Source organism: Rosa chinensis, chromosome 2 (genome assembly GCF_002994745.2).
Source record: "Rosa chinensis cultivar Old Blush chromosome 2, RchiOBHm-V2, whole genome shotgun sequence".
Classification (NCBI taxonomy): domain Eukaryota; kingdom Viridiplantae; phylum Streptophyta; class Magnoliopsida; order Rosales; family Rosaceae; genus Rosa; species Rosa chinensis.
This window is the reverse complement of record NC_037089.1, coordinates 68,828,463-68,966,230: the sequence shown is the minus strand read 5'-3', so window position 1 is coordinate 68,966,230 and position 137,768 is coordinate 68,828,463. Positions and strand designations below refer to the sequence as shown.

General features: G+C 38.8%; 6 protein-coding genes, 2 long non-coding RNA genes and 3 pseudogenes across 14 annotated transcripts; 5 read left to right on the top strand and 6 right to left on the bottom strand.

Moving 5' to 3' along the window:
- Positions 1 to 17,039: 17,039 nt before the first annotated feature.
- Positions 17,040 to 19,911, bottom strand: LOC121051909. The gene is made up of 3 exons (XR_005807422.1): positions 19,572 to 19,911; positions 18,795 to 18,865; positions 17,040 to 17,320 (listed from the first exon to the last, which is right to left on the bottom strand). It is a non-coding gene; the product is annotated as an uncharacterized LOC121051909 (long non-coding RNA).
- A 5,981-nt stretch (positions 19,912 to 25,892) lies between these two features.
- Positions 25,893 to 28,349, top strand: LOC112184851 (annotated as a pseudogene).
- Positions 28,350 to 30,829: 2,480 nt separating this feature from the next.
- LOC112186098 (transcriptional regulator Myc-A) lies at positions 30,830 to 32,382 on the bottom strand. Its single transcript, XM_024324459.2, has 2 exons — positions 32,251 to 32,382; positions 30,830 to 31,550 (listed from the first exon to the last, which is right to left on the bottom strand). Exons 1-2 carry the CDS (start codon positions 32,339 to 32,341, stop codon positions 31,054 to 31,056), a joined length of 588 nt encoding a protein of 195 aa, XP_024180227.1. The 5' UTR covers positions 32,342 to 32,382; the 3' UTR covers positions 30,830 to 31,053.
- An 18,901-nt stretch (positions 32,383 to 51,283) lies between these two features.
- On the bottom strand, positions 51,284 to 54,839 carry LOC112186101. Of its 7 annotated transcripts, XR_005807115.1 has the most exons (7): positions 54,414 to 54,839; positions 54,039 to 54,151; positions 53,519 to 53,623; positions 52,771 to 53,186; positions 51,981 to 52,070; positions 51,863 to 51,895; positions 51,284 to 51,652 (listed from the first exon to the last, which is right to left on the bottom strand). It is a non-coding gene; the product is annotated as an uncharacterized LOC112186101 (long non-coding RNA). The 7 variants fall into 7 exon arrangements; XR_005807114.1 differs by having other exon boundaries at positions 52,771 to 52,847; positions 53,081 to 54,151; XR_005807112.1 differs by having other exon boundaries at positions 53,519 to 54,151.
- Positions 54,840 to 67,749: 12,910 nt separating this feature from the next.
- Positions 67,750 to 68,523, bottom strand: LOC112184850 (uncharacterized protein At4g02000-like). The gene has a single exon (XM_024323079.1). It carries the CDS (start codon positions 68,521 to 68,523, stop codon positions 67,750 to 67,752), a length of 774 nt encoding a protein of 257 aa, XP_024178847.1.
- Positions 68,524 to 69,398: 875 nt separating this feature from the next.
- LOC112184849 (phosphatidylglycerophosphate phosphatase 1, chloroplastic/mitochondrial) lies at positions 69,399 to 71,738 on the top strand. Its single transcript, XM_024323078.2, has 4 exons — positions 69,399 to 69,489; positions 70,359 to 70,432; positions 70,525 to 70,632; positions 71,500 to 71,738. Exons 1-4 carry the CDS (start codon positions 69,399 to 69,401, stop codon positions 71,614 to 71,616), a joined length of 390 nt encoding a protein of 129 aa, XP_024178846.2. The 3' UTR covers positions 71,617 to 71,738.
- Positions 71,739 to 72,838: 1,100 nt separating this feature from the next.
- Positions 72,839 to 74,054, top strand: LOC112186097 (annotated as a pseudogene).
- Positions 74,055 to 75,960: 1,906 nt separating this feature from the next.
- On the bottom strand, positions 75,961 to 77,693 carry LOC112186099 (AT-rich interactive domain-containing protein 4B). Its single transcript, XM_024324460.2, has 2 exons — positions 77,537 to 77,693; positions 75,961 to 76,609 (listed from the first exon to the last, which is right to left on the bottom strand). The coding sequence occupies exons 1-2, from the start codon at positions 77,619 to 77,621 to the stop codon at positions 76,113 to 76,115; spliced, it is 582 nt and encodes a 193-aa protein (XP_024180228.1). The 5' UTR covers positions 77,622 to 77,693; the 3' UTR covers positions 75,961 to 76,112.
- Positions 77,694 to 102,469: 24,776 nt separating this feature from the next.
- Positions 102,470 to 109,961, top strand: LOC112184848 (annotated as a pseudogene).
- Positions 109,962 to 118,908: 8,947 nt separating this feature from the next.
- On the bottom strand, positions 118,909 to 120,466 carry LOC112186100 (transcriptional regulator Myc-A). Its single transcript, XM_024324461.2, has 2 exons — positions 120,310 to 120,466; positions 118,909 to 119,608 (listed from the first exon to the last, which is right to left on the bottom strand). The coding sequence occupies exons 1-2, from the start codon at positions 120,398 to 120,400 to the stop codon at positions 119,133 to 119,135; spliced, it is 567 nt and encodes a 188-aa protein (XP_024180229.1). The 5' UTR covers positions 120,401 to 120,466; the 3' UTR covers positions 118,909 to 119,132.
- A 15,636-nt stretch (positions 120,467 to 136,102) lies between these two features.
- Positions 136,103 to 137,289, top strand: LOC112188231 (protein BPS1, chloroplastic). The gene has a single exon (XM_024327314.2). The coding sequence runs from the start codon at positions 136,118 to 136,120 to the stop codon at positions 137,174 to 137,176; it is 1,059 nt and encodes a 352-aa protein (XP_024183082.1). The 5' UTR covers positions 136,103 to 136,117; the 3' UTR covers positions 137,177 to 137,289.
- Positions 137,290 to 137,768: the final 479 nt, after the last annotated feature.

The window sequence follows — 137,768 nt, the reverse complement described above, 5'->3', positions numbered from 1 at the left end:
TTTGTGGTGTCTATTCAACAGGTGTTATTGGGGAAATTTTTAGTAGTGCAAATAGCCATTTCAGTAAATCCCTAGCCTTGATATATCAAACTGGATACTTAGAACCTCTGTAAGAAACCCTCTTATCGAGCAAAGTCTACTCAAATCAGATGAACAGCTTGTTTCAGCATATATTTCATGCCCTTCATAAGGAACTTCAGCAACAATCCACTCAAGAATTAGCATCCAAACTACGTACTCAGGTGGGTGAGATGTACCTTAAATCATAAACAAACAATCCCTTCAGGACTGAGACCCACTTGAAAAGCTGCACAAGAATTCGCACTAGCAGCCACAGAACAATGGATAATGCTAACAATGAGTCGATGACAGCACCCTCATCTCCAAAATATTCAAATGACCATCCTCAGAACCACTGAATTGAGTTTAATTAGGAGGAAGCGTTGAAGCAAATAATACAAACACGACAAAGCTTCATGAATATTAATAGGAAAATCAGGTCTTTGTTGTTCACTTCAATTGCAGGCCACAAATAGAGTAAACAAGCACTCCATAATTTTTCCAGAATAAAAAATTGTATCCAATGAATCACCATATAAGCCAAAATCACAATAATCATATAGTTCTTTCGTAGACTTCATAGATGTACATATTGAAGAAGACATAAGATCGAAATATGGACCGTAGATGAGAATAGAAACATCTTACAGAAGAACAACTTTGAAAACTGATCAAGGCGCCAGGGCTCCTCCAGAAAAACTAAACTCCCATGGAAGAATAGGAGAAATAGAATAATTTGAGTGGATTTTACTTCAAATGTCCAATACAGAATCAGTTAACATCTAAAATAAATCAGTATTATTCATGAACCATAAATAATCAATATCACCAAAGTGCTGTGAATGAGAGATTACCAATGTTTTAAAACCCTGAAGGCGTAGCCGAGGCGTTTTCGGGAGAGCCTTGCAGCCTTGAGGCATAAGGCGCATAAGGCGTAAGCCTTGCGACATAAATTTTTGTCGTCACATTAAGAGCAACCACTAGTAGTAGTACTAGAACTCACTGTTGCTGCACTAAACAATTAAACATAACATCCTATCAATTACATATAAAATAACAATCTGGGCAGGGAATTTGAACAATACCAACCAACATATACAAAGCAATGATACAAAGCAACATATTCAGTCAAGATTTGTACCTTCAAATCTTGTCTGCAAGTCGAACTCCAAATCTGCAAGCACCTCTTCAAGCCTGCCAATCGAACTCCAAGTCTCGAAATCCAAGTCGAACTCCAAATCCAGTTCAGCCAATCATATATTATAATGACAATCATATCAATTAGCACAAGAGACAATAATATAGTAACTCGGCCTCAATATAGTAAACCCAGTTCAGCCATCTCAATATCTTCCAGCTGCTACTTCAAAAGAGGACCGAGAACAGAGCACGCAAAAAGGCTGCTGGAGAACTGCATTAATTATTCTCCAAGCCTCCAACCTATGGCCGTAAACCTTAACTTCAATTATATTACGACGTATACATGTCCAAATTCTCACAACTTTATATATAGTCATCACCTACAAAATGGAACCCAAACCCGATAGCAGAGCGAGCTAATAGCCCCCTTCAATGAGGGCCTGGGGAAGTCTCTTAAATTTTCAGATTGACGGATTCAATATATATGTTTCATAATCACTATCATATAACCAAACCACTCCATTGTAGGAACCCACAATTCGGAAATATGAGTAGTTTTCTGGTAATCAACGATACCAAGATTGCAGTTTTGATTTGCATATCTACAAAATTAACAATAACCCACAAACAAGATATCTAAAAGATCAAAATCTGCAAAATTGACAGTAACCCACAAACTATTGCAACCAAAAGTAAGACATTTACTTAGACCCAGATACATATATGATTTTCTAGATAGGAACAACTCAAACCCAGATAAATATAGACGGGAAATAGGGAGTCATACCTTCAAATGGCCTGTTGCGAATCCAAGTATCCAACTCCAAAACGTTCAAATAGCCTGCTGCGAATCGACCTCCAATTGACTCTGGGTTAGGGATCGAATTGCAAGCTTTTGGAACAGAGAGGGCTGAAATCGGCTCTCCAACACTCAATTACTCTGGGGTCGCGACCTAGAAACGCTTTAAACCCAATCTGTTTCAAAACGACGTCATTTACCATTTTTTTCTGCGCGTACGCCTTCAGCGCCTTGGAGGACGCCTTTCACGCCTTGGAGGACGCCTCACCAGCGTCGTCGCCTAACCACTAAAACACACTCAATTTCAGGCCAGAATTTCGCCCTTTGAGCCTCAGGCACACCCCAAGGCGCGCTTTTTAATTCATTGGAGATTACTAACCGACTATATTACTTATTTATAAATAGAATCCTTATACAAGTGATGATTAGCCAACATACATATATTAATACTGATTTTACTTCATAGATAAAAACGCTGCATAAGTTTGTCTTCCAAATGATGATTAGCCGACATACATATATTAATACTGATTTTAGAGAAAAACTCGGTGCATATATTGTGCTAGAAGTTATGATTCAACAAATCAAGGTTATCAAGCAGCTTGACATTTTTTGGTAGCCAACCAAGAGCGATACTCAGCAGCACACTCCAACAGACTCTTTGGCTTTGGTAATAAGTCCTTCTTTGGGCACTCTGCAGACCAGTGGAATACGCCCTCACAAATACCACAAACCTTGATAATAGCACGTCCTTCCCACCTCCTATTAGCTAGGGTTGCCACCCCACCAATTACATTGTGTACCGACTATATCAGAGTGGCCACCCTTCACATTACAGTGCGCACAAACTAACTCATAGCCTTTGCCAAGAGTTACTTCCATTGGGTTTGGGATACGAACCAAGTACGGGCATTCATCTGTCCAGTGTTCCTTGTCCTTCAAACAAACAGCACACATCTCAAATTCTTCTTCTGCTTCTTCTTCTTCTTCTTCTCCTCCTTCTGCATCTTCATCTTCATCTTCTTCCTCTTCCTCCTCTACTTCAAGTTGAGGTAGAGAGTCTTCAGCAACCTTGTGCTTTCCTGTTTGGCAGTTTACCAAAAGAAAAAAGCATAAGAAACCAACAAATTGTGTGGCAGCAAACTTAAATTCCAAATATAATAGGTCTGCCGGTAAGTAATAACATACTAGCAGTGAAAAGGTCCTTTTACTTTTTCTTGTATCATTCAAGTACCGCAAACAGAAAAGTAGTTCAAGTTACAGTATACCAACTTTCTACAAACTATACAATTCATAGCTTGGTACCAAACAGAACAAAACACAAAAAGGGATCTTCAGCAGAAATTGAGTTTCAACTTTTAAAGACGGTACATGTATACCAAAAAATAAGAAAGATGGCCAAGACTTGTAGTTGATTACAAAACTTTAACCTTGATATTTCTGAGAAAATATTTTCAAATCAAACAAGGTAACCAACACAAACAAATTTTTGTTACATAAACATGTGCAATAGATCTATCACGTCATCAACAAATTAATAGTTAGATGTGGTCGGCTATGCATAATCATAAACGAACCAATGGAATATGAATTTATTGGCCGAAAAGTGAATTGATTGATGGAATAAGTGTTGGTACGCTAATTCCTCCCAGACACTATCTATGAATTATATATTAGGCCTCTGAAACATACAAACCATACAAACTCTATGCAATCCGCTCAAATAATGAAGGCGCATCTCAAGGTACAGCTAATTAAGCTTGTCCTGCTACACAAGATGTAGAGTTATCCTTGTGCTAATTACACAACAAATAAATAAGGCCCTTTTGCCTACTCAGATAATGCAAAACGAAACCAGCAAACCAAGAGAATGACTAACACCAGCAAACATTTGTCGTTTCGAATCAAACATAAATTAAGATGCGAAATTCTACATAACGAAAACAATTAGGTGAAAATTTGATTTCTCACGAAACATAAAACAGAAAATCAAAAGCATACCATCAGTCTGGATCTTGTCGTCCTCCTCCGGCGGGACCTGGTTCAGGTTCGGATCCTTGGAGAATCCTGATTCGAAAATTCTTTGTGATGATGACGTTATGCTGTAACAAACCATATCTTTCTATTTGTTATTATGGGAAGAGGAAAATTCTTTTGTTTTTCCTCTTTTGTGTATTTATTGGTAATTTGACATCATTTGACAAAGTTAACTATCACTTAAAAAAAAAGGGAGAGGGGGGTCCAAATGCCAAATTTAGAGGTATGAATAGAAGCTTCCTTTTCTTTTCGTGCCAATATACGTGGCTTAATGGTTGTAATTTTTTTCTTTTCTCTTTTTATTTTTTTTTATATTTCATTAGATTCAATAGCCATTAGCTAAAGTCTACCATATATGTACTTGAAAAGGAAACGGATAGAAATCCCAAACTCTATCAACTAAATGCAAACTCATTATAGGTATGTTTTGAGCTCCTATAGCAGCGAACTTATAGCACGGAAAACAAACTCTGTGTCTAGGGTAAAATCATCAGCTACCCTCTCATTAGTCAATTATGCAATTGTGGTACCAATAGAATACCACGTCCTAGCAAACAAATAGGAGTTATTCCTTATCCATAAGCCATTTGGATAGATGATACGCCCAAAATAGACGCTCAATTTAACCCTGCAATGATGTAGTCGTTAGCAATATAGAGTATGCAGGGATCGTTCAAGCCGGGGATTGAGGGTAACTATATTAATCACACAAAAGAAAACAAAACAAAACAAAACTAACACTAAAAGAAACATCACACAACAAAAAGAAAAGAGAGAAAGATGGAGGGACAAAGACGAGGATTGTAGAGGCGTTGCAATCCCAGAAACACACTAAACTGGGGGTTTTGGGTTTTTCACGAAAATAAACAGAAAACAAATTAAAGAAAAACGATTTTGAATTTAGGGTTTTGAAAGATAATGATGAAGATGTTAGGAACTCGGAAATCCACCACCAAAATATGCTTGAGACAAATTTATCATCCTAGTTTCAATTACTAAGTCGTGAAAAAGGTTTCAATCAAGAACAAACCATGAACGCATGCATAAGTTCTTATTACTTCCCTAGATTACTTAAGCAAGATGAACGCACCATTACTAAGCCTTTAGAATAAACAATCAAGGTATAGAACTCTATCCTATCAACAATTTATTCTAAGCATTAATCACATGTGGAAGTTTGATTGAACAAGTATGCAAAACTAGTGTGGAACGCCTACCTAGCATGCAATCCTTTTTATTTGGTTTCACCTATTGTCCTATAGGTTTTACTACCATTGAAACAAGCATTATTAACCGTTTAGGAGATTAAAATACCTATTTCTAGCCCCACTCACATGATCATAATATTTTATGTGCGCATTCATAAAACATAAACATGCAAGAGTTATCTGTAAACCAAAACCAAATAAACAATTTCACCACAAAGCAATCACGAAACTAGGAATCAAAATACTGTCAAAAACATATCTTAGGGGCTTCAAACCTCGCCCCTAACAAAAGTAGATTAGCCACACATTGTTTCAAAATTCACAACTAGAAACATATAAATATGAATTACAAGAAAATAAAAACCGTAAAGGGCAGAAGATGAGAGCCACGAATTCACTTTTAGGCAGCCTTGAACGCAAGAACTCCCCTAAAGATGGTACACGGCAAGGCTTGATGAAGATGGATGATGGTGTGCACGGTTTTCCTTCTTGAAGACTTGGGAATTTTTTAGACTTTGTGTGCTAGGGTTTGGGAGCAGAAGATGGCGCTGTAGGATGGTTATTTTCAACGTTTTGCAGAAGCCCTATGTGTATGTGGAGCACCCTCAAGTTTCCTTTTCCAATTCTGCTTTGAAAACCTCCCCTAGTTGCTTGAGGATTACTCTGATTGGTGCACAATTAAATGATTTCCAAGCCATAATAATCTTCTAAAAATCTTGACGAATCCTTATAGGACTCTCCTTCATATTTGCAGCAGCAATAACCTTCCAAAAATGCACCCAAAATTCGTCCACCAAAGATTTCTGCCAAACAGTCCTGTTTCGACTAGGATTCGATTTCTGACTCTGAAGCTTCCTTCTTGGACAAGGAACGACTTCGACTTGACAGTTTTCTGGATGGTTCTTGACTTCCACGTGTTCTATGACATCATATCTTCTATAATGATCAATAATCTTCTGAAAAAACTCCAAGAAAATCGCCGGAAAAGATCTCCCAAAAAGCTTCGTGAAAAGCTGACAGTTTCTGTTTTATCGGGAAGCATAATTCGACTTTGATTTCCTACTGCCTCGTTGACACTTATGACCAATTCTTTGGCTGTGGTTGAAGTATAAAATCATTTATTTAAGGATCGCTGGTCCTTTCTTCAAATTTGCAGATGGAATGATGCAAGAATTGCTCATCAATACCGTTCCCAGAAAGCTGATTCTGAAACTACAGTTTTCTGCTTTGCAGCAACTGTTTTGCACAATGAATTCTGTGGACTTCCCTTGTAATATCTGGCCAAAAGGTTGATCAAAATTGGTCCTCTGCATCAGTACTTCATTATCCATGGCTCCATTTCTCCCTTTAAGCTTCTATTTCTCTTGAATCACTTCACGAACTACCTAAGAAGAAAACAAAGTTAAAACTGACTTTTTAAAGGAAATAACTAAGAAAAGTGTAAAGTATTGCACATTATATTTAACGCATTTATGCTCCTATCAATAGATAGGCACTTGAAGACTATATAACGACTTAAAAGTCCAAGAAGGTCCCAATTCTTAGGCCGGTCCAACCTCATCACTAAGTGATAAACAAGGGTGGCAAGACACCCTCCCTATTGACTCACAACATAGAGCCGATTAGCCTCAATTTGAGCTTACACCCAAGCCTAAACCCCAGAAAAAGGGACGGAAGCCCTAGCCGTATGCTACCAGGCTGCCTTTACTGTCATAAGTCCCTTCGGTGACCGGCCTTTCAACTACAGCATCAGACGCCAATCAAGTACCATCAAGCCCAATCGAATCCGGTAGAAACCCGACGCTCCTCGACCTCGATGACTCCTTGATCACCCCTTGCTTGTAAGAACCGCTTATCAGAGCGCATCGCAACCAAGTTCATCGATGTCTATGTCACATACACAATTAGATATCAAAAATGATCTTTTGCCACAACTACAAGCATGCGCGTCAGCTACACAATTAGATATCAAAAATGATCTTCTGCCACAACCAGTCAACTCTGAAATTGGTAGTCCATGTTATCCATGCCCCCCACCCCGATAAAGAGCCCCGTTGGTGCTAGCTCAGATGGCCACTGAAAGGAGATTTCCGCCGCCCGTGCTCTGCTTAAACCCTATGGCTGCTATTTTCTCTTCAAAAAGAAAAGAAACACCTTATTACTCTAATTGTAATTAAAATAGTTTACAAAAACAAAATTGTAATTTAAAAAAAAAATGGTATCATATTAATCACACATTTTGTTACTTAGAATGAAAGAATTCATGAATAGTGACGAACTCAATTGAAAAAGGTTGGATATAAATTCTTCATTTTGATGGAATCTACTATTCCTATGCACATTTGTTTAAATAAACATAGGATACCCCATTTCTAATGAAACCCTAGGAGAGCTTTTTTCTCTCAACCTTAGTTGTAGCCTCCAAGACTGCTCCCTAGCCTTTTCGCTTCTTCTCTTCAATCCAATGGCTTCACCTGAAGCTATGACCTCGAGTTTTGCTGCATCCCTTGCTTTAGCAGAGGGTGATGGTGCTCTTGATCTTAGCATGATTGGGGGTGGCCTTGTTCGTCGTTCTTCCCATGCTTTTCTCCTCGCGAAACTTCTAACACATCGACTTGTTGACCCATCTACTTTCAACTTTCACAGTTGGGTGGTTGACAATTCTAGTTTCAAAAGAATGTGAGTGTGGCTCCTTTGCGTCCCACTTACTCTACTGCTGATGATGTTCAGGAGGACAGCCCTATAGATAAGAGCAAAGGGGCCGGGAAGCTCTAAGCTTTCTGTTTCTCGGTACCTAGCATTTGGATTCTAGTCTTTTGCTATTTAAGTTTAGCTTCTCAGGGCCGGTCCTGACATTTTGGAGGCCTGAGGGAAACATTCAGACGAATTTTTTTCCTATAATAAATTGAAACTTAAATATACTAATAGCAATGACAAAAAAGGAACCAAAAAAAACATCTATATTGTATTCTTAAATTAGAAAGGACATTAGTAAAAAACCAGAAATGAAAAAAAAAGTGTTTAATACCAAAAGAAACCGGAAAAAAAAAGTGAGAGAATATAAAATGAAACTATTTTTAGCAATGAGAAAAAGAAAAGAAAAAAAAAGGTACTTAATACAAAAGAAACCAAAAAAAAAAAAAGGAGAACAGTTTTGTTTCGAACTTAGGTGGCATAAAAGGCCACAATGCACACTTACTGTTGCTCTAGAGCAGCAACCACTTATTATGATGGCAAAGAATATATATCAAGTCGATCGTACTGAACTACAATATATATAAAAAAATAAGGGGAAATGATCATTTACCCATTTTTGGGGTTAATTAACCCCACTTACACAACAATTTTTATTTTTAAACCCCACTTACCCAAAACTCTAAGAGTTGGACCTGTTTTCTTCATATTTTTGGACTGTTTTGCCCTGATCAATCTCTCTCCTCTCAGTCTCTCTCTCTCTCCTCCCCCCTAACCGATTTCTCTCTCTCTCTCTCTCTCTCTCTCTCTCTCTCTAGACGATGTCAGATCTCTCTCTCCCTCCCTCCATTCCTTCAGCAGGTCACCCACTACGCCGGCTCTCGTCATTGCCTCGCCGAAACTCATCGTCGTGCTCTCCGCGGCCAGGCTCAACGCCAAGATGATGGTCCTCGTCACTGAGAAGCTAGGTGAAGCCGGGTTGGACCTTCTGAAGGAATTGACGACCGCCAGTAGAATCGATCGGGTACGTCTTCGATTTGCTTCTGTCTCTCTCGCAGGCGTCTGATCATCACGGAAATCGCAACTTAATTGTATCTCCGGTCCCGGGCTGCAACCGGAGTCATTGCAATAGGAGTCAAATCAGTGTGAAGGCAAAAGGTCAACCGGAATTGTTGCAAAATGACTGAAATTGTGGGCAAAATCGTCAACCGGAGTCGAGATTATTGGGGGGGCAATAATCTTCCTATTGGGGGGGGGGGGGCAATAATGTGTCTTAATTGTTATAAAGTCTCTATAATTGTGTTCAGTGATATTTTCCTTTGTGTTTAAAGACAGCTTCTAATGTGCTTTGGTATTTCTGATATATTATCAGGGGGCAATAATCTATTTATTACGGGGCAATAATATATTTGTTTTGCAGGAATATGGGTGATCCTTTTGTTGTTAGGTGCATTTATTCTTGTTAAGAGGCCACCCGAGAGGCCTAGGGTGAAGCGGTTCAAGTGAAGTGGAGAGTGTGAAAAAAAAGCCAATTCGTTGTGGACTTAAATTCACAAAGTATTGAACTTGAATACCTGTACTTTTGTAAACTAATTTAAAACCAAACTGAGTTACTTCTGACCATCTATAAAAAAAATTATTGGGGGGCAATAAACTTTTTATGACCCCCAATAAACCTAATTATTTTGGTTAATGAATCTAGCAGCATTTTGTTGAAATGACCTGTAATAAATGAACCACAGTTAAGACATTATTGCGGGGCAATAATCTGTCTATTGCCTCCCAATAGACCACCCAAAAAATCACCAGTTTCTATCATTGACAGATTATTGTACTTTAATAAACTCAAAACAACATAAAACTTATCAAAACTCTAATTTCAGAGATTAATTAACCACAGTTAAGAAATTATTGGGGGGCAATAATCTGTCTGTTGCTCCCTAATAATTTCTTAACTGTGGTTAATTAATCGCTGAAATTAGAGTTTTGATAAAATTGCCCCCCAATAGACCACAGTTTTGACTTCGTCCGAGACCTGCAAGCGAAACCCAGACTCGATTCCGGCGTGGAGCTTCGGAGCTTCCCGGACATCTGACAAACAAAACCAGCGAAGCCCAGACCCGATTCATGCCTGGAGAGCTTCCCGGACATCTGACGAACGAAACCAGCGAAGGCCAGAGTTGTTGGGATCGTGGAGTTGGATGGCGTCATCCTCTGGTGGTCTGACTGTGGGACAGAACGGCGACGGTGGAGTGGTGGGCGTGGTGGCTTAGAGAGAGAGAGAGAGAGAGAGAGAGAGAGATCGATGAGGGGGAGGAGAGAGATATGAGTGTAATTTGTTAATTAAAATGAGGGAAATACTGTCAAACACTGTTAGATTGGGTAAATGGGGTTAAAAAACTCTTGGTGGAGTATGTGGGCAATTTTTGGGCTAAAATTGGGTAAGTCACGACCCCAAAAAATAAAAACAGTCGGAGGCCCTCCGGAGAAGGGTGGCCTGAGGCGGTGGGCTCTGTAGCTTCTCTATTTGTACACCAATTGAGGTCTCTAAGCGATTAAAGTTGCTCTAGCAAGGATTTAGGTAGTGTTGGATTTGTGTTCATATGGCTAGGTCTAAAAATTGTGCTCATTTTGTTTACAATGAGAGTTATCTGTCATTTGCTTGGTAGCTTAGCCCATCTAGGTTTTATTTGGTGTAAGACAGCATATGATGTATATGCCTTCTAGCTATGGATAAGTAATGAAATTATCTATTACTCAAAAATAAATAAATAAATAAACTTGGAATAACCCAATATTGCGTGCTAAGTAAAAATGGGAAAAGCTCCCCATGAAAAAGGAAAATCCATAGATTTGGTTATGACTGCAAACTATAACCATGTTCAATTGATATAACAATGGTCAAATCGAGTCGCTATTCTTGTGGAATCCATATATGTACAATGGACTACAAAATATTGCCACTAAATTCTTCGGTTCGACGCAAACATTTATTGAGGTATGGAGTTGGCATGGTTATGACTACGGTGGTGACTGGTGAGGACTACATTGTAGTGATCGACTATAGTGGTTGAGAATCTAGCTAGTACTACTTAGGAATCGATGATCTACGTACGTACACTTTTAGAACAAATTCTTGGAGAAGGCTTGATTCGAACTATCCATTTGATAATTCTATCCAGGCAAGAAGACAAGCTAGGGCCTGCAATATCTGTAAGAGGAGAGTTATATATTATTGGCTGGATATACATACTTCCAGTAGTTGTAGGGTAATTGGTTCTCTGCTTGATATAACCAGTGAGACATACACAGAAGTTGCCAGGACCTAATTATTGGCATGATGACACTTCTCTAGTGAAATTGAGGGCTTCAAAGAGAAACTTGTGCGTGCTTATTTACAACTTGCGAGCGGGTTGATCGGCATGAGATATGGATGATGAAGGAATATGGGGTATTGGACCAAATCACAAAATTCTATCGAATATATCTGAGAATTTCGCTTCAATATATGCAAAGGAGATACTTATGTTAGCTCCTTACCATGCAAAGGTAAATCTGCTACTAACAACTAGCTAGTGAGGGTTTCTGCGTTGATGCTCAGGTCTATGTAGAGAATCTTGTTTCGCACAGCATGTACCCTACACGTATCAAGTATGAACAAGGAGAGCAAGAAAAGAAAACTTTATTTGGTGTTCTTTTTAGGGGTTTTGTCCCTTTACACTAATTCTAGAGATTTTTTTTCCCCTGATAACACTCCACTTACCCATAATAACTCTTATAAGTTGTTGGGCAAATGATAACGGAGGTCATTTTAAAGTGCCTTATTATAATTCAGAACACACAAATGTCCCTGTGATAATTAAGGTCACTTCTTTACAACCTACCACTAGAGTTAAATTTAATTACAAAAACTGCCACCGACAGCTCTCTCTCCCCCCTCCGGTTATCCAAGCCCATTTGAACCCTTATCTGAACCAAAATAAATATATATATATATATATATGTTTTAGGGAATCAGGAATTGAGAGAAATTTGCTGTGTATTCTCATTGATAATAGGGGCCTCTTTATATAGAAGATTACAATGCATAGAATCTCAATCATACAAGGAAAGTAATCGTACATTGAATAGGAATCTAGATCTTTCTAATTTAACCCTATTACCACTAGGTCAAGTAACCTAGAGTTTGGGCCAAACACAAATTAGGGTTTACTTGAACATTCCCCCTTGTGTTGCCCAAACGCGGTGCTTCTCTCATTGCCTCGTTAAAAACCTTGCTGAGTAACAAAAACCCAGTGGGACAAAAATAACCTCGATCGAAAGGGAAAAAGAGCACAACACACCCTCCAAGTTTCGAGGTGAACATGCAGACATCTCCCCCTGATATCTGCGCCTCCCCCTGATGACTACGATCATGGGAGTTTAGATAATTTCCGCAAGCCAATTTTTGCCACATGTTTCTCGAACGTGGATTTAGGTAATGACTTAGTAAACAAGTTTGACACATTGTCCTCAGATAGAACCTAGTTCACTTTGATCTTAAGAAGCTTCTGTTGTTGCTGATTATAGAAGAATTTGGGCGATATATGCTTGGTGTTGTTGCCTTTGATGTACCCTTGCTTCATTTGTTCAATGCAAGCAGCATTATCCTTATAAATGCTCGTCGGCTCATCTGTGGTAAACTTCAGACCACAATTGCTTCGAACATGCATAACTATGGATAGAAGCCATATATATTCACGAACTGCTTCGTGAAGAGCAATAATTTCTCCATGATTCGAAGAGGTAGCGACTAAGGTCTGCTTTGTAGACCTCCAAGATATCGCGGTCCTTCCCATAGTGAAAACATAGCCAGTTTGGGAGCGACCTTTGTGTGGGTCAGAGAGGTACCCAGCATCAACAAAACCTTCCAAAACACTTATATCGTTTTGGGATGGGGAGAGGGAACGCAGTCCACCATGTGTGGCGTCCTTGGCACTTGATGGGTCTGAATCCATCGTCTCTATGTAGGGATAGAACAAGCCCATATCAATCATACCACTTAGGTATCGAAAGATATCTTTAACACCAGTCCAATGGCGTCGTGTTGGCGCAGAGCTATACCTAGCTAGCAAGTTCACAGCAAATGAGATATCCGGTCTTGTGCATTGTGCTAAGTACAATAATGTGCCTATTGCACTTAGGTAGGGCACTTTTTCATCGTCATCTTTTGGACGAAATGGATCCTTCTTTGGATTAAGACTACGGACGATCATTGGGGTGCTTGAAGGCTTAATCTTGTTAGTGTTGAAGCGCCTAAGCATCTTTTGGGTATAAGCTGATTGATGAATCAGGATACCATCTCTAAGGTGCTCAAGTTCTAAAACGAGGCAAAACGGTGTTTTCCCAAGATTTTCATCTCAAACTCAGATTTCAAGTGTTCAGCGGTTTCCCTTAACTCTTTAAGGGTGCCAATTATATTCATGTCATTGACATAAACTGCTACTATTGCAAATCCGGAACTTGTCCTTTTTATGAACACACATGGGCATAGTTCATTGTTGACATATCCCTTTCCAATCATGTAGTCACTTAGACGGTTATACCACATCCGTTCGGATTGTTTTAATCCATATAGTGAGCATTTCAATCTAATTGCAAACGCGCTCCATGGTTTAGAGCCACTTGACTTGGGTAACTGAATTCCATCTGGAATCTTCATGTATATCTCTGTATCTAGATCCCCATATAGATACGCAGTAACCACATCCATAAGCTGCATGTTCAGTTTTTCAGAAACTACCAAACTGACAAGGTAGCGGAATGTTATAACGTCCATTACTAGAGATTAGGTCTCCTCGTAGTCGATTCCAGGGCGTTGTGAGAAGCCTTGCACCATAAGGTGAGCTTTGTACCTTACAATCTCGTTTCTCTCATTACGCTTTCTAATGAATACCCATTTGTGACCAACTAGTTTGGTGTTGGGTGGTATTAATGGTACAACTTTGCCAAATACCTTTCTTTTCGCTAGAGAATCAAGTTCTTCCTGGATCGCATCTTTCCATTTTGGCCAATCAGCTCTACGTTGGCATTCATCAACGAAGCATGATTCGATGTCATTGGTCTTAACAATCTCACGTGCCACTGAATACGCGAATACATCATCAATGATGATGGAGCTTCTTTCCCACGTCCCATGTACACTAGTGTAATTTACAGAGATCTCTACATTCTCAGGGATAGGTTTTGACATTGAGGCTTCCCCTAATGATGTCTCTTGAACATAACCATAATCCGAAACATTCTCATGGGAAGGATTTTGAGTATCGATGATCAAAGGATTTGTTTGTGCCTCATTCGCTCTCTTTCTACGGCGAGTATCCTTCGAACCAATCGGTCTACCGTGCTTCCTTGCGGGACCTGCGGCCATAGACACCACATCATTGCCATGCTGGGCAATGGCGCCATCTCCTGGTGTCACAGGAGTGGCGTGATGTCCAGTATTTGGGACATCAATCCTTGCAGGCACGTTTGCAGTAGGTATGTGTGATCTAGTCACTTTGGAAACATCAGAAAACGCATCAGGCAGAGTGTCTGCTACATTCTGGAGCTCGATTATTTTTCGCACTTCAAGTTCGGACTATACGGTACGGGGATCGAGATGAGACATAGTGGGGACAGACCACGAAAATTCCTATCGTTCTTGTTGAACATATGTGTTCTTATCTCCTCCTAACGATGGGACAACTGTCTCATCAAAGTGACAATCCGCAAATCTAGCGGTAAAGAGATCGTTTGTCAAGAGTTCAAGATAGCGGACGATGGTTGGAGATTCATATCCAACATAAATGCCCATTTGTCATTGTGGACCCATCTTAGTACGCTGTGGCGGCATAATAGGCACATAAATGGCACACCCAAAAATGCGTAAGTGCGAGATATTAGGCTCGTACCCAGTCATTAGTTGTAATGCAGAGTATGATTGGGTTGCAGTGGGTCATAGACGAATGAGCGTCGCTGCATGCAACATTGCATATCCCCAAGCAGAAACAGGGAGATTGGTGCGCATAACCAATGTCCGGGCTATCATCTGTAGTCGTTTGATAGTGGCTTCTACGAGACCATTTTGGGTATGAACATAGGGAACTGGATGCTCTACATCAATCCCCCAGTGACATGCAATAGTCATCGAACGTTTTCGATGTAAACTCCCCAACATTATCTAGTCGAATTGACGTAATAGGATGGTCAGGGTAGTGAGCCCGTAGACGGATAATCTGGGTGAGGAGTTTAGCATAAGTAGCATTTCGAGTGGACAACAGCGCGACATGTGACCAGCGTGTCGACGCATCAACCAATACCATAAAGTATTTAAAATGTCCGCATGATGGTTGAATTGGTCCACAGATATCCTCTTGGATTCTCTGTAAGAACAGAATGAGTATTTTAGGATCCTTTGAGTAGGACGGTCTCGGTCCTAATTTCCCTAAGGAACAGGCTTTGTAAAATGAGCGAGGGGCCTTAGAAGCAACCAATGAGGATTGTAGCGCTATTAGAAGCAAAATGTGTGACTACATCTCCCATTATAGCGTTAGAGCCATGGAAATTGGTGTGTGTGGCGTCATGGCCACAAGGAGGAGCAACCATGGCGTCGTGCTCATGGTTGGAGCCATTGATGGCGTCATCACGTGGGACTTGGGCGGCCCTATGGCGTCTTAAGAATGCTGCAGCGCCAGATGCTGCAATTGTTGCGGTCTTGGTCAGTCCAGGAATCAAATTTCGATTCTTGCTTCTTCTCACTCTAAAGAATGAATATCCGTGTGAAGTCTTTAGTATACGGAGCATCATATCACGACCAGGATGTCCTAGTTGGTCATGCCAAAGCCAATATGTGTCTGAATCCAAGAGATCTTCTCTTATTACATTATTGGATTCAATAGGTCGAATTGTAGTGACATAAAGTCCACTAGATTGACAAATAAGCTGCTCTAAGATGCGCTTTCGTCCTCAATCATTAGAGGTAATGCAAAGGAACTCTTGTCTGTTCTCAGTATGCGTTTCCGCATGGAATCCGATGGCTCTAATATCTTTAAAACTCAATAAGGTTCGATTTGCCTTAGGAGTGTAGAGAGCTTCAGTGACTTTAATCAAGGTGCCATTTGGCAATAGAAATTAGGCATTCCATGTCATTGAACTAAGCCTGATGGCCCAGCCATCGTAGTCACAGAGGAATATGTAGGCAACATCTCTAAGAATAATTGCCTATGTCGTAGAATGGTGTGCGTAGTCGCACTATCCGCAAGACATTGAAGTTCATCCATTCCTAAAAGTAAAAGCTCATAATTAAAAAGGAGTCATAAAGAAAAGAACTCAACTTTTATTAATAAGCCAAACAGAATTACATCATCATTTCTTTGACCAAGGAAAATCTAATCCAGTAAACTAGCTGATGCAAAACAATGGTAGTCGTCTAACTCCTTTAAGTAATTCCAATGAGAATGTGACCAGGTGAGTAGAGAGATGTTGGTAGAGCAAAGCTCGCTTAAGTACCACTTATCTCAAAACCTTCCTAGACATCACACTTACATTGAGTACGCCTACTTTGAAGAAAGACTAATATCATTGGCATCTACTACAAAATAATATGGCAATTGCCTACATCTCTTGGAAAAAAAAAAAAAAAACTTAATCAAAATCGCCAGTTTATGGGTCTTGATCCTTGTAGTCTTCCACCTTTAGATTGAGATCGCCATCTTGATCTTCTTGTTCCATGTAATTTGCCTCCCTTGCTTCACGATACATCTTGTATGCGTTTGCAACGTTCTGGGATGCTATTGGTGCATGATTTGGACGACTATTACTCTTGGTGGCGTCACCACCATAGCCGGAGGCTCCGCCTCTCTCTCTTTTCACACGTTGACCTCCACTGTTCCGTGCACGCCTCTCTTGGCGATTTCCTTCCTCTTTAGGGCGAGAATATGGACCAGAACGTCCAGAATTGTCCCTACTCTTAGGGTTTCTCTCCTTGCGTCCTCCCTTGGCAGCGCGACTATAGTTAGACTCCAGAATAGGCTTAGTTCCCACCGGTCTAGCATCATAGTTCTTCACAAGGATATTGTCACGCCCCGAATTTTGAATAAACAATTCAAATCCGAAACATGAATAATAACTATTACAAATAAAAGTCCTAAATTTTTTTCTCAAAACAACCACACTTCACACCTCTCAAAAATACAATAAACCAATTTCTCAAGTTAATTATTACAGCTCACTCTCACCAAATCAAATTGTAAGGCTCAAATGAGCTTAACTCACCTCACTATTACAATCACTGTAAAACTATAACAATTACTCTAACCCGCACGATCACCGCCCTGATTCTCCTAACCTGCAGGATTACCCGCTACACAATTTGAATAGTGTACCGGGATTGCAACAACACCAAACCCGGTAAGCTTTTGACAGCTCGTGAGTAAATAAGAAGGGAATGTTGATTTTATAACATATTTATTTTAACTCAAGTAAAAATCAACAATCAAACATTTGTGATGAAACATCAAACAAAACACGGGAAATCCACAACGAATACTTTTCCACACTCTTCTAACCACAATATCACCACTTTGGTCCATCCCAACTATTTGGACCCAACACCAATAACACGTTAGATTTCTAACAACATCGTTATCTGTCACCTCGGTTAAGGCTTAAATAAACGATATACATCTCGGTTATTATTTAACCGGCATTCTTCGGATTCCCTGTCCTCAGAGCACTACATCTCGGTTATTATTTAACCGGCGTTCTTCGGACTCCCTGTCCTCAGAGCACTACAATTCTACCCTCAAATCAACTCAGAAGGTCAACATGATTATCACACACATTTATCGGTTAACATCAACATAAATAATCATGGCAATTTCCAATACAATATCATATCTCAACCAAATTATCGTAATTCCACACACACCTCAATGTCACACCATTCCATAGGGGTCGGCAATGGGCAGGGCAGGGCCGGCCCTGCCCAAAATTAATGGGCTCGGGCCGGGCCGGGCCGGGCCAAAACATATTTTTTTTATTTTTCGGGCCGGGCAGGGCCGGGCTTCTCTTAAAAATCAAGGCCCAGGGCCGCCCATGGGCCCAGGGCCTTACGGGCTTTTTAGGGCAGGGCCGGGCCGGGCTTTTTTGGATGGGCAGGGCCGAGCCCATTATATTTATATGTCATATTATTTTGTTAAAAAAATACAAAGACCTATGAAAAAATGATGATATGTTAATTATTGAACAAAATAAAATACAAAATAAAAAAAATATATGGCCTAATGCAATAATTAGTTCAATATAACTACATAAAAATATATTAATACAAAAATTGAATGGGCTTTCGGGCGGGCTTATAAGGCCGGGCCGGGCGGGCTTTAATGGGCATGTAACGGGCCGGGCCGCGGGCCGGGCCTGGGCTTTGAACCCTCCGCCCTAGCCCTGCCTCGTGCCCAATGGGCAGGGCCGAGATGGGCTTTTCTGCGGGCCGGGCCGGGCTTTTGCCCACTGGGCCGGGCGGGCGCCCATGGGCTTTTAGGCCCGCGGGCCAAATGATGACCCCTACCATTCCATATATATATCCACGTAAATATATATATACGTAATCATCCGCTCAGGGATAATCACTAATACCAACTATAAATCACACAAGAAAATCAGGAAATTCATTTTGTATAATTAAAACATTTTACTTACCTATGGACCGTAGTTGATCAAGTCCATATAATTAAAAACAAATATTTATTCCATAAATATTTTTCACACAATTACGACAAAATAAAGGAATTTAAAACTGCTCGGTTCGTAATATGAACCACGTGAGGTTTACTCACCTCTAATCCCGCTGCGTCTTCAATTTCACAAAACACACCAAAACCGCTCACCAAGAAAGACCGTCAATCACCTAAATCCAATATGATCATAACTTAGCCAACAACTCATAAACAAGATTAAACGATGATCTGACGGTCGGATCAAAAATAATGGTGATCCAACGGTCGGATCGAAATTATATGATGATCCAACGGTCGGATCCTCACGGATGGCCCTTAGGATCATCCTCCAAAATTATCACGAAGATCCAACGGTCGGATCTTCCTGAATCGTCCTTATAAACATCTCCACAAAATTTCATGAAAATCCGACGGTCGGATTCTCCCGAATCGCCTTCCAAAACACTAATTCACAATTATACGAAGATCCAACGGTCGGATCTTCGCTCGTGACCTCACAAAGTCACCGAGACAGTCATACGATCAACATATCAAAACTACAAGTCCATCGGACGGTCCGATCTTCAAAAAAACATTAATTGGATTATCGAAATCGATCGAAACCGTAAAAATTCATAACTAAATCATACGATATCCAAAAAATGCGTATAATATATCGAAATGATCGTATCGACATGTAGAACACAAAAATGGACAGAAACTGTCCTTGGGGTGGCCGGAGGTCGCCGGAAACCACCATCACAGTGGCAGCACCGCCGCCCATCCAAAGTCAAAATTAGACAAAACTCCCAACACGAAAGTTCTTCATCTTAACTCGAATTGAAGCTTTCATAACTACACCAAAGTCAGATTATGAGCCAAAAATTAAAATTTTACCTCGAAAGGTTTGAAACCGAAGAACCCTAAAATCCCAATCTTCAAAACTCGAGCTCCACAGGTGAAATCGTTGCAAGCCGCTTGGAGGTAAGCATCTACGGCCTCTGGTCTTCAAAAGCCCCCATGAATCACCTGCTATGGTGGCCGGAAACATGATCTCAAATCTGGGTATTTTTTTGCATCGCCGCCACCAACTTTCCGGCCTTGTAGCGTCGTCTACGGTGCTTCCCACAACTAATCACCAGCACAGACGTGTAGAGGGGACTGAGGAGAGCAGGATTCCCTTTGGAATCGAAGCAAAAGGTGGCCGGAGGAGGAAGAACGAAGGTGACGAAGTTGCTACAGTATTTTCGGGATTTTTTTGCTATTTATAGAAATTTACCCAAATTTCAATTGATCATAACTTTCTCATACGAACTCTGATTTTTGTGTTCCACATATGCACGCGATCGTATCGACGAGCACTACAACTTTCATGAAGGAAGTTTTCCTAAATTCCGTAAGTATAAAAAGTCAACTTCCTCGAGCCCCTAAATAATATACGTTTTCGAAATAAAATCGTTCGAACTGATTTCACAACTCCTCAAAGCTTCGTACTTTCTTCCATGACCGCGAAATCAATACTAAAATTTCCTCGGAAAATAATTTGAATTTACGGGGTATTACAGATATTGTCGTGCTTCTCAGCTACGTTCATGGCGCCAATGAGCTCATGAAACCTTGTGATACGTTCTGCATTTACATCAATCTGATAATTCTTTGAAATCATCAGGGCAAAGACGGGGAAGGTAAAGAGAGTCTTCTCGATCAACATCGTATCGGTTATGGTTTGTCCATAGAACTCCATCAAGGACTTGATACGAAGGGCTTCCGAGTTGTAATCAAGTACGGACTTGAAATCACAGAAGTGGAGGCTATGCCATCTCACTTCTAAATCAGGAAGCAGGGAGTCACGAACGTTGACAAATCGCTGCTCAAGTTCCACCCATAGTTTTCTGGGGTCTTCCTCATTGAGGTATTCACTTTGGAGCACATCATTCATGTGCCTTGTCATGAGAATTATGGCCTTAGCTTTATTTTTTTCGAAAGCACGAGCTTGCTCTATAGAGAGTACATTCTGACTAGGCTCTTGGATGGTTTCCAGAAGTCCATCAGCCTTAAGATGTTGGCGCACATCTCAGACCCACCTATGGTATCCAGCGCCGGTTGTCTCTAGGGTTAGTTTCAGAGCTGTTCACTCAAAAATTGTCTCGGCCGCTTGTCCCCTGGCCGAGGGCTTCTTTGGCTTACACGTGTCCTTCTGGAGTGGTGACGTGTGAGTGGGCGTGCCAACTCGCGGCTGGTGGGCCAAGCGAGGTTTTGTTATAGATTATAGATCTTGCGCTGATCTGACTTCTGATCAATTGATTGTGGGTCGAGGAAGGATTGATCTACACCGCGGGGTTCTCTCTGCCTTGAATGCAAGGACTTTAGCACAGATGGGCCTTATCTGGCAGCAGTGTTGTGTAACTCGATGATTGAGGTGAAAGTGAAGTGATGATGATTCTTTTTGTGATTTTGTATTTTGTATAAAGTAAATAACGTAAAGTAAACAACATAAAATAAAAGTGCAAGTAAAGACAAAGTAAAGTGCAGGAATGCAAAGGTGCAACAAATAAAGTGCAGGAAGATAAATTGCTTGAATATAAAGAGCGACAAAGTAAAGTACAGGAAAGATAAATACCAGTAAAGAAAGCGATAAGATAAACATGTAAAGATTGATAAGTGTTGCTGAAATATTGAAATGTATTGAGATAAAATTTGTGTAATCGCGTAGAGCATTTGGTCGAGGACCTCTAACAATGAATCCTATGGTCCTTTTTATAGTGAAGCTAAATTACTGAATGAAGGAAAAGAAACAATTTCAGCCTTTACAGTTCAGACCGCATTGATTACAAATAGAACAGCATTCATGTTTGTGATATCGTTATCAATGATTAATTCTATCATGAACAATCAATCATGTCTTGTAACTGATGATTGACAATAACACCTTCTGATACTCATTCAAGTTAATTGCCCCAAACTTCGGTAACATTTCTCCTGACAATCAACCTCTTTGACGAATTAGCCGCGGTCATTCATTATGACTTGTGGGTCTGCTGTCATTCATTAAACTTTGTGATTTACTTGATTTCTTCCAATTTAATAATGGCTTTTTGCACACGTTATTTTTAGTCATCAATTTGACAATAAACATTTAATATGCCGCGAATATTCCTTACGCTTTATGGATCGGGCCCACCTATCTGCCACATGAGCCTTGCCAAATATTGGTTCAAACAAGAGCATAAAAGGCTACCACGAAAACAATAAGAATTTCTTAGCGTAGTCGCTTCCAAGAAATTAAGGATTTCTGAGCGTAGTCGCTTTTTGATTCCAAGACGAGTTTTGGATTAGATCGAAACAATGATGTATGTGGTCGATCGTTTTTCTTCTCAACAAACTCTAAGTTTGGAGGACTCTACAAGCTCCAAGCTTGGAGTGAGCACGAACCCCCACAGTTCGGCTACTGGTCTCCCCTATGAAGAAGAAAGGGGGGTAGAAGAAGGGATGTTGGACCCCGAGAAAAAAGAAGAGAAAAGTAATAAAAACTTCAAAAATGGGAACTTTTAGAAAAGTTTGCTTTGAAAAATTGCCGGAAATCTTGACCGGAAAAATTGGCCAGAAAAAATCGTAAGAAAAGTGGCCAGAAAAGTCGCAAGAAAAGTGGCCGGAAGTTTCCTGAAAAGTGGCCCAAAAAGGTTGACCGGTCGTTGATCGGAGGGTTGACAGAGTTGCTGACATGGCAATCTGACTGGACGCTGACTGTGTGCTGACTGGATACTAACGTGGCAGGCTGAGGCCAGTGGGCTGCTTCTCTGGGCCGGGCCTTCTCCTTCTGGTACTGGGCCGATCTGCTTCCTTCTGGGCTTAGGGCTGCATCTGACTCTGGGCTGGGCTTCACAGGGCTTAAGGTAGTGGCTGGAGATGCAGACAGCGGTTCAAAGGTGCAGCGGATTCAGGCGGGCAGTTCGGGCTTTTCTAGGCCGGTTCCGGTGATGATTTTTTTGGTTCCCAGAAACTGGGGACGAGATGTAGCTTGTGACAAAAGGTGGCAGTGAAGAGTGGATGGGAAGATGGCGAATCAAGCAAAAGATCTTCGAATTCTTCTTGGAGGCCAGTTTGGTCACTTCCGGTGGCCGGTTCAGGTTGATTCTGGCCAGTTATGGGGGCAGCGCCACCGGTTTTGGGCTTCTGGAGGTGAGAGCTTCAAGGTGGGCGGCGGAGGTTTCTGGGATTTGAAGGCTACGAATTTAGGGTTTCAGGGTTAGAACTTCGTGCTAATAATGTGTTTTAGGGAATCAAGAATTGAGAGAAATTTGATGTGTATTCTCATTGATAATATGGGCCTCTTTATATAGAGGATTACGATGCAAAGAATCTCAATTATACAAGGAAAGTAATCGTACATTGAATAGGAATCTAGATCCTTCTAATTTAACTCAATTACCACTAGGTCAAGTAAACTAGAGTTTGGGCCAAACACAAATTAGGGTTTACTTGAACAATATATATATATATATATATATATATATATATATCTCCAATGGTGTCCAGTATGTCTCCCACCTCTGCATTATCACCGATGGGGCCACGACGAGTCCAGGATCAACTTGCCATAGAGGAATATTGTCTCTCTCTTCAGCAAGATCATCCCTCCGCTCACCAAATACTCGCCGGAGACCATTTTGCTGATTGTGTCAAATCTGGTACTTTGCTGAGGTCATAAACCGGTTGACCGTCCATCAGTTCGATTCGCAACCATGTTCGAAGCACATGTAAGGCTCTTTCTGATTTTTGCTCTCTCAATTCTGATGGTTTCGCAATGAATTTGATTATCTGTGGTGCTTTGATTGTTGAAATTTGATCAAAGCCCCTTAGGCACTGTCCTTGCTTGATTGTTATTGTTTATATGATATCTCTCACAAATCTCACTCTTTCGCTTTACGAAGATCAAGTCGGCCCGTCGATTGGTAAATTTGAATCTAGTATAGCTTAAGCAATTTTGATTTTCGATTCTTACTAAAAGAAATCAAAGTTGATTCTCTCCTTATCAAGCTTTGAATTTGATCGTTTTGGAGTTGAATATCTGTTTTGTTTTCAATCCGAGATTGAATTCTATGAACTTCATTGAATATGCTTGGAAGTTGAAGTTGATTGGTTTGTTGCCTTTTTCTATGAATCAGAGTTTGAAGCTTGAATTCAAAAATGTGAAAATATGTATGTGGTTCTTTCAAACCCAGTGAACGATTGGTTTGTTGCATTTTTCTATCTATAAGAATATTGTTCCAAAAGCTTAGAGACTCGGGATTATGAATATTGTTCTTCCTTTCATACAAATGACAACTTTTCTATAATTGCAGTGTTACATAGAGTTGTTATATTGACGAGAGGCTTATGGCAAGTTGTCATTGTTATTACGAAGATCTTAAAGGCAAATTGTTAAAACCAAATCCCCAAATCCTATGTGTCATTATAAGCATAGTGCTTAATCAAATTCTTGAGGGATTATATATTGCCAAAGGCAAGTCCATGAATAAATAAAAGAGCTTAAAGCTCGCTCATGGAATCAAAAAGTCTAGAGTTCATATATACTCATTCGACTTATTGCCTCAATGAGTACTATGACAAGACTAAGAAATCGAATTTGAATCATGCGCACAATGTTGCAACATATTCTAACTTTCACCAAGTTATAAAGTTATCTAGACCTCATATTGAGCCTATATGAAATTATCAATTATACAAATTGATATTTATGGCTAAGTATGCCACACCTAAATTTCAATGCTCGGAATATTGTATAAAGGTAAATGTGTCAATTTTTGTTCCTTTATATTGTTATTCTTTGCTAATATCTTAATCTAAAATTTGAGCATATGAAATTAGTTCTACTCTTATTATGTGAGGTAAGATTTATTATCATAGTTTTATTGGTATTATGCAAACCTTCGTAGGAATTGAAATTCATGATGAATCCCTTTTATGCAAAGCACACATGGTCTCACCTATGTGATCGACACACCATATCCAATATGCATGGTGCATGTATTTTGTTACATACATGGTGAAGCTTGCAACCATCAAAGGGAGCATTCAAAATTATGCTACTTAGGATATATGCGCGTTGTACTGTTTTTCTCCTTCGATCAAGGTTATTTTTGTCCAACTGAATTTTTGTTACCTAGCAAGGTTTTTGACGAGGCAACATTAAGTGCTTCCAACACCATTAGTAGACATCCAAGGAGAAGTGTTGTAAATATTATAAATATATGGATATCCACGTAAATTCTCATCTTTTATGTCTTTATTAGGATGTAAACCCAACTCTTATATAAAAGGGTCCATGAGAAAGTATGTATTATTCATTTACCTCCTCCTATATTATGTTTCTCTATTCTATCTCTCACTTATTCTCTAGTTTATAACACAATTAAGATTTTTATTTTTGTTTATTTATTTATTTTTAAGACCATTTTTCCCTCACCCCTTTGTCAAATAGAGAGAGAAACTATAAGAGACTTTGCGGAACTCCAGTCACCGGTTGACGGAATCCGGTCATTGATCACGGGAATCCGGTGACCGGTCGCTGGATTTCTCTAAAAATTTTGCCGGAGGTTTCCAAAGAGGTCGTCGGAGATCTCATAGGTCACCGGAGACTTTTATTGTGCTCGAATAAAATCAAATAAACTTTATTGCCAAAGGCAAAAAAAGAATAGATTTACCCTAAAGGTTCCCACGGCCGCCCAACCCCTAAAAACCCTAGCTCCTAATTCCAACCTCTGTGTCGGCATCTCTACAACCAAATCAACCGGATTTCGGCCGGCCTCACTGCCTAACATGTCTAATATTGACTCTGTCACCAGAAGCTTCGCCACTTCGCTTGCCATTGCGAGCAATGATGTGGTTGACATCTCTGCCACGTCGGATGGAGGTGCGCAGCGAACATCTTAGTCCTATCTCCTTGCATGGCCGCTCACCCCGAAACTGACAATAGCCATGGACCTAAGACGCAATTTCAGGCGTGTTTAGGTACTGAACCGAGGTTTTACCGTCCAGCAAAGGACTCCAAATCGGTTCTTGTTCTCTTTTGACCTCCGCAGTGATTGCCGGAAGGTGATGATGGGAGGGCCTTGGAGTTTTAATCGGGATCTGTTCGTGATGTAGCCATATGATGGTATTTCTCTGCTGCAATCGATACAAATGCAAGACCTATTTTTCTAGGTTCAAATAACTAATATGCCACCGGCATATGAACAACGGAAAACTATTGCCAATGTAGCCTCTGTTGCTAGGAAGTACCTGGACATCGATGGAAAGTTGTTTGATGCTATGAGGGAGATTAGGGTTCGTGTCTCCCATTCAATCTTGAAGCCTTTATTTCCGACAAAAACCCTAAAGTTTGCTAGAGGGGTTGAGCAAGAGGTACACTTTCTGTTAGAAAATCTAGCAGGCAAGTGTGATATCTATGCTCGTGTTTTCCATGAGAATGGCCCATGCAATCCGGATATTGTACCACCTAGTGTCAAGAGTGTCAAGACTGTTGAACAACCTGTGGCCCGAAAGCTCGAACTCAATAATCAGTTTCTAGGATTCCATGGTCCTCAGTTCCAGGAATGGACTTTCAGGTTTCAGGGCATCACTACTCCCATTCTGCCACCAGTGAGGCGTTCCCTATTTGGTGGTGCTGAGTCTAGTAGGCCTAGGCGACCGGTGATCATCAGGAATGTTGAATCAAAGGCAGCCAGTGATGAGGATTCCCGTGCTATTGTGCCGGTTGAGACTGTGGGCCAGGCTAAACGAGGTAGACCTTTTCCATCCCCAAAAAAATTGCAATTTTTGATATCTGACTTATTTGAAGGTAAAACTAGTCCGGTTGCTTTTGCAAAGAAAGTGAAGATGCCTAAATTTTCTTCTAAATTCAGTGCTAAGTCTATGGGCCTTATGGAAAACCCTGGAGGTATGTTGGTGCCGGCTAAGGTCTTGATGCCAAAGCCAGTACTTGAGCTACAGGGGACAAAGAAGAAGAAATGAAGGCCTTTGGAATCTAAAAATAAAAATCCAAAGACAAAGAAGGTCTTTGCTGAGGAGGTCTTGACAATGTTGTACTTGGGTAAACCCCCCCAAGCCCTAGTTTGAAGGGCAATGAAAAAATCTATATGGTTGTGGTAGGAGCCTATTTACTATGTCTCTATTTTTTTCATAGTTTATAGGCTCACTTTTAAATAAGTCAGTGGTTAGTTCGAATATAGATGGTATGTCTCTATGTATCAAAGTAGTTCTCTTACTACAAATTCTTGATCTGTCTAGTTGAAGGCAGCAGAAGGATATGTAATGGTCATCTTAGCATGCGTTAATGAAATCCACATTTCCCTCAAAAAAAAAAAAACTTTATTGCCTCCCAATAAAAGTTTAGTTTATTAAGGGGGCAATAAAAGTTACTAAGGGATAATGAGACTAATTTCTCTAAAATTAGATAAATAAAAATTTGATTGAGGTCGAAGATCAGGAGATTACATTAATTCAAATTGTTTTATTGGAGTGAGAAGAAATACAAACTAAGAATCTCTTTTCGATATGGAGCGATGATGGGAAATTGGTATATGAGGACACCATTGAATCTACTGAGGAATTTGACTCTCAACATTGTGTAGGAGCAGGGGGGGCAAGCGAGTGTTTATAAAGCTGAGATGCAAACAGGCCAGATTGTTGCAGTGAAGAAAATTCACACGGTACAAGATGGTAGTGGGGTAGCAAATCTCAAGGCGTTCGAGAGTGAGATCCATGCACTCTCTGAAATCCGTCATCGAAACAATGTGAAACTCTATAGTTTTTGCACACATCCGCGCCACTCATTCTTGGTGTACCAGTTTCTGGAAGGGGGAAGCTTAGAAAAGCTACTACACAATGTCAATGAAATATTTATGTTTGAATGGATTGCAAGGGTAAACGTTGTCAAGAGTGTGGCAGCTTTATCCTATATGCACCATGATTGCTTGCATCCAATTGTTCATCGAGACATATCAAGCAAGGACATCTTGCTGGATTTAGAATACAACGCTTACATATCTGATTTTGGTACAGCTAGAATTTTGAAGCCCAACTCTTCCAATTGGACTTCATTTGCAGGCACGTTTGGATACACTGCTCCAGGTAACTATCCATAATTCCATATATAGTTTCCTTAATTTTCTCATTGCATATTACTGGCAGGTGGCAAAACATATGGAACTACCTTCCTAGAAAAAGTGACATGTTAAATTGTTAGAACGTCAATCTATCTATACCATCAATTAAGTGTTCTTGCTTTGTATGTGATTAAGATTCACTGTCTAGCAAAGTAAACGTTGAACCATTTTGACCTTGCAGAGTTTGCATACACAATGGAAATGAATGAGAAATGTGATGTCTATAGTTTTGGAGTGTTAACTCTAGAAGTGATCATGGGAAAGCATCCGGGGGACCTCATGATCTCAGTTCTCTCATCCTGATTATCGACATCAAGTACTGTGCTTGATACACCGCTGAGGGACATTTTGGAATTTGGATAAACGCCTTTCAGCTCCTAGAGGTCAAATTGCAGAGAAACTGGGGTTTATTGTGAAGCTTGCATTTTTATGCTTGCAAACCAATCCGGAATCTCGGCCAACCATGAAGCAGGTTTCCCAGGAGCTATCAAATCAAAGGCCATATTAATTTACTACCTCTCGGCTTTGACAGGATTACCTTGTCACAGCTGCTTGACAATGCTTGTATTCCTGGACATCAATCTGCAACCGTCTTTCCCTCTGAAATTGTGTGAGAATCGTTCCTTATTTCATCATATTAGAGTAATTAGACTGTTTGTGTTTGGTATTGACCAAAGTTGTCCTAGCTTATGTACTAAGGAAAATCTATGTGGATGAAGTTGGTTCAGGTCTGTTTCTTGCTCTTTAGGGTATAAAAATTTTCAATTTCGCTCCTAAAATTTCAGAAATTCAAAATACCATTCCGAAATTGGAACTTTTAAATTTTCAACAATCATTGGAAAGTTTATGAAATTTTTCCAGTTTTATTCAAAACAAGGATAGATTCGGATTTCCAGTAATTTAACCATATAATATCAAAAAATGCAAAAAAGAAAAAAGAAAAAAAGACACTAACCATTAGTGTTCCAGTAACTGCTTCCTTTAGCATCATGATTTGTGAATGGAGAGGGAAACCAGCTGTGTTCGGATTCAAGAAAAGAGACTGCAGCATCCACACTTATGTAATGACTCCTCAACAATATATTGCATTGGTACCAACAGTGGCTCCGCCACATTGGGGCACACTGGGTTCCGTGACCCAGTAATCTTTTCGGTATATAATTAATTAAGTTAGCAAGATTTGCAGGTAACTAGCACGGTTCAGCAGTTTAGCTTCTTTTTGCTATATTGCAGGTCTAAGGTTCGATTTGTCTCCCTGCAATACTTTTTGTTTAATTTTTTTCCAAGGTTTAATTCTAGCTTGCAGCCTATTAATATTATTATTTTTTCATATGGCTTGCTATTATAAATTTGACATAATTTTATCTAAAATAATCTTATTTATAATATTTCTATCAATCGAAAATTTTAAGTTTTGATATTAATTTGAGTTCAAAATTTTTTCTTTTTAATTTCGAAAGATCCTCACCTAGGATGGAGTTCTAGCTCTGTCACTCGTTGCTATTTTTTAGTGACGGAGCAAAATGTATCAACTCTCAACTCAGTCCCAAATTTCTTGTTATTTTCTAAGATTTTTTATGTTTTGAATTTTGATATTATTATTTTATTTTTGTGCCCCAGTAACACTAAGTTTCTGACTCCGCCATTGGGTACCAATGGCCGCGAGATACCGTCATGAGCAATCAACACACACATGCAGTCTCAAACATCATCAAGTCACTGAAACTCAAGGAAGATCTGAAGCAATACTTTGCAAGAGTGACCTTAGGTATTCTTGCTTGACCATCTAATCGACCGAGAAAGCTTAGATATATATAGGAGAGATAAATTTAAAAGAAGGATGAACTTGTTTGTCTAACTGTTCAGCTTAAAGTATCTTCCGGATACAATATTCTCAATATCAGGCCTCCATTTCTGTTCAGATTGGATCATAATGCTAGGAAGGGATGGAACGTAAGAATAGCAAACACTGAGGTTGTTATTTGTTGCAAACAGATCTGTAATACAGATTACACATGAAATTTAATGAAAACTGTAGCCTGTAGGATTCTCACAGTAGTTGATAGGTGAAGCACAGTAGTAGTCTCAACATAATCACCCTTGTTTACATGATCCAAATAGCCATTTGAGTAAATCCCTAGCCTTCATATATCAAACTGGGTACTTAGAACCACTGTAAGAAACCGTCTTATCAAGCAAAGTCTACTCAAATCAGATAAACAGCTTGTAATTCAGTGTATATTACTTGAGCAATAACCCGCTCAAGAATTAGCATCCAAACTACGTACTCAAGTCAGGTGGGTGAGATATACCTTAAATCATAAACAAACAATCCCTTCAGGACTGAAACCCACGTGAAGAGCTACCCAAGAATTCACAGCAGCAGCCACTAAACAAAGGATAATGCTTACAATGAGTCGATGACAGCACCCTCATCTCCAAAAAATTTAAATGACCATCCACAGAACCATTGAATTGAGTTTAGGAGGAAGCGTTGAAGCAAATAATACAGACACGACAAAGCTTCATGAATATTAATAGGAAAATCAGGTCTTTGTTGTTCACTTCAATTGCAGGCCACAAATAGAGAAAACAAGCACTCCATAATTTTTCTCGAATGAAAAATTGTATCCAACAAATCACCATAAGCCAAAATCAGAATAATCATATAGTTCTTTGGTAAACTTTATAGATATAAATATTGAAGAAGACACAAGGTTGAAATCAAATATTGAAGAAGACATAAGGTTGAAATCTGGACTGTAGATGAGAACAGAAACATCTAACAGAAGAACGACTCTGAGAACTGATCAAGGCGCAAGGGCTGCTCTAGAAAAACAGAACTCCCATGGAAGAATAGGAGAAATAGAATAATTTGAGGGAATTTTATTGGGAAATCACCATCTCCAAATATCCAATACAGAATCAGTTATCCTCTCAAATAAATCAGTATCATTCATGAACCATAAATAATCAGTATCAGCAAAGTGTAGCGAATGAGAGATTACTAACTATATTATTTATAAATAGATTCCTTATACAAGTGATGATTAGCCAACATACATATATTAATACTGATTTTACTTCATAGATAAAAACGCTGCATAAGTTTGTGTTCCAAATAATGATTAGCCGACATACATATATTAATACTGATTTTAGAGAGAAAAAATCAGTGCATATGTTTGTGCTAGAAGTTATGATTCATCAAATCAAGCAGGTTGACATTTTTTGGTAGCCAACCAAGACCGATATTCAGCAGCACACTCCAACAGACTCTTTTGCTTTTGTAGTAAGTGCTTATTTGGGCACTCTGCAGACCAGTGGCGTACGCCCGCACAAATACCGCAGACCTTGACAATAGCACGTCCTTTCCACCTCCTATCAGGGTGGCCACCCCACACATTACATTGTGTACCGACTATATCAGAGTGGCCACCCGACACATTACAGTCCACACAAACCATATAATAACCTTTGCCAAGAGTTACTTCCATTGGGTTTGGGATACAAACCAAGTACGGGCATTCATCCGTCCAGTGTTCCTTGTCCTTCAAACAAACATCACACAACTCAAATTCTTCTCCTTCTTCTTCTTCTTCTGCTTCTTCTTCTTCTTCTTCTGCTTCTTCTTCTCCTTCTTCATCTTCTTCCTCTTCTTCCTCTACTTCAAGTTGAGACAGAGAGTCTTCAGCAGCCTTGTGTTTTCCTGTTTGTCAGTTTACCAACAGGAAAAGACATAAGAAACAATTACTGTGGCAACGAATTTAAATTCCCTATATAATAGTTCAGCCAATAATAACATATTAGCAACGAAAGGCCCTTTTTCTCATATCATTAATATACTGCAAACAGAGAAGTATTTCAAGTTATGGTATACCATCTTTCTACAAACTATACAATTCAACCATAGTCCATAGCTTATACTACAAAAGCAAAAATTGAGTTTATTTCTGAGAAATTGAGTTTGGCAGAAATTGAGTTTCAACTTTCATTGAGTTAAAAATAAGATAGATTGCCAAGACTTTTAGTTGATTACAAAAGTGAAACTCGTTTATTTCTGAGAAAATATTTTCAAATCAAACAAAATAACAAACACAAACAAATTTCTATTACATAAACAGATGCAATGTAATGGAAGGCGCATCTCAAGGTTCAGCCAATTAAGCATGTCTTGCTACACAAGATACAGAGTTAACCTTGAGCTAATTACATGACAAATTTCCAGCACAACGAAAAGGCACTAGGTTTTTCTACACCAGCATACTAAGCCCAACATGTTTCCTTTCGAATCAAACAAAATTAAGATACGAATTCTACCAAAAGTTACAGAGAACTTCATAACGAAAACAATTAGGTGAAAATTTTGATTTCTCTCACAAAACAAGAAACAAAAAACAAAAGCATACCATGAGCCTGGATCTTGTCGTCCTCCTCCGGCGGGACCTGGTTCAGGTACGGGTTCGGATCCTTGGAGAATTCTGATTCGACAAGAGACATGGCGTCGTCTGGGTCTGGATGACAGAGTAAAACTGCAATTCAGAGATTGTGCGTCAATTAGGGTCTCGGCTATTTTATAAGGCTGTCAATGTACGTGGCATAACCCCATTGGTTGTAATTTTATAATTGTCTCTTTCCTTGGCAAAATATCTCCCAACTTCCGTTTGCTAAATTGTAATTAAAACGAAACACTTCTTATATTATTTCAGAACGTGCTCTAGATGCTTCTTGTAACCAGGAGTTTAGGCTTAATGTTTTCCCTTGTATTCGGCAGTTTCATTAATCGAGACTATAGGGTAGCTGCACCAAGCCCTCATTTCAAAAAAAAAAAAAATTGTAATTAAAATGAAACACTTTTGTTTTGTTTTTTTTTGTTTTTCAAAAGAATATACCATTAGATTCGGTGGCCATTAATAAGGGCTAAAGTCTACGGTGTATTTGAATAGGAAATGGACAAGAATTCTGAACTCTATTAAATAAATGCAAATTTATTAGATATTTGTTTTGAACTAGATATAGTAACGAACTTAGAGCATTTTTAGCAAACTCTCCATTTTGGCTCCTTAGCTATTTTAGAGAGTATGTTTAGCTTTTTATCTATTTTATTAGCTTTTTACCTATTATAACTTTTAACTATCTCGCTCCTAAATATAGAGAGCGAAGTGAGGCTCTCTATAATTCAAAACATTCATTTTAAGTTATTTTATGTAATTTATAAATACATTTAAACTATTTAATCTTTATTTAAAAAATAATATAAATTCAAAACTAACTAAAATAGAGAGCATTGATGCAGACATAATTCTAAAGTAGCTAGCTAAAATGACTTTTTAGCTATTTTAGCTAAAATTTGACTCAAAAATGGCTAGCATTGCTAAAGATGCTCTTATAGTACAAAAAACAAACTCCGTGTCTATGGCAAAATCATCAGCTATCATTCCATCAGTCAATCACGCAATTGTGATATCAACAAAATGTCACTTCTTTGAAAACAAATAAGAGTTACTCCTTATCCATAAACCGCTTGGGTTGCACCTGCCTTTCAAGATAGTTATCAACTTCAATAGTAGCCTTGATCTTGATAGATAAACATTTGAAAACCATATACCAACCTAAAAGCCCACGAAGGCCCACCATCACTACTAATAAATGAAGGTGGGAAGGCTCCCTGCATACTGGCCCACAACTTAGAGCCCATCAGCCCAAGCCAAACCAGAGCAAAAGGAGCAAAAGCCCTAGCCTTATGTTACCAGGCTGCCTCTACCGCCGTCAGTCCCTCTGGCTGTTGGTCTTTCAATATGATATCACTAATTTTGCCTTATGTTTTCTATGTGTGTGAAAAGTTGCTGCAGTTTATATATAAAGAGAAAAGAAATTGCATGCTTTTATCATAGCTCAGGACACTTTGAATAGTCAAATATTAAGTTGGAAAAGAGAAATATTTGTGAGTTAATTCACTGATGTATTATTCACAATTGTGTTAGGGGTACATATACAACCCTAAACTAAAATATTACACAATATAGGCAACTTATTCCTATAAGGTAACTATTAAATTCATATATTATCCTAATAATTCTAATAATGATTCATAAGACAACACTCTCCCTTTGAGGCATAAACATCTTGAAGGCCCAACTTGCCTAGTGAGTCATAGAACATCTTGCTAGATATTTCTTTGGTAAGTATATTTGCTAATTGTTCTTCAATTAGAACAAAAAAGAAGGTGACTAACTTTGCATCCAACTTTTCCTTAAAGAAGTGTCGATCAACTTTCACATGCTTAATTTATTTGATCATGTTGCCCAGGATTCTGAGATATTTGAATTGTAGCTTGATTGTCACAAAATAGTTGCATAGCAGACTTGAGTTTAAAGCCCAAATCTCTTAGCAAATCACGTAGCCACAAGAACTCACACACTCTAAGTGCCATACCTCTGTATTTAATTAGTTTCAGCACTTGATCTTTCAACAACCTTCTGCTTCTTACTTCTCCAAGTGACAATGTTACCTCCCACAAAGGTGAAGTAATCAGATGAGACTTTCTGTCAGTGATACAACTATACCAATATGTGTCTATGTAACCACTAACATCAAGGTGTTGATGTTCAGAGAACATTAACCCTTTTCCAAATGCTGAATTCACATACCTCAAAATTCTTACTACAGCATACATGTGCCTTTCACTTTATGCATAAATTGACTCAGAACACTAACAACATAAGCAACATTAGGTCTAATGTGTGATAAGTAAATTAGATGTCTCACTAACCCTTGGTACCGAGGTTTATCAGTAGGAACCTGATCAGGATATTTTGCTAGTTTGTGATTTTGCCCAATCGGAGTATTAATTGGACAACAATCCAACATGCTTGTTTCTGCTAAGAGATCAAGTACATACTTTCTTTGACATAGGAAGATGTCATCCATCAACCTGGCTATATCAATCTCCAAAAAATATTTCAAGTCGCTCAGACTCTTCATCTCAAATTTTGTAAAGGACTTCTTCATCTTAAAAGTATTGAGTCCATAAGAGGACTTCTTCAATATACACACAACATTACAAGGCGTGTCAGGTACATAACCAGGAGGCAAGTTCATGTACTCTTCTTCAGTAAGCTCTCCATAGGAGAAGACAATCTTGACATCAAATTGATGGTGAGGCCAATTCAGATTCTCTACAAGTGACAATAATACTCGGACAATGTTCACCTTGGCTACTGGAGCAAAATTCTCATCATAATCTATCCCATATTGATAGGCTATTTCTATACACCTAAATAGATGCACAAAAATGTCTATAATTTAACCCTACAAGAATGTCGAAAATAGTATAGGTAAGTAGGGATCGTTCCCGCAAGAGATTGTGGTCTAATCACTAATCTAAAGACTCAAAACAAAATAAACATAAACTGTCCAGTTATAAAGATCTGACTGGCAGACGACTCTAAACTATTCTAAATGTCACGAAAATTTACAGACAGACTCTAGACATGACAAACTAACTACTGACAAAGTTTGATAATTTTTGAAGATGTTTTGGTTGACGAACTAATTAAATAAAAACGAAACACTAAATGACTCCGAAAATAAAAAGACTTGATTCAAGGTTTTGAAAATCAAAGATAAAATAAGTTAGAGGAATTGCATCCACCACCAATCAATCAAGTAAACTAATCATGTTCAACCTAATTTCATTTATCTATGGATGAAGATGCTCAAGTTAACCCAACGCCTGAATTAACCTATTGTTCTTCCTTACTTGTATGCTAGGTGAGAGACGCTCTACACCTAACCTATTTTCTAAAATGCAACCTAGGTTGACGCAACTCTAGATTTAACACATAGAAATCATTAAGATTAAGAAAAACGAGACATCACAAGACATCATGAGTACGACGCGTCTCAATTAATCTAGGAACCTAATCACTCGCCTTATAGACGATTTACTACTCTAGAACTCTCAACGGAACCCTCGAAACAAGGCACAGGCAATGATTATTCTTAGCAATAGAATCCTAAACATGCAATCTAAGTTGCGCACCAAAGAAAACATGCAAAGGAATCATCAATGTGAAGATAGAAATTAGGTTCTCATCCAATAGATAAACAAAACTAATTGAAAGTCATAATAAGTTTACAATCATGATTTGGGGCTTCAACAACCCCTAACAAAAGAGTTAGTTTCTCATAGAAAGAAAAACAAAAACAAGCTAAAGAGAAAAATAAGAAGTTGCAGCAGAGAGGGGAGAGGACGGAGAGCCGGGAAGAGAAGCCAAGAGCTGCTGCAGATTTATCTCCTTTTATATACTTAGAGGTTGCCTTCATCTTTCTATTGTGTAGGAAATCCAAAACCTAAAAGAATTAGGGCTCACGTGCTTAGGTGGAGTTTTCCTATTGGCTCTTGAACTTGATGACTTATTCCAACCATTCACATCGCCCATTAAGTCAGAATATGATGCAAAAACTCGTCCTCGGGCTTTTCGATGTGATTTGGGCTTCGAAACATAAATTCCCGTCCAACCTCAGATTCACGTGCAGCCTGACCTTCTTGTACTAAATCGGCCATAACTTCTTCTAGAAAAATGATATTGATGAGCCGTAAAAAGAACTGGAAACTAGACATCTGAATCTTTCCATCAATATAAAGATCATCCTCTGGATCATTGTGAGCTGGTCTCAGTGATCTGTCGAAGTTGACTGATCTGCACAGGCAGATTTGCCAATTTTTCCTTTCAATCCCTCTTTTACTTCTTTTCTCATTCTTTGCTCAAAATACCTATAAAACAAGTAAACAACGTAAATAACGAGAAAATACAGTAACTAACAAAGAAAGTATAGAGGTTAACGTTATTAATATCGCATAATTATGCTCCTATCAAATACCCCCACACTTAAGCTTTGCTAGTCCCTAGCAAACGACTAGACACTAGAACAAAAGACACAGACCTAACGTCTTCCAAACATCTTAGAGAACTTTTAAGCCCACAACTATGGTCAACAAGATTCAAGCAGTCATGAAATCAAACTCATAATCAGACTTAAGAGCTAATTTACTTTGATAACCATCATGCTCAAAATATAATGCAGAGATAGTCCAAACCGATGCAACAAAAGAAAACTCAACATCTTCATGTTTCAAACAAGCTTCAACTTAATTGCTCACAAAGATGCTCTCAATTTCTTTTCTCTCATGATTTTCTGACTTGATGCCTAAGCATAAATATTCACTCAAGTTATATGTGAGAGGAATGATGTAATAAGGCAAACAAATAGCTCACATATGATAACAAGAAAGAAAAGCTTTTTCTGATATTTTTTTCATTATGATCCCATGATTGGAATGCCAAAACTCGGATCAAGGCCAGTGACACCATATGCTCACCCCTCTGCACAAGTCTCCACAAATCGAATGCACAACTTTAAAGATCAGAAGGTCATTATTCAAGGTTGTAATGGGGCCAAGGGTTGAGGTTTAATGAAAGAAAGGATAGGAAATAACAAAGATTCTAAAAATCTAGTGGAGCGAGTAATGAAGTAAGAGATGAAAAGTCTTTAAAGTTCTCAAGGTATAACGTCTACAACATTCGTGAAGTAGGACAAAGGCCAAATTCATCATGTTGGGCCTTCACTTCTAATCAATCTCCTTTTTCACACAGAGAATCAGATCCAAACTTTGTATTATTTTTTCCTTCAATGCCGAATAATTCTTTTTTTTTTTTTTTTTTTTTCACCGCAATAAATATTTTTTCTTTGGATCATGAATCTGATTCCCCCACACTTGTTTTGTACAACAATCACCTTGAACGGAAATATCTCATGAATATAGCTCCACTAAATCTTAAGAATAAGGGTAAAGGAAAAACTACACTAGGCTCAAGGTTTAAGGATTATGTGGGTGATGAAAGAAAAGGCTAAATGTAGGCTCAAAGGGGTTAACTAGGGGGTTGCACATCTTGTGTGCATAAAGGGACACCGGTTAGTTTGGCTTTGGTGGTAATCCTAGTGTCTTCATCCCTTTCCATCCATCATGCAATTCAACCATACGCTTCAAGAGGCTTTGGGGCAAGTTCTAGCATTTGTCCTTATATAAATATGCATGTCGAATCCGAGTCTCAACCAAGGTGAATAAAAGATGAGATCAAGCAAAATCCTCGTCAAGAAAATAAGATGATCTATACTAAGCACTCAGAAAAGAAATAGCACATATAAAGGCTCAATAACTCACAAGGGACTAAATCAAGTTTAACTTGTTCTAGCATGCTTCCATCAAATTTTCAGTCATCACATAAGTCCTAACCATCTATTGCACCATAAATCAAGCATAATAATCATAAAAGTCTATTAGCAATTACTTAAGATTATGAATCCAAAATCATGCTTGCAATCATCTTGTAACCATATAATTCAAATCGATAGTTCATGCTCATCATAATGTTGGAAGACTCCTAAAGACTCAACAAAAACAAAAACAAAACCTAAAAATATTTTTTCTTGGTTGATTTTTCAGTTTTTTTTTTTTGTTTTTTTTTTCTGACGACCGGTCGGCGGATTTCGCCGACTGGTCGGTGAGCTTCTGACCCTGAAATAGACAAACAACGACCGGTCGGCAGACTTCGCCGACTGGTCGGTGGATTTCGAAAAAAAACATGAAATTAAAGCCAAAACTCCTAAAACAAAAACTCTAAGCAAAACAACAAAGTGTTTAACCTTCCCCCCACACTTGATCTAAACATTGCCCTCAATGTTTGACTATGAAGTACAACAATGAACAAACCAAGCATAAAGAAAAAGATTAAACACAACAAAAAGACACAATAGAGCAAATATAATCAAAGAACATAAATAAAAGGGAAGAGATAGAGAGATCAAATCTGTTTGGCGAACAATCCGTGCTACTTCCAACTCCTCCATCATTGGGTTGCCTCCAAGTAGCGCTTGGTTTAATGTCCTCAGCCTGACACACCTACTCTCCATCAAGAGTAATCAGGAGGTTTTGGTCTTGGATCCCTCAAATGCTTAACCCTTTTAAGTGAAGTTTCATGATCTCTTGATAACAACTTGGGTAGCTTGGGAGTAATGGAAACATGGGATTGGATGATCCTCTTTTTCTTTCTCTTCTTCCATTGTCTCCATCTCCTATGAGATCCACCAAGCATGGATAGAATGATCTCCTTATCAGATGTCAAATTCTCGCAAATGACCATCTCCACATGATCAACAAAATCAATGATTTCTTGGATGGAAGAAACACTTGTAGAGCTCGAATATGGCAAGGGAAAATCAGGTGGTGCACAGTGTTCGAGAGATAGAGGCCCGATGATATGTGATTGGATGGTTTCCTCTTCTAAGAAATCACCCATATCATCACTGAAACACTCTTGATCTTCATGAGGTATGGTGATTGCTTCCGGCACATTGAACTCATTTTCATAAAGCTCCTCCTTACTTTCTTCATTATAAAACCCCTCATCATCAAAGGGATCTTCCTCCTCCAACGCTTCAAGTTCGGTCAAGTGGTGGACGGTGTAGTCGTCATCCTCATCTAAGAATGAGTCACATAATGTATCATGAGATTGAAGAAACACAGTGGCTGGTGTAGGGGGCTCCCATAGAGTTGTCATAGGTGTAAGAGAGTTCTCTTGAGGTAATGCGCTCTCCCAAATCTCATTAACTGCCGGCCAATCATCCTCCTCAATTGTGGAAAGCTCTTGAATTGGTTCTGGCTCTCTTGACTCTTGATTCAAGCAATCCAAAATTATCTCCACATATTGCCCAATCTTCTCAACAGATTCTTCAATATTTTGTGTATAAGATTTCATGCTCTGTATGCAAGAAGAAGCAGTATTAGTCATAGAAGCAACCAAATCTTCAAGAGAGTTACCTTCAGGTGTTGGTGACTGATGATCATGGTATGAAGACGAAGAAGCATCAAACGCATTGAAGGATTCTTGTTGGGAGTTTAGATAGCCATTCCATTCAACGTAGGGATGATTATCCCATGCCGGATTGTATGCAGGCACATATTGATCATTCCAATGCCCTTGGTTTGCTTGATATCCTCCAAACATGTTGTTTTGATCGAAGTAAGCTTGATATTGCATGTTTGGACATGTCTCCGTTGAATGACCAACCAAGGAGCATATGGAACACATCTCGTATGAAGGATGCCACATTGCAAAACAAAAATAAAAAGAAAAGAAAGTTAGAATAGATACAGATCAAGAACAAAAATAAACCAAAAAAAATAGACTAGCAATTAGAAACAACAATCCCCGGCGACCGGCGCCAAAAATTGATAGGCTATTTCTATACACCTAAATAGATGCACAAAAATGTCTATAATTTAACCCTACAAGAATGTCGAAAATAGTATAGGTAAGTAGGGATCGTTCCCGCAAGAGATTGTGGTCTAATCACTAATCTAAAGACTCAAAACAAAATAAACATAAACTGTCCAGTTATAAAGATCTGACTGGCAGACGACTCTAAACTATTCTAAATGTCACGAAAATTTACAGACAGACTCTAGACATGACAAACTAACTACTGACAAAGTTTGATAATTTTTGAAGATGTTTTGGTTGACGAACTAATTAAATAAAAACGAAACACTAAATGACTCCGAAAATAAAAAGACTTGATTCAAGGTTTTGAAAATCAAAGATAAAATAAGTTAGAGGAATTGCATCCACCACCAATCAATCAAGTAAACTAATCATGTTCAACCTAATTTCATTTATCTATGGATGAAGATGCTCAAGTTAACCCAACGCCTGAATTAACCTATTGTTCTTCCTTACTTGTATGCTAGGTGAGAGACGCTCTACACCTAACCTATTTTCTAAAATGCAACCTAGGTTGACGCAACTCTAGATTTAACACATAGAAATCATTAAGATTAAGAAAAACAAGACATCACAAGACATCATGAGTACGACGCGTCTCAATTAATCTAGGAACCTAATCACTCGCCTTATAGACGATTTACTACTCTAGAACTCTCAACGGAACCCTCGAAACAAGGCACAGGCAATGATTATTCTTAGCAATAGAATCCTAAACATGCAATCTAAGTTGCGCACCAAAGAAAACATGCAAAGGAATCATCAATGTGAAGATAGAAATTAGGTTCTCATCCAATAGATAAACAAAACTAATTGAAAGTCATAATAAGTTTACAATCATGATTTGGGGCTTCAACAACCCCTAACAAAAGAGTTAGTTTCTCATAGAAAGAAAAACAAAAACAAGCTAAAGAGAAAAATAAGAAGTTGCAGCAGAGAGGGGAGAGGACGGAGAGCCGGGAAGAGAAGCCAAGAGCTGCTGCAGATTTATCTCCTTTTATATACTTAGAGGTTGCCTTCATCTTTCTATTGTGTAGGAAATCCAAAACCTAAAAGAATTAGGGCTCACGTGCTTAGGTGGAGTTTTCCTATTGGCTCTTGAACTTGATGACTTATTCCAACCATTCACATCGCCCATTAAGTCAGAATATGATGCAAAAACTCGTCCTCGGGCTTTTCGATGTGATTTGGGCTTCGAAACATAAATTCCCGTCCAACCTCAGATTCACGTGCAGCCTGACCTTCTTGTACTAAATCGGCCATAACTTCTTCTAGAAAAATGATATTGATGAGCCGTAAAAAGAACTGGAAACTAGACATCTGAAGCTTTCCATCAATATAAAGATCATCCTCTGGATCATTGTGAGCTGGTCTCAGTGATCTGTCGAAGTTGACTGATCTGCACAGGCAGATTTGCCAATTTTTCCTTTCAATCCCTCTTTTACTTCTTTTCTCATTCTTTGCTCAAAATACCTATAAAACAAGTAAACAACGTAAATAACGAGAAAATACAGTAACTAACAAAGAAAGTATAGAGGTTAACGTTATTAATATCGCATAATTATGCTCCTATCACATATGCCTGAGTGAACCCTTTAACCACCAGCATTGCCTTATACCTGCTTTTAGTGCCATATGCATTATGTTTCATAGTGTAAATCCATCTACATATACCGGGCTTCTTCCCATGTGGGAATGGGACCAGTTTTCAGGTGTGATTCTTCTGTAATGCCTCAATTTCCTCCTCAATTGCCTTGGCCCACTTCAGGTCTTCCACAACTTCTCGCACTTTGTTAGGCACATATATAGAGGATATTTAATTCACAAATGAGGTATAAGGTCTGGACAACCTATGATGTGACACAAAGTTAGCAATTAGATACTTGGGTTTAGCAGTTTCGGAAGGCTCATATCTTTTAACTGGTTTACCACGGGTAGTTTACTGAGTATCACCTATGTAGAAGAGACTGACTTTATAGGATCACTAGGAGTAACAACTGGATATATTTGAGTTGAAGCTTCTTGACCAAAGAGTTGAGCAATAGGGGGTGAAGTTTGAGACAAGGGAACAACCTAAGTAGAATCTTCTTCACTGGTTGAAATTATCCTTCGACTAGTAAAGTACGGAATTTTTGAACAAGTCCTGATTTAGGGTTTAGGGTACGGAATTCTTCAGCTCCAGAATTTGATTGGTTGAGATTATCCTTCGACTAGTAAAGTACGGAATTCTTCGATGTTAGCTAAATAACCACCCTCAAGTATAAGGGGTACAAGTAATAGTATAGGGATTTAAGAAATGTTATCAAACCCACGAGGATTGGATTCTTTTAACTAGCTAGGGTGTTAACCTAAGGAGAGCTAGAATATGCAAATGTACAATCATAAACCTAAATTCAAAAGGAAATCTAGGCTCATGGTAAGTATGTGCATTGTGATGATAGTGAAATTAGTTGTTGGATAGAGTAGTGAACCAAATTAAATTAAATGCTCAAATGTAAACTAAACTACACTAAACTAACCTAGTAATATAATGGATGAAGTTAGGGGTTTGATTGTCTACCATTAACCTCCCTTGCAAGTATTGAAATTCAAATACAAGTGATGATATTCTAATTTTCCAATTACCCTCTTTGCATCTGGATAAGACTACAAAGGCTTAAACTTCTTTAATGTTATCAATTTCAACCGGATAAGTCTAGAATTAACTACCTAAGAACAAATCCTATTACCGGTTAAGTCTCAATTCATTGGTTCTAGATGCATAAAGCTTTGAGTTTAGATAATCATGTAAGCAAACCAATTCTAGATCTAGGTGATTTTAACTCACAACCTTCACATGCGCATAGAGGATGCTATCATGCTATCAATGCTCAAGGTTAACTACTCCCTAAACATTTTTTCATGAGATGACAAACACAACACATTCAAAGTAGTTAAGTTTGAATAAATGCATTCACTTCTTGAATTAGCATATGAAGATGAAAATAACAAATAACTTCAAATGTAAATTAAAATATCAATTCATACAAGTTTGGTTAGGGCTTTCAACTCTAGCCCCAACAAAGTAACTACTCACTCATAGTCATACAAATTGGCATCAAATCTATAAAGTAAATCAAGGTAAATTAAAGAGTTAAGGGAAGAAAGAACTAGTTGAAGCTTGACAAATCAATGGGTAGCTTCTCCTTCATTTTTCTCCTTCAATGCTCCTTGAATCATCCTTGATGGTGGAATGGATGGATAATGAACTTCTTGATGGTGATGATGAATGGAATGGTGATGAAGATATGATGCTCCTTTGGCTAACTTTGAGTGGTGGAAGATGATAGTTGTGGTGGTGATGATGGAGGAGATGGAGTAGATTGGATATTGTGTGTTTGGATTTTGAAAGGTGGATATGGAGGTTTTGTGAAGGAGATGAAGAGAGAAAGCAGATGTAATGGGGTGGAATTGGTTGATGGTTTATATAGAGAAGAAAAAGAGGGAAGTAATGATGAATAAAAACAAAGCATGAAGGTGAAGTATGAGAGTAATGATGATCTATTATAGAGATTGGAGTAGAAAAATATATCTAAGGAAAAAGAGAAAAGCATCTAGCTTTCTTTATGTGAGTAGGAAACATGAACATGATGAATGTTGAGCTGGTTTTCGGTCACTTTTTGCCCCTTAATTCCTTCAATTAATTCTCCATTAAGACTTCAGAATGGGCCTCTGACTTCTTCATATAAAATGTTCCTCCATGAGTGTAGATCATCCTGGTAAAATTTCAGAGTTAAATTCACTGTGTTTCAGCCTTAAATGCTTCTGAAATATGTACAGGTCAGGTTTTCCAGTTTTCATCTTTCAGAAAATTAGAGTGACTGTTTGAAGACCTTCCACTCAAAACTAGCTCTGGCACTCTTCATAACAAATGATCCTTGGGATTTCTAGGATGAAACTGGAAAGTTTCAAATTATTCGGAGTTCGTTTGGTCAGGCGGCTACCCCTCCTTTCTTGTCTAGCTCACTTTTTCTTAGCCGGAGAAGGAAAATGTCTAGCTCACTTTCTCTTCTCCATTATTTCCTAACATGATAAGGAAAATAAATAAATAAATAAATATAACTAAACACAAAGGTTAAGCAAAAGTACAAGATTAGGGAAATAATGAAATTGGATTAGTCAATATTAAATTTGGACTTTAAAACAAGTAATTTCCATGTTTTTAGGGCACAAATATGTATATGAATTATGATCCAACATTTGACGGGTCCTAATCCTCCAAATTTCGACTAGTCTAGTACCTCTTTGCTTGCTGACTTTTCTCAGTTTAACTAGTCAAATTTCCTTTAGTTCCAATATTTTTATCTTTGTTTTCATTTTCTTTTTCTTCCTCCAACGCTTGTAGAGCCCTCTCCTTGACCGTGAATATGGCTCATCTTGTTGCATCCCAGTACTTTTCTCTGTGTCTCAAGTCTTTTTCAATCCTCTACCATCAAACATCTCTTCGAAAAACTCATTATCTCCCTGAAGAGAAGTGTTGGTGATGGAGAAATAGCATATGTCTTTATAGAATGACACATCTATGGTGATGTAGAATTTCCTTGTAGGAGGATGATAACACTTGTAGCCCTTTTTATAAGAGTCATAACCTTCAAAGATACACTTGAGAGCCTGGGTATCCAACTTTGACCTCTGATTTTTTGGTATGTGAACAAAAGTAACATAGCCAAAGACACGAGCAAGAAGATTATGGAAGGAAGGACAGGAGAAATGGGTTGACAAGACTTAAAAGGAAATACGCCCCTGAAGGACACTAGAAGGAAGATTGTTGATAAGATGGGATGCTATTCGGACTGCCTCACCTACAAATACTTGGGCATATAAGCACCAAATAACAATGCTCAAGCTATGTCTAAGAGATGACGATTTTTACGGTCAGATACACCATTTTGCTTTGCTATTTAGGGACAAATGGCTTGATGAGTTATGCCTTGTTCTTGAAAAAGCTTTTGAAAATCATGATTGACAAACTCCACCCACATTATCAGAACGAAAAAACTTTGGTGTTTGAATCATTTTCTGAAAATCTTAAGGGTTAAATACTGTTTAGTCCCTGTACTTTGCATCTCTTATCATTTCAGTCCCTGACATTTTAATTTAATCTAAAAACTCTATGACCTCACAATTTTTCTCCAATAGGTCCATTCCGCGTCAAATTAGGAGTTGGCATTGGGTGAAATGTCCAATATACCCCTCTGTTATTTCTTTTTCCTTTTTTATTTCTTTTTTTCCTTTTTTTTCTTTTTCCTTTTTAATTTCTTTTTTCCCTTTTTTTTTTCTTTTTCCTTTTTAATTTCTTTTTTTTCTTTTTTCTTTTTCCTTTTTAATTTCTTTTTTTCTTTTTCTTCTTTTTTCTTGTTCCTTTTAATTTCTTTTTTCTTTTTCTTTTTTTCTTTTCGTTCTGCCTACTTTCTCTTTCCTCAACCCACCAATCCCATTCCGATCAAACTCCACAACCCATCTGTTTCTCTCCCCAAATTGAAACCAAACCCAGCAAAGACCTAGCTTGGCGGTGTATAGATGGACATCGAGCAAAACCAAGAGGCTAGGAGCTGATCGATCACTTCTTCACCTTCTCTAAAGCCATCTCCCTTCGTTGTCTCTTAGCGGATCCGCCCTCGTCTCCATCGTCGCCGACGCCATCTCTCAAACATAAGCAAATCCCAATCAGCTCTGAAATTCACCGCTCAACCACTCCCCTCTTGTTTTCACAACCTACTTCTCTCTCTCCCACTCAAATCCCACTTTCTCTCTCCACATCAGGCCTCAATTTGGAAACTTTTCACTAAAAACTACCATTTTTTCATACTATGAAGTTTTTGGGTCTTGCTCAAAATGGTGATTTGGATTTTGGGTCTGGTTGAAATAGTGGTTTTTGATGGCCAAGTTGACCAAAACCAGAAGTGAAGAAGAAGAATAGTGATGGAAAAGAAAAATGGCCGCCGGCGTGGAGAACAATAATTGGGGTTTTGGATCGATCTGGATTGGTTCGCCGACGTGGCGCTACTGATGCAGCAGGATATGATGGTCATTAAAAAGGAAAAAGAAAAAAGGAAAAAAGAAATTAAAAAGGAAAAAAGAAAAATAAAAAAAGAAAAAAGAAATTAAAAAGGAAAAAAGAAAAATAAAAAAAATAAAAAAGAAATTAAAAAGGAAAAAGAAAAAAAGAAATTAAAAAGGAAAAAGAAAAAAAAAGAAATAACATAGGGGTATATTGGACATTTCACCCAAGGCCAACTCCTAATTTGACGCGCAAGAGACCTATTAGAGGGAAATTGTGAGATCAGGGAGTTTTTAGATTAAATTAGAATGTCAAGGACTGAAACGATGAGAGAGGCAAAGTATAGGAACTAAACAATATTTAACCCAAATCTTAAAATGCAGAAAATATAACATCCTTAGATTTAAGCAATGTAACCTAAAATAATCTAGTACAATCATCAATAAAGAGAACAAAATATCACATTCCATACACAATAGGTTCTCTGGAAGGTCCCCACATATCAAAGTGAATAACTTCAAAAGGAATGGAACTTTTATTAGAAGGACTCAATGTATAACTGACTCTATGACTTTTCGCCAAAACATATATTTCACAATGTAAAGAAGACTCATCAATGCCAACAAAAAAAGAGGGCATAGTTTTGCACATCACACTGAAAGAAGGATACCCTCAGTGTCTATGCCATAACCAAACTTCATTCAGCTCTCTAGAATTCAAAGTTAAAGCGCTTGGGACATTCTTCCTTGGCCTCTCTCCTACATATACTTGATCCAGATGAAACAATCTCCCCCTCAGATATCTTCTGCCAAATACCTCCCTAATCAGAAGATCATGAAAAAGTACATACATGGGAAAGAATGTCACATAGCACAGGGATTGAGCATTTAGTTGAGGAACATAAATTAGGTGATGAGAAAGGTCTGGCACATATGAGACATCATGCAATACTAAGACAGGTGTGACTCTTATAGACGCAATACCTAGAATAGGAAAACGATTCACCATTAGCATTGGTAACATGCGACACATCAAGGGTGGGTAAGTTTATAAAGTATTTCCTATCATAGATCATATGATCTGAAGCACCTAAATCAATAATCCATGTATCTGAAACTACAAAGTTAGAAATTTTTAAAGCCATACCAATCTTACCGGTACTTCTACCAACCACTAAGACCGAAGGATTGTGATCTTTATCTGTGGTATGATCTTACCCTGCAACACCAAAGTGCTCTAAGTTCTAAACAAGATTGACAACTGCCTTCCCTCTCCTTTAAGGCCTAGTTGGCTTGGGTCTACTGAAATATCCAACAGGCCAGATACCTAACCAGCTTATATTAGTTCTCCTTAGTGTGTCCAACTAGATTCCAGTGCTGCATATAGACCCACCAGAATTGGCTCCTGATGAAGTACCCTTAGTCATGGACAAAGTCCAGATGATGGTGTAGAATAGCTAGAAGGTAGACCTTGAGCCTGTGGGGAGGGTGGGTTGGATTAAATGGTCAAGCTATAGATCTCTGAATGGACTGCCTTTGGGCTCTATCTTGCTGAGATTCATCCTTACTGATATAGGTAAAAGCCTCAATAAGAGAAGGAGCTCTTGCCTACTAAGCAGTTCTCCCTTGGCACTGTCATGCCTAGCATCCAATCCATTCAGAAACTAGTGCACTCGCTAAACTCCTTTCCTTCTAGTACTAAGCAATAGCCTCATCATTCTTCAATTTGTTTGGTCGTCGCTAACCAATCTTGGCCTAAACATTCTTTAGCTGGGTGTATAACACCGAAACTACTTGCCCATCCTACTTCATCCTTGTTACCTTGCACAACAGCTCATTAATTTGAGAGAAGTCAGATTCACTCAGGTAAAGATCATTGAGCGTCTTCCAAACTTCTATTGTAGTAACACACCCAATGATCAATTGGATCACCTCATTAGTCATGACCTTCTACAAAATTGATAGTACAAGTCCATCAACATCTTCCCACTTCATATAGTTTTCACTTTTCTCATTTGCTCATGCCTTGATAATACTATTAACATGGCCCATCTTTATGGAATATCTTGTGGATTCCATAAAGATGGGCTGAGATCATCTTCTTCCATGTACAATAGTTCCCAAGTCCATTCAATTTTGCTCATTCGAATGAACCTAAGGAAGAATCAGGGGTTGGACAAAGACTTCTACTTTATGAATACCTGAATTACTGGTATTCCCCCTTCTCCACCTTTTAGAAGGAACTTCATTATCTCCAACCATTGTGAAAGAAGAATAGCGTGCAGCGGAAGTAACACATAATACTAGGGTTTTTAAAAAATTAGGGTTTCAAAAAATTTGAAAACAAAACCTGTGAGAGTCTTCTGAAAGAATAGAGAATGATCCAAATCACTGAAAAGTGATAGGAACAGAAATCAATCATCTAAATAAGGGGAAAGAACAATGAAAAAATAAAGAGACAAAGAAGAACAATGTGCAGCGAAAGTAACATAGAAGACTAGGCTTTCAAAAAATTTGGGTTTCGAAAAATTTGGGAACAAAACTTGTAAGAGTTTTCTGAAAGAATAGAGAATGATCCAAATCACTGAAAAGTTATAGGAACATAAATCAATCCTCTAAATAAGAGGAAAGAACAATGAAAAAATAAAGAGACAAAGTCCTCGCAGATCTTTGCTCTGATACCAAGTCAAATATTGAGTTGAAGAAGAGAAATATTTGTGAGAGAATTTTCTAATGTATTATTCACAATTGTGTTAGGGGTATATATACAACCCTAAAATAAAGTACTACACAATATAGGAAACCTATAATGCAACTATTAAATACAGATATTCTTCTAATAGTTCTAATAATGACTCAAAAGTCAACATGAATCACCACCATCAACAATTGAAAAGGCTAAAAACTCTATAGATCTACAAGTTTCAGTGAGCTCAAAAGTTTTGCTGATTGTCTTGCAACAAACACTTTCTTGCTTGCAATAATAATGAACCTTAACGCACTTGGTGAATCAGTAAACTCAGGCCACTTCGACTTAGGAATAGGTTTTGCTCCTAGATGTGTGGAAGCCACATGGTCCTTGAATAAAACGCGGTGCACATAATAACGACCGCAAACTTGTGTCAATGGATGACCAAAATCCTCTATGGTTCCTGATTGCCTGCAAAAAAAAAATAATAATATAAGATATTGTTTGTTCTAACTGAAAATTTTATTAACATATATAGAAAGAAGAAAAGTATACCGAAGCCATTGGCGTAGATCATTTTTCTTAATATTCGGAATGTAAAATAGAAAAAATGATCTATTCTCCAACTCCTGAAAGCGATCATAGAATTGTAGATAAAGTTCAACAACAGTTTTGTTTGACTCTATCTCAATTCCCGTTGAGCATAACTGTATCACTGTTAACATGGAAACAGAAAATTAATAATACTTCATGGCTATATAAACAAAAATACAAGACCTTGAGGAGGATACATTACCTCGTAATATTCCGCCAGTATCGGGATTGTACAATGCTGCGTTAAGTAGTCCGAATGTGACTGTTTCAAATAGTTCCTCTACGTGAGGGCTACGTCCCTTCAATACTTCATTGCATACACGGAGAGCAATGTTACTCCCAGATCCTAGTGCAGCAAAAGTATCAAAAACTTTCTTTGAATCCTTTACACGCTTTTTAAATTTTTCATCATACAAGTCTATAAGATGATATACGGTTGGTTTCTGCATTGAATATTTAAATTTGAATTAGTAAACTATAAAATTCATAGACCAAATGATTGCTTTAAGAAATGATTACTTACTTCATTTTCAACCCCGATGACAAAACATTCAGACGATAGAAAATCATCAACTTTCCTAGGTATCTCGCATCCATATTTGGATATGGAAGAAATCGTCTTTGGCTCAGCTCCTTGGGAACTACAGTATTCTTGCATGCGTTTCCAAATCTTTTCGCATCCGCCGGCACTTCCAACCATTGTGGCTATGATATAGCCATTTGAAGTTATCTGTTCAAATTTTTTTTGCACATCTGTTCCTGAAAATATTAAGTATGCAAAGATTGAGAAAAGAATAATAAACTCTAAAAAAAATATCACAACAACTATTTAACAAAAAGAAATAACTATAACTCTACACGGCAACTTACTTATAGTTCCTTCGTAGGTCAATCTGGAGTCACTTCCAAGGATGATTTTCTTTTCATTCTCTAAACTCGCTACAACATTGGTAGTACCTTTGGTTTTGTCCAAAATATCTGCAACACAGAGAAAATTAGAGAGTCAGATCTTCCAGATACAATACATGCTCAATATCAGGCCTTTTATCAGTAGCAAAGTCTTGATATATCAAACTGGGTACTTAGAACCGCTGTAAGACACCTCTTATCAAGCAAAGTCTACTCAAATCAGATAAACAACCTGTTTCAGTGTATATTTCATGCCCTTCATAAGGAACTTAAGCAATAATCCACTCAACAATTAGCATCCAAACTAATACTCAAGTCAGTTGGGTGAGCTATAGCTTAAACCATAAACAAAAAAGCTCTTCAGTAATCAGTACTGAGACTCACTTGAAGAGCAGCACAAGAGTTAACCCCAGCAGCCACAAAACAATTGATAACACTACTACAAAAATTGAATCAGACGACGGCTAAAAACCGTCGTCTGATATGGAGGCAAACCGTCGTATATCGAGGCGCCGTCTGATGAAGGTGGATTATAGGGAACCGTCGTGTGAAGGGCTCGGCAGCATGTCGACAGCATGCTGGCAGCTTGTCGACAGCATGCTAGCAGCCTGTCGATAACATTAGTTATTGTGACTGTTATTCAGACAACAGGCATAAGATGTAGCTGTTGTGTGATTACGATTTAGATGTCGCTTTATTTTATAACCGTTGTGTGAGTTTTATTCAGACGACAGTTTTTATTTTGTAGCCATTGTGATTTTTGTATACATTCGATGGTTCTCTTAACAAAAAGTGTGGTGTGAAGGCTAATGTATTTGTGCTTTGAGGCAATACATTGAGCTTTTACCATTGTGCTATAACATGTTGGACAATACTTTTCATTTATTCTTGTTTTCTAATTGTTACAGAAGTTCTAAACAATCAAATTAACTGAAATCTGACCATATATAAAATGTATTCAGTACATTGATATCAAAAAGGGAGTATTTCCCTAATATTCATACATAAAAACACTATAGTCATTTGTTCATTCCATGCATCAAAACCAAGTCTCTTTTATCTAACTCTCATCTTCCTTCCATTTTTGCTGCTTGAAATCAATAGTAATCTGCAAAGTAAGGCTTAGAATCCCATTTCTTGACTAAGAGGCATCTCTTTGCAACCTTCTGTTGACATCAGCAACTTATTTATAATACATATTCACCATACTTAAAACCAAAGCCTTATGAATTCCTGCAAAGGAGTACATACATCAGCTATTTATCTTGCATGTAGTCCAAGTATTTACCAGGTTTAATTAATTAAAGAAACTGAGTATTAAAAAGAAAGAAGACCATGAAACAATAAAAATTCAATTCTGTAAACTAAAATTGAATATAGCAATATTACTATGTAGCATGAGCATAATGTAATAATAGTATGAAGAATATGAGGGAGACTTACCAAAAATAGAATATCAGCATAGGTAGATATTCACTGCAATGTGTATTACACTATTTTAGTATCCCACTATGATGTTAAAGAAACCCAGATTGCATAATGAAGATATTGAGATAATTACCTACAAGGCCATTTGTTATCATACCAAGAGACAAGCTTCACAAAGTTGTCATTCAAAGCAATTCCAGCCTTGGCATTGAAAATGCTCGACCTGCAGCATAACATAAGGTGCACTCACTGAGAAATAGCTATGCATTTGCTATGAAAAAGGTCAGAAAAAAAGGCATACAAACTTGCTATCATTGAGACTGATCGTCTCCAGGAAACCATGCCCTTGACATAACTAAAAAAAACACTACATAACAAAAAGTACAATTAATGCATTTGTTCCTCATTCAAAGGAATTATTAGTATGAATTTCCTTTATTCATTTTGAATTTATAATATAACAGGCTGTTGGGAAGAGAAGTTTGATTGCTCACCTAAGTGCATGAGACTATTGAATACTACATATAGGGATATACAGGAAGAGAGAAGAAGCTTCAATTTACCAAGTAGTCAAGATCAAATATAAAAGGAACATCCAGAAAGTTAAGTGAAAGAAAATTTGCTGAAAGTGTCCTCAATTCATTACAAACACTTTTACTTTATTGTTAGTCCTCTAGTTCACATGAATTATTTAATGCAACACATTACACGTAAAGCTTTATAAATTCCAATGTAAGATGGAAATAACAAGCTGCATATACTAGAGACCAGTACTCTTCATGCTTTAATATCTTACCAAAAGAGTTATAAATGTATACATGTATGAATCTTCCTAAAAACAGAAAATTACAATTAGATAATCTGCTTTTAATTTCAGATGGACACATCAGTGTAGAGTTTCATATTTTGAGTATTAAACTGACCTCATGTCATCAATATGATTCATATTTATTGGCCTTAAATGGTTTTGTTCATGCACTAATTTCTGCCGATGCCATTACTATAAGAAAGGGAAAGAAATCGATCAATGAATGAACCAGTGAAACTTGTCAGGAAAAATGCATGAGAATGATTGAAATGGAATAAGAACCTCAAAGGAGGAAGCACCAAAGAGGCACAAAGCTTGTGAGTGAAATCAACGATAAAATCAATCTTGGTTAGTCAATCCCATCTTCATGGTACAAGTAATACATTTGGAAATAAACAACAGTAGAAGTGCAAGAAAAACCATACCATAGCAATATGTCTCCTGTCCTTCTAATAAGAATAAGCTTCACCATGATGGACTGCAAGGTTGCTGGTTCATCTTTAACAGTCCCTTGATTGCATGCTCAGGAAACTACCTTCCAGATTGGAGTCATAAATAATTACATCCAGAGCAAGAAAAACTGAAATAGTATGCAGATGCAATGTACTTGTATCCATTCACTTAATGGTAAGTTACAAGAAAGGACAATAGCCACTTCACTAAAGCCACCCTCGCATACTTCAGTTGAAAGCAGCAAATTCATTTACCAGATAAATGTCTTGTAACGTAAACTTGATTAACCAAAAGTAATTTTCCTTAAAATTAACTAGTCATTTTATATATTCTCTGAAACAAAAATCAGGATTTTTCATAGTAAAACTTGATATAAAAGCATGAAAGAGATGGGTAAAAGAAGCCTATACCAGCACTGCACGAGGTAGGCAGATCCTTTTGCAGATCCTTGACCTTGTTCAATATGGGTTTTGACACCATAAAAACAGTGTAATCACATTCGCACAAGTACCCAGCTGAAAAACCCAAATACCCATTTAACATTGAGCAGTGATTAATTGTAGCTTTCATACAACCAAATTGAGCACCAATGTAAAAAAAAGTAGTTTGAAACTTTGAATATCCAAACACCTCAAGCTTCCAAAGATAGTTATTGTACATTCACTGATTGAAAAATTGTATGGATAGACACTCAGTGATTTATTTTCTTATCTAGAATTAGAAAATGGACAATGTTCGATAATTAAAGAACACTTCTTGCTTTCAGAGGGATAACTCTTAACTATGAAATGAAATGAATTGAAATATCTATCCAATTTTCTAAGCAACCAATCAAATAATTAATGAAACTAATTAGTCAAGCAAATTTCACAAAAACTGAGCAAATGGAACAACAAAAACATATAACAAGAGAAGAATGAACAAACAGACCGCCATGAAAAGACAGAGCACTTAGTAGATGCCTATTTGAGGATTTGAGCTTAAACCATTTCTGGGGCACATCTGAGAGACCCATTTGGGGAAGGTCCTTCTCTTATGAAATCCTGAATACCCAGAAAGAAAAGTGAATCAAAATTAGTTCTTGAGCCCAAAAAGAAAAGCGAATCAATACGGTACTAAATCCACATAAATTCGCGCAATAGCAAATTACAATCAAAGATCAACACAATCGATGAGCATGAGAGAGGAGAGGAGAGACAACTGCGGGTAATGACAACATGGAAATCAGAAATAACAGAGAGGTTACCACATATGCGAAGTATCTCGAGATCCAACTCTAACAGAGATTCAATTGGGGACATTTACCTTTCGGGAGAGAATCAATTGCGATGGGGTTCTTCGTCATCTATGCTAGGCACCAACTCAATCTTCTTGACCCGTTCATGGGGTCGAAGGAGCTTGAGCTTCGGGTTCTTCTGCTCATATATAAAGAGGCCGCCTTGGATTATGTAAGAGAAAGAGGACTCGAAGAATCGGAGAAGAGAGGGTTTCCAATCTAGGGCTCTCTCCGGTCTGTTTTGAAGTGAGAGTGATGGGATGAATTCACCATCAATCCTATGAGACAGAAACTGGTTTGGTTGTCGGGGAGAGGAGAGAGGAGAGAGGTCTAGGTTTTAGATCTGATGGATTTCAACACCACGTAGAACAAAGAAATATGGTTGAAGTGAGGAAGCACTGATAGTTGTGAGTTTTGGTTATGGGTCTGTGTCGAGAGTGAGGCGCTGTTGAGAGATTGAGGCGCTGTGGGTATTTTTGTTATAGTTTTACTCAAGTGTTAGGGCTTCAAGCCCGACTATATCAATTTGGACAAAGACTCACACAACAGAATTTTATAAAAATGTGGTCTGAATGCAACCATTTTAAATTTTGGATTTGTCTCCAATCAATTTGACTTCCCTCTTTGGGGAGGTAGAGAAAAATTGTGATGAGAAATCTCCCTCATTCAGCCGAACATTTTGATCAGACCACAGTTTTATTATTTTTCGTCGTATGATTAATATATGTTGGGTGGAAAATTTGGGGTTTGTTATGGGGTTTGGCACCACTAACATGGTGGGAAACTTGCCGCTTAATTTTTTAAGCGTCACACAACGGTTTTGTCCTTAAACGCCTTCTGAACTAATTCATAAATCCATATCAGACGACATATTTTGTAAAAACGACGTCTGAAAAAATAAAAATTAATCAGACGACGGAAAAATATGATACGTCGTGTGAGAGGCGTCGTCTGATTCAATTTTTGTAGTAGTGTAATGACAGCACCCACATCTCCAAAATATTCAAATGACCATCCTCATATTGAGTTCAGGAGGAAGCGTTCAAGCAAATAATACAAACACGACAAAGTTTCATGATGAATAGGAAAATCAGGTCTTTGTTGTTCACTTCAATTCCAGACCAAAAACAGAAAAGAAAAAAAACAAGCACTCCGTAATTTTTCATCAGAAAAAAATGGTATCCAATGAGTCACCATAAGCCAAAATCAGAATAATCATCTAGTTCTTTGGTAAACTTCATATACAGCAAATACATATTGAAGGGCACATAAAGGTTCAAATCTGGACTGTAGAAGAAAACAGAAACATCTTTCAACAGAACGACTTGGAGAACTGATCTAGGCGCAAGGGCTCCTCCAGAAAAACAAAACTCCCATGGATGAATGGGAGAATAGAATAATTTGAGGGGATTTATTGGGGAATCACCATCTCCAATACAGAATAAGTTAACCTCTCAAGTAAATCAGTATTTACACAAACCATAAAAATTCAATTTCATCAAAGTACTGTGAATGAGAGATTAATAACCAACTATACTAATACTTATTTTGCAGATAGAATTCTTAAGTAAGCTCATGCTACAAGTGATGATTAACCAACATGCATATATTAATACTGATTTTATTGCATCAGTTTGTGCTCCAAGTGATGATTAGGCGACATATATTAATACTGATTTTAGAGATAAAATCAGTGCATATGTTATGTTTGTGCTAGAAGTTATGATTCATCAAATCAATCAGCTTGACATTTTTTTGTAGCCAACCAAGACCTACTCATCAGCACACTCCAACACACTCAACATATATGTGGTTAATTAAATTAATCATCAATTTTCCTTGACTATATAAGTAATACAACTTGAATGTTTTCCATGACAAAGGTTCATAGGTGGATTACCAGAGTCCACTGAAGGAGGAAGTCCTCCTACAGAGATTTTGCTTTTGAGTTGTTTAGCAGCAGAAAACTGACTCCAATGTGCTCTGTGCTTCACTTTCCAAGACTCCTCTTCACAATGTGCATAGAAGCACTTGGCTCCTCTTAAACATCCTCGATGAGAGCCCTCTTTCGTGGGGCTTGAAATAGCATTCCTGGCATTCACAAGCAGTAAGAAGAAACTTGAGAACCAAGAACAGAGGAAAGATATAAACGTGCAATAGAAAAATGAAAATGGCTGCTAACAGATAGAGAAGCACAAAACAACATAGCCTTTTTCTTTCCTCTGAGATAACACACAACTTTGATTCATGTAATGGTGGTCACCTTTCGGTAGTGGTGCCTTCATTTTTCAACCTTAAAGAAGAACATTTGTGTGGATTGAGGTAAACGTGATTAGCTGCACAGGTAAAATTAGGTATGTTAAATCGAAAATACATAAGTTGCTTCATATATTAGTTCCATACAGACACATTTAATATTCCACTTACTGGGACTGGTATGGTTTGGCAATATGTAACGCATATCTTCACATGATCCCACGTCTGTAGCTCTTTCTCTTCTGTCAAAATTACCAGTTTTGCACAAATTCATGCAGAGTTAGCATTTGAAGTTTTAATTGTGAGGACAACTACCACAAAAATTCTAACAAAATTGTTCCTTAATTACCGTAGATTGATGATTTCACTGTTTGGCCCAAAGGTCAGGTCCTGTATACAATGACCTTTAGTAAACGACACCGTTTCGGGGTATCAACAGAAAACAGTAGTTTTATCTAAAGAAGGAAACTTTAACCTTTTCTTCCATGAGGATGACCGAGTCTTCAACGGAGTCAACATCTGGATTCAACTTTACACCCAACCTGGAAGTAGAAGGTAAAATTGAAAAAGGAAAGTTACAAGAGTAGAGTAAAAGCATCGATGAAAATTCTGCAAAACGTCGTCGGTTTGTTGTGAAAAAGATCACACCTTGCGAGGTCAGTGGGTAGCAGTGCCGTGGCGCACTCCGCCGCAGCTCCGCCCAAGGATTCCGGCGAAGATGACCGGAGTTTGAGCTGAGGCAAGAGCTGTTCACTGCTGTCTCTGCTCGCTCCGGCCGACTCGATTCTCTCTGAAATGTGAGAGTTTCGGAGGTCATTGGCCACTTTTAAATTAATGGAAGAATGTGACTCGGAGAGCTCCATACGGGCTCCTCCGAATCACTGTTGCCCTTTAGATTTAACAATTTCAGCCTTTGTTTCACCAACAATATTCCAACATTTTCTTTCTTTCAAAACGGAACCCCACCGGATTCCACAACGCATCACATGTTTCAGATCAAGAAAACCAAAGTTTGGCTTTCGTGTACAAGCTTCAAAACCCTAAAATTTTACAATTTCGGCACGGCTTTGTTACTTTGTTTCTTCGCCCAGAAAGAAAATGACTCAGAGCTCTGTCTGACAGTAGTGGGGTCTTTTAAGAGGGAAGAAGAGAAGGGTCTTTTATGACTTGAGACTTTTTATTGAATGCAACTAGATTCTTTTCTCATGTCTGAATATAGTCTGAACTGGGCCTGGGCCTGGGCCTAGCGAACTCTTTTGAACACGGCTGCTTTGGTCATCTAGTGTTAATGCTATGATTCCTAGAAGCTATATATACTTATATATAGGATTGGTAAATACTTTTAAATCTCAGGTGACTACTACTGCTCCAAACATGTTCACCAAAACAATGTCGATGGGTGCATACTCAAGGGCCGGCTTTGGGCTAGGCTAGGCTTGAGCCTAAATGAGTCTCAAAAAAAAATTATATATATACAAAAGGATACTCTTTGCCCACGAGTCATTTGTCGGCAAAACCCTCCACTTAAAAAATAATTTAAAAAAGGAACAACACATTTTTAATGAGGAACAAGTTGTCGGCCAAAATTCTTCCATAAAAATAAAATAAGAAAGAGTTACATCTACGCTAACAAACACTTTAGTTTAGTGTTGAAGTCTCTCATCGTACGAGTTATGTGTTGGAAAAATCTCACATAAAAAATAAACTAAAAGAGAAATGCCTTAACCGCCAAGCAGTCGTAGCCAAAATCCTCCCAAAGAAATGCACAAACACTTCAGTAGCAAAAATCTAAAAAATAAACTAAGAAGGGAATACATTTTTGTAGGCGAAATTATGTGTCTAAAAAATCCCCATAAATCAAAACGAGATACGCCTACAACGTCAAACATTTTGTTAGCAAAAGCCTCTAATATAATATAACTTAAAAAGAATTACACTTTTGCCGACGATATGCATCGGGAAAAGCTCCCCATGAAAATGGAAATTTCTCAAGACAAAAAAAAATGGAAATTTCAAAGATTTGGTTATGGCTGCAAACTATAATAATGTACAATGGGTATAACAATGATCAAATCGAGTCGCTATTCTTGTGGAATCCATATATGTACGTACAATGGACTGCAAAATATTGCCACTAAATTCTTCGGTTCGACGGAAAAACTTACTGAGGTATGGATTTGGTTATGACTACAGTGGTGACTGGTGAGGACTACAAGGTCACTACCACAAATCTGGCCTTTAGACACCATCACTAATGGTGTCTATTGGGTCAATGGGTACCAATCATTGGTGTATAACACTAATAGCCACGGTCCAGCCACCATTATCAGCAATGGTTTCCTTTGCTGGCGTGACAAAGACCCAAGTACCCACTATCATATTTTTGGTGTCTGCCATTATGGGTCGCACAACAACTTCATACCCACTAATACAACCTTTGGTGACTACATATATTCCATTTAAAAAAATATATATATATATATATATATATATTTAAATATGTAAATACAAATTATTGTAAACAACTCTACAGGAGACTACTTTCACTCTTCTTGCATCTGAAATAAGAACAATATATCATCTCTCTTGGTCCATCACTGAACTGCAAAAAGATCTCTCTCCTGCAAGCAGCAAAGGGGCAAGTCAGCTTACTTGGCTAGAAATAATCACTATGATTTCACAGAGTATGCGGCTTAGGGACTAATGCACAAACAATATATGAGGGTATAAAAACTATTCCATAGTATGCATGCTTCTTGCACAAAAAGAAAATGGCGCAAGTATCGTGTGCTAATATCTAGAGAAACATAAATAAGAAGGCATGCTTACTGCTTACAAATGGGATGTCAATGTAACTAGCTACATTCTCTTAAAAGAGATACTCATAGTTAAATAGTAAGACTCAATTAAATCCTTCCTTTTACCTGCATTAGCCAGACCCCATCCTTATCTCCGCTTTGCTGTCCCTTGAACAATGCAGAGATGTACTCTGGATCATCAACAAGTGGAGTATTCTCATTGAAAGTATAACTGCAACAAATTCATTACCCAGTTTAATAATCATTACATAGCATATGTGAAGGGAAAAATACTAAAAAAAAAAAAAACGGAAGAAGCTATAATAGTAGAAAATGGAGGAAGCTGTATACCAATTGTATATGTGACTGGTCCTTCCATATTCTGATCAAACAGGCAACGTGCTTTCCCTAGCTGAATCCTATGTTTTTCACAACATAGCTGATAAAAGCATCAACACTCTCCTGTGGAAAAAGTACAAGTCATTGCGTTAAATGGAAGGCTCCTACTAAGAAAGAACAAGAGTAAAGGGAAAAGGCACAGAATATGCCTCCTAAAGGAAACAAGAAAAGCTCGCATTATATAAGGAATTTGGACATTCTATTCAACCTGCAGAGCAGCCTTTGAGGGAAAGCGAAATGTAATAACAGCTGTTGCACCGCTAAACAGTCCTTTCGTCTTGGCCTCCAATTCAAAAGAGTGGGATATAATGCCACCTCTGGAAACCAGTATGCAGAATTAGTAAATAATAAACAGAAGAAGTGGAAAGTAGAAACCATACAAAGCAGCAAGAGTCATATTAAACAGTTGGCACTTACACATCAAGCCTTTCCCATGACTTGAAAGCGTTTGTCGCTGACGAAATCAAAGAGATCTTGAGGTCAGCTCTCATCACTCAAACTCACATCATACGCTGTTCTGCAAAAGAAACATGGCAGATCATGACCAAATTAGTTACACATAAGCATATATGTATGAAGAATCAAAGTAAAATAGCACATAAAATAAATTAATGTAATGAGAAGTTAAAACTTGCAAAATCAAAGAACATCCACAAGAAGCATTATCAATTACTATTTCTAAGTCCTCATCCATAATTCCAACCAACAATAATTCCAGTAAACCAACATAATAGAGAAAACAAAACATACCAATCATATCTGGAAGAGGAAAACAGTGGCATACATCACAATTCAACAAAACATACCAAGAATATATGCTATTACAACTAAAAACTGGCATGCAAAACTAAAGTTAAAAACGTTATCTCACCAATATGCCTCTTTCATGCCCAGAAGAATAAAATTAAAAGATAAAATCTTAGCCATATAGCAAACCAGAAACAAAAATAAGCTACATGGATTCAGATCTATACCGAATCTAAATTCAAATCACAGTGACTGAACTCGTCATGGAAAGTTTGAATGCGCGTCAAGATAAACTCCAATTTTGTAACGAGGGAAACAAATTTGATTGGTTGCTGCACAAGCCCCAAATTCGAAACCCTAAGGTTGAAAAAATTGCAACTTGCAAATAAATTTGACAAAAGAAATTAGGTAAAGAGAAAGTGCATATGTGAGTGAAACTGCAGGAAATAAAAAAGAGACAATGGTTGATATGGATAGTTTGTAACAATTTCTTCAAGGTTCATATGATTAAAATACTCCTTCCCAATTCATGGTCTTTTCAATTCTCTCTGAGCAGAAACCAATCACCATAAGAACTAAGCCAAAAAACATACAACACAAAGTACTAAAATACTAAACCCAATGAAAATATACAACTGAAGCTTACAATGATTCCACTATTAAAAAATCCTAGAACTTTTATGAGATTAATTAGAGAAATAGATGAACCAAACAAATTCAAATGTAATAATTCCATCACTTTTCTTCTTTCGTTCCAGCTATCTTTCTTAGCAACTTTTTTTTTTCCCAGATATCACATTTGTTTCCCTAATGAATATGATATTGGCACTTACAGCTTCATATTCTCCCGCTGTTAAAGCCGTGTGCAGGGATAAAAAAAGAGAAAGAACTAAGACTAATTAAGGATAAAATGGTGGAGGAACAAAAGAAACCATAGATGAGAATGAAACAAGCCGACGACAACAATAATAGAATAGAGAGCAACCACAACAAACTGTACCCAACGCAAGTTGAGAGAGAACGAACATGCAAAGGCGAAAATAACTAGATCCAATTGCAAATTGACTTACCAATCGACGACGACATCCAGAACTGTCAATAATAGCTGGTCGAGTAGAGGGAGATCCAACGCGCTCGTATAGTTTGTAGAACGTTGGTTCCTGCGGCAGATGGGCTGAGCGGTGACAATAACCGATGGTCGGAGACCATAGTTGCTGGTAAAAGAGAAGGGAGAAAGGAGAAGGGAGAAGGGGAGAGAGAGAGTTCATGTCGGCTTTCATTTTTGTTTTTGAGAACAGGGCTTTGCCCCCTACTTATCTAAATAAAATTGCGTTCGGTGACTTTGAATAGTTTGAAATCTTCCTTTCCTATGAATATTTAAATTGCAATCACACGTTTGTTGGCTTTGGTGAGTGTTGGACAAAAAAAAAAAAGGTTAAATATTGTTTACTCCCTGAACTTTCAGGGAGAAAATAGTTCAGTCCGTCCCTTTTTAATTTCACACGTTTACTCCCTCATCTCTCAATTTTGGACCAATAGGTCCATTCCGTTACTCTCCGTCCAAAAACTCAGTTATATTGCTGACGTGGCAATTATTTCGCGTCAAAAAGTCTATCATACTCTCGGTTCATCTTTTTTCTTTTTCTTAATTAATATATATATATATATATATATTATTTTTTCCCTATTGTTTACCTCTTCTTCCAGCTCTCTCTCTCTCTCGAACACAAGTTAACCCTCATCACTCTCCTTCACTTGCTCAATCTTCATCACTTCCTCTTCCCACAAACCCCTCTCCACCACCCTCAGACCCAATTCCCTCAAATCCCCCAAACCCCTAACCATAACTGCCAAGCTCGCCACCCTCCCCGTCTTCTCCTTCACCGGCAACAAGCTCGAAAATCTGCGATGGTTTTGGTGGCCATGAACAGCTGGTACACCACGGGGCGCAGGTGACCCGGCCCAGGAGCTTGGTAGAGTTGAGGCCGCAGCTGGCGGTGTAGATCGAGATGGAGAGGTTAGGGTTTCGATTTGGGGTTTGGTAAGGTTGAAGCAGGCGTTGAGGGAGTGGGAGTGAGAGCAGGCGGCGTCGTGGTCGACGATGAGAGGGACGACGGAGAACTGGTGGGGGGAGTTGGTGAGCTTGATTTTGCAGAAGCAGGGAGAGGAGGTTTTGAGTTTTTCAAATTTGGGGATTTGGAGAGAGAGAGAGAGAGATCTCTGGCCACGGGGATCGGGCCAGGGGAGGCCCCGTGGCCAGGGGAGGGCGAGCACGAAGGCTTCTCCGACGTTCTTTTTTATCTGGGTCTTGCCAAGCTCATAGTTTTTTCTACAACGTTCTGTTTTGTATCTTGGAGTTTTGATATGTTCTTGGATGTGTGAATTTATATGGATTATGTGAAAAGTTTGTTTCTTTGATCGAGATGGGCGGCGGTGGTGGGTCGAAGGTGAGGAGGTCGTAGGTGGAGGAGGTGAGGGAGATAATGTGGGATCAGCCACTGCTAGCGCTGCTGGTGCTGAAGAAATGGCCACAAACTCAACAGAAGTATAAAGCATGAGAATTGGGTATAATCTAACCCAATTTCAGTAAATGTTGCTGCTGGTGCTGGAAGAAGAAGATGTGGAAGAAGAAGAGAGAAAATAAAAAAATTTGGCAGCTCTGAGTTTGATGGAAACTCTGAGTTTGGCATATCATATAACAAAGCTCTTAAAAAAGACATGAGGAAGAAGAAGCGGGGAAGGTTGCAGAGGAGATGGAAGGGGGTTTCTGGAGAAGAGAGAGTTTAAAGAAGGAAGAAGAAGAAGAGATAAAAAGAATTAAAAAATTAATTAAGAAAAAGAAAAAAGATGAACCCAGGGTATGATAAACTATTTGACGCGAAATAATCGCCACGTCAGCAATATAACAGAGTTTTTGGACGGAGAGTAACAGAATGGACCTATTAGTCCAAAATTAAGAGATGAGGGAGTAAACGTGTGAAATTAAAAAGGGAGGAACTGAACTGTTTTTTCCTTGAAAGTTCAGGGAGTAAACAATATTTAACCAAAAAAAAAAAGAGGATTGGTGAGTCTTTTTTCAGTTTTTGGGTGCTGTCACCATTAATCTAATTGTGGGGACTAAATGGTATCTTTAGCCCATATTTTGCTGTAGTGGGTAGTGACTACGGTGGTTGAGAATCTAGCTAGTACTTCTTATGAATCGATGATTTACACGTTTAGAACAAATTCTTGGAGAAGGCTTGATTTAAACTATCCATTTGATAATTCTATCAAGGCAAGAAGACAAGCTAGGGCCTGCAATATCTGTAAGAGCTAGGAGCGTTAATTATATATTGGCCGGGATATACTTCCAGTGGTTGTAGGGTAATTGGTTCTCTTGATCATATAACAACTGAGACATAGACTGAAGTGGCTAGGACCTAATTATTGGCAAGATGGCACTACTCTGGTGAACTTGTGTGTGCTATTTACAACTTGGAGCGGATCGATCGGTATGAGACATGGATGATGTAGGAATATGGGCTCTTGGACCAAATCATAAAATTCTATCGAGTATATGTGATATTTTCGCTTCAATGCAAAGGGGAGATACTTACGTTAGCTCCTTACCATGCAATGGAAAATCCGCTATAACAACTAGTGAGGGTACGTTTCTGCGTTGATGCTCATGTCTATGTAGGGAATCTTGTTTTTGCAGCATAAACCCTACATGCAAGTAGAATGGGGAGTGCAGTGAATTATGCACAAGGAGAGCAAGAAAAGAAAACTTTATTTGGTGTTCTTTTTATTATTATTTACTTTCCTTTTCTTTTCTTTGTTTTTCTTTTACGTAGCATCCAAACTATGTACGTACTCACATTACAGTGCTCACCAGTGGCGGAACTATCAAGGGGCCAGAGGTGGCCTTGGCCCCCCCAAACTTTTGAACTGCACACTTGGGCACATGTAATTGGTATGTGATTTAACAAGATTTAGACAAGAATCATGGAATTGCCCCCCCCCCCACTTACTCTGGATTGTGCAGAAAAACCGTAGAAGGGAAAAGGTATAAACAATAATAATTTTGAACACTTGTGTGGTACAATAACGTTAACCTATTAATAAATCTTTTTGAAAAACTAAAAAGAAAACATGAGTAGATGTTATGAAAGAATACATTGGTACGTAGCACAAAACATTAAAGCTTTCTTTACAACTGTTGAATATGTTTTGCATTAAATTCTATTCTATTAAAAAAAAAAAATTTGTTCAACATATTTCACAATTTTTCGGCCCCCCCCCCCCAAATACAACCTTCTAGTTCCGCCACTGGTGCTCACAAACTATATCATAGCCTTTGCCAAGAATTACTTCCATTGGGTTTGGGATACAAACCAAGTACGGGCACTCATCCGTCCAGTGTTCCTTTTCCTTCAAACAAACATCACACATCTCAAATTCTTCATCCTCTTCTTCTTTTGCTTATTCTTCTCCTTCTTCATCCTCCTCTTCCTCTTCTTCAAGTTGAGACAGAGAGTCTTCAGCAGCCTTGTGTTTTCCTGTTTGTCAGTTTACCAAAAGAGAAAAAACATAAGAAACCAACAAGTACTGTGGCAACACATTTCCATTCCCAATATAAATGGTTGCCAGTAATAACATATTAGCAACAAAAATGCCCTTTTCATTTTAATTCAAATACCGCAAATAAAAATCAAAAGCACAGCCCTGGCAAATTCGAGATTTTCTCACAAACCCTTAAAAAAAAAAAAAATCAAAAGCATACCATGAGTCTGGATGTTGTTATCCTCCTCCGTCAGGACCTGGTTCGGATTCGGATCCATGGATAATTCTGATTCGACAAGAAACATGGCGTCGTGTTGATGAAAGAGTAAAAGAGAATTGCAGTAAATTGTGTGTAAATTAGGGTGTTGGCTCTTTATTCCACTAGCTAGGGATTGCAAACTTTCTATTAAATTTGATGTTCGTAGTCAACAAGGAAAATGATTTAGGTTCCCAAGTTTGATTATGGCTTGTACTCGATAAACAACTTTTAGGTTAAATTGGTATTTGGCCTTATTAGAACAAAGATCAAATTTCGTCCCAATTTTATGGGCCACTACTTGCCTTTGAAAATAGGCTGGCTAACATTGTTTAGGGATGGACAATTTCGTACTCGAAAATTGAACTATATGAAAAAATCTTCATACCATATGGCTTTGCCTACAACTCTATCGGGAGTGATGGCCAAGCTCTAAATTCAAAGGATGTTGGCAGATATGGGACCAAATGGGAGGCTCTTGACTCGTGCATGTTGAACGTCGGAAGATTTAAGTGCAAGTTTCAATGCAAGTAAGAGCAATATTCAACTCTTATGAAAAACTTCCAGTGAAAAAGATTGATACCACTACTTTCCACACACTGATAATAACTTGGATGGTGCAAGCGATCCCAACTCTAAGATTTTAAAAGACAAAAGGGTCCAACTTGGCTTCCTAATTTGACATAAAGTCAAGGGTCAAATGACGAATGCAATTCCCAGACGGCTGAAATTTGACTTGGCTACGGGAAGAAGCTGCTCCGTTATTGAATTTGAATAGCTTGGATTACTTGGACCTCTCTGTTCAAACTTTTACATATAGTAAAACACAAGGTCTATTCCCATTTGGCCTCTAGCTCAGTGTACAGTGCACATGTCATAATTTTGCATACAAAACTTGTTGCCTTCTTCCACCCAACACCTGTTGCCTTTTTCCAGATGGGTTTCTGGTAACAAAGACATTCTTTCAATATACTTCATGGCAACCTAGAAACGAAAACCACTAAATTGTAGTCCTGATTTACAGTTCCTACTTTTAGTTTTCATGGTGGTTTCTTCTTCCTTGGCAACTTCATCTTCAGCAGCAACAGAAGCAGAAGCAGAAGCTCTTTTAAATTGGAAGTCAAGCCTTGACAATACAAGCATGTCTCTCTTGTCCTCGTGGGTTGGAGACAACAGCAGCTATAACGTCCCGAATATAAATTTACCAGTTTACTAATCTTTCGATCGGTAAACGACATTTACATTTACATTTACTTTTAACTCCGTTTTGACCTTTTAGGGGCCTTAAAATGTGACTTTTTGTTCAGATCAGTTTTTGAGAAAACATTCTTCATGAAAGTCATAGAAGATGTTAAACCGAGTTCGTTGATACGTGGCACGTAAAAATCAGAGTTGTAACAAACAAGTTATGAGGGTTGAAACATAGTGGCAATTTTGTAATTTTGGGAGGTTTTGTGGTATATTGGGGCGTTTCCAAAAGGGGAAGTTGCTATTTTCGGGGAGAGAGAGAGAACCCAAAGAGAGAGAAAGTGAAACCGGCACCAAGCTTGCCGGCTTCACCGGTAACATTTCCGGCCACCCCTGGCCGTGAAACCAATCATTCCTGGACTGCCTCATCTTCCTCTTCCTCCATGTGGCAGTGGTGTACGACGTTAACGGTGGTAAACGGCGCAGCAAGCTCAATTTCCGGCGAACTCAATTTCTGTTTTTCAACCGATTCATGATTTTCCGGCCATTATAGGCGGCACCACCATATGGGCTTTTTAGCTCCTCCCTCCACGATCATAACCCACCAATTTTCTTGATTCAATTCAGCTGGAGGAAGGAGAATCGAAGATTTGAGCCAAATTTGGGGGTTTCGGAATTGAGGTAAAATCGGCCCTCTACACTTGAAATTGATCAATGTTGTAGTTATGAAAGATGTTTAGGATGATGAGACGAGGCTATGGATGAAATTTGGTAGTCAGATATGGTGGTTGACCGGCGGCGCGTGGGGCCCAAACGTAGCCGCCTGTGGATTTAGGATCTGGCAGCCTTGATGTCTCCGTGGATTTAGGATCTGCCAGCCTTGATATCTCTTGGGATGACTCACGATCCACAATCAAAGGAATGATAACACGCTCAGAAGATTTAGAAAATGATTGCGCAATCACCGTACTGGAATTAAATGCATCCCCCAAAGAAGAACATTCCAAAATTGGAACCTCCGCCGCCATGGGACCTTCCTCCACTGTTGTCCTCTCCATGCATCTACCCACTTCCAACCTTCTCTGTTTCTGGGTAGGTTCCCCAATCGTCCCATCCACCGTATCCTCCACCACTATCTCCATATCATTCTCATCCCTGGGTACCAGATGGCCCGAATCTTCATCCCATTCTTGTCTCGATCTGATCATCCTGATAGTAGGAAAATCCGGCGCTGCCATATGCCATTGCCCAGCCAGAGTGCTTAACCGGATGCATCCCGACTCTAGTGCTTCCACCACCGGAAACTGTCTCCCTCTCCGCCTCCTCCATTTCCCGTTTTGCTAACCAGGCCTCCTTTCTCTCGGCATTAAGAAGAACATCGTACGTAGGCTCCGGGATCTCCCCAGATAGGCGTCGGGGGCAACTAAATCCGGTATGAGAGACTACCCCACAATACAAACAGATTTGTGGCAATCTTTCGTACTCCAACTTAAAAAGCTTATTCCCCGACCATGAAGCTCCCGGGATAGAAATCCCTTTCCTCAGAGGTTTCTCGACATCAACTCCCACCCGAACCCAGAGCAATCTGCCCAAGAAACTGCCATTTCTATCCTTCCCTGTTTTGATATAGTCACCGACCGCCTCACCAATCCCCAGACCAGTCTCCTCGTCTATGTAGAGTGGTGGAATCCCTCTGATTCGAATCCAGAAAAATTGTTTTTGTAAGGAAACCCTAAGAGGATCCACCGTCCCATCTGTTACTGCCACTGCAAAGAGAGCCTTCTCATATGACCACGGTGCTCTCGTTACGACCCAGTGCAGATCTGAAGCAGAGGCAAAAGAAAACAGAAGTCTGCGACTGCCGTCAAGTTGACAAATTATCAATCTGTAGCGATCCGCCAGAGCCGAATTCGGAATCCAAAGACCACGAAGGTTACTAATTAAGGAATCCATCCGATATTGTTTATCAGTTAACAGTTCTCCCACAGGAAAAAAAGCGCTGTGGCTGCTGTTTCTGCCGCTTCTGAGGGAGGACGACCTCCTCCTACGTAAGTGCAATCTTCCGACCAAACCCACCGATCATCTCTTCCATCATGCAAAGATGCTGTGTAATAAAATCCCAACCCTTTATGACAATGGGAGGGAACTAGGACATTCGGAATACACACTCAGCCGCCCGCTAAGGCACAACGCCCCACTCCGACGAGGCTGATACCCTAACCCTCTTTCGCCTAAGCTAGAGAGAGAAGAGAACTTTTTTTCTTCTTCTCAATTCAATGTGAAGTTCCATATTCTTATCAAAACATTGACCACAGAAACCCTGCATGTGCTCTGGTGCTGAGGATCATAACCAAAGAATGACCCAGAGGAGATTGATTGCATGATTAGTACAGAATCTCATGCTCTGCTGACCAATCAATCTTGTTGAATTATAATCACTAAAAGTATCCCAGAAAATCTGGTAAGGCTGCTGATAATCTCATAGAGGAGATTAGCACATGATGGAAATTTCCATAATATTAGCATGATTGCGGTCTTCAGTAACTCCGCTGGTAAATTTTGGCATAATTTGATAAAGTTTTTGTTTTTACTGCTGGGTTTGTTTGTTTTTTGTTTGTTTTTGTTTTGTTGATGTGGTATTGGTTTGATTGTTAGGGCTGAATGAATATGACCATGATGGTTTGAAAGCTAGGGAGCTTGAAGGGGCTATTGGAATTAAAGTCATAAGGCATGCTGAAAAGAGCATCATATATAATTAAAAACCTACGATCTTGTCTCGGCGCCGCTCTTGGTTCTCTGCACAGTTTCGTCATGCCTTGTCTGACGGCATGCCCTTGTGGCGGCGGCGTCTGACGGGCCTTTGGGTGTTGATCGCGGCTGGCTGGGCGTCACAATCTGACTGCCCCAATTCGGATCCGGGTTGGTCAGGCTAGGTTTGGCAAGGCAGAGGTAGAGGTGAGAAGGATAGAAGGATGGCGGCCGGAATCCATGAGAGCTGCCGGTACGGCGACCACTGCAGCCCTCGACACCGGCCTGGGCTAAGGTTAAAGTGGGCCTGGGCTTTTGCTTTAGGCCCAATATATTTTAGTTTTTATTTATGTTGTTTTCTTTTAATTGGATATGGCTTTATGCCACCAATAAGTCCCCACTACTTTTTAGTAGGAAGAAATGGGCGTTGTCTCGATATGCACACTCTATGTGCCTTGTCTAGCCTAGCGAGGCGACGAACTGTTTGTTTGATCAAATGGACACAACCTCCTAGTGGCAGGATGAAATTGAGTGTCGCCGGAGTTATTTCTGTGCGGCAACATAGTGGGAAAACTATGCTATTTGTAATGATGTTTCTTCGTTATAGAGTTATCTTTCCGGTATGTCACGGCTATGTCAAAGCAAATGGAGTAGCCTTTCGTGCACTCTTTGCTAATTGGTGCTTGTTAGAATACATAGATCTTGTGGAGAATCCTGGTATTATTTTAGGATGTTCTCTTTATGCTTATTGTAATCTGGGATTCAGGCTCTATGTCCCCTATGTATTCTGCAATTTCATTAATTAAGCCTTGAGGGTAGCCGCACCAGCCTCATTTAAAAAAAAAAAAAAAAAGAGTCATAAGGCTTGTTTGTCCAATATTTTTAGCATAAATTTTGCTGCAAAGTTTCGAACTTGCCGCATTATGTATGTGAAGCAGTGTGTTATAGACACTAGCTAGGTTTTGCTTAGTTGCGAATTTTGTTAGGGGTTGCAGAGTTTATATAGTAATTGATGTGGGTAATTTTATGTTATGCTGTAGGATTGAAGAAACCGGCTGGGACAGCAGAAGAGATCGAGAAGCATTTTGGTTGTAAGTCGTCGCATCTTATTATGGTGAGACAAGAATTCATAGACCTGGTGAATTGTTTGTTTTGATTGTTGTCTGGATTACTGAATGCTGATGGCCTATTTTTATTATTGGGTAGGTGGGTGATCGACCCTTGACTGATATTGTCTATGGGAATCAAAATGGCTTTCTAACTATCTTAACTGGACCTTTGAGTCTTGCAGAGGAGCCATTCATTGTTAGGCAGGTTGGTTTTCTTTTATGTACTGATTTTCTTTCATGCACTATTAGAGATTGCTGGGCCATTTTCTTCCAAATAGCATGCAAAATCTTGCAAGAATCTGATTAGGCTGTTAGTGCTAATGGTTCATCTTTACCCAAATTGGTTAAAATCAATCCAAAAAAACTTCATCCGCCAAATGCCTAGTTTTTAGTGTCAATAATTGTAGCTGTCCCATGTTTCCATGGTTTTATCCTTGTGGTTTAGGAACGTTCAGATTCTTCTCATACTGTCTTGTAGAGCAAAGGTGGAAAAACGTACCAAAGTTTTGGCAAACTGAGAATAAAGGATAGGGAGGGGAAACCAAACTAAGAATCAAAAGAAAAACCCCAAGTAAAAAGAGTAAAGGGGAAGTAGAGTAGGCTTTGAGCTTATAGAATGACTCCCCCTTTTACACGTATGACCATTTTGAGTGTTCAGCTCCGCATAAGTACACCCAAAGAATCTAAGTAGAGGGATTTAAACTGATACCTTTGTTTCCCGAGATGTATTCCATCCTTCTGCCCCTCCATTTCAAGCTCTTAATCAACTACAAACTTAAAATGCAACCAAACAAGTCATAACTCCCAAGTCCCAATCATGTGCAACCCTCGCAAAATGATTTAAAATTTCAAACGAGCACCATCTTAGTAAAAAAGTTATGCTCTTGAGCTTCTTGCATTAGGTATTGGCAACCTGGGAAAGGATGTTAGAAAAGAATGAATGGATTTTTAGTAGTTACACATCGTTATGAAGATATTCTGGGAGTTACCTGTAATATATGCCTTTTATTTTGCAGTTAAAGTTCAAGATTTGCTCTATTTCTCTCTAATACTTTACTGGCGGTAATTGCAGGTGAGGAAACTAGAAACAGCCCTTGTGAATAGTTGGTCTAGGAAGGGGTTAAAACCCATGAGTCACAGGTTGTTGCCAGATGGCATGCAGTGTGTGAAACATCCACCACCTCTGTAAGAACTACTGTTGAATGTTAATTTATTCATGAACAAAAATTCTTGTAGGTAGCTGTGCCAATGGTTTTATTGGTTTTGCATTTTATAGTTCAAAGCAACGAGAGAAATTTTACCTTTGTTCCTTGGTAATAAAGTAAATTCACACAATTTGGCTTCTTAGAAGGGGGAGAAAAAAAAAGACAGAAAGAAATAGAGGGAAGACAAACCCCAATAAAGGTTATACACTGTGCATGCAGCCCGTTTCAAACTTTACTAGATGATTGTCATCTTTGTTATAGAAATATAGAGTTGATTCATGACATGTTAAATTGTTAACTGACATGTATATGTTTAAAGGCCAAACCATTTACATTAGCTATGGAGCCATGCCAAAGAAATGACAACCCTTACTGCATGGAATCAGTTTAGTAGAGGGATTCCATCAAAAACCTGTACTGCTGAGATACATTTCAACATGGAATTTTTTTATGCCGGAGGGAGTCGCATTATACTAGTAAAAAAGAATAATGTGACTATCGGCCCAAATTATTTTTTTGTTGATCATGTGGATTCTTATGATGACTGATGGACGAAGACAACAAAAATAACCCTCTAAACTTGATTATGACATGGGAAATAGCGTTCTTCGACCTCTTAAGCAGTGATAAGGCACATAAGAATTAACGGATATTGATGGACAAGGACCCTTAAGAAAATGGTTACATTGAAGAAGACAAGGTGCAATTGTGGCATGGATAGGGATTTGCACAATTAATATCATCCATTAAGTAAAGCTTCACGTAGAGGAGAAACAAAACAGATGGATGAGTGGCAATACTGCAATAGGGTCATTCCTCAAATATATATATGACGTCAGTATGAGCGGTTAATATTGAAAAATTTCCTCTACTTAAATCCGTACTGTGAGTCTTTGACATTCATCCTCTAGTGTATCCATCTTTTCGTTGCAGCAAAAGATCCTCAGAGATTTAAATCATGGTGTATTTGGGAGATAAACTACTCTATCATAATATTGTTCCATGTCGAGGGTTATTCATCCTTGTTGTCATGTCCCTTGTCTCAATTTTTTGTATGGTAATGCTACAGGTCTGAAGGCATGCTCATCTACAATAAGCAAGGGGGTAAAGCATAATGTTAAGTTGTTAACATCATTTTGATCACAGTCCCCATTTTTGGAACACTGTTTCTTGTGTTTATTGTAGTTGGCATTCTCTAATCTCTACACTCGTCGCCGTCACCGGACTGTAAGCAAAAAACAGAAAATGCCAGGAGAAGTACAAACTGAGAATCTCTTTTCAATATGGAGCTATGATGGGAAATTGGTATATGAGGACATCATTGAATCTACAGAGGAATTTGACTCTCAACATTGTGTAGGAGCTGGGGGGCATGCAAGTGTTTATAAAGATGAGCTGCAACAGGCCAGATTGTTGCAGTGAAGAAAATTCACACAGTACAAGATGGTCGTGGGGTAGCAAATCTCAAGGCGTTCGAGAGTGAGATCCATGCACTCTCAGAAACTCGTCATCAGAAACATTGTGAAACTCTATGGTTTTTGCACACATCCACGCCACTCATTCTTGGTTTACCAGTTTCTGGAAGGGGGAAGCTAGCTTAGAAAAGTTACTACACAATGGCAGAGAAATAGTTATGTTTGAATGGATTGCAAGGGTAAACCTTGTCAAGAGTGTGGCAGATGCTTTATCCTATATGCACCATGATTGCTCGCCTCCAATTGTTCATCGAGACATATCAAGCAAGAACATCTTGCTGGATTTAGAATACAACGCTTACATATCTGATTTTGGCACAGCTAGAATTTTGATGCCCAACTCTTCCAATTGGACTTCATTTGCAGGCACATTTGGATACACTGCTCCAGGTAACTATTTATATTTAGTTTCCTTAATTTTCTCATTCCATATTACTGGCAAAATATATGAAACTACCTTCCTAGAAAAAGTGACATGTTAAATTGTTAGAAAGTCAATGTAATCTATACCATTAATACAGTATTCTTGCTTAATATGTGATCAAGATTCACTGTCTAGCAAAGTAAACGTTGAACCATTTTGACCTTGCAGAGTTTGCATACACAATGGAAGTGAATGAGAAATGTGATGTCTATAGTTTTGGAGTGTTAACTCTAGAAGTGATCATGGGAAAGCTTCCTGGGGACCTCATGAACTCAGTTCTCTCGTCCTCATTATCGACATCAAATACTGTGCTTGATACACCGCTGAGGGACATTTTGGATCAACGCCTTTCAGCTCCTAGAGGTCAAATTGCAGAGAAACTGGGGTTTATTGTGAAGCTTGCATTTTCATGCTTGCAAACCAATCCGCAATCTCGGCCAACCATGAAGCAGGTTTCCCAGGAGCTATCACATCAAAGGCGATCTTTACTAGCTCGGCTTTGACAAGATTACCTTGTCACAGCTGCTTGTATTCCTGGACATCAATCTGCACCCGTCCTTCTCTCTGAAATTGTGTGAGAATCATTCCTTATTTCATCTTATTAGACTGTTTGTGTTTTGTTTATAGACCAAAGTTGTCCTAGCTTATGTACTAAAGAAAATCCGTGTATTGGATGAAGTTGGGTTTCAGGTCTGTTTCTTGCTCTTTAGGGTATAAAAAAATTTCAATTTCGCTCCTAAAATTTCAGAACTTCGAAATACCATTCCAAAATTGGAACTTTTAAATTTTCAACAATCATTGGAAAGTTTCTGAAATTAAAAAGTTTTATTCAAGACAAGGACAGATTCGGATTCCAGTAATTTAATCATATAATGTCAAAAATTCAAAAAAAATAATAATAATAATAAAATAATAAAATAAAAAAGAAGAAGAAGAAGATATACACTAGTCATTAGATTTCCAGTAACTGCTTCCTTTAACCTCATGATTTGTGAATGGAGAGGGAAACCAGCTGTGTTGGGAATTTGGGATTCAGGAAAAGAGACTCTGTAGCATCCACACTTAAGTAATGACAAATGGCTCATCAACAATATATTGCATGGGTAATTTGGTACCAATGGCCACGAGATACCTTCACGAGCAAACAACATACACATGCAGTCTCAAACATCATCAAGTCACTGAAACTAGAGGAAGACATCTCTCAGGAAGGACCCATACGAAGATCTGAAGCAATAATTTGCAAGAATGACCTTGGGTATTCTTGCTTGACCATCTAATTGACCAAGAAAGCTTAGATATATAGGAAGAGATAACTTTAAAAAAAGGATGAACTTGTTTGTCCAACTGTTCGATTAAAAGGATCTTCCGGATACAATATTCTCAATATAAGGCCTCCATTTCTACTAAGATTGGATCATAATGCTAGGAAGGGATGGTACGTAAGAATAGCAAACAGTGAGGTTATTTGTTGCAAACAGATCCGTAATACAGATGACACATGAAAGTTAATGAAAAACTGTAGCCTGTAGGGTTCTCACAGTAGTTGCATATATAGGTGAAGCACAGTAGTAGTCTCAACATGATCGCCCTTATTTACATGATCCAAATAGCCATTGCAGTATATATTTCATGCCCTTCAAAGGAACTTAAGCAATAATCCACTCAAGAATTAGCATCCAAACTACGTACTCAGGTGGGTGAGATGTACCTTAAAACATAAACAAACAATCCCTTCAGGACTGAGACCCACTTGAAAAGCTGCACAAGAATTCGCACTAGCAGCCACAGAACAATGGATAATGCTTACAATGAGTCGATGACAGCACCCTCATCTCCAAAATATTCAAATGACCATCCTCAGAACCACTGAATTGAGTTTAATTAGGAGGAAGCGTTGAAGCAAATAATACAAACACGACAAAGCTTCATGAATATTAATAGGAAAATAAGGTCTTTGTTGTTCACTTCAATTGCAGGCCACAATTAGAGAAAACAAGCACTCCATAATTTTTCCCGAATAAAAAATTGTATCCAATGAATCACCATAAGCCAAAATCACAATAATCAGATAGTTCTTTCGTAGACTTCATAGATGTACATATTGAAGAAGACATAAGATCGAAATATGGACCGTAGATGAGAATAGAAACTTCTTACAGTCAACTGATCAAGGCGCAAGGGCTCCTCCAGAAAAACAAAACTCCCATGGATGGGAAATAGAATAATTTGAGTGGATTTTATTGGGAAATTACCATCTTCAAATGTCCAATACAGAGTCAGTTAACATCTAAAATAAATCAGTATTATTCATGAACCATAAATAATCAGTATCACCAAAGTGCTGTGAATATAGAGATTACTAACCGACTATATTACTTATTTATAAATAGAATCCATATACAAGTGATGATTAGCCAACATACATATATTAATACTGATTTTACTTCATAGATAAAAACGCTGCATAAGTTTGTCTTCCAAATGATGATTAGCCGACATACATATATTAATACTGATTTTAGAGAAAAACTCAGTGCATATATTGTGCTAGAAGTTATGATTCAACAAATCAAGGCTATCAAGCAGCTTGACATTTTTTGGTAGCCAACCAAGAGCGATACTCAGCAGCACACTCCAACAGACTCTTTGGCTTTGGTAATGAGTCCTTGTTTGGGCACTCTGCAGACCAGTGGAGTACGCCCTCACAAATACCACAAACCTTGATAATAGCACGTCCTTCCCACCTCCTATTAGGGTTGCCCCCCCACCAATTACATTGTGTGCCGACTATATCAGAGTGGCCACCCTTCACGTTACAGTGCGCACAAACTAACTCATAGCCTTTGCCAAGAGTTACTTCCATTGGGTTTGGGATACGAACCAAGTACGGGCATTCATCTGTCCAGTGTTCCTTGTCCTTCAAACAAACATCACACATCTCAAATTCTTCTTCTGCTTCGTCTTCTTCTTCTCCTCCTTCTCCTTCTTCATCTTCATCTTCATCTTCTTCCTCTTCTTCCTCTTCTTCCTCTACTTCAAGTTGAGATAGAGAGTCTTCAGCAAACTTGTGCTTTCCTGTTTGGCAGTTTACCAAAAGAAAAAAGCATAAGAAACCAACAAATTGTGTGGCAGCAAACTTAAATTCCAAATATAATAGGTCTGCCGGTAAGTAATAACATACTAGCAATGAAAAGGTCCTTTTACTTTTTCTTGTACCATTCAAGTACCGCAAACAGAAAAGTAGTTCAAGTTACAGTATACCAACTTTCTACAAACTATACAATTCATAGCTTGGTACCAAACAGGCAAACAAAACAAAACAGAAAAAGGGATCTTCAGCAGAAATTGAGTTTCAACTTTTAAAGACGGTACATGTATACAAAAAATAAGAAAGATTGCCAAGACTTGTAATCAACTACAAAACTTTAACCTTGATATTTCTGAGAAAATATTTTCAAATCAAACAAGGTAACCAACACAAACAAATTTTTGTTACATAAACATGTGCAATAGATCTATCACGTCATCAACAAATTAATAGTTAGATGTGGTCGGCTATGCATAATCATAAACGAACCAATGGAATATGAATTTATTGGCCAAAAAGTGAATTGATTGATGGAATGAGTGTTGGTACGCTAATTCCTCCCAGACACTATCTATGAATTATATATTAGGCCTCTGAAACATACAAACCATACAAACTCTATGCAATCCGCTCAAATAATGAAGGCGCATCTCAAGGTACAGCTAATTAAGCTTGTCCCGCTACACAAGATGTAGAGTTATCCTTGTGCTAATTACACAACAAATAAATAAAGGCCCTTTTGCCTACTCAGATAATGCAAAACGAAACCAGCAAACCAAGAGAATGACTAACACCAGCAAACATTTGTCGTTTCGAATCAAACATAAATTAAGATACGAAATTCTACATAACGAAAACAATTAGGTGAAAATTTGATTTCTCACGAAACATAAAACAGAAAATCAAAAGCATACCATCAGTCTGGATCTTGTCGTCCTCCTCCGGCGGGACCTGGTTCAGGTTCGGATCCTTGGAGAATCCTGATTCGACAAGAGACATGGCGTCCTGATGAAAGAGTAAAACAGAATTGCAGAGATGGCCGTAAATTGTGTGTAAATTAGGGTCTCCTCTCTTTTATATGCTCGATTTTTTTTTCTTTTTCTTTTAAGAGGTTCTATTCATACCTCTAAAATTGGTAATTGAACCTCCTCACTTGGAGGTTACTTACTTTGACAAATAACCAATTTGGTATCTACATCTCCCTAACTTTCCTACAATGCTTATGGTCCAGTAAAATCAATAAAAGACCTTTTTATTTTTTTATTAATTTTTTTTTTCCAAAGAGGATAGCTTCGGAGTCCATGATCATGAATCAAAGCCGTCAACAACACGCGTGTGATCCATGAACTTAAGGACTCAGGGTGTATATAATTTCTGTAATCCGAGCATCTTAATTACATTGAAAATAATAAAACCTTTTATCAAGCAAATCTTAAGAAGTAAACACATGCATGCAAAGAAAAGCACAACATGACCTAACAAGGAACCCAAACATTAGAGGCCGATTTTCTTCCATACACCAATAATCAGCCCTCAAGTAGCGGATTGATCACCAATTGATACTGCCAAGAATTTCGGGATAGATGATTATCTTGGTACAGTTCCTTTTATCACATCAATGACTAAGCATTTTTGTGCTAGTTGCAATAGATTGCGACTCTTAGCTGATGGGAACTTCAAAGTTTGCTTATTTGATCTTTCAGAATTCCAACTTCGGCATGCTGATGACCATAAACTAGGGGAAATAATTGGTTCAGCGGTGAAGAGGAAGAAAGCTTCGCATGCTGGAATGTTTGACAATGCAAAGATAGCAAATAGACCCATGATACATATTGGTGGTTAATGTGCGGGTTTTTTAGAATATGAAGTTGCATGTAAGGAGCATAAGCAGAGGCAACGGAGATGAAATTAATCAACTTTTGCTATCTCATTATAAGAGGGACTAAGGGAGAAGAATATGTTAATGTCAATTAATTTGTTGTTGGGCTAATGGATTAATGGGAGAAGGCAATGAGATATCAGAACCATATCTTACTCTTAGTATCCTTGTGATGATGACGTTATGCTGTAACAAACCATATCTTTCTATTTGTTATTATGGGAAGAGGAAAATTCTTTTGTTTTTCCTCTTTTGTGTATTTATTGGTAATTTGACATCATTTGACAAAGTTAACTATCACTTAAAAAAAAAGGGAGAGGGGGGTCCAAATGCCAAATTTAGAGGTATGAAAAGAAGCTTCATTTTCTTTTCGTGCCAATATATGTGGCCTAATGGTTGTAATTTTTTTCTTTTCTCTTTTTATTCTTTTTTTTTTTTAATATTTCATTAGATTCAATAGCCATTAGCTAAAGTCTACCATATATGTACTTGAAAAGGAAACGGACAGAAATCCCAAACTCTATCAATTAAATGCAAACTCATTACAGGTATGTTTTGAGCTCCTATAGTAGCGAACTTATAGCACAGAAAACAAACTCCGTGTCTAGGGAAAAATCATCAGCTACCCTCTCATTAGTCAATTATGCAATTGTGGTACCAATAGAATACCACGTCCTAGCAAACAAATAGGAGTTACTCCTTATCCATAAGCCACTTGGATAGATAGGCACTTGAAGACTATATAATGACTTAAAAGTCCAAGAAGGTCCCAATTCTTAGGCCGGTCCAACCTCATCACTAAGTGATAAACAAGGGTGGCAAGACACCCTCCCTACTGACTCACAACATAGAGCAGATTAGCCTCAGTTTGAGCTTACACCCAAGCCCAAACCCTAGCAAAAGGGACGGAAGCCCTAGCTGTATGCTACCAGGCTGCCTTTACTGTCATAAGTCCCTTCGGTGACCGGCCTTTCAACTACAGCATCAAACGCCAATCAAGTACCATCAAGCCCAATCGAATCCGGTAGAAACCCGACGCTCCTCGACCTCGACGACTCCTTGATCACCCCTTGCTTGTAAGAACCGCTGATAAGAGCGCATCGTAACCAAGTCCATCGATGTCTATGTCACATACACAATTAGATATCAAAAATGATCTTCTGCCACAACTACAAGCCTGCGCTTCACCTACACAATTAGATATCAAAAATGATCTTCTGCCACAACCAGTCAACTCTGAAATTGGTAGTCCATGTTATCCATGGCCCCCCGATAAAGAGCCCCGCTGGTGCTAGCTCAGATGGCCACTGAAAGGAGATTTCCGCCGCCCGTGCTCTGCTCAAACCCTATGGCTGCTATTTTCTCTTCAAAAAGAAAAGAAACACCTTATTACTCTAATTGTAATTAAAATAGTTTACAAAAACAAAATTGTAATTTAAAAAAAAAAATTTGTATCATATTAATCACACATTTTGTTACTTAGAATGAAAGAATTCATGAATAGTGACGAACTCAATTGAAAAAGGTTGGATATAAATTCTTCATTTTGATGGAATCTACTATTTCTATGCACATTTGTTTAAATAAAGGGAGAAATATCACTTTGGTCATCGAACTATGACTTGCTCGACATTTTGGTCATCCAACTTTTAAAAACTTCATTTTGGTCATCGAACTATCTCACTGTATATCACTTTGGTCATTCCGTCAGTTTTCTCTGTTAACTCCAGGGGTATTTTGGAGATGAAATGTTTTACCCGCCATTTTTATAACTTAATCCAATTTTCCCCACCTAAACATAAAACTTTATTCAATTTTGCCAACTTTTCGCTCCTTTTATTCATGCATTCATCATCAGTAATCAAAGCATAAAACAGAGAAAAATAATCGAGTAAGAGAATGATTCAAAGTGAGGGAATATAAAAGGAAGAAAAATATTGTTTTAATAAATCGAGGAATTATAAGAGGGAAAAGTTGGCAAAATTGGATGAAGTTTTTATGTTTAGGCGGGAAAAGTTGGATTAAGTTACAAAAATGGCGAGTAAATCATTAAATCTCCAAAATACCCTTGGAGTTAACAGAGAAAACAGACGGAATGACCAAAGTGATATGCGATGATATAGTTTGATGACCAAAATGAAGTTTTTAAAAGTTGGATGACCAAAGTGTCGAGCGAGCCATAGTTCGATGACCAAAGTGATATTTCTGCCTTAAATAAACATAGGATAACCCATTTCTAATGAAACCCAAGGAGAGCTTTTTTCTCTCAACCTTAGTTGTAGCCTCCAAGACTGCTCCCTAGCTTTTTCGCTTCTTCTCTTCAATCCTATGGCTTCACCTGAAGCTGTGACCTCGAGTTTTGCTGCATCCCTTGCTTTAGCAGAGGGTGATGGTGCTCTTGATCTTAGCATGATTGAGGGTGGCCTTGTTCGTCCTTCTTCCCATGCTTTTCTCCTCGCGAAACTTCTGACACACGGACTTGTTGACCCATCTACTTTCAACCTTCATAGTTGGGTGGTTGACAATTCCAGTTTCAAAAGAAGGTGAGTGTGGCTCCTTTGCATCCCACTTACTCTACTGCTGATGATGTTAAGGAGGACAGCCTTATAGATAAGAGCAAAGGGGTAGGGAAGCTCTAAGCTTTCTGTTTCTCGGTACCTAGCATTTGGATTCTAGTCTTTTGCTATTTAAGTTTAGCTTCCCAGGGCCGGTCCTGACATTTTGGAGGCCTGAGGCAAACATTCATACGAATTTTTTTCCAATAATAAATTGAAACTTAAATATACTAATAGCAATGAAAAAAAAGGAACAAAAAAAACATCTATATTGTATTCTTAAATTAGAAAGGACATTAGAAAAAAACCAGAAATGAAAAAAAAAAGTGTTTAATACCAAAAGAAACCGGAAAAAAAAAGTGAGAGAATATAAAATGAAATGTTAAAGTAAAATGACAATTGGAATTGGTCTACTTATTTCATTTCATAGTCCCTTTATATAGGGTTAGAGTTACAACGGGAATATTAATTACATTAAATACATTGAATGCTGATTGATCTATAATTGTGCTGATTGATGGTAATCACTGATTCCTTGATTCCCTCTCCGTCAGTTGCTTTGACGAAGGCACACAATATGTTTTTCTTTAACACTCCCCCTTGTGCCAAGTCAAAGACGAAATGGTGTATAAGTTGTTGCCTCACTAAAAACCTTGCCAAGTAACAATAAAAACCCTGTGGGACAAAAATACACCTTGGTCGAAGGAAAAGAGCACAACGCACTTTCTACATTTGAGAATGACATGTGTGTGTTATACTCCCCCTGACGTCTACACCTCCCCCTGATCTTTACATTAATCAAGTGAGCTTGGAAAGTCTTCGCATTCCTATGCTTTTCACATGTTTCTCAACTGTGGCCTTAGGCAGTGATTTGGTGAACAAATCTGCCACATTCTCCTCAGACCTTACTTGATTCACTTGAATCTTGAGGAGGGTTTGTTGTTGCTGATTGTAGGAAAACTTTGGCGATATGTGTTTTGTATTATCCCCTTGATATATCTTAGCTTCATCTGTTCGATGCAAGCTGCATTATCTTCATAAATGCAAGTGGGCTCTTCAGTGGTAGAACTCAAACCACTAGTCCCTCAAATATGTGTAATGATAGCTCTTAACCATATACACTCATGAACCATCTCAAGTAGAGCAATGATCTCTGAGTGGTTCGAGGAGGTAGCCACAAGGGTTTGCTTGGTTAATCTCCAAGATATCGCGGTGTTCCCAATGGTGAGTACATAACCATTTTGGGAACGACCTTTATGTGGGTCATAGAGGTACCCAGTATCAGCAAAACCAACCAAAACGTCATTTGGTGTTTCAGTGTAGGTAGTGGCGGTTTCGCCATCAATATTTCCTTTAGGGATTGCAGTTCCATATGCGGTCCCTCTTGTCTCTCTGTAGGGAAAGAAAGTTCCCAAGTCAATGGTCCCTTTTAGATATCGAAGATGTTCTTGATACCATTCCAGTGACGCTGCGTTGGCACTGAGCTAAATCTAGCTAACAAGTTCACTGAGAATGCAATGTCTGGTCGAGTACATTGGGCTAAGTACAATAATGCGCCTATTGCACTTAGATAGGGAATTTCAGCTCCCAACACCTCTTCCTCATCTTCCTTTGGACGAAATGGACCTTTCTTTGCATCCAAGCTTCGACCGATCATGGGAGTGCTAGTAGGATGCACTTTGTCCATGTTAAATTGCCTGACTTTTGGACATACGCAGACTAGTGGATTAGTATTCCACAAACTCGGTGTTCTAGTTCAAGGTCTAGACAGAATCGAGTTTTCCCAAGATCCTTCATCTCAAATTCGGATTTCAAGTAGCTCGCGGTTTCTCTTATTTCATCAAGAGTACCTGTTATGTTCATATCATCGACATATACTGCTACAATTGCAAATCCGAAACTTGTTTTCTTTATGAATATGCAGGGGCATAATTCATCGTTCTTATATCCCTTCCCAATCAAGTAGTCACTTAGACTGGTATACCACATCCGCCTGGATTGTTTTAATCCGTAAAGTGAGCGTTTCAACCTAGTTGCAAACGCACTCCGTGGTTTAGAGTCACTTGACTTGGGTAATGTAAGGCCATCAGGCACTTTCATATATATCTCTGAATCTAGATCCCCATAGAGATATGTAGTAACCACATCTATGAGCTGCATTTATAGTCTTTTGGAAACTACTAAGCTAACTAAGTAGCGGAACGTTATAACGTCCATTTTGGGAGATAATGTCTCCTCGTAGTCAATTCCAGGGCGTTGTGAGAAACCTTGCGCCACAAGGCGAGCCTTGTACCTTAGGACTTCATTATTCTCATTACGCTTTCTGACAAAGGTCCATTTATGTCCTACAGGCTTTACACTTGGTGGGGTTAGCACTACTGGACCAAATACCTGTCTCTCTGTCAGAGAATCTAATTCTACCTGGATTGCTTCTTTCCATTTAGACAAATCTGCTCTTTGTTAACATTTTGCAATAGAGCGTGGTTCGATATCATCATGCTCTATGATTCCTTGAGCAACAGTATATATCATCAATGTGTATGGAAGATCTTTCTATCAACTCATACGCACTCTCATAATCCTCTGAGATTTCTTTGTTCTCTGGAATCATTTTTAACATCGGAGCGTCCTCCAGTATTGATTCATGGACATAACTATAATCAGAGAAAATCTCATGAAAGGGATTCTATACATTGATGATTGGTTTGTGCCTTACTCACCCTCTTCTTCCTTAGGTGAGTGTCAATCGAACCAAGTGACCTCCCCCTCTTCCTTGGGGAGCCACGCCCTCAACCACACCTCCACTAAGTGCGGTTGCAGTGCCTCTATCTACGGCACCGTGCCCCTTGTTGGGGACTTCTAACCTTGCAGGCACATTTGCAACTGGTATATGTGATCTCGTCACTTTTGCGATATCAGTAAACGCATCAGACATCGAATCTGCTACATTCTGAAGATCGATTATTCTTTTCACTTCACTTTCACTTTGTGAAGTGGGAGGATCAAAATGAGACGGAGTGGAGACAAACCACGACAATTCCTGTCGTTCCCTTGGAAAATCCTTTTTCCTATCTCCTCCTAACGACGGGAAGACTGTCTCATCAAAGTGACAATCCGCAAATCTAGCAGTAAAGAGATCGCCTGTCAAGGGTTCCAAATGGTGGATAATTGTTGGAAATTCGTATCCAACATAAATACTTAATCGTCTCTGAGGACCCATTATGGTGTGCTGTGGGGGCGCAATAGGCACATATAATACTGCGCAACCAAATATGCGTAAGTGTGAAATGTCAGGCTCATATCCAGTTACCAACTGGTACGCAGAAAATGGTTGGCTAGCAGTGGGTCTGAAACGAATAAGTAAAGCTGCGTGCAATATTGCATAACCCCATGCAGATATAGGCAGGTTGGTGCGCATAACCAATGCCCTTGCCACCATCTGTAGCCTTTTGATGGTGGCTTCTGTGAGACCATTTTGTGTATGCACATGGGGTGCAGGATGCTCTACATCGATCCAAATAGATATGCAATAATCATCAAATGCTTTTGATGTAAACTCTCTAGCATTATCAAGCCTTATAGACTTGATAGGGTGATCAGGGTGGTGAGCCCTTAAACGTATAATATGTGCTAGGAGTATTGCAGCATTTCTTGTGGACAATAAAACGACATGTGACCAGATTGTCGAAGCATCCACCAAAACCATAAAGTACTTGAATGGTCCGCATTATGGATGGATAGGTCCACAGACATCTCTTTGTATCCTTTGTAAGAATGGAATGTTTTGTTTTGTATCTTTAGCATACGAAGGTCTCGATCCTGTTTTTGCTAAAGAGCAGGCTTTGCAAAACGAGTTATGTGCCTTTGAAATAGTCAATGAGGCATAATGGGAGGGAGGTAGCGCTTCTGGTACTTCAGAAGGCAATGACTGCATTTGAGCAATACTAGAACCGACACCTTGCATTGTGTGGCGGATTTTTCTCCCATTTTTCACTCGAAAGAAGGGATGTCCGTGTGAGTTCTTTAAAAATACAGATCATCATGTCACGACCTCGGTGCCATAGGTAATCATGCAAAAGCCTGTATGAGTCAGTGTCCCACATTTCATTGTTGGTGACAATATAGGATTCAATGATCCGAATCGTAGTGAGGTACAGTCCACTAGATTGACTCATAATTTTCTCTAATATGTGTTTCCTTCCACAGTCATTAGATGTAATATCAAGGTATTCAGTTCCATTCTCACGGTGTGTTTTTACATGATAACCGTTGGCACAAATAGCTTTGAAACTTTAACAAGGTTCGATTAGCTCTTGGTGCATATAGAGAGTCTGTGACTTTAAATGTTTTGCCATTAGGCTGCAAAAATTTGGCAGTTCCTCGCCATTTTATTAGTTGTGATAATCCAATTATCGTAGTCACAGAGGAATTATAGGCTATTAGTTCAATGAATAATTGCCTATTTCTTAATATTGTGTGAGTAGTCCCACTATCATCTAAGCACTCAAGTTCTCCTCCATTCATTCCTACAAATAAATGGGAGATATTTAGAAAATATAACTCATATTCTTTAGAGTATTTCTATTTGCGTAGAATGGTATTCTTTTCATTCTAATAATTTTTCTCTTTTCTAGATGTATTGCTTTACATCTTTATAGTGCTATTTCGAACCATGTAAATATGTGTATAGAAATAAATTTGAATAAATTCAGTGCTTCAGAATAAAATTCGAAATTTATTAATAAGCCAACGATAATCAAATCAAGGTCTTGTTCAGAAATCTTATTCATCAATCCATGATTGAAAATAAACTTTAAGACCAAACAATAGTCTAATTAAAAGTGAGGCATTATGCCTTCACAACTGTCTTTGGAAAATAAAATGAATAAAGCAGATCAGTCAAGATTGAGAGTATCCATTGACTTAGCAAGTTCCTCTTTGCCATTGAAGTCTGCAATTGTAAGGTTGACGTTTAGGTCATGACCTCCTTCTTCCATATAGTGAGCCTCTTGTTCTTTAGACTCTCTATACCTCTTGTAATTGGCTGCTATTCTGTTATTTGCTTGGCAGTTCTTGTACCAATGCCCAATGAATCCACACCTATAGCATGGTTCATTGTCAACTCTTTCATTTTTCATCTTGTTTCCACGATCCCCATGTCCCTTTCCATGTGGTGCATTGTTGCCACATGGGTAGGGATCAACACGTCTAAACCCCCTTGCATTGGAGTTATTTCCACCTTTCATTTTTCCATAATTAGTCTCGGAAATTTTCTTTGTCTTAGTGGGCCTGGCATTGTTATTCAGGAGAATCTCATTATGTCTCTCAGCCACTTGCAGTAGACTTATCAACTTATTGAAGGTTATGATTCTTTTATTGTCATAATCCAACTGATACTGGTTCGCTAGTATAAAAGCTGAATTAGGAAAGGTGGTAACTGTCTTGTAGATCATATCATCTTCTATGATTTCCCTTCCACAGAAATTGAGACATGCCTTTAAGCGCAACATGTCCTTGTTGAAGTCATTGACCTTTTTATAGTCAAGCAAGCAGATTCCATTCCACTGAATAGCTAGTTCTGGGAGTAAAGTGTCTTGAATGTTCCCAAAGCGTCCTTTAAAGGCATCCCACAGTTCTTTGGGTGTCTTCAACTGAAGGTACTCCCAGCGTAGGCTAGGATCAATATGTCGCCTCAGAAACATTAAGGCATCTGCTTTCACCTTATTAGATAGTTCATCATCTTTAGGGTCAGTAATGGTGGCAGTGTAGTCTTTTGCCACAAAGGCAGTTTCCATATCGGAAACCCAACGATGGTACTCAAGTCCTTCTGAGTCCAAAATGTAAAACTCAGGTCGAGTTGGATCAGCATCTACATAAAACAAGAGAGAAGATATAAATTACGCAGTCATAAAGACATCCACGTAAATTATTTTCCAAACGTATGAATTAGATTTCAAGACCAAGATTCGTAATGGTCACATTTTTTTCGATGCCATGTGAAAATACTTTATCACAGTAAGTGTGTGTATAATGCGCATGAATTTTCATTATCATGGCCAAGCGGTATTGATATGTTGCATTAAAAATAATCATAGCACATTTAAATATAAAATATAAAAATCAACTACATGGCATGCTCAAATTTCACAAATATACAACAAATTATACACTACACATAATCATAGCAAATTATATAATAATAGCAAGAATATGTCATGCATAAAATAAAATGTAAACAATAGTAAAATACAAAGGATGCGTAGACATAATTTATATAAGCGTAAATAAAATAAAAACATGCTCAAAATTTCATAAATAATATATAACAATATATATAGATATATATGGCATGCTCAAAAATCAAATATATAATCATGCGTAAAGATAATCATATAAAGCATAAATGACAAAGCATGGTTAAAATGATTAATATAATCTAACTAAACATGCTCGAGAATTTTATAATAAAAGCATATATAATAAAATCTAAAGCATGCTTAAAAATAGAAAAGATAAATCAAATTCACATTCTTGGTTAAAAAAATAAAGTAAAATAAAGAAAACATACTTGATTTCGAGAAAATAAAACAATCCTAACGCGCGCGCGTGTTGATGCAGGCGTGCGTAGCGATGTTTTTGGACTTGAGAAAAACTAAGCCGCTTTCTCTATTTTTTTTTTTAGCAATGGGCCACAGGGCTTTGGTTTTTTTTTCTAGGCAGCAGGGCTTGTTTCCTTTTTTTTTCTTTTAGGCCGCAGGGCCTGTTTTTTTTTTTTTCTGGGCCTCAGGCCTACTTTTTTTTTTTTTTGAATTGGGCCTGCTCTTTTCTTTGGGCCGGGTCAGCTCTTTTTTTTTCCTGTCTCCGTTTTTTTTTCTTTCGCGTCTTTTTTTTTTCTTTTCTTTTTTCTTTCTCTCTTTCTCTCTCTCTCTCTCTTTTTCTTCTTCCTCGCGTTTTTCTGCTGGTTTCTGGTTCTTTACATATGGTGATTTGCAGGTGGAGGTCGCGCCAGCGAGTAGGAAATGGAGAGTAGCGAAGGCGGCCCAAAGGCTGTAGCTACGACAGCTCGGAGGCTGGATCGGAGGTTGGATCGAAGGCTAGATCGTGCGTTGGCGCGGGGGCGCTGCAGGGGGTGGAGGCGAGCGACTGGTCTGGTGATACTGGGATAGGTGAAGGGGCGCTGGGCAGGTAATCGATCGCCGGGGCTGGAAAAGAGGAGGCCGGAAGAAGGATCTGGAGGTCTGGCCGCAGTGGCGGAACTAGAGAGTTCCATTTGGGGGGGCCGAACAATGATGAAAAATGTTATGGGGGGGCCAATCTCATAGTATTTGTCTAAAACATATTAAATCTATACACCAATTACATGTGTCCATGTGTGCACTTGAAAAGTTTGGGGGGGCCAGGGCCACCACTGGCCCCTTAATAGTTCCGCCACTGTCTGGCCGGACGTGGGACTGCAGGTTGGTTCAACAGTGCGATGGAAGGTGGGGTGCTTACTGCCGAGCTGCTGTAAGCGGGATTTGCATTAGGCCGATCTGGGCTGTAGACGGAGGCGGAGGTGAAGGGCTGGTGAGGTGAGGCCGGTCTGACCGGTGAGGTGAAAACCAGCTTGAGAGGGGGACGAAGGCCGGTTAGGTCTGGAGAGGGAGACGAAGGCCGATCTGCAAATTTTTTTTTTTTTTTTTAAAAGATCGGCAGAATTTTTTTTTTTTTTTTTTTTTTTTACGGGAGAAAGAGAGAAAGTAGAGAACTAGTGTGTTTTTTCTTGGCTATTTGCTCTGAGCGTGCTGATAACGTGTTAAAGTAAAATGACAATTGGAATTGGTCTACTCATTTCATTTCATTGTCCCTTTATATAGGGATAGAGTTACAACGGGAATATTAATTACATTAAATACATTGAATGTTGATTGATGGTAATCACTGATTCCTTGATTCCTTCTCTGTTAGTTGCTTTGACGAAGGCACACAATATGTTTGTCCTTTAACATGAAACTATTTTTAGCAATGAGAAAAAGAAAAGAAAAGAAAAAGGTACTTAATACAAAAGAAACCAAAAAAAAAAAAAAAAGGAGAACTGTTTTGTTTCGAACTTAGGTGGCATAAAAGGCCACAATGCACACTTACTGCTGCTCTAGAGCAGCAGCCACTTATTATGATGGCAAAGAATATATATCAAGTCGTACTGAACTGCAATATATATAAAAAAAAGAAGGGGAAATGATCATTTACCCATTTTTGGGGTTAATTAACCCCATTTATCCAAACACTCTAAGAGATTGCCCACTTACACAACAATTTTTATTTTTAAACCCCACTTACCCAAAACTCTAAGAGTTGGACCTGTTTTCTTCATATTTTTGGACTGTTTTGCCCTGATCAATCTCTCTCCTCTCAGTCTCTCTCTCTCTCCTCCCCACTCACCGATTTCTCTCTCCTCCCCCCTAACCGATTTCTCTCTCTCTCTCTCTCTCTAGACGACGTCGGATCTCTCTCTCCGTCCCTCCATCCCTCCAGCAGGTCGCCCACGACGCCGGCTCTCGCCATTGCCTCGCCAAAACTCATCGTCGTGCTCTCCTCGGCCAGGCTCAACGCCAAGACGACGGTCCTCGTCACTGAGAAGCTCGGCGAGGACGGGTTGGACCTTCTGAAGGAATTGACGACCGCCAGTAGAATCGGGTACGTCTTCGATTTGCTTCTGTCTCTCTCGCCGGAGACTGATCATCATGGAAATCGCAACTTAATTGTATCTCCGGTCCCGGGCTACAACCAGAGTCGTTGCAATCGGAGTCAAATCAGTATGAAGGCAAAAGGTCAACCGGAATTGTTGCAAAATGACTGAAATTGTGGGCAAAATCGTCAACCGGAGTCGAGATTATTGGGGGGCAATAATCTTCCTATTAGGGGGGGGGGCAATAATGTGTCTTAATTGTTATAAAGTCTCTATAATTGTGTTCAGTGATATTTTCCTTTGTGTTTAAAGACTGCTTCTAATGTGCTTTGGTATTTCTGATATATTATTAGGGGGCAATAATCTGTTTATTACGGGGCAATAATATATTTGTTTTGTTATTTTTTTGTAGGAATATGGGTGATCCTTTTGTTGTTAGGTGCATTTATTCTTGTTAAGAGTCCACCCGAGAGGCCTAGGGTGAAGCGGTTCAAGTGAAGCGGAGAGTGTGAAAAAAAAGGCAATTCGTTGTGGACTTAAATTCACAAAGTATTGAACTTGAATACCTGTACTTTTGCAAACTAATTTAAAACCAAACTGAGTTACTTCTGACCATCTATAAAAAAATTATTGGGGGCAATAAACTTTTTATGACCCCCAATAAACCTAATTATTTTGGTTAATGAATCTAGCAGCATTTTGTTGAAATGACCTGTAATAAACGAACCACGGTTAAGACATTATTGCAGGGCAATAATCTGTCTATTGCCTCCCAATAGACCACCCAAAAAATCACCAGTTTCTATCATTGACAGATTATTGTACTTTAATAAACTCAAAACAACATAAGACTTATCAAAACTCTCATTTCAGTGATTAATTAACCACAATTAAGAAATTATTGGGGGGCAATAATCTGTCTATTGCCCCCCAATAATTTCTTAACTGTGGTTAATTAATCGCTGAAATTAGAGTTTTGGTAAAATTGCCCCCCAATAGACCACAGTTTTGACTTCGTCCGAGACCTGCAAGCGAAGCCCAGACTCGATTCCGGCGTGGAGCTTCGGAGCTTCCCGGACATCTGACAAACAAAACCGGCGAAGCCCAGACCCGATTCGGGCGTGGAGAGCTTCCCGGACATCTGACGAACAAAACCGGCAAAGCCTAGAAGTGTTGGGATCGTGGAGTTGGATGGCGTCATCCTCTGGTGGTCCGACGGTGGGACAGAGCGGCGGTGGTGGAGTGGTGGGCAGAGAGAGAGAAAGAGAGCCTGAGACGAGGTTAGAAAAAGAGAGAGAAAGAGAGAGAGAGAGAGAGAGAGAGAGAGAAAGAGAGAGATATGAGTGTAATTTGTTAATTAAAATGAGGGCAATACTGTCAAACACTGTTAGATTGGGTAAATGGGGTTAAAAAACTCTTGGTGGAGTAAGTGGGCAATTTTTGGGCTAAAATTGGGTAAGTGGTCACGGCCCCAAAAAATAAAAACTGTCGGAGGCCCTCCGGAGACCGGTGGCCTGAGGCGGAGGCCTCAGGCTGCAGCCCTCAGGGCCAGCTCTGTAGCTTCTCTAGTTATACACCAATTGAGGTCTCTAAGCGATTAAAGTTGCTCTAGCAAGGATTTAGGTAGTGTTGGATTTGTGTTCATATGGCTAGGTCTAAAAATTGTGCTCATTTTGTTTACAATGGGAGTTATCTGTCATTTGCTTGGTAGCTTAGCCCATCTAGGTTTTATTTGGTGTAAGACAGCATATGATGTACGTGTCTTCTAGCTATGGATAAGTAATGAAATTATCTATTACTCAAAAATAAATAAATAAATAAACTTGGAATAACCCAATATTGCGTGCTAAGTAAACATGGGAAAAGCTCCCCATGAAAAAGGAAAATCCATAGATTTGGTTATGACTGCAAACTATAACCATGTTCAATTGATATAACAATGGTCAAATCGAGTCGCTATTCTTGTGGAATCCATATATGTACAATGGACTACAAAATATTGCCACTAAATTCTTCGGTTCGACGCAAACTTTATTGAGGTATGGAGTTGGCATGGTTATGACTACGGTGGTGACTGGTGAGGACTACATTGTAGTGATCGACTACAGTGGTTGAGAATCTAGCTAGTACTACTTAGGAATCGATGATCTACGTACGTACACTTTTAGAACAAATTCTTGGAGAAGGCTTGATTCGAACTATCCATTTGATAATTCTATCCAGGCAAGAAGACAAGCTAGGGCCTGCAATATCTGTAAGAGGAGAGTTATATATTATTGGCTGGATATACATACTTCCAGTGGTTGTAGGGTAATTGGTTCTCTTGATATAACCAGTGAGACATACACAGAAGTTGCCAGGACCTAATTATTGGCATGATGGCACTTCTCTAGTGAAATTGAGGGCTTCAAAGGGGAACTTGTGCGTGCTTATTTACAACTTGCGAGCGGGTTGATCGGTGTGAGATATGGATGATGAAGGAATATGGGGTATTGGACCAAATCACAAAATTCTATCGAATATATATGAGAATTTCGCTTCAATATATGCAAAGGAGATACTTACGTTAGCTCCTTACCATGCAAAGGAAAATCTACTACTAACAACTAGCTAGTGAGGGTTTCTGCGTTGATGCTCAGGTCTATGTAGAGAATCTTGTTTCGCGTAGCATTTACCCTACACGTATGAAGTATGAACAAGGAAAGCAAGAAAATAAAACTTTATTTGGTGTTCTTTTTAGGGGTTTTGTCCCTTTACACTAATTCTAGAGATTTTTTTTCCCCTGATAACACTCCACTTACCCATAATAACTCTTATAAGTTGTTGGGCAAATGATAACGGAGGTCATTTTAAAGTGCCTTATTATAATTCAGAACACACAAATGTCCATGTGATAATTAAGGTCACTTCTTACAACCTACCACTAGAGTTAAATTTAATTACAAAAACTACCACCGACAGCTCTCTCTCCCCCCTCCGGTTATCCAAGCCCATCTGAACCCTTATCTGAACCATATATATATATGTTTTAGGGAATCAAGAATTGAGAGAAATTTACTGTGTATTCTCATTGATAATAGGAGCCTCTTTATATAGAAGATTACAATGCATAGAATCTCAATCATACAAGGAAAGTAATCGTACATTGAATAGGAATCTAGATCTTTCTAATTTAACCCTATTACCACTAGGTCAAGTAACCTAGAGTTTGGGCCAAACACAAATTAGGGTTTACTTGAACACTCCCCCTTGTGTTGCCCAAACGCGGTGCTTCTCTCGTTGTCTCGTTAAAAACCTTGCTGAGTAACAAAAACCCAGTGGGACAAAAATAACCTCGATCGAAGGGGAAAAAGAGCACAACACACCCTCCAAGTTTCGAGGTGAACATGTAGACATCTCCCCTTGATATCTGCGCCTCCCCCTGATGACTACGATAATGGGAGTTCAGATAATTTCCGCAAGCCAATTCTTGCCACATGTTTCTCGAACGTGGATTTGGGCAATGACTTAGTAAACAAGTCTGTCACATTGTCCTAAGATAGAACCTAGTTCACTTTGATCTTAAGAAGCTTCTGTTGTTGCTGATTATAGAAGAATTTGGGCGATATATGCTTGGTGTTGTTGCCTTTGATGTAGCCTTGCTTCATTTGTTCAATGCAAGCAGCATTATCCTCATAAATGCTCATTGGCTCATCTGTGGTAGACTTCAGACCACAATTTCTTCGAACATGCGTAATTATGGATCGAAGCCATTTACATTCACGAACTGCTTCGTGAAGAGCAATAATCTCTGCATGATTTTAAGAGGTGGCGACTAAGGTCTGCTTTGTAGACCTCCAAGATATCGCGGTCCTTCCTATAGTGAAAACATAGCCAGTTTGGGAGCGACCTTTGTGTGGGCCAGAGAGGTACCCAGCATCAACAAAACCTTCCAAAACACTTATATCGTTTTTGGATGGGGAGAGGGAACGCAGTCCACCATGTGTGGCATCCCTGGCACTTGATGGGTCTGAATCCATCGTCTCTATATAGGGATAGAACAAGCCCATATCAATCGTACCACTTAGGTATCGAAAAATATCTTTAACACCAGTCCAATGGCGTCGTGTTGGCGCAGAGCTATACCTAGCTAGCAAGTTCACAGCAAATGAGATATCCGGTCTTGTGGATTGTGCTAAGTACAATAATGCGTCTATTGCACTTAGGTAGGGCACTTCTTCATCGTCATCTTTTGGACGGAATGGATCCTTCTTTGGATCAAGACTACGGACAATCATTGGGGTGCTTGAAGGCTTAATCTTGTCAGTGTTGAAGCGCCTAAGTATCTTTTGGGTATAAGCTGATTGATGAATCAGGATACCATCTCTAAGGTGCTCAAGTTCTAAACCGAGGCAAAACCGTGTTTTCCCAAGATCTTTCATCTCGAACTTAGATTTCAAGTGTTCAGCGGTTTCCCTTAACTCTTTAAGGGTGCCAATTATATTCATGTCATCGACCAAAACTGCTACTATTGCAAATCCGAAACTTGTCCTTTTTATGAACACACATGGGCATAGTTCATTGTTGACATATCCCTTCCCAATCAAGTAGTCACTTAGACGGTTATACCACATCCGTCCGGATTGTTTTAATCCATATAATGAGCGTTTCAATCTAATTGCAAACGCGCTCCGTGGTTTAGAGCCACTTGACTTGGGTAATTGAATTCCATCTGGAATCTTCATGTATATCTCTATATCTAGATCCCCATATAGATACGCAGTAACCACATCCATAAGCTGCAAGTTCAGTTTTTCAGAAACTACCAAACTGACAAGGTAGCGGAAAGTTATAACGTCAAGTACGGGAGAATAGGTCTCCTCGTAGTCGATTCCAGGGTGTTGTGAGAAGCCTTGCGCCACAAGGCGAGCTTTGTACCTTACAATCTCGTTTCTCTCATTACGCTTTCTAATGAATACCCATTTGTGACCAACTAGTTTGGTGTTGGGTGGTATTGGTACAACTTTGCCAAATACCTTTCTTTTTGCTAGAGAATCAAGTTCTTCCTATATCGCATCTTTCCATTTTGGCCAGTCAGCTCTACGTTGGCATTCATCAACGAAGCGTGGTTCGATGTCATTAGTCTTAATAATCTCACGTGCCACTGAATACGCGAATACATCATCAATGATGATGGAGCTTCTTTCCCACATCCCATGTACACTAGTGTAATTTACAGAGATCTCTACGTTCTCAGGGATAGGTTTTGACATTGAGGATTCCCCCAATGATGTCTCTTGGACATAACCATAATCCGAAACATTCTCATGGGATAGATTTTGAGTATCGATAATCAACGGATTTGTTTGGGCCTCATTCGCTCTCTTTCTAGGGCGAGTATCCTTTGAACCAATCGGTCTACCGCACTTCCTTGCGGGACCTGCAGCCATAGACGCCACATCATTGTCAAGCTGGGCAATGGCGCCATCTCCTGGTGTCACAAGAGTGGTGTGATGTCCAGTATTTGGGACATCAATCCTTGCAGACACATTTGCAGCAGGTATGTGTGATCTAGTCACTTTGGAAACATCAGAAAACGCATCAGGCAGAGTGTCTGCTATATTCTGGAGCTCGATTATTCTTCGCACTTCAAGTTCGGACTGTACGGTACGGGGATCGAGATAAGACATAGTGGGGACAGACCATGAAAATTCCTGTCGTTCCTGTTGAACATCTGTGTTCTTATCTCCCCCTAACGATGGGAAGACTGTCTCATCAAAGTGACAATCCGCAAATGTAGCGGTAAAGAGATCGCCTGTCAAGAGTTCAAGATAGCGGACGATGGTTGGAGATTCATATCCAACATAAATTCCCATTTGTCATTGTGGACCCATCTTAGTACGCTGTGGTGGCATAATAGGCACATAAATGGCACACCAAAAAATGCGTAAGTGCGAGATATCAGGCTCGTACCCAGTCACTAGTTGTAATGCAGAGTATGATTGGGTTGCAGTGGGTCATAGCTGAATGAGCGTCGCTGCATGCAATACTGCATATCCCCAAGCAGAAACAGGGAGATTGGTGCGCATAACCAATGTCCGGGCTATCATCTGTAGTCGTTTGATAGCGGCTTCTGCGAGACCATTTTGGGTATGAACATAGGGAACTGGATGCTCTACATCAATCCCCAGTGACATGCAATAGTCATCGAACTTTTTCGATGTAAACTCCCCAACATTATCTAGTCGAATTGACTTAATAGGATGGTCAAGGTAGTGAGCCCGTAGACGGATAATCTGGGCGAAGAGTTTAACATAAGCAGCATTTCGAGTGGACAACAGCGCGACATGTGACCAGCATGTCGACGCATCAACCAATACCATAAAGTATTTAAAAGGTCCGCATGATGGTTGAATTGGTCCACAGATATCCCCTTGGATTCTCTGTAAGAACGGAATCAGTATTTTAGGATCCTTTGCTTAGGACGGTCTAGGTCCTAATTTCCCGAAGGAACAGGCTTTGTGAAATGAGCGAGGGGTCTTAGAACCAACCAATGAGGATTTTGGCTGGGCCTGAGCGTCTGTAGCGCTATTAGAAGCAAAATGTGTGACTACATCTCCCATTATAGCGTTAGAGCCATGGAAATTGGTGTGTGTGGCGTCATGGCCACAAGGAGGAGCAACCATGGCGTAGTGCTCATGGTTGGAGCCATTGATGGCGTCATCACGTAGGACTTGGGCGGCCCTATGGCGCCTCAAGACGGCTGCAGCGCCAGATGCTGCAATTGTTGCTGTCTTGGTCAGTCCAGGAATCAATTTTCGATTGTTGCTTCTTCTCACTCTGAAGAATGAATGTCCGTGTGAAGTCTTTAATATACGGAGCATCATATCATGACTAGGATGTCCTAGTCGGTCATGCCAAAGCCAATATGTGTCTGAATCCAAGAGATCTTCTCTTATTACATTATTGGATTCAATAGGCCGAATTGTAGTGACATAAAGTCCACTATATTGACAAATAAGCTGCTCTAAGATGCGCTTTCGTCCGCAATCATTAGAGGTAATGGAAAGGAACTCTTGTCTGTTCTCAGTATGCGTTTCGACATGGAATCCGATGGCTCTAATATCTTTAAAACTCAATAAGGTTCGATTTGCCTTAGGAGTGTAGAGAGTTTCAGTGACTTTAATCAAGGTGCCATTTGGCAATAGGAATTGGGCATTCCATGTCCTTGAACTAAGCCTGATGGCCCAGCCATCGTAGTCACAGAGGAATATGTAGGCAACATCTCTAAGAATAATTGCCTATGTCGTAGAATAGTGTGCGTAGTCGCACTATCCGCAAGACATTGAAGTTCATCCATTCCTAAAAGAAAAAGCTCATAATTAAAAGGGTTTTTTACTTCAACAGTGTCTGAACTCTTCGAGGACTTTTGAAATGATACCTGAACTTTCAAAGTTATCAATGTGATACCTGAACTCATTTTTTCGTATCAACGTCGTACCTGCGGTCGATTTCCGTCACAGAACCGTTAACTATGACCACGTGCCCAGCACGTGAAGCACAAAATAAGGGTAAAAATGATATTTCCCACTTCCTTTAGTTCTTCATGGGGTTTTTTACTTCAACAGTGTCTGAACTCTTCGAGAACTTTTGAAATGATACCTGAACTTTCAAAATTATCAATGTGATACCTGGACTCATTTTTTCATATCAACGTCGTACCTGCGGTCGATTTCCGTCACAAAACCGTTAACTATGACCACGTGCCCAACACGTGAGGCACTTAATGAGGTTAAAAGACTAATTTACCCTCAAAAGTATTGTTTTTTTATTTTTTTTGCTTTCTTTCTTTCTTTCTTTCTTTCTTTCTTTCTTGTTTTTCTTTTTCGACGTCTTCTTCCCTCTGATTTGTCCCCTCCGATTGGAAGCCATGGCCGCAAATCAGATCTCACCTTCTCTCTCAACCACCCAACCCTTTCCAAGCACTACTTGACTACAACCACATTGAACTCAGCTAGATCCATATGGGCTACCTTGCAAAAATTCAAGCTCTTCGCCACTCAATGCCCCGTCATCGCCTGAAGCCCTATGTGCAGCCCATCCGCCAGCCCCATCATCCATCTCCGCCGCCATAAAACCCTCAGATTGTTCCTCACCTGCCCCGACTGCCGCCGATTGCCTCGCCAGAGTACCTCTTCCGATGCTCCCACTAAGTACTGATATTACAGCCGCGAATAACCAAAGGCCGGTTCTTTTTTGGACAAATTGATTAGAAGCAGGAATCAGTGAAATGATCATTGCCCCATTGTTTGATAAATCATATACAGATAAATATAGTTATACACAGACACGCAGTTGCGGAAAATTCAGTTTTGGGTTTTCTCCAATCATCACCATCCTTCGCCTTTTTGTCGCTGTTGAGAGAGAGAAAGAGAGTTGCATAGAGAGAAAGAGAGAGACTCTCAGTCTCCTTCACTTTTACAGATTTTGATTCAATTACAAAGACATGGACTATTTTTGAAATTCATGAACTTATGCTGTGATGTTAGTTGCGGTGAGGAAGCCGAGTGCCACGATGGCGTGGCCCGCCTTCGTCATATCTCTGGCAAGCTGCACAAGAAGGTCTGGATTGCCGCCGGCCATATTCTCTCTCTATGTCTCTCTTTCTCTCTCTTTCTCTCTCTGATCCCTCTGTCTGAAATCTTAGGTAAATTCCAAGTCTCAAATCTGGAGGCCAAGAGTCGTGAAACCGCCTACACCGCTCCGGCCTGCAATAAATTCAGAGAAGCAAAGCCGTTGAGCAAGTTGTGCTTGGAGAACTTCGACGAGATGGAGTCCCTAGCGGTGTTCGTCCATCAGAGAATTGGATTCAAGTTTTGCTTTGGGTTTTACATTTTGCTAGGAAATGTCATCAACCCATCTAATTGCATTTTGCAGATGAAAAAGGAAATAGAAATAGAGAAAAAGAACTGAAGGTACGACGGGACATGTGAAGAACTAAAGGAAGTGAGAAAGGTCATTTTTACCCTTATTTTGTGCCTCACGTGCTGGGCACGTGGTCATAGTTAACGGTTCTGTGACGGAAATCGACCGCAGGTACGACATTGATACAAAAAAATGAGTTCATGTATCACATTGATAACTTTGAAAGTTCAGGTATCATTTCAAAAGTCCTCGAAGAGTTCAGACACTGTTGAAGTATATACTTGTGAGGGTAAATTAGTCTTTTAACCTCATTAAGTACCTCACGTGCTAGGCACGTGGTCATAGTTAACGGTTCTGTGGCGGAAATCGACCGCAGGTACAACGTTGATACGAAAAAATGAGTTCAGGTATCACATTGATAACTTTGAAAGTTCAGGTATCATTTCAAAAGTCCTCGAAGAGTTCAGACACTGTTGAAGTAAAAAACCCTAATTAAAAAGAAGTCATAAAGAAAAGAACTCAACTTTTATTAATAAGCCAAACAGAATTACATCATCGTTTCTTTGACCAAGGAAAATCTAATCCAATAAACTAGCTAATGCAAAACAATGGTAGTCGTCTAACTCCTTTCAGTAATTCCAATGCGAATGTGACCAGGTGAGTAGAGAGATGTTGGTGGAGCAAAGCTCGCTTAAGTACCACTTATCTCAAAACCTTCCTAGACATCACACTTACATTGAGTACGCCTACTTTGAAGAAAGACTAATACCATTGGCATCTACTACAAAATAATATGGGAATTGCCTACATCTGTTGGAAAAAAAAAAAAGACTTAATCAAAATCGCCAGTTTTTGGGTCTTGATCCTTGTAGTCTTCCACCCTTAGATCGAGATCGCCATATTGATCTTCTTATTCCATGTAATTTGCCTCCCTTGCTTCACGATACATCTTGTATGCGTTTGCAACGTTCTGGGATGCAATACACTTCTTTGCCCAATGTCCACTTGATCCACATCGAAGACAAACATCTATATGGTCAGGCTCCCTTGATCGAGATGCTTTTGGTGCATGATTTGGACGACTATTACTCTTGGTGGCGTCACCACCATAGCCGGAGGCTCCGCCTCTCTCTCTCTTCACACGTTGACCTCCACGGTTTCGTGCAGGCCTCTCTTGGCGATTTCCTTCCTCTTTAGGGCGAGAATATGGACCAGAACGTCCAGAATTGTCCCTACTCTTAGGGTTTCGCTCCTTGCATCCTCCCTTGGCAGCGCGACTATAGTTAGACTCTAGAATAGGCTTAGTTCCCACGGGTCTAGCATCATAGCTCTTCACAAGGATATTGTCGTGCTTCTCAGCTACGTTCATGGCGCCAATGGGCTCATGAAACCTTGTGATACGTTCTGCATTCACATCAATCCGATAATTCTTTGAAATCATCAGGGCATAGACGGGGAAGGTAAAGAGAGTCTTCTCGATCAACATCATATCGGTTATGGTTTGTCCATAGAACTCCATCAAGGACTTGATACGAAGGGCTTCCGAGTTGTAATCAAGTACGGACTTGAAATCACAGAAGCGGATGCTATGCCATCTCACTTCTAAATCAGGAAGCAGGGAGTCACGAACGTTGACAAATCGCTGCTCAAGTTCCACCCATAGTTTTCTGGGGTCTTCCTCATTGAGGTATTCACTTTGGAGCACATCATTCATGTGCCTTGTCATGAGAATTATGGCCTTAGCTTTATTTGCTTCGAAAGCACGAGCTTGCTCTATAGAGAGCACGTTCTGAATAGGCTCTTGGATGGTTTCTAGAAGTCCATCAGCCTTAAGATGTTGGCACACATCTCGGACCCACCTATGGTATCCAGCGTCGGTTGTCTCTAGGGTTAGTTTCAGAGCTGTTCACTCAAAAATCGTCTCGGCAGCTTGTCATCGGACCGAGGGCTTCTTTGGCTTACACGTGTCCTTCTGGAGTGGTGATGTGTGCGCGGGCGTGCTAACTCGAGGCTGGTGGGCCAAGCGAGGTTTTGTTATAGATTATAGATCTTGCGCTGATCTGACTTCTGATCAATTGATTGTGGGCCGAGGAAGGATTGATCTCGGCCGCGGGGTTCTCTCTGCCTTAAATGCAAGGACTTTAGCACAGATGGGCCTTATCTGGCCTCAGTGCTGTGTAACTCGGTGATTGAGGTGAAAGTGAAGTGATGATGATTCTTTTTGTGATTTTGTATTTTGTATAAAGTAAACAACGTAAAGTAAACAACAGAAAATAAAAGTGCAAGTAAAGACAAAGTAAAGTGCAGGAATGTAAAGGTGCAGCAAATAAAGTACAGGAAGATAAACTGCTTGAATGTAAAGAGCAACAAAGTAAAGTGCAGGAAAGATAAATACTAGTAAAGAAAGCGATAAGATAAACATGTAAAGATTGATAAGTGTTGCTAAAATATTGAAATGTATTGAGATAAAAATTTGTGTAATCGCGTAAAGCGTTTGGTCGAGGACCTCTAACAATGAATCCTATGGTCCTTTTTATAGTGAAGCTAAACTACTGAATGAAGGAAAAGAAACAATTTCAGCCTTTACAATTAAGAATGCATTGATTACAAATAGAACAGTATTCGTGTTTGTGCTATCCTTATCAATGATTAATTCTATCATGAACAATCAATCAGGTCTTGTAACTGATGATTGGCAATAACACCTCCTGATACTCATTCAAGTTAATTGCCCCAAACTTCGGTAACATTTCTCCTGACAATCAACCTCTTTGACGTGCAGCGGCTAATTAGCCGCGGTAATTCATTATGACTTGTGGGTCTGCTGTCATTCATTAAACTTTGTGATTTACTTGATTTCTTCCAATTTAATAATGGCTTTCTGCACACGTTATTTTTAGTCATCAATTTGACAATAAACATTTAATATGCCGCGTCTAATTAGCCGCGGATATTCCTTACGCTTTGTGGGTCGGGCCCACCTATCTGCCACGTGAGCCTTGCCAAATATTGGTTCAAACAAGAGCATAAAAGACTACCACGAAAACAATAAGAATTTCTTAGCGTAGTCGCTTCCAAAAAAATTAGGGATTTCTAAGCGTAGTCACTTTCCGATTCCAAGAGGAGTTTTGGATTAGATCGAAACAATGATGTATGTGGTCGATCGTTTTTCTTCTCAACAAACTCTAAGTTTGGAGTACTCTACAAGCTCCAAGCTTGGAGTGAGCACGAACCCCCACAGTTCGGCTATTGGTCTCCCCTATGAAGAAGAAAGGGGGGTAGAAGAAGGGATGTTGGACCCCGAGAAAAAGAAGAGAAAAGTAATAAAAACTTCAAAAATGGGAACTTTTAGAAAAGTTTACATTGAAAAATTGCCGGAAATCTTGACCGGAAAAATTGGCAGGAAAAAGTGGCCAGAAAAGTCGCAGGAAGTTGCCTGAAAAGTGGCCGAAAAATGTTGACCGGTGTTGACCAGTCGTTGATCGGAGGGTTGACAGAGTTGCTGACGTGGCAGTCTGACTGGACGCTGACTGTGTGCTGACTGGATACTGACGTGGCAGGCTGAGGCCAGTGGGCTGCTTCTCTGGGCCGGGCCTTCTCCTTCTGGTACTGGGCCGATCTGCTTCCTTCTGGGCTTAGGGCTGCGTCTGACTCTGGACTGGGCTTCACAGGGCTTAAGGTAGTGGCTGGAGATACAGACAGCGGTTCAAAGGTGCAGCGGATTCAAACGGGCGGTTTGGGAGTTTCTAGGTCGGTTCCGGTGATGATTTTTTCGGTTCCCAAAAGCTGGGGACGAGATGTAGCTTGTGACAAAAGGTGGCAGTGAAGAATGGACGGGAAGATGGCGAACCAAGCAGAAGATCTTCGGATTCTTCTTGGAGGCCAGTTTGGTCACTTTCGGTGGCCGGTTCAGGTTGATTCCGCCAGTTATGGGGGCAGGACAGCCGGTTCTGGGCTTTTGGAGGTGAGAGCTTCAAGGTGGGCGGCGGAGGTTTCTGGGATTTGAAGGCTACGAATTTAGGGTTTCAGGGTTAGAACTTCGTGTTGATAACGTGTTTTAGGGAATCAGGAATTGAGAGAAATTTGCTGTGTATTCTCATTGATAATAGGGGCCTCTTTATATAGAGGATTACAATGCATAGAATCTCAATTATACAAGGAAAGTAATCGTACATTGAATAAGAATCTAGATCCTTCTAATTTAACCCAATTACCACTAGGTCAAGTAACCTAGAGTTTGGGCCAAACACAAATTAGGGTTTACTTGAACAATATATATATATATATATATATATATATATATATATATATATATATATCTCCAATGGTGTCCAGTACGTCTCCGACCTCTGCATTGTCACCGATGGGACCACGACGAGTCCAGGATCAACTTGCAATAGAGGAATATTGTCTCTCTCTTTCGCAAGATCATCCCTCCGCTCACCAAATACTCACCGGAGACCATTTTGCTGATTGTGTCGAATCTGGAACTTTGCTGAGGTCATAAACCGACCGATTGTCCATCAGTTCGATTCGCAACCATGTTCGAAGCACATGTAAGGCTCTTTCTGATTTTTGCTCTCTCAATTTTGATGGTTTAGCGATGAATTTGATTATCTGTGGTGCTTTGATTGTTGAAATTTGATCAAAGCCCCTTAGGCACTGTCCTTGCTTGATTGTTATTGTTTATATGATATCTCTCACAAATCTCACTCTTTCGCTTTACGAAGATCAAGTCGGCCTCGTCGATTGGTAAATTTCAATCTAGTATAGCTTAAGCGATTTTGATTTTCGATTCTTACTAAATGAAATCGAAGTTGATTCTCTCCTTATCGAGCTTTGAATTTGATCATTTTGGAGTTGAATATCTGTTTTGTTTTCAATCTGAGATTGAATTCTATGAACTTCATTGAATATGCTTGGAATTTGAAGTTGATTGGTTTGTTGCCTTTTTCTATGAATCCGAGTTTGAAGCTTGAATTCAAAAATGTGAAAATATGTATGTGGTTCTTTCAAACCCTGTGAACGATTGGTTTGTTGCATTTTTCTATCTATAAGAATATTGTTCCAAAAGCTTAGAGACTCGGGATTATGAATATTATTCTTCCTTTCATACAAATGACAACTTTTCTATAATTGCAGTGTTACATAGAGATGTTATATTGATGAGAGGCTTATGGGAAGTTGTCATTGTTATTACGAAGATCTTAGAGTCAAATTGTTAAAAGCAAATCCCCAAATCCTATGTGTCATTATAAGCATAGTGCTTAATCAAATCCTTGAGGGATTATATATTGCCAAAGGCAAGTCCATGAATAAATAAAAGAGCTTAAAACTCGCTCATGGAATCAAAAAGTCTAAAGTTCATATATACTCATTCTACTTATTGCCTCAATGAGTACTATGACAAGACTAAGAAATCGAATTTGAATCATGCTCACAATGTTGCAACATATTCTAACTTTCACCAAGTTATAAAGTTATCTAGAGCTCATATTGAGCCTATATGAAATTATCAATTATACAAATTGGTATTTATGGCTAAGTATGCCACACCTAAATTTCAATGCTCGGAATATTGTATAAAGGTAAATGTGTCAATTTTTGTTCCTTTATATTGTTATTCTTTGCTAATATCTTAATCTATAATTTGAGCATATGAAATTAGTTCTACTCTTATTATGTGAGGTAAGATTTATTATCATAGCTTTATTGGTATTATGCAAACCTTCGTAGGAATTGAAATTCATGATGAATCCCTTTTATGCAAAGCACACATGGTCTCACCTATGTGATCGACACACCATATCCAATATGCATGGTGCATGTATTTTGTTACATACATGGTGAAGCTTGCAACCATCAAAGGGAGCATTCAAAATTATGCTACTTAGGATATATGCGCGTCGTACTGTTTTTCTCCTTCGATCAAGGTTATTTTTGTCCCACTGAATTTTTGTTACCTAGCAAGGTTTTTGACGAGGCAACATTAAGCGCTTCCAACACCATTGGTGGACATCCAAGGAGAAGTGTTGTAAATATTATAAATATGTGGATGTCCACGTAAATTCTCATCTTTTATGTCTTTATTAGGATATAAACCCAACTCTTATATAAAAGGGTCCATGAGAAAGTATGTATTATTCATTTACCTCCTCCTATATTATGTTTCTCTATTCTATCTCTCACTTATTCTCTAGTTTATAACACAATTAAGATTTTTATTTTTGTTTATTTATTTATTTTTAAGAGCATTTTGCCCTCACCCCTTTGTCAAATAGAGAGAGAAACTATAAGAGACTTTGCAGAACTCCAGTCACCGGTTGACGGAATCCGGTCATTGATCACGGGAATCCGGTGATCGGTCACTGGACTTCTCCAAAAATTTTGCCGGAGGTTTCCAAAGAGGTCGTCGGAGATCTCATAGGTCACTGGAGACTTTTATTGCGCTCGAATAAAATCAAATAAACTTTATTGCCAAAGGCAAAAAAAGAATGGATTTACCCTAAAGGTTCCCACGGCCGCCCAACCCCTAAAAACCCTAGCTCCTAATTCCGGCCTTTGTGTCGGCATCTCTGCAACCAAATCAACTGGATTTCGGCCGGCCTCACTGCCTAACATGTCTAATATTGACTCTGTCACCAGAAGCTTCGCCACTTCGCTTGCCATTGCGAGCAATGATGTGGTTGACATCTCTGCCATGTCGGATGGAGGTGCGCAGCGAACATCTTAGTCCTATCTCCTTGCATGGCCGCTCACCCCGAAACCGACAATAGCCATGGACCTAAGACGCCATTTCAGGCGTGTTTAGGTACTGAACCGGGGTTTTACCGTCCAACAAAGGACTCCAAATCGGTTCTTGTTCTCTTTTGACCTCCGCAGTGATTGCCGAAAGGTGATGATGGGAGGGCCTTGGAGTTTTAACCGGCTTCTGGTCGTGATGTAGCCATATGATGGTATTGCTCTGTTGCAATCGATACAAATGCAAGACCTATTCTTCTAGGTTCGAATAACTAATATGCCACCGGCATATGAACAACGGAAAACTATTGCCAGTGTAGCCTCTATTGCTAGGAAGTACCTGGACATCGATGGAAAGTTGTTTGATGCTACGGGGGAGATTAGGGTTTGTGTCTCCCATTCAATCTTGAAGCCTTTATTTCCGACAAAAACCCTAAAGTTTGCTAGAGGGGTTGAGCAAGAGGTACACTTTCTGTTTGAAAATCTAGTAGGCAAGTGTGATATCTGTGCTCGTGTTTTCCATGAGAATGGCCCATGCAATCCGAATATTGTACCACCTAGTGTCAAGACTGTTGAACAACCTGTGGCCCGAAAGCTCGTGCTCACTAATCAGTTTCTAGGATTCCATGGTCCTCAGTTCAAGGAATGGACTTTTGACTTGGTTCATAACCTCTTCGCAAGCGTACGAATCGTTGTCAAGTAAGGGAAATATTAAAACCTTGATTATCGTACCTCGGGGATTAGGTGTTGGACCTAACCGAGGTAATTGGCGCTAGAGTGACTCAAAAGCATACAATGAAAAAGTAAAAATAAAAAAATAAAGTAAAATAAAATATTCACAAAGCACCAAGCCTCGGCAATGCTCGGCTTAGCTCACACTAAGCCTAATCAAAGCCACTAACTTGTAGACCAAATGAGTTATGCACAAAGGAAGGTAGAATTTTGTTGGGAATTTTTAATTGGGAATTAACTAAATTAAATGCAAACTAAAGTAAAACCAAACAACTAATTATCAAGCAAGAAATTAAATTTGGATTTTCAAATTAATGGGAATATGGGAGTGTCAAGTGATTCACACTAACTCTCTTGCAAATATCGATACCAATTTCACAAATGCATGCATTTCCTATATGTGTTAAGTCCCGTATCTAGTACCGGTCAAGGCTACTAAACCAATTATCCTTTTGGTGTATCGATTATGCCTGTTAAGGCCACAATCAATTCTTTAATTTGGACATTACGCCGGTTAAGGCCACAATATCCAAAATTAGAGGCCTAGAGAGCAAGATAATAGAGACCCCAGCAAGCTTAGCTACAATTAAGCTAGCTAATGGTTACCACACTTAAATCCTAGATGCAACAAGACCAATAAGTTGTCAATTTATCAATCTATTCATCACAATTGCCCACAACATAATTTCAAAGGGTGACAAAGCCTAGAAACATGCTTCTAAGGACCAATAAATTCGGATTTAAATCATACACAATGAAAATTGCATTTATTAAAATTAAAGCATCAATATTTATACAAGATGAGTTAGGGCTTCACAACCCTAACTCCCAAAATTAAACTACTCACTCATAATTAAAACAAGATTTAACATCAAAACCATGTACAATTAAAATAGATGAGAAGAGAGAGGATAAGCTTTGCTTAATTTCAACAATGCTAGAAAGCAAAGAAAACTAAGGTAGCTTGAATCCTCCTAACTACCCAAGATGAAATTAAGGTCTTGATGAAATTTGAGAAGAGCCCAATACTTTAATGTGGAAGAGTGAGGGAAAATGGGAGAGTGGGTGAGTTGCGGTGCTGTTGAAGGAAGGAAAAATGGGGTCTGGGGTGTGCGGCTGTTCAAAGGAAAGAAAAAGAAGGAATTGGGGGGTGTTTGCCGCTACAGTAAAAGGGAAGGGAATATATAGGTGTGCGGCTACAGTGAGGATAGGGAATGGTGCGGCTGTTGAGTCTTGTAGGGTTGAGAGAAAAAAAAATAATGATTTGATGGGAGAAGAATCAATATATATGTGGTCTCCTTAATTGAATGACCAGCCACACGTTTTGCAAGAGAGAGGAACATAAGGTCATGCTAATGATGTCAGCAAATGAGAAAGAAACAAAAAGCAGCACGTGGTGTGCTGGTGGCTTTGGTTCATGATTAACCAATTAATTGGTTAATTAACCAATTAGTTAATTGGCTAATTAATTGATTATCTCCCATTTCATTTAATTAGTTCTCCCTTTTCTTCTATTTCTTTCTTTCTCCTCTCCTTCTTTTCCTTTTCCCGAGCTCAAACCAATGATTGTCACATATTTGCTTGCATTGATCGATTGACCATTGTTGACTTTTCGTCTTTTTGTTGATAACTCCAATTAGCTTCATTTTCTCACAACTTCTTCCAAACTCCACAACTCCGCTTATTTACTACAATACGAATAAAAATGGATTAATTACATAATAATTGACTTGAGGATTAACTTATTTATAGTATTTTAGACACAATTACATGCATAGAAATGCGTGTAATCAACTTTTAGGTTTCAGGGCATCACTACTCCCATTCTGCCACCGGTGGGGCGTTCCCTGTTTGGTGGTGCTGAGTCTAGTAGGCCTAGGCGACCGGTGATCATCAGGAATGTTGAATCAAAGGCAGCCAGTGATGAGGATTCCCGTGCTATTGTGCCGGTTGAGACTGTGGGGCCAGGCTAAAGGAGGTAGACCTTTTCCATCCCAAAAAAAAATGCAATTTTTGATATCTGACTTATTTGAAGGTAAAACTAGTCCTATTGCTTCTGCAAAGAAAGTGAAGATGCCTAAATTTTCTTCTAAATTCAGTGCTAAGTCTCTGGGCCTTATGGAAAACCCCTGGAGGTATGTTGGTGCCTACTAAGGTCATGATGCCAAAGCCAGCACTTGAGCTACCAGGGACAAAGAAGAAGAAATGAAGGCCTTTGGGATCTAAAAATAAAAATCCAAAGACAAAGAAGGTCTCTGCTGAGGAGGTCTTGATAATGTTGTACTTGGGTAAACCCCTAAGCCCTAGTTTGAAGGGCAAGGAAAAAATCTATATGGTTGTGGTAGGAGCTTATTTACTATGTCTCTATTTTTTTCATAGTTTATAGGCTCACTTTTAAATAAGTGAGTGGTTAGTTCGAATATAGATGGTCTGTCTCTATGTATCAAAGTAGTTCTCTTACTACAACTTCTTGATCTGTCTAGTTGAAGGCAGCAGAAGGATATGTAATGGTCATCTTGGCATGCGTTAATGAAATCCACATTTCCCTCAAAAAAAAAAAAAACTTTATTGCCTCCCAATAAAAGTTTAGTTTATTAAGGGGGCAATAAAAGTTTCTAAGGGATAATGGATACTAATTTCCCTAAAATTAGATAAATAAAAATTTGATTGAGGTCGAAGATAAGGAAATTACATTAATTCAAATTGTTTTATTGGAGTGAGAAGAAATACAAACTAAGATCGAATCTCTTTTCGATATGGAGCGATGATGGGAAATTGGTATATGAGGACACCATTGAATCTACAGAGGAATTTGACTCTCAACATTGTGTAGGAGCAGGGGGGGCAAGCGAGTGTTTATAAAGCTGAGCTGCAAACAGGCCAGATTGTTGCAGTGAAGAAAATTCACACGGTACAAGATGGTAGTGGGGTAGCAAATCTCAAGGCGTTCGAGAGTGAGATCCATGCACTCTCTGAAATCCGCCATCGAAACAATGTGAAACTCTATAGTTTTTGCACACATCCGCGCCACTCATTCTTGGTGTACCAGTTTCTGGAAGGGGGAAGCTTAGAAAAGCTACTACACAATGTCAATGAAATATTTATGTTTGAATGGATTGCAAGGGTAAACGTTGTCAAGAGTGTGGCAGCTTTATCCTATATGCACCATGATTGCTTGCATCCAATTGTTCATCGAGACATATCAAGCAAGGACATCTTTCTGGATTTAGAATACAACGCTTACATATCTGATTTTGGTACAGCTAGAATTTTGAAGCCCAACTCTTCCAATTGGACTTCATTTGCAGGCACGTTTGGATACACTGCTCCGGGTAACTATCCATATATAGTTTCCTTAATTTTCTCATTGCATATTACTGGCAGGTGGCAAAACATATGGAACTACCTTCCTAGAAAAAGTGACATGTTAAATTGTTAGAACGTCAATCTATCTATACCATCAATTAAGTGTTCTTGCTTTGTTTGTGATTAAGATTCACTGTCTAGCAAAGTAAACGTTGAACCATTTTGACCTTGCAGAGTTTGCATACACAATGGAAATGAATGAGAAATGTGATGTCTATAGTTTTGGAGTGTTAACTCTAGAAGTGATCATGGGAAAGCTTCCTGGGGACCTCATGATCTCAGTTCTCTCGTCCTCATTATCGACATCAAATACTGTGCTTGATACACCGCTGAGGGACATTTTGGATCAACGCCTTTCAGCTCCTAGAGGTCAAATTGCAGAGAAACTGGGGTTTATTGTGAAGCTTGCATTTTCATGCTTGCAAACCAATCCGGAATCTTGGCCAACCATGAAGCAGGTTTCCCAGGAGCTATCAAATCAAAGGCCATATTAATTTACTACCTCTCGGCTTTGACAGGATTACCTTGTCACAGCTGCTTGACAATGCTTGTATTCCTGGACATCAATCTGCAACCGTCTTTCGGCTCTTTCCCTCTGAAATTGTGTGAGAATCGTTCCTCATTTCATCATATTAGAGTAATTAGACTGTTTGTGTTTGGTATTGACCAAAGTTGTCCTAGCTTATGTACTAAGGAAAATCTTTGTGGATGAAGTTGGTTCAGGTCTGTTTCTTGCTCTTTAGGGTATAAAATTTTTTAATTTCGCTCCTAAAATTTCAGAAATTCAAAATACCATTCCGAAATTGGAACTTTTAAATTTTCAATAATCATTGGAAAGTTTATGAAAATTTTCCAGTTTTATTCAAAACAAGGATAGATTCGGATTTCCAGTAATTTAACCATATAATATCAAAAAATGCAAAAGAAAAAAAGAAAAAAAGACACTAACCATTAGTGTTCCAGTAACTGCTTCCTTTAGCATCATGATTTGTGAATGGAAAGGGAAACCAGCTGTGTTCGGATTCAAGAAAAGAGACTGCAGCATCCACACTTATGTGATGACTCATCAACAATATATTGCATTGGTACCAATGGCCGCGAGATACCGTCATGAGCAATCTGTCTCAAACATCATCAAGTCACTGAAACTCAAGGAAGATCTGAAGCAATACTTTGCAAGAGTGACCTTAGGTATTCTTGCTTGACCATCTAATCGACCAAGAAAGCTTAGATATATAGGAGAGATAAATTTAAAAGAAGGATGAACTTGTTTGTCTAACTGTTCAGCTTAAAGTATCTACCGGATACAATATTCTCAATATCAGGCCTCCATTTCTGTTCAGATTGGATCATAATGCTAGGAAGGGATGGAACGTAAGAATAGCAAACACTGAGGTTGTTATTTGTTGCAAACAGATCTGTAATACAGGTGACACATGAAATTTAATGAAAACTGTAGCCTGTAGGATTCTCACAGTAGTTGATAGGTGAAGCACAGTAGTAGTCTCAACATAATCACCCTTGTTTACCTGATCCAAATAGCCATTTGAGTAAATCCCTAGCCTTCATATATCAAACTGGGTACTTAGAACCACTGTAAGAAACCCTCTTATCAAGCGAAGTCTACTCAAATCAGATAAACAGCTTGTAATTCAGTGTATATTACTTGAGCAATAATCCGCTCAAGAATTAGCATCCAAACTAAGTACTCAAGTCAGGTGGGTGAGATATACCTTAAATCATAAACAAACAATCCCTTCAGGACTGAAACCCACGTGAAGAGCTACACAAGAATTCACAGCAGCAGCCACTAAACAAAGGATAATGCTTACAATGAGTCGATGACAGCACCCTCATCTCCAAAAAATTTAAATGACCATCCACAGAACCATTGAATTGAGTTTAGGAGGAAGCGTTGAAGCAAATAATACAGACACGACAAAGCTTCATGAATATTAATAGGAAAATCAGGTCTTTGTTGTTCACTTCAATTGCAGGCCACAAATAGAGAAAACAAGCAGTCTGTTGTAGTATATATGAAACATGTTGTATTGTTCATAGTATAAAATGTCTATGTCATGTATAAGATAGGTATTTTAGGTATAATGACTTGTGAGTCAAGCTTTATGCCAATGGGGAACAAGTGTGGCAATCATCATCATCACAACCACAATGTGAAGCTGCAAATGAAGAAGCCACAAGGAGAGGCTACAATTGAAGATGCCATCAAGTTGTATCATTATTTACTTCAAAATGTATCCCTATAAATACCTCCTTTGAATGAAATGAAAGACACACTTGAAACTCTATTATCTCTCTCTCTCTCTGTCAATTTACTTGTCCTTAAACACGTTATCAGCACGAAATTGCTCTAGAATTAGGATCGAAGTTGAGAAGAGAAGAGGTAGTTCATAATCCAATCGAAGCCATTTTCTCAAACTTACAAAAAACCTCCAAACCCTAGCTCATATCAAAGCCCTTGATTCCAGAAGCCCAGAACCGGTTTCAGAACCCCCAGAACCGGCCGGAAACCGCTCGAACCGGCTGCCGGAAGATCTGAACCGCTGCCGGACCGCTGTCGAGTCCTGCCGAGCTGCTGCCGAGTCCTGCCGAGCAGCTGCGCAGAAGGCCTGCCTAGCACCTGCCGAGGATCTGCCGAGCTGCTGCCGAAGACCTGCCGAGCAGCTGTCGATACCTGTCGAAGGGACCTGCCGAGCTGCTGCCGAAGGCCTGCCGAGCCCCTGCCTAGCTCCTGCCGAGAAGCTGCCTAGCAGCTGCCGAGCCCCCCTGCACAGCACCTGCCGAGCTGCTGCCTAGCAGCTGCCGAGTTGCTGCCGAGCATCTGTCGACACGACTTTCCGACAACTTTTCCGGCGACTTTTCGGACACTTTTCCGGCGACTTTCCGACACTTTTCCGGCGACTTTTCGGACACTTTTCCGGCGACTTTCCGACACTTTTCCTGCGACTTTTGGGCAACTTTTTCGGTCATTTCCGACAACACTATTTCAAGGTATTTTTTACTAAAAGTTCCCGCTTTTGAGTTTTTATTTATTTTTCTCCTCTTTTTCTTTTTTTGGGAACTTACAATTAAAAAGCGGAATTATAGAAATTCACGCTAAACGAACTAAGAGCGTTCGTGGTCAATGAACTAAGAGTGTTCATAATATCCGGACTAAGAGCGTCCGCAAGCATCGATTTATGACCTTACTAAACATCATTGTTTCGGTCTAATCCAAATATTTTTGGAAATTGATTTCTTGGTAGCATAGCTCGGAAATCTTATTAATTTAGTTTTTCGTGGAAGTTTTAAACTCCGAAACTAATACATCTTTTTCTTCTTATTTCAAGGATGTCGAATGAACCTAGACTCGATTTTCAAATCCTTGACTCAACTGGTTCGGATTACCATAGTTGGAGAACCGACGTTGAGAACCATCTCACATCAAAAGGGATATTGCCCATAATCCAGGCACCAAACGCGGGCCTTGTGTTCCAACGAACACCCATAAAGCATGCACAAGCAATTATCTTGATGCGACGCCATATGGACAAAGCACTCAGATTAGAGTATATGTCCATCAAAGATGCAAGGGACCTATGGGTAGCGCTAGAAGAGCGCTTTGATAATATCCAAGATTCCCTCCTCCCTGACTTGAAGATTCAATGGAACAATTTACGCTTCTCCGACTTCAAGTCTGTTGCTGAATACAATTCAGAAGCTCTTCGGCTAAGAGCCATGCTGAAGTTCTGTGAAAAACCTCTCACAGAAGAAGAGCTGATTGAGAAAACTCTCTCCACCTTCCCCGTCGCAGCAATTATACTATCAAAGCAATATCGCACTGAATATAATGCTGGACGACTTACGAAGTTCAATGAACTTATCAATATTTTGTCGGTAGATGAGAAGCACGACAATATCCTTGTAAAGAATTATAATTCAAGGCCCGTAGGAACCAAAAGCGTTCGTGAGGCGAATTATAATGCACCCAAGAAAGGGCGCAAGGAGCGGTACCCTACTAATAAGGGGCATGTATACCCTAACAAGGGAAATGACGGACGCATGGGTCCATACAACCGCCCCAATAAGGAAGGAAACCGCAACTTTGGAGCGGGCACACGTGGTGGCAAATCCACACGTGGGAGAGGAGAATATAACAACACCATGGGCCGTAACACTGTGGGCCGTGGAGGTCGCATAATACGCCGTGGTAGTAGCAGCAACAACCCGCCTAGGGAATATCCACAACGTGCACCTCAAATAAAGAAAGTCAATCACAATGACATGTGTCATAGGTGTGGATCAATCGAGCATTGGTTTAAGCAATGCCAAGCAAGTACACAACTAGCTGCAAGCTACAAGGAGTACAGGGAAATGAGGGAGCAAGAAGCTCACCTTGCTGAAGAAGATGATGGTGAAGATGTAATTCTCACCATAAAAGACTTCAAAGCTGGAAATGAAGAGCACGAGGATGCCGCAGACTTTGATTAAAATAGTCTTTTCTATTTTCCAATAAAACGGCAAATGTGCCTTAGTCAAATAACAATTGTATTGACTTTTTCTTATGTGGCGTACTCAATGAAGTATGATGTCTAGGCAAGTAATTGAGATCATGGTACTTAAGCGAGCCTCGCTCCACCAACATCTCTATACTTACCTGGTCATATTTTATTGAAATTACCAAACGGATTGAGCAATTACAATTTGTATAAAGTTTGATTTTATATTGGAATAAACTTTGGAAACTTTGATGTAATCATTGACTATTTTCCCTATTAATAAAGTATCGCATTATCAATGTCATTGACATGTGTTAATATTCCGAACTTTATTTTTCAGTATGTCTTCGGGAGAATTGGAATGCCTTCTTGATAGTGGCACCACACATACTATATTACGACATAGGCAATTATTCTTATGGATGACACCTAGTCAATCTTCAGTGACCACGATGGCAGGACCATCTCAATTGATTCATGGTCATGGACCAGCTCAATTTCTATTGCCGAATGGCACAAATATTAATGTCGCCGAAGCTTTATATGCTCCAAGGGCTGGAAGAACCCTATTAAGTTTTAAAGATATAAGAGCCAATGATTTTCATGTGAAAACACATTGTGAGAATGGACAAGAGTTCCTTTACATCACCTCTAATAACTACGGAAATACACGAGTATTAGAGAAACTCACGTGTCGCTCTAGTGGATTGTACGCAACCACTATTAGAGTCATTGAATCCAACCATGTCATGAATGAAAAATTATGGGATTCCGACACATACAGGCTTTGGCACGACCGTTTGGGACACCCAGGTCGTGATATGATGATCCGTATATTAAAAACTTCACACGGACATCCATTCTTTAAAACAAAAAGGAATACGAACCAAAAAGAGGTTCAAAGAATTACTTCTAAAGCATATCATTCGTTTTGCAAAGCTTGCTCTTTAGCAAAAGTAGGATCGAGACCATCCTATGCAAAAGACATTAAAGAAAATATACCATTCTTACAAAGAATACAAGGTGATATCTGTGGACCTATCCATCCAACTTGCGGACCATTTAGATATTTTATGGTGTTGGTTGATGCATCGACACGTTGGTCACATGTCGTGCTCTTATCCACAAGAAATGCTGCATTTGCTAAACTCCTAGCACAAATTATTAAGTTAAGGGCTCACCACCCTGATCATCCTATTAAGTCAATTCGTCTTGACAATGCTGGGGAGTTTACATCAAAAACTTTTGATGATTATTGCATGTCCATTGGGATCGAGGTTGAACACCCCGTCCCTCATGTACATACCCAAAATGGTCTCGCAGAAGCTGCCATTAAAAGACTTCAAATGGTTGCTAGGGCATTGGTTATGCGCACCAATCTCCCTATTTCTGCTTGGGGCTATGCAATATTACATGCAGCTGTGCTTATTCGTCTAAGGCCCACTGCCACCCAACCTTTTTCTGCATCCCAGATGGTGACTGGGTATGAGCCTAATGTCTCACATTTACGCATATTTGGGTGTGCAGTCTATGTGCCAATTGCGCCACCACAGCGCACTAAAATGGGTCCTCAAAGACGATTAGGCCTTTATGTTGGCTATGACTCCCCAACCATAATCCGCTACATAGAACCCTTGACAGGTGATCTATTTACCGCTAGATTTGCGGATTGTCACTTTGATGAGACAGTCTTCCCGTCTTTAGGGGGAGACATGAACATAACTAATGTTCAACAAAAAGGACAGGAATTGTCGTGGTTTGTCCCCACTTTGTCTCATCTTGATCCCCGAACTGCACAATCTGAAAAAGAAGTGCAGAGAATTCTCGATCTTCAGAACGTAGCAGAATCGATGCCTGATGCGTTTTCTGATATCGCTAAAGTGACGAGATCACACATACCTGCTGCAAATACACCTGCAAGGATTGATGTCCCTAAAAGACATAATGCCATCTCAAAAATACATGAGAATGGCGCCAACGTTCCCTCTATGGGTGACACATTGGCTAGGCCCACGGCTCCTGCCAGGAAGCGCGGGAGACCTATAGGTTCGATGGATTCTCGCCCAAGAAAGAAGGCGAGTTTGGCACAAAATAATAATCCATTAATCATAGATATGAATAATCCATCTCACGAGAATATTCCGGATTATGGTTATGTCCAAGAGACACCATTGGGGGACGCTCCAATGTCAGAACCAACTCCAGAGAATAGAGAAATCTCCATAAATTACAATAATGTACATGAGATGATGGATAGAAATTCTATGGCAATTGATGATGCGTTTGCATATCATATTGCAAAAGGAATCATAGAATATGATGATATCGAACCTCGCTCTGTTGAAGAATGTCAACGAAGAGCGGATTGGCCTAAATGGAAAAATGCGATCCAGACTGAATTGGATTCACTAACAAAGAGACAGGTATTTGGGCCTATAATGCTGACACCACCAAATATAAAGCCTGTTGGCCATAAATGGGTCTTTGTTAGAAAACGTAATGAGAAAAATGAGGTGATGAGATATAAAGCCCGCCTCGTGGCGCAAGGTTTCTCACAACGCCCTGGAATCGACTACGAGGAGACATACTCTCCCGTAATGGACATTATAACGTTCCGCTACCTTGTCAGTTTGGTAGTTTCCGAAAAACTTGACATGCAGCTTATGGATGTAATTACAGCATATCTCTATGGGGATCTAGATTCAGAGATATATATGAAGGTTCCTGATGGACTTCAATTACCAAAATCAAGTGGCTCTAAACCACGGAGCGCGTTTTCAATAAAATTAAGACGCTCACTATATGGATTGAAACAATCCGGACGGATGTGGTATAACCGTCTAAGTGACTACTTGATTGGAAAGGGATATATTAACAATGAAATATGCCCTTGCGTGTTCATTAAAAGAACAAGTTCCGGATTTGCAATTGTAGCAGTTTATGTCGATGACATGAACCTAATTGGAACTCTAAATGAGTTAAAGGAAACTGCTAAATATTTGGAATCCGAGTTTGAGATGAAAGATCTTGGGAAAACACGGTTTTGCCTCGGAATAGAACTCGAGCACCGTAGTGATGGGATTATGATCCATCAGTCAGCATATACTCAAAAATTACTAAGGCGCTTTAATGAAGATAAAGCAAAGCCTGTAAGTACTCCCATGATCGGCCGAAGTCTTGAGCCCACAAAAGATCCGTTTCGTCCAAAGGATGAGGACGAAGAATTATTAGAGGCTGAAGTACCCTATCTAAGTGCGATAGGCGCATTATTATATTTAGCACAATGCACAAGGCCAGATATCTCATTCGCAGTGAACTTGTTAGCTCGACATAGTTCTGCGCCAACACGCCGCCATTGGATTGGCATAAAGACAATCTTTCGATACTTAAAAGGTACGATTGATATGGGCTTGTTTTATCCCTACAGAGAGAAAATAAAAGATGGAAGATTGGGATCAGACCCTATGAGGCAAAAAGCCACCTTCCGTAATACAGACGCCGGCAACACCATCCATGGTGACCGACGTTCTCCTCCTCCCCTCCATCAAAATAAAAATAATGTTTTGATGGGCTTTGCTGATGCAGGGTATCTCTCTGACCCCCATAAAGGTCGCTCCCAAACAGGTTATGTCTTTACCATGGGAAGCACGGCGATATCTTGGAGATCTACAAAACAGACACTTGTCGCTACTTCCTCAAATCATGCAGAGATTATTGCTCTACATGAAGCTGTGCGTGAATGCATATGGCTAAGGTCTATAAATAGACACATTCGAGGAACTTGTGGTTTGAAGTTTACCACGGATAAACCTACATGCATTTACGAAGATAATGCAGCTTGTATTGAGCAAATGAAATTAGGTTTTATCAAGGGTGACAATACTAAACATATATCGCCGAAATTCTTCTACAATCAGCAACAGCAAACACTTCTAAACATTGAAGTAAATCAAATCCGATCAGAGGATAATGTAGCGGACTTATTTACTAAGTCGTTACCAAAAACCCCTTTCGAGAAACATGTGAAGAGTATCGGATTAAGAAGATTATCCGAACTCTCATCTTCAGGGGGAGTCTAAATCAGGGGGAGTATCTAGAATCATACTCCACGCTCAATGCGCGTTGCACTCTTTTTCTCCTTCGACCAAGGTTGTTTTTTCCCACAGGGTTTTATTACTTGGCAAGGTTTTTAACGAGGCAATTTCGAAGCGCACGGCTTAGACAAATACTATCAACATGAAATATCCAAGGGGGAGTGTTGTAGTATATATGAAACATGTTGTATTGTTCATAGTATAAAATGTCTATGTCATGTATAAGATAGGTATTTTAGGTATAATGACTTGTGAGTCAAGCTTTATGCCAATGGGGAACAAGTGTGGCAATCATCATCATCACAACCACAATGTGAAGCTGCAAATGAAGAAGCCACAAGGAGAGGCTACAATTGAAGATGCCATCAAGTTGTATCATTATTTACTTCAAAATGTATCCCTATAAATACCTCATTTGAATGAAATGAAAGACACACTTGAAACTCTATTATCTCTCTCTCTCTGTCAATTTACTTGTCCTTAAACACACTCCATAATTTTTCTCGAATGAAAAATTGTATCCAACAAATCACCATAAGCCAAAATCAGAATAATCATATAGTTCTTTGGTAAACTTTATAGATATAAATATTGAAGAAGACATAAGGTTGAAATCTGGACTGTAGATGAGAACAGAAACATCTTACAGAAGAACGACTCTGAGAACTGATCAAGGCGCAGGGGCTGCTCTAGAAAAACAGAACTCCCATGGAAGAATAGGAGAAATAGAATAATTTGAGGGAATTTTATTGGGAAATCACCATCTCCAAATATCCAATACAGAATCAGTTATCCTCTCAAATAAATCAGTATCATTCATGAACCATAAATAATCAGTATCAGCAAAGTGTAGCGAATGAGAGATTACTAACTATATTATTTATAAATAGATTCCTTATACAAGTGATGATTAGCCAACATACATATATTAATACTGATTTTACTTCATAGATAAAAACGCTGCATAAGTTTGTGTTCCAAATAATGATTAGCCGACATACATATATTAATACTGATTTTAGAGAGAAAAAATCAGTGCATATGTTTGTGCTAGAAGTTATGATTCATCAAATCAAGCAGGTTGACATTTTTTGGTAGCCAACCAAGACCGATATTCAGCAGCACACTCCAACAGACTCTTTTGCTTTTGTAGTAAGTGCTTATTTGGGCACTCTGCAGACCAGTGGCGTACGCCCGCACAAATACCGCAGACCTTGACAATAGCACGTCCTTTCCACCTCCTATCAGGGTGGCCACCCCACACATTACATTGTGTACCGACTATATCAGAGTGGCCACCCGACACATTACAGTCCACACAAACCATATAATAACCTTTGCCAAGAGTTACTTCCATTGGGTTTGGGATACAAACCAAGTACGGGCATTCATCCGTCCAGTGTTCCTTGTCCTTCAAACAAACATCACACAACTCAAATTCTTCTCCTTCTTCTTCTTCTTCTGCTTCTTCTTCTCCTTCTTCATCTTCTTCCTCTTCTTCCTCTACTTCAAGTTGAGACAGAGAGTCTTCAGCAGCCTTGTGTTTTCCTGTTTGTCAGTTTACCAACAGGAAAAGACATAAGAAACAATTACTGTGGCAACGAATTTAAATTCCCTATATAATAGTTCAGCCAATAATAACATATTAGCAACGAAAGGCCCTTTTTCTCATATCATTAATATACTGCAAACAGAGAAGTATTTCAAGTTATGGTATACCATCTTTCTACAAACTATACAATTCAACCATAGTCCATAGCTTATACTACAAAAGCAAAAATTGAGTTTATTTCTGAGAAATTGAGTTTGGCAGAAATTGAGTTTCAACTTTCATTGAGTTAAAAATAAGATAGATTGCCAAGACTTTTAGTTGATTACAAAAGTGAAACTCGTTTATTTCTGAGAAAATATTTTCAAATCAAACAAAATAACAAACACAAACAAATTTCTATTACATAAACAGATGCAATGTAATGGAAGGCGCATCTCAAGGTTCAGCCAATTAAGCATGTCTTGCTACACAAGATACAGAGTTAACCTTGAGCTAATTACATGACAAATTTCCAGCACAACGAAAAGGCACTAGGTTTTTCTACACCAGCATACTAAGCCCAACATGTTTCCTTTCGAATCAAACAAAATTAAGATACGAAATTCTACCAAAAGTTACAGAGAACTTCATAACGAAAACAATTAGGTGAAAAATTTGATTTCTCTCACAAAACAAGAAACAAAAAACAAAAGCATACCATGAGCCTGGATCTTGTCGTCCTCCTCCGGCGGGACCTGGTTCAGGTACGGGTTCGGATCCTTGAAGAATTCTGATTCGACAAGAGACATGGCGTCGTCTGGGTCTGGATGACAGAGTAAGACTGCAATTCAGAGACATTAGGGTCTCGGCTGTCAATGTACGTGGCATAACCCCCATTGGTTGTAATTTTATAATTGTCTCTTTCCGTGGCAAAATATGGGAAAAATTCACCAACGGTGTCTGGACACTTAATGGACTTTCAGAATGATACCTGAACTTACAAAGTTATCAATGTGATACCTGGACTCATTTTTTCGTATCAATGTCGTACCTATGACCAATTTCTGTAACGGCTCCGTGATGGAAATTGGCCGTAGGTATCACATTGATACGAAAAAATGAGTCCAGGTATCACATTGATAACTTTGTAAGTTCAGGTATCATTCTGAAAGTCCCTTAGTGTCCAGACACCATTGGTGAATTTTTCCCAATTTTGCACGTGAGTCACTTAATGAAGACAAAATGACCGATTTACCCTCAAATTCTTTCTTTCTTTTCTTTTCTTTTTTTCTTTATTCTTCTTTCTTTCTTTCTTCTTCTTCTTTTCTGGTTTCTTCTTCCCCTGATTTGAATCATCAAGATTCAAATCATCTTGCTCGTCCGATTCCCACCGCCGTTGCGTCTCAATCCACCTTCATGCACCACAGATGTTTCTGGTTCCCCCAACTTCAAATCCTATAGCAAATTGAAATTGTGCATTGAGTCTTCACCGCACACTCCGAGTTCATCCCCGCCGCCGTCGCCAATGACTTGACCACAACAACCTCCACCACCGCACAACAACGTCATCCTCCGCTGCTTCTCGATTGGGTTTGGGGATAAGGACTGCTTCTTCCTCCACCGCTACCGAAATCGTGGAGGCTCAATGCCTCATTCTAAGGGCCACCGGCCGGAAGGACAGCCACAGCAAGGTTTGCACCACCAAAGGCCCCAGGGATCGCAGTATCAGGCTCGTCGCCCACACCGCCATTCAATTCTACGACATGCAGGACCGGCTTGGATACGACCAGCCTAGCAAGGTCGTCGATTGGCCGCGCAGGATACGCAGAACGTGAGCCTCAATTTCTCGATGGTGGAGGCTCCGAGTCCTTTGTTTACTAATCGGCGAGGCACAATGGTGGGTAGTAGCAGAGTGGCGAAGCTGGTGAATAAGAACAGCTCGAATTTTCTGCAGGTGAGGATGGTGTTGAGGCCGAAGTTGTTAATCTTTGTCTGCCTAAATTTGCCTCTGATCGAAGTTGGGCTAGAGGCCGAAGTTGTCGGCTAAACCGATGAAGTTGCAGGTGAGGATGGTGTGGAGGTGGTGTTGCATGTCGGGAAGAAGGAGAGGATGGAGGGGTGTGATTGGAGCTGTGATTTGAGAGCGCAGGGCTGGCGGGGTCTGAGTTTCTGATCAATGGTGTATAAAAGGGGGTCGGAGGAGAGAACGAGAGTGGTGGTGGTCAAGTCATTGGTGGCGGCGGCGGGGATGAACTCAGAGTGAACGGTGAAGCCTCAATCCACAATTTCAATTTGCTATAGGATTTGAAGTTGGGGGAACCAGAAACATCTGTGGTGCATGAAGGTGGATTGAGACGCAGCGGCAGTGGGAATCGGACGAGCAAGATGATTTGAATCTTAATGATTCAAATCAGGGGAAGAAGAAACCAGAAAAGAAGAAGAAGAAAGAAAGAAAGAAAGAAAGAAAGAAAGAAAGAAAGAAGAATAAAGAAAAAAGAAAAGAAAAGAAAGAAAGAATTTGAGGGTAAATCGGTTATTTTGTCTTCATTAAGTGACTCACGTGCAAAATTGAGAAAAATTCACCAACGGTGTCTGGACACTTAAGGGACTTTCAGAATGATACCTGAACTTACAAAGTTATCAATGTGATACCTGGACTCATTTTTTCGTATCAATGTGATACCTACGGCCAATTTCCGTCACGGAGCCGTTACGGAAATTGGTCATAGGTACGATGTTGATACGAAAAAATGAGTCCAGGTATCACATTGATAACTTTGTAAGTTCAGGTATCATTCTGAAAGTCCCCTAACTGTCTAGACACCGTTGGTGAATTTTTCCCGCAAAATATCTCCCAACTTCCTTTTGCTAAATTGTAATTAAAACGAAACACTTTTGTTTTTTTTTTTTTTTTCCGAAAGAACATACCATTCGATTCGGTGGCCATTAATAAGGGCTAGTCTACGGTGTATTTGAATAGAAAATGGACCAGAATTCTGAACTCTATTAAATAAATGTAAATTTATTAGATATTTGTTTTGAGCTCGCTATAGTAACGAACTTAGAGTAATTTGAGCAGATTCTCTATTTTAGCTCTTTAATTATTTTAGAGAGCATGTTTACCTTTTTATCTATTTTATTAGCTGCACCAGACTCCTAAGTGGCTCTACCTATCTCGCTCTTAAATATAGAGAGCGAGATGAGACTCTCTATAATTCAAAACATTCATTTTAAGTTATTTTATGTAATTTATAAATACATTTAAACTATTTAATCTTCATTTAAAAAATAATATAAATTCAAAACTAGCTAAAATAGAGAGCATTGATGCAGACATAATTCTAAAGTAGCTAGCTAAAATGACTTTTTAACTATTTTAGCTAAAATTTGACTCAAAAATGGCTAGCATTGCTAAAGATGCTCTTATAGTAAAAAAAAAAAAAAAACTTCGTGTCTGTGGTAAAATCATCAGCTATCATTCCATCAGTCAATCACGCAATTGTGATATCAACAGAATGTCAATTCTTTGCAAACAAATAAGAGCTACTCCTTATCCATAAACCACTTGGGTTGCGCCCGCCTTTCAAGATAGTTACCAACTTCAATAGAAGCCTTGATCCTGTCATCCTGATAGATAAACATTTGAAAACCATATACCAACCTAAAAGCCCACGAAGGCCCACCATCACTACTAATAAATGAAGGTGGCAAGGCTCCCTGCTTATTGGCCCACAACTTAGAGCCCATCAGCCCAAGCTCAAACCCGAGCAAAAGGGACAAAAGCCCTAGCCTTATGTTACCAGGCTGCCTCTACCGCCGTCAGTCCCTCTGGCTGCTGGTCTTTCAATATGATATCACTAATTTGGCCTTCTGTTGTCTCTGTGTGTGAAAAGTTGCTGCAGTTTATATATAAAGAGAAAAGAAATTGCATGCTTTTATCATAGCTCAGGACACTTTGAGTAGTCAAATATTAAGTTGGAAAAGAGAAATATTTGTGGGTTAATTCACTGATGTATTATTCACAATTGTGTTAGGGGTACATATACAACCCTAAACTAAAATACTACACAATATAGGCAACTTATTCCTATAAGGTAACTATTAAATTCATATATTATCCTAATAATTCTAATAATGAATCACAAGACAACACTCTCCCTTTGAGGCATAAACATCTTGAAGGCCCAACTTGCCTAGTGAGTCATAGAACATCTTGCTAGATATTTCTTTGGTAAGTATATTTGCTAATTGTTCTTCAATTAGAACAAAAAAGAAGGTGACTAACTTTGCATCCAACTTTTCCTTAATGAAGTGTCGATCAACTTTCACATGCTTAATTTATTTGATCATGTTGCCCAGGATTCTGAGATATTTGAATTATAGCTTGATTGTCACATAATAGCTGCATAGCAGACTTGAGTTTAAAGCCCAAATCTCTTAGCAAATCACGTAGCCACAAGAACTCACACACTCTAAGTGCCATACCTCTGTATTTAATTAGCTTCAGCACTTGACATTTCAACAACCTTCTGCTTCTTACTTCTCCAAGTGACAATGTTACCTCCCACAAAGGTGAAGTAATCAGATGAGACTTTCTGTCAGTGATACAACTAGACCAATATGTGTATGTGTAACCACTAACATCAAGGTGTTGATGTTCAGAGAACATTAACCCTTTTCCAAATGCTGAATTCATATACCTCAAATTCTTACTACAGCATACATGTGCCTTTCACTTCATGCATAAATTGACTCCGAACACTAACAACATAAGCAACATTAGGTCTAGTGTGTGATAAGTAAATTAGATGTCTCATTAACCCTTGGTACCGAGGTTTATCAGTAGGAACCTGATCAGGATATTTTGCTAGTTTGTGATTTTGCCCAATCGGAGTATTAATTGGACAACAATCCAACATGTCCGTTTATGCCAAGAGATCAAGTACATACTTTCTTTGACATAGGAAGATGTCATCCATCAACCTGGCTATATCAATCTCCAAAAAATATTTCAAGTCGCTCAGACTCTTCATCTCAAATTTTGTAAAGGACTTCTTCATCTTAAAAGTATTGAGTCCATAAAAGGACTTCTTCAATCTACACACAACATTACAAGGCGTGTCAGGTACATAACCAAGAGGCAAGTTCATGTACTCTTCTTCAGTAAGCTCTCCATAGGAGAAGACATTATTGACATCAAATTGATGGTGAGGCCAATTCAGATTCGCTACAAGTGACAATAATACTCGGACAATGTTCACCTTGGCTACTGGAGCAAAATTCTCATCATAATCTATCCCATATGTCTGAGTGAACCCTTTAACCACCAACCTTGCCTTATACCTGCTTATAGTGCCATATGCATTATGTTTCATAGTGTAGATCCATCTACATACAACAGGCTTCTTCCCACGTGGGAATAGGACCAGTTTTCAGGTGTGATTCTTCTGTAATGCCTCAATTTCCTCCTCAATTGCCTTGGCCTACTTCAGATCTTCCACAACTTCTTGCACTTTGTTAGGCACATATATAGAGGATATTTAATTCACAAATGAGGTATAAGGTCTGGACAACCTATGATGTGACACAAAGTTAGCAATTAGATACTTGGGTTTAGTAGTTTCGGAAGGCTCATATCTTTTAACTAGTTCACCATGGGTAGTTTACTAAGTATCACCTATGTAGAAGAGACTGACTTTATAGGATCACTAGGAGTAGCTACTGGACATATTTGAGTTGAAGCTTCTTGACCAAAGAGTTAAGCAACAGGGAGTGAAATTTGAGACAAGGGAAAAACCTAAGTAGAATCTTCTTCACTGGTTGAAATTATCCTTCGACTAGTAAAGTATGGAATTCTTGAACAGGTCCTAATTTAGGGTTTAGGGTACGGAATTCTTCAGCTCCAGAATTTGATTGGTTGAGATTATCCTTTGACTAGTAAAGTACAAAATTCTTCTATATTAGCCAAACAGCCACCCTCAAGTATAAGGGGTACAAGTAATAGTATAGGGATTTAAGAAAGGTTGTCGAACCCACGAGGATTGGATTCCTTTCACTAGCTAGGGTGTTAACCTAAGGAGAGCTAGAATATGCAAATGTACAATCACAGACCTAAATTCACAAGGAAATCTAGGCTCATGGTGAGTATGTGCATTGTGGTGATAGTGAAATTGTTTGTTGGATAGAGTAGTGAACCAAATTAAATTAAATGCTCAAATGTAAACTAAACTACTCTAAACTAAACTAGTAATATAATGGATGAAGTTAGGGGTTGGATTGTCTACCACTAACCACCCTTGCAAGTATTGAAATTCAAATACAAGTGATGATATTCTAATTTTTCAATTACCCTCTTTGCATCCAGATAAGACTACAAAGGCTTAAACTCCTTTAATGTTATCAATTCCAACCGGATAAGTGTAGAATTAACTACCTAAGAACAAATCCTATTACCGGTTAAGTCTCAATTCATTGTTCCTAGATGCATAAAGCTTTGAGTTTAGATAATCATGCAAGAAAACCAATCCTAGATCTAGGTGATTTTAACTCACAACCTTCACATCACATAGAGGATGCTATCATGCTATCAATGATCAAGGTTAACTACTCCCTAAACATTTTTTCATGAGATGACAAACACAACACATTCAAAGTAGTTAAGTTTGAATAAATGCATTTACTTCTTGAATTAGCATATGAAGATGAAAATAACAAATAACTTCAAATGTAAATTAAAATATCAATTCATACAAGTTTGGCTAGGGTTGAAAGCCCTAGCCCCAACAAAGTAACTACTCACTCATAGTCATACAAATTGGCATCAAATCTATAAAGTAAATCAAGGTAAATTAAAGAGTTAAGGGAAGAAAGAACTAGTTGAAGCTTGACAAATCAATGGGTAGCTTCTCCTTCATTTTTCTCCTTCAATGCTCCTTGAATCATCCTTGACGGTGGAATGGATGGATAATGAACTTCTTGATGGTGATGATGAATGGAATGGTGATGAAGATATGATGCTCCTTTGGCTAACTTTGAGTGGTGGTGATGAAGTTTATGGTGGAGGAAGATGATAGCTGTGGTGGTGATGATGGAGGAGATGGAGTATATTGGGTATTGTCGGTTTGGATTTTGGGAGGTGGATATGGAGGTTTTGTGAAGGAGATGAAGAGAGAAAGCAGATGTAATGGGGTGGAATTGGTTGATGGTTTATATAGAGAAGAAAAAGAGGGAAATAATGATAAATAAAAACAAAGCATGAAGGTGGAGCATGGGAGTAATGATGATCTATTAAAGAGATTGGAGTAGAAAAATATATCCAAGGAAAAAGAGAAAAGCATCTAGCTTTCTTTATAGAGAAAATTAGATGAAAACCCAAAAAACAAAGCTCCTATTAAGAAAAACTCATCCCTATATTTTGTTTTAATCTACACCCAATTCACATAATTGAACCTTCCTTATAGGTTTTAAATCTATAATTAAGATTTTTCACGTTTTTTAGTTTGAGTTTTTTGCCCTTCTGATTGAATAAATAAAATATTTATCAAATATAGCTGTTGACTATTTTTTGAATTTAAATATTTAGAATTTAATACAATCAATTTAATCCTTGATTTTTCTCTTATTTAAAAAGATTATTTGCCTTAATTATCCTATATTTCTTCCTTTCCGATGTGATCTATATATTTGCTATTTTTTAATAAATATGGTTGTGTATCATCAGATTCTGTTATATTCCTATTATATAAATATTTCTCTTTCTCGACATGATTAAACATCCTCTCATTAAGGTATGTTATTTTGCTTACAATCTTGATCCTCTGATCAGTAGCTGACCAAGGATGATTTGGTCACTGACCGTCCGATTGAGATTGGACGGTTGACAGCTCTCATATAAGGTCTCATCACTTAGCTGTCAACCGTCCGATCTCAATCGAACGGTCATTGACCAAATCATCCCTGGTCAGACCGTTCGACCAAATCATCCTTGGTCAGTAGCTGACCAGGGGAACGGGATCGATTTTGCTTATATGTTCTAATAGGTGTAGTTATACAATCATTCCATATTCATTAATTTTCTAAAATGGTCGAGTTAATGTAATTAGCTCATGTAAAATGTATTTGATGTAGATTGATTGCTTTAAGATTTCGACCCCCCCCCCCCCCCACATTTTTCTCCACATAGGTGCCTGATTCTATGGGGTGGTCAAGGACCACATAATAGTTATGTGTAACTGTAGAGTTTGCTTAATATATAATTATCCATTAATTTTGAATGTGCAAGAGTTTTTGCACTATAATTTAGCAAACTCATTATTATCATTCATTGTTTTACAATTGAAAATGAACTTTACAATATTAAGAAGTTTATTTCTAATATCAAGGTAATTTAAATACACATTCTTTTTTAATGAATAAACCTACAAATTTATTGAAATAGGGACAATGAGCATGATGTTCATCCAGTATTGAAATAAACAATTTTAAATTTGTTTTTATAATTGCAATATAAACTTTACATTTTCGAACCTAATATAAAAAACATTATAACACTTCATCAGTCATCTCGACTAGCACTTTGCAATGTAGTCTTCAAAAATCTCGCAACTACTAGTGCCCTGCATGTTGTGATTCCTTATACAATTGCAAATTACCTTCATGGATCTATTTCAAAGGTAAAACTTTATTAGGATTTACATACATATATCCAAAATATATTATCTAAATTATAGGTATATTAATTGTCAATACTATAGGTTATGGAATAAACAACCTATGATATAGAGTCACACAAATAATTTAAAACTACAAAAACAAACATCTAAATCATAGGTATTACATATTAAAACAATCTAAGTATCAGGTAATTAGAAACAACGATTCTATTTTAAAGGAATGACACTAAGTTTTGTACCAGATTCATAAATTGAAATTTCCAATTACTAAAAATCCATCCAATTCAAGCTTTACACAAAATCAAGAGATTAACAAAGATATTATACTAAATAAATCTGATGAATAAGTAATTTGAATTATGAATATGATGTATGTACCTATTTGAAAGAAAGTCTCTAACCCATAAGAAAATGATGAAACAAACCTCATGAATAGGTCGTTTGAAATCATCCTTTGAAATCATATGCAACTTTGTGAAAGGTCTCCACCCAAAGAAAAAATGACGAATGAATTCACTAGCTTCTATATATAGGAAGAAACATACCAAAAATTCATTATTAAATGATAATAATGAGATTAATGTAAACACCTAAAATTAAGTACTGATAAAAACCTAAAGTGAAGGTAATACCTACAATAACGTCAATCAAACTCCATAATATTTGCTAGATGATTTTGACTATTAATCCTATTTAATAGGTGAATGGGGAATTTGATAGTGGCAGCTTTAGTAATTCTTAACAACATTATGTTTTAATATTTATCATATTAATAGGTTTTTTTTATTTTGAATAAACCTAATTAATTAGTTTGGGTGTATATTAAAACACTCTTATGGATGGGTTTATTCTAAAAGAGGTGTGTGAATTTGGGTGTAGAATCAAATTCCCCTTCTTTATGTGAGTGGGAAACATGAACATGATGAATGTTGAGCTGGTTTTAGGTCACTTTCTGGCCCTTAATTCCTTCAATTAATTCTCCACTAAGACTTCAGAATGGGCCTCTGACTTCTTCATATAAAATGTTCCTCCATGAGTGTAGATCATCATGGTAAAATTTCAGAGTTAAATTCACTGTGTTTCAGCCGTAAATGCTTCTGAAATACATAGGTCAGGTTTTCCAGTTTTCGTCTTTCAGAAAATTGGACTGACTGTTTGAAGGCTTTCCACTCAAAACTAGCTCTGGCATTCTTTATAACAAATTATCCTTGGGATTTCTAGGATGAAACTGAAAAGTTTCAACTCATTCAGAATTTGTTTGGTCAGACGGCTACCCCTCCTTTCTTTTCTAACTCACTTTCTCTTAGCCGGAGTAGGAAAATGTCTAGCTCACTTTCTCTTCTCCATTATTTCCTAACATGATAAGGAAAATAAATAAATAAATATAAATAAACACAAAGGTTAAGCAAAAGTACAAGATTAGGGAAATAATGAAATTGGATTAGTCAACATTAAATTTGGACTTAGAACAAGTAATTTCCATGTTTTTAGGGCACAAATATGTATATGAATTATGATCCAACATTAGACAGGTCCTAATCCTCCAAATTTCGACTAGTCGAGTACCTCTTTGCTTGCTTACTTTTCTCAGTTTGACTAGTCAAATTTCCTTCAGTTCCAATATTTTTATCTTTGTTTTCATGTTCTTTTTCTTCCTCCAACGCTTGTAGAGCCCTCTCGTTGACTGTGAATATGGCTTATCTTGTTGCATCCTAGTACTTTCCTCTGTGTCTTAAGTCTTTTTCAATCCTCTACCACCAAATATCTCTTCGAAAAACTCATTATCTCCCTGAAGAAAAGTGTTGGTGAGGGAGAAATAGCATATGTCTTTATAGAATGACACATCTATGGTGATGTAGAATTTCCTTGTAGGAGGGTGATAACACTTGTAACCCTTTTTATGAGAGTCATAACCTTCAAAGATACACTTGAGAGCCCGGGTATCCAACTTTGACCTCTGATTTTTTGGTATGTGAACAAAAGCAACATAGCCAAAGACACGAGCAAGAAGATTATGGAAGGAATGACTGGAGAAATGGGTTGACAAGACTTCAAAGGAAATACGCCCCTGAAGGACACTAGAAGGAAGATTGTTGATAAGATGGGATGCTATTCAGACTGCCTCACCCACAAAAACTTGGGCATATGAGCACCAAATAACAATGCTCGAGCTATGTCTAAGAGATGACGATTTTTACGGTCAGATACACCATTTTGCTTTGCTGTTTAAGGACAAATGGCTTGATAAGTTATGCCTTGTTCTCAAAAAAGCTTTTGAAAATCATGATTGACAAACTCCCCCCACATTATCATAACGAAAAACTTTGGTGTTTGAATCATTTTTTGAAAATCTTAAGGGTTAAATATTGTTTAGTCCTTCTACGTTGCCTCTCTTATCGTTTCAGTTCTTGACATTCTAATTTAATTTAAAAACTTCCTGACCTCACAATTTCTCTCCAATAGGTCCCTTGCGAGTCAAATTAGGAGTTGGCCTTAGGTGAAATGTCCAATATACCCTCTGTTATTTCTTTTTCCTTTTTTCCTTTTAAATTTATTTTTTCCTTTTTTTTCTTTTTCCTTTTTAATTTATTTTTTTCCTTTTAATTTCTTTTTCATTTTTAATTTCTTTTTTGCTTTTTCTTCTTTTTTCTTGTTCCTTTTTAATTTTTTTTTTCCTTTTTTTTTCTTTTCGTTCTGTCTACTTTCTCCTTCCTTAACCCATCAATCCCATTCCGATCAAACTCCATAACCCATCTATTTCTCTCCTCAAATTGAAACCAAACCCAGCAAAGACCTAGCTTGGCGCTGTATAGATGGACATCGAGCAAAAGCAAGAGGCTAGGATCTGATCGATCACTTCTTCACCTTCTCTGAAGCCATCTCCCTCTGTTGTCTCTTAGCGGATCCACCCTCGTCTCCATCGTCGCCGACACCATCTCTCAAACAGAAGCAAATCCCAATCAGCTCAGAAATTCACCGCTCAACCACTCCCCTCTTGTTTTCACAGCCTACTTCTCTCTCTCCCACTCAAATCCCACTTTCTCTCTCCACATCAGGCCTCAATTTGGAAACTTTTCACTGAAAACTACCATTTTTTCAGACTCTGAGGTTTTTGGGTCTTGCTCAAAATGGTGATTTGGATTTTGGGTCTGGTTTAAATGGTGGTTTTTGATGGCCAAGTTGACCAAAACCATAAGTGAAGAAGAAGAATAGTGATGGAAAAGAAAAATGGCCACCAGTGTGGAGAACAATAATTGGGGTTTCAGGTCGATCTAGATTGGGTCACCGACGTGGCGCTACTGATGCAGCAGGATATGATAGTCATTAAAAAGGAAAAAGAAAAAAGAAAAAAGGAAAAAAAGGAAAAAAAGAAATTAAAAAGGAAAAAAGAAAAATAAAAAAAGGAAAAAAGAAATTAAAAAGGAAAAAGAAATAACAGAGCGGTATATTGGACATTTCACCGAATGCCAACTCCTAATTTGACGCGGAAGGGACCTATTAGAGGGAAATTGTGAGATCATGGAGTTTTTAAATTAAATTAGAATGTCAGGGACTGAAACGATGAGAAAGGCAAAGTACAGGGACTAAACAGTATTTAACCCAAATCTTAAAATGCAAAAAATACAACATCCTTAGATTTAAGCAACGCAACCTAAAATAATCTAGTACAATTATCAATAAAGAGAACAAAATATCAGATTCCATTCACAATAGGTTCTCTGGAAGGTCCCCACATATCAAAGTGAATAACTTCAAAAGGAATTGAACTTTTATTAGAATGACTCAATGTATAAATGACTCTATGGCTTTTCGCCAAAACACATATTTCACAATGTAAAGAAGACTCATCAGTGCCAACAAAAAAAGAGGGCATAGTTTTGCACATCACACTGAAAGAAGGATACCCTAAGTGTCTATGTCATAACCAAACTTCATTAAGCTCTCTAGAATTCAAAGTCAAAGCGCCTGGGACATTCTTCCTTGGCTTCTCTCTTGTATATACTTGATCCAGATGAAACAATCTCCCCCTTAGATACCTTCTGCCAAATACCTCTATGGTCAGAAGATCATGAAAAAGTACATACATGGGAAAGAATGTCACATAGCACAGGGATTGAGCATTTAGTTGAGGAACATAAATTAGGTGATGAGAAAGGTCTGGCACATATGAGACATCATGCAATACTAAGACGGGTGTGACTCTTATAGACGCTATACCTAGAATTGGAAACTATTCACCATTAGCATTAGTAACATGCGACACATCAAGGGTGGGTAAGTTTATAAAGTATTTCCTATCATAGATCATATGATCTGAAGCACTAAATCAATAATCCATGTATCTACTACAAAGTTAGAAATTTTCAAAGCCATACCAATCTTACCGGTACTTCTACTAACCACTAAGGCCGAAGGATTGAGATCTTTATATGTGATATGATCTTACCCTACAACACCAAAGTGCTCTGAGTTCTAAACAAGATTGACAACTGCCTTCCCTCTCCTTTGAGGCCTAGTTGGCTTGGGTCTACTGAAATATCCAACAGGATACCTAACCAGCTTATATTAGTTCTCCTTAGTGTGTCCAACTAGATTCCAGTGCTGGCATATAGACCCACTAGAATTGGCTCCTGATGAAGTACCCTTAGTCATGGACGAAGTCCAGATGATGGTGTAGAATAGCTAGAAGGTAGACCTTGAGCCTGTGGGGAGGGGTGTTGGATTAAATGGTCAAGCTATAGATCTCTGAATGGACTGCCTTTGGGCTCTATCTTGCTGAGATTCATCCTTACTGATATAGGTAAAAGCCTCAATAAGAGAAGGAGCTCTTGCCTACTAAGCAGTTCTCCCTTAGCACTGTCATGCCTAACGTCTAATCCATTCAGAAACTAGTGCACTCGCTTCAACTCCTTTCCTTCTAGTACCAAGCAATAGCCTCATCATTCTTCAATTTGTTTGGTCGTCGCTGATCAATCTTGGCCTAAACATTCTTTAGCTGGGTGTATAACACCGAAACTACTTGCCCATCCTGCTTCATCCTTGTTACCTTGCACAACAGCTCATAAATTTGAGAGAAGTCAGTCTCACTCAGGTAAAGAACATTGAGCGTCTTCCAAACGTCTACTGTAGTAACACACCTAATGATCAATTGGATCACCTCATTAGTCATGGCCTTCTACAAAATTGATAGTACAAGTCCATCAACATCTTCCCACTTCATATAGTTTTCACTTTTCTCATTTGCTCGTGCCTTGATAATACTAGTAACATGGCCCATCTTGTGGATTCCATAAAGATGGGCTGAGATCATCTTCTTCCATGTACAATAGTTCCCAAGTCCATTCAATTTTGCTCATTTGAATGAACCTAAGGAAGAATCAGGGGTTGGACAAAGACTTCTACTTTCTGAATACCTGAATTACTGCTATTCCTCCTTCTCCACCTTTTAGAAGGAACTTCATTATCTCCAACCATTGTGAAAGAAGAACAGCGTGCAGCGGAAGTAACACATAATACTAGGGTTTTAAAAAAATTAGGGTTTCAAAAAATTTGAAAACAAAATCTGTGAGAGTCTTCTGAAAGAATAGAGAATGATCCAAATCACTGAAAAGTGATAGGAACATAAATCAATTATCTGAATAAGAGGAAAGAACAATGAAAAAATAAAGAGACAAAGAAGAACAACGTGTAGCGGAAGTAACATAGAAGACTAGGCTTTCAAAAAATTTGGGTTTCGAAAAATTTGGGAACAAAACTTGTAAGAGTCTTCTGAAAGAATAGAGAATGATCCAAATCACTGAAAAGTTATAGGAATAGAAATCAATCCTCTGAATAAGAGTAAAGAACAATGAAAAAATAAAGAGACAAAGTCCTCGCAGATCTTTGCTCTGATACCAAGTCAAATATTGAGTTGAAGAAGAGAAATATTTGTGAGAGAATTTTTAGAATGAAAAATTTAAAATTCTCTCACAAATTTAGGATGAAAAGAAAATTAGAGAATATTTGTATGATGAAAAATTAAATTTAGGACAAAATACTGTTTACCCCCTATACTTATAGGGTCTCGATGTTTCAGTCCCTGACGTTTCAATTTCACCTAAAAAGTCCCTGAACTTTCCAATTTCATCTAAAAAGTCCCTGCCGTCAATTTTCCGTTAAAAAATCTGTTATCTTGCTGACGTGGCACTATTTCAACAGTAAAATGACTATTTTACCCTTATTGACCCCAAAAAAAATTTACTCTTTTTTTTTTTTAACTCTTTTTTTTTTCTATTTTTTTAGTTTGTTCTTTTTTTTTAACTCCTTTTTTCTCTATTTTTTTAATAGGGAAATTATGGAAAAGGTCAAATTAGAGTATGAAATGATAAAAAGGTCACCTAGTTTCCCACTTGATAAAAAGGTCCATCATGAATTATTAGTAATATTAATTTAGTCCTTGTTAATAATAAGGTGATGTTAAAAAAGGTCGGTTTATGATATTTTCGTTTCCGATTTTACCCCTATTAGTAACCTACCCGATTTGTGTTTCAATTTCAAAAAAACCAGATCAGTTCTCTCTCTCCTCCCCACGCTACTCTCCGACTCTCCATCGACCCCCTCGCCGTCTCCGAAGTCGATGTCGTTTGCGCCTATCCTTCTCCTGCTGGAGCCGAGTCGCCGGTGACCATTGGACCTCCATATCCGACTGGAAAGCGACCTAGAGACGAACTGGAAGCCGACGACAATCATGAAGACGACGGGAGCTGCGGTTGAGATTAGGCGCTTGAGACTCGATCTGTACCTATAGCTTCTTCTTCCTCATCGCAGATTTCGCTCGCCTCTACTCCACCATCGAGTCCGACATTGAAGCTGCTCTTCAGGTCGGTCTCTTTCTCAGTCTCTCTCGATTCTCTTTCTTTAATCTCTGTTTGGTTTCTGGAACGTAGGTGGATGAAATTGAGTAGAATTTCAGTTATTATTTGGTCCTATTTTTTCAAATTGAGACTGAAATTTGAGTAATCTTAATCTGCAGAAAGCGGAGCTTGCTTCAAAAGAAAAAAGTATGGCATCTGCAGGTGCTCTGACTGCCAAGATTCGCCGAACCAAGGCTCCATTGCTTGAAGAGGTTCCCAAGTTGCAGAGATTGGCTGTAAAGAAGGTTGCCCTGCACTGTTTGAATCAATTCTATTTCCGTGCTTCTTCGTAATTGTGCATTTCATAAAATTGTTTGATAAATTGATGTTTAGTGCAGTCCTCTGCATATATGCTAGAACTTGTTTAGCGCTGGAAAGTGATTTTGGATGGGTATTGATTGGACAAAAGATGATTGCTTTTGAAGAGAATTCTTGGCAGGTAAATGAATATACATATGCCTATTGATTTCTCCGCTTGTATGCATCACATATCTACATCCTGCTAATTAGCTCATGAATGGTGTGGCCTTCAATTTCTGATGGTCTCCATAGGAAATGGAATTTGTGAAATAACCTACCATGTTTTGTGTTCTAGTTATTAAGGTTGCTGATTAAGAATGTGAATAACTCATCCTATATGGGTAAAATTGTTTGAACTTTGAGTAGTCTGCATATTGGTGGATATTAAGAATGTAAGAGACAAACTGTGGCTTCCAGTTTATCTATTTTCCTGTTCATGTTTTATCAATTAGCCATTGTTTATGTATTATCAATTAGCCATAATTATTATTTCTCCTGGAATTAAGAGGAAGGTTGTGAAATTTTGCTTAGTAAATCATTTTTTTTGCTGTTGTCTTCTGGATTACTAGTTTTGTAAATGTTCTTGTGGTCTTTGAGTTGGTCGTGTTCGGTAGCTGATTTGCAACATCATGTTTATTTCTTCTTGCAGTGAATACTAGTAATGAGTCGTCCACAGGTCCCGCATCGACCTTTCTTCCATTTTGGAAATCCTTTCCAGATGATTTCGCTGAAGGGTTCTCAAATGACTCCGAACCTTTCTGCACTGCTGAACACTTTTGAGGAAACATTGGCTGGGAGGTTGAGAAAGCTCAACCCAAAAGATAACAATGATGTCCTTAGCTTGTCATGGATGAAATTGGCAATGGAGTCGCTTTGTGGAACTCGTAATGACATAAAAACTCTCATAGCTGAGATTGATCTTCCCGTGAGTGCTTGGGATGAGAAGTGGATTGATGTGTACTTGGACATCAGTGTAAAGTTGCTCGATATATGCATTGTCTTCAGCTCTGAGATCGCACGCTTAAACCAGGGGCATTTGTTTCTTCAGTTTGTGTTGCATAATTTGAATTCAACCTCTTCGAAGCAATTTATTCGTGCCCGTTCTTCAGTTGATGACTGGAAGAATCATATTGCTTCAAAGAACCCCAGGTTTGAGAACTGTAGCACCATTTGGGACAAGCTTGTGGAATCACTGGATCTACCAAAGGTTAAGAACTCAGCAAAAGGGAAACTTTTAATGCGTGCTATGTATGGAGTGAAGGTGTTGACAGTATCTGTTTGTAGTGTCTTTGCCACAGCCTTTTCTGGTTCTGCAAGCAAGTTGTTAGATTTGAATGTTGCCGAGACATATATGTGGGCACAAGCATTTAATGACTTACAGAGTAATGTAAATGGGGAAATTAGAAATGTACTTTCTAGTGGTAGAGTTACGGTACTGAAAGAGCTGGAAGCAGTTGATGGTATTGTGAAGCACTTGTATCCTATGATCCAAGATGATGTGGCCCTCGCAGAAGAAGAAGCATTCAAGAATTCTACTTCAGATTTAGAAAGGAAGGCACAGAATCTTTCCCAAGGACTTGATCTTCTGACCAAGGAAGTGGATGGGTTTTTCCAAATCCTTTTGACTGGATGCAAAGCCTTGCTTTCTAAGCTGAGATCAGGTGGAGCAGTCTCTGACCAGATGATGATGGGAAATGTAGAAGGGCAGGTTGTGAGGTGAATAGCAAAGCTAATCTCTAACCTTTATAAAGATGGTTTTATGTATGTGGCTTTAAGTTTTCTTGTTTTTGTAAGTATACCATCTTGTATGGCTAAGTGTAATCAGTATGTTGTGAGGTGTAAGTTATGTTGTATTACTATGTTAGTGGTTTGTAGAAGTATATTGCATTATGTGCTAACGTTTATATATGAAATATGGTTTGGATTGAAATCATGTGAGGCTGCTCTGCTACTTTATTTTGCTTCCATTGGTTTTAATTTAAAGATGCTTCATTATTTACCTCTATCAGACTTTTTGATCTTGAGCTTGTCACGCAAATCATTACAGCATGGCTCTTGGTGTTAACCTAAAGCTAAAGACTCAGATGAATAATATTATTTACACTTTTTATTTATTAAATAATTTAGATTTGTTGAAGTTTTGTATATCCAAATGATAATATCCAATGACAATGTGGCATGACCAGTGACTTGAAGTTACTTGGTTAGTGACATGGTCAGTTACTTGGTTAGTGACATGTGATTAACAGTGACTTGGCTATTAACTTGTGACTTGGCTACTGACAGTTACTTGGTTAGTGACATGTAATGTG

Excerpts from the sequence above, each read along its gene's own strand:
- LOC112186098 (XM_024324459.2), bottom strand. The coding sequence starts at position 32,341 with ATGTCTCTTGTCGAATCAGAATTCTCCAAGGATCCGAACCCGTACCTG. Across the intron at positions 31,551-32,250 it reads CGACAAGATCCAGGCTCATG|GAAAACACAAGGCTGCTGAA; the intron begins GTATGCTTTTGT and ends ACTGACAAACAG.
- LOC112184850 (XM_024323079.1), bottom strand. The coding sequence starts at position 68,523 with ATGGATTCCTTAATTAGTAACCTTCGTGGTCTTTGGATTCCGAATTCG.
- LOC112184849 (XM_024323078.2), top strand. The coding sequence starts at position 69,399 with ATGCCCTTGTGGCGGCGGCGTCTGACGGGCCTTTGGGTGTTGATCGCG. Across the intron at positions 69,490-70,358 it reads CTGCCCCAATTCGGATCCGG|GATTGAAGAAACCGGCTGGG; the intron begins GTTGGTCAGGCT and ends GTTATGCTGTAG. Across the intron at positions 70,433-70,524 it reads AGTCGTCGCATCTTATTATG|GTGGGTGATCGACCCTTGAC; the intron begins GTGAGACAAGAA and ends ATTATTGGGTAG.
- LOC112186099 (XM_024324460.2), bottom strand. The coding sequence starts at position 77,621 with ATGTCTCTTGTCGAATCAGGATTCTCCAAGGATCCGAACCTGAACCAG. Across the intron at positions 76,610-77,536 it reads CGACAAGATCCAGACTGATG|GAAAGCACAAGTTTGCTGAA; the intron begins GTATGCTTTTGA and ends ACTGCCAAACAG.
- LOC112186100 (XM_024324461.2), bottom strand. The coding sequence starts at position 120,400 with ATGTCTCTTGTCGAATCAGAATTCTTCAAGGATCCGAACCCGTACCTG. Across the intron at positions 119,609-120,309 it reads CGACAAGATCCAGGCTCATG|GAAAACACAAGGCTGCTGAA; the intron begins GTATGCTTTTGT and ends ACTGACAAACAG.
- LOC112188231 (XM_024327314.2), top strand. The coding sequence starts at position 136,118 with ATGAGTCGTCCACAGGTCCCGCATCGACCTTTCTTCCATTTTGGAAAT.